This window comes from Euphorbia lathyris, chromosome 1 (genome assembly GCF_963576675.1).
Source record: "Euphorbia lathyris chromosome 1, ddEupLath1.1, whole genome shotgun sequence".
Classification (NCBI taxonomy): Eukaryota; Viridiplantae; Streptophyta; class Magnoliopsida; order Malpighiales; family Euphorbiaceae; genus Euphorbia; species Euphorbia lathyris.
In genome coordinates, this window is record NC_088910.1 from 67,736,102 (window position 1) to 67,845,171 (window position 109,070).

Below are 109,070 nucleotides of genomic sequence, written 5' to 3' on the forward strand. Positions count from 1 at the left end.
GAATGAAGAGAGAGATGAAAAGGCAAGAATTGAAGAGACAAATTTAAAGGAAACTCAACAAAAAGTAGAGATTTTAGAGGAACTCAATGCGTCTGAAAGGAAGCATTTATAAAAGTGAATAGAGCAGCTGAAGAGAAAAGGGAAAGCAAAAATCTCAAATTCAATTTATACCGAGAAGAGACTCTTATGGGATCTCTCGTATATTAAAAAATGATCTGAAAAAGTAAGTTGCGAGAATGAAAGCAGCAATATAGCCTTCAAAATGCCAGTTTTTCCTTTGTAATTAGGGGTATGGCACAGGACTAAATATGCTAATAAAAACAAAACTCGGTTGGTTAAGTAAAAATAAAATGAACTTTTATTATATTATACATGAAAGTAGAAAAAATAAAATGAAAAAAGATCCTTATTGTGGTAGAAATATAGATGAGTATCAGGAAAGAGGAGGGATGCTTTGTTCATTTCTGAAGAAATTAGCAGGATCAACTTTGGTCTTAACATGTACTAATCTGTCAAAGTTAATCTTGAAATACTTAACACCCCAAATGCTTGCTTTCTTGTAACTTGTGTTTCCAAGATTGTTCACTCCAATATCAAGATCCCTGTAATTTATATATGCTGCTCTTGGGTTTTTTGATACATAAGGACCCAAGAAACTGTATAGCCTTCTTATCCAATTTAGATGAAAATTGCTTGCCTTAATTCCTTCCTCGTCCCAATAAATCAAATGTTGTATCTTGTACAAATTTCCAGCTCTGTGTGGAAACGGAATGCTTGATTCTGAAATCTCACTCATTCTTCCTCCATACGGACTAAATATTACTTGGCCAGAACTGGGTTCCACTTGCAATAGCCTTTCCCATATTCCTTCCAATGCTATTTCAGGCATAGCTATGTTCACATAATCAGCTTTTGCTTTGAAATTCCTCAAGGAAGCTGGTTGAGTCCTGTTCAGCAATATTTCCAATGATGAATTTGTTGGGAATCCTGCAAAGTATAAAATGGATTGTATCCAATTCAATTCAATAAAATCTTCACTCACCAAACCCAATTCAGGAAAACTTTGTTGCATTAATGGAAGAAGCCTGTCAACTCCTCCAAGAAACAAGGACTCAAACAATCCTCTTACTGTGGAGTTAACTCTTTCTAACACAATCCTAATGAAAAGATCTTGGTTTACTTTGGGTGCTATGTTTTGCCACTTGTTAACAAGAAAAGTTAAGTTATTTTCCAAAGTTTTCTCAACTCTGAAAACAGTAACAGTAGAGGGAACTGAAACCAAGTTTATTTTCCATTTGACAACAATACCAAAAGTATTTCCTCCACCTCCTCTAATAGCCCAGAACAAATCTTCACCCATTGAAGCTCTATCAAGAATATTTCCATTAACATCAATTAAATGTGCATCAACTATATTATCAGCTGCCATGCCGTATTTCCTTAACAACATGCCATAACCTCCGCCGCTGAAATGGCCGCCAACACCAACAGTAGGGCAAACTCCTGAGGGAAAAGCAAGATTTCTACTTTTCTGAGCAATACTGTAGTATAGTTTGCCTATAGTTGCACCAGCTTCCACCCAGGCAGTGTTGTTTTCAGCATCAACATTCACAGACTGGAAATTTATGAGATCAACAATGACGAAGGGGAGGACCGAAACATAGGAAAGACCTTCGTAATCGTGGCCCCCGCTACGAACTCTGATTTGCAGGCCGTGTTTCTTACAACAGATGATTGATGCTTGAACGTCGGATAAGTTGAAAGGGGTGAAGATAAGTAAGGGTTTTGGCGTAAAAGTGGTGTCGAATCGTGGGTTTTGTATGGATGATTTTAAGAGGGTTGAATATGAGGAGTTGAGGGGACTGTAAATTCCTGATTGAGAACCAAGACATGAAACAAAATCATCATGGGACTGAGCAGCTGAGATTGCCACCAAAACAAGAAAAATAAATGGAACCATTATTGAAGGAATATTCATCATCATCATCATCATCTATATTTGTATTTTGAAGAGCTGCATGCTCTGCTCCTTTTTATAGAGTTGTTGCCGCCTCCATCCAAGAATAATCAACTGCTTAAATTTCTTAACATCTGATCATCATGCAACTTGTTTATATGAAAATCTTATAACTTTGACATTTTCTATATTCACAAATTTATTTCAATCTTTTATATTCTTTATTACATCAAACTTAATTTAAGTTTCTTATTTTTTTTATCTTTATTTTGAAAGTTCCACCTTAGCATGGTCTTTTCCTTTTTCTTCAACAAACATCATTCGGAATATGTTGTATTTTAGTGTACAAAAGATAATTGTTTTAGGATATAATTTATTAATAAATGAATTGTTCATTATTAAATTATTTGATTTATTTGATATAGTAAATTTAACTATATAAAAATATATTATATTTTATCACAACTAAACAAGTTAGATCAAAATAATCTCTAGTTTGTAAAAGTAACCATAAGGTGTTCATAGATTAAGTAAGGGTCTGTTTGGTTACTTGTTGTTTGTTGTTCCTGTTTGTTGGTTGCCTTTGGAAAATGTTGCTTTTCCAAAAAGCGGAGATTCCCTTCTTTTGTAAAAAGCTACTTTTCAGCTGTAAAAGGCAAACAAGAGGTGTCTAATCAAACACCTAAAAATCTTCATTTTAAATTGAAAAGTCAAACAGAGGGTGAAAAGTAGATAAACAAACACCCTCTAATATCATACTTTATGATTCTAACTAGTTCTAACTAATTGATAAACTTAAATAAACTCAAGTCAAGTATCATGTTATGGGATTAACATAATAACATAGGGACTTGCATGTAACAATTGTTGGTCCCTTGTAGGGTTGCAAGTATAGTTCCAAGGGGGGGTTAGGAACTATTTAAACTTTTTCGCAATTAGGGCAGACTTCTTTTTCTAAGGAAAAAGGTTTTAACAGCAGCGCTGAGTAAACAGCAAGATACTGGCTTAGTCAACTGGTGACTAGGTCAGTTTCTTAGTTTGAGTCAAGAGATAGCACTTAGAGTCTATTCCTGAGCTCAGATGTTCAACACGCACAACTCAACTTGATCTCTTTACTTGGTCAGTTTTTTGTTATTTTAAGCAAGCAATATATATAAGGAGTTAAAGGTAAGAAATACTTTACTCAGCAGATTTATCCAGGTTCGGCTTCTTCTAAGCCTACGTCTTGTCCCCGGAACACGTTCCGAGATTTCGAATCCTCTACTGAGCTCTTTAAAGGTAGAGCCTCAAACCTTTTACAATCTTAGCAACTGAGTATAACAAGAGTGCCTTCCTCTATACCTCTACTCAATCCTAATCTCTCGCTGAGTACTATAACCGAGTACTCAGCCTCTCCTTTCTATCTCTAGAAATGATAAGTGTTTGTCCTATACAATGATTTGCTAAGACACTTTAGATGATTGAAAAAATCACTCTAGACTTTTACACAAATATATGAATTGTAGTGTAAGATTGCTTTGCTTCTTTGCTTGCAGAACTTGTGTAGAAATTTGGTCAGCGTAATGGCTTGATCAAGTTCTGTATCGAATGAAGCTTCTGATGGCACTATTTATAGAGACGTCTGGGCATCGGTCATTTCGAATTTCGAAATAACCGTTGGAGGGAAAAGGCTTCCTGTCGTTGTCATCCTGACTTGCTCAGAGCTCTCGGCCAATCAGATTTACGTATCTTCTGTCCTCGGTCAGCTTTTGGTCAGCTCGGCAGAGTGTCTCTCCATTTGTGGTAATGTCAACTAGACAGCATATTGTGTCGTCTGAACTTTACCCAAAGAGGAAATACTTTATCTGGAAGTTTTCCTTAGCCAGCTGCTGTCTTGTACGTTTGTCGAATCTACTCAGCAGCTTCATCTTGAAGTTGTTCCCGAAGGTCTTCTAGATCCTTCTGTTGCTGAGTTGCGTTTTGTCCAAAGCGACAACGTTTTGACAAACGCGTGCCGAGTTATACTGAGTTGTTTGACTTGGGCTTTGACACTTGTATTGGGCTTGGGCCTTTTAATTCTTGTGTCTTATAAACAATTTAACTCAACATTGAACAAACACATTAGTAGAATAAATCAAAGCATTTAAACTTAGTGTGTTTAGAATATGTATTTCAATTATACTTAAACAATTTTGTCAAATCAGAATTATGTGGAAAGGTGTTTCAACAAACTCCCCCATTTTGATGTTGGCAAAACTATTCAGCGAGGAACTCAGTATTGAGCTCCCCCATGATAGTTGACCTATTATAACTTAGCAAGCTCCCCCGTAAGGGTTGAGCTACTGACTTAGTTTTACTCTAAACATTTAAAGGTTTAATCGAGTAAGTCTAAGGTCGGTTTTCAGATATAGGTCAGCTTATTCAACATATTCTATTTACTCAGTATTAAGCGGAAGGTTTAATCATATAGAGTGCGCTGAGTAATTTGTTGTTCAATGAGTTCTTAACAGACAATGTTTTATAAACATATAAGTCAAAGTTAATCATATTATAAGCATAGGATTAGTTTGAAGATACTTTAATAACTTAATACTTGGCATCAGATAAAATAATTCATAACTCATATAATGAACGATGCAAGTAATTATATAAGTAGTCAGTGCATTAGAAATAACAGAAATAGGTACAAAGGATAACATAAAAAAAACGTTCTAGCCTATCTCTATTTCTTTTTCTTTTGTTGAGACTGACTATGCTCATGCTGAGCTCTAGCTGCTTGTTCTTTCTCCCCCGTTTTGTCAGCATCAGGAGGAGGAAGTCTGAAGGCATCAGTTAAGACAGCACGAGTCAGTTCTTGGGACAGCTCCTTAAGTTTCTCAGCGCTTTCATTGACGCCGTCAAAAATTGCAACTCCATCAGTGGATACCTCTTCAGGTATGTTGAGTTCAGCAGCACTGATCATGTTGACATTAAATGCCTGAGCTTTGCCTTCCCAGATGAGTGCTTCAGTAAGACCAGCAAAGACTTGGTGAAAAGTCTTTAGAAGGGCTGTGTCGTAATACTGACATTGAATATTGGTATGATGAATGTGGTTGAAGGTTTGTCGTGTGATAGACAGCATCTCATTCTGTTTCATTGAGTCAGTATCCATCTCTTGCTTATTCCGATTCAGCAAGCGAGTAGCCTCACCAATTTGCTCCACTGAGCACTGATTGTAAGAGACCATTTGCTCATTTGTCTTAAGTTGCTCGGTGTGAAGCTGAGCAAAGAGCATCTTGACTTCAGATGAAGTGGAATAGTCGGGGTTCACAACTGACAAGTTCTGAACTTGTTGTTGTAAAGAGTTCAAGTGTTGCACAGTTGTCAGCTGGATCTCAGCCAGCTTGGCGATTGAATCCTGCTTAGCTTGCTGTGCTTGAAAAGAAATGATGACGTTCAGCAGGTCCTTGAGTCCCTTAACTTCGTTGAGAAGCTGAGTGACCTGGGAGAGCTGAGTAGTCTCAATAGATGAAGACCCATCAGCAGGAGGAGTGGATTATTGAAGGTCTCTGATCAACGCTTGCACTGAGTCAATTATCCTTTTGCCGGACTCAGTGGCATTCATATAGCTTTGAGAGCCTGCAGGAACATCAGTATGACCGGAAGGAAGAGGAGTGAAAGGAGTGACATGGTCAGTGACTCGAAGTGTTGTACCAATCTGCACTTGAGGTTCTGGGATAGTTGATTGATCGGCAGGGATATGAATAGGAGAAGTAGAAATGCGAATACTGTCTGTGCTGACGGGGGCGGATATGTTTGAAGTCAGCACCATGCTTGAAGAAATAGCATTGACAGTAATCGCCTCAACCTGACTTGTTGAGGTGGCAGAAGCATTTTGGTCGGCATGTTCCTATTGAGAAGAAATAGAGGCTTGCTTTTCTAAGGACGCCGATGCAGTAGAAGTGGGTTGGCGTTTGAAAAATTTGAGCTTAACTGTGGAGGGGTCCTTGGTTGGCTTTGAAATAACAAAGTTAGGAAGAGTTGGTGGTGGCACAGGAGGTTCACTGACAGTCTTCTCACTGGCCTTAACCAATTTTCTTCTTCTACGTGGTGGAAAGTTACTGTGAATAGCATCTCCTGAGTGAGAAGGAGAAGATTCTTGTTGCTCATCATTAGGTTGGTCAGTTTGCACTTGGACTTGATCAACATTGTGTTGGTCAAGTACTTGCTCTTCTCCAGCAGCCAACACAGTATTGGAAAGCTCAGTCTCATGTTCACTGGCTGTCTCCTCAGAGTCCTCAGCGTCATCCTGACCGCTGGCCTCTTCTTCTTCTTCTGTACTGTCACTATCGAGTTCTTCCTCAACTTGTGCAATGAACTGATCATCCAAATGCACCTCATGTTCATCATGCTCAGCTACTGTACCTTGACACTGGGTGAAGTGAGAGTCACCAGGTACAACAAAGTCTGTAGGTATGGCGTTGAGGGGAGTCAGTATAGAAGGCTTCTGCTTCTTCTGAGGTTGCTCAGTAGTTTCCTCAGTTCCAGGCTCACCTTGCCTGCTTCGTTTCTCAGCTGACTTACCAGCTGACTTCTGCCTTTTAGCTGGAGACTCGACATCTTTGGAAGGAGTCTCAGCAGCTTTTCTTTTCCGAGAAGCTAGGGCCTTAGTCCTTCTTCCTTTCTTTAGGACAGCAGTTCCCTCAGCTTGCTGTTCAGTAGTCGTAGCAGCAGCTTTTCCTTTCTTTAGAGGCTGACCGAACTTCAATGCTCTCAGTGAAGCCGCTGTGATCTCAGATCCTCTAGTTGTTTCTTCATCGGTCAGGTCTACCTGATGATCAATGAGGATCCTGGTGATGAGCGATCCTAGCCTCAGCGTACCAGTACTTCGTAGGAAGCCAGCGACAAGAAAGACTGGCATATTGATTGGTGTGTATGTCAGCATATGCCATATAAAGCATTGCTCGAAGTTCATTGCTGAGGTAGTGCAGTTGATCTTCGGATAGATGAAATAGGTCAGCAGATAATGAGCCATCTTCTGGTGCTGACCCATCGATGAAGCTGAGACTTCTCCTGAGTGGCCCTCAGGTTTGCAGAAGTTGACCTCGTACCCAGTGCCATCCTGATCTCCTGATCTCCTTAGCCTTGTTCCCTCAGTTTTTAACTGGAGCAAATTTCCTAGGTAGAGAGGGTTTATAAAGATGGTTTTCTCCTTCACCACGGTTACCAAGTAGTCCTGGTTATCATTGGCAACGCGAAGGTTGTGGTAAAACTCCTTTACCAGGTCAGGATAAGTATGATCCCTAATGGAAAATAGCCCAGTCCATCCATTCTGTGAAATCCACTCGCAGAAGGGTTGTTCGTTTTGTACGAAGGCTTCAGATACCCATCTTGAGGGCTCGACTTTCCATTCTCGGACGTTTTCAAAAACCTTTGTGTAGGTCCTGACTTTTTCAGGCTTTCCCTTACCGGAGGATTGGCCAGTTTTTCCTTTGCTCGGCGAGGTGACCTTGGTAGGTTCCGGCACAGAGGTTTGCTTGGAAGTGTCATCGGAGCTGGGCTTAGGGTGGCCAGCACCGGAGATGTTGTAGGAAACCTTAGTCATTGTTGAGGATGGGAAAGCTTAGAGGGGTTTTAGAGAGAAAGAATTTCTTTGCCAGAGAGTTCGATAAGCGTAAAGAATAAAAATGGGGAATTACCCATTATTTATAGAGGTGAGGAATGGATCTTATCGAATCCATGTGTCAGTTTTGCCTCGGGATTGTGAACCGACAATAATCCTGGCATTTATGACACATTCGGCGCGTACGTCATCCTAGGTGGCTATACGCGTGCTTTTGCAATTATTCTAACGGATATATTACTCAGCGTTTAGAATGCCAAGCGTTTGATATTCTGAGTGGTCAGTATTGCATAAGGGATGATTTCTAAGTTTAAAGCTAGCTTACTCAGTGTGCAAGTTTACTTAGTATTTGCTGTTTAATTAATTTCAATGAGTACACAGCAAAAACAATCATTCAGCATAGTAATTCACTCAGCATGCATATTCATTTAGTTCAGGAATTTACTGAAGAGGATTAAACATACCAATAGCTTCTCTCAGTATGCTGAACTGCTCACGGGCCAGTGGCTTCGTGAAGATATCCGCAAGCTGTTCGTCCGTTGGGACAAAGGTCAGATTGATCTCACCTTTGAGTACATGGTCTCTAATGAAGTGATGTCTGATGCTGACATGCTTCATTCTGCTGTGTTGAATTGGGTTCTTTGAAAGATCAATTGCACTTTTGTTGTCACATTTGACTTCAATTGTCTTCGTTTGAACACCATAGTCTTCAAGCTGTTGCTTAATCCATAGGACTTGAGCAACACAATGACCAGCAGCAATGTACTCAGCTTCAGTGGTAGACAAGGCTACTGACGCCTGCTTTTTGCTGAACCAGGATACAAGACAGCTTCCTAAGAAGTGACATCCTCCAGAGGTGCTTTTACGTTCCAGCTTATCCCGTCCATAGTCAGCGTCAGTGTATCTGATGAGTGTGAAATCATGAGTATTGGGATACCATAAACCTGCGTTCACTGAGCTTTGCAAATATCTAAGGATTCTTTTTACAGCAATGTAATGAGATTCCTTAGGGTTAGATTGATATCTAGCACGGTAGCATACTGAAAACTGAATGTCCGGTCTACTGGCTGTTAAATCATACCTCGATATAATTTGCTGTCTACTGACTTACCATTCTCGTCAGCGCAGAGGACAGTGTCAGTGCCCATAGGAGTGGATATTGGCTTGCAATTTTCCAAGTCATATTTCTTTAATATCTCCTTGGCATATTTGGCTTGACTGATGAAGATGCCATTCTTTCCTTGTTTAATTTGAAGACCGAGGAAGAAGTTGAGTTCTCCCATCATGGACATTTCAAACTCAGTCTGCATTTGTTTGCTAAACTCCTTGCATATTGATTCGTTAGTTGCACCAAATATTATATCATCAACATAAATTTGAGCCAGCAGGGTATCTTTACCCTTTCTCTTAATGAACAAGGTTGTATCAGCTTTGCCCCTGACGTAATTTCTAGTCAGCAGGAAACTGGTCAGCCTCTCATACCAAGCACGTGGTGCTTGCTTGAGGCCGTACAGAGCCTTTTTGAGTTTATAAACGTGGTTAGGGAATTTATGGTCCTCAAAACCTGGAGGTTGATTAACATAAACCTCCTCGTTTATAACTCCATTAAGAAATGCACTTTTGACATCCATTTGGAATAATTTAAAGTTCATGTAAGATGCATATGCATATAGAATTCTAATTGCCTCTAGCCTTGCCACTGGGGCAAAGGTCTCACCGTAGTCAATACCTTCTTGCTGACTGTAGCCCTGAGCTACAAGCCTTGCTTTGTTCCTGACTACATTCCCTTGTTCATCCATCTTGTTCCTGAAGACCCATCTTGTTCCAATGGTCTTTTGACTCTTTGAATGAGGCACTAGCTCCCATACATCGTTTCTTCTGAATTGATCGAGCTCCTCTTGCATTGCGTTCATCCAGAATTCATCATACTCAGCTTCAGCGAAATTCTTCGGTTCTTGAACTGAGACGAAAGCAACATTGCTGAGGTACTTCCTGAGTTGATTCCTCGTCATCAGGGTATTCCCAGCAGAATCAAGGATTGCACTTTCTGAGTGCCCTCTTGGGATCCTTATCTCTTTAGGTAGATTCATGTCTTGTGCTGTCTGTGTTTCAACAATCTCTGCAGAAGTAGATGGGTCAGTAAAAGTAATCTTAGGTTCACTCTTACTCTTGGTCAGCCTTTTCTTAGATATCTCATGGGTCAGCAACGAGCCGATGAGTTCGTCATATTTGTAGGTGGTTAAATCCTGAGCTTCCTCAACAGCTGTCTTCTTTGCTTGCCAGTCTTTAGGAAGACTCCTGAGTCTCTTTTTGACTTGTTCTTCCTCAGTGAAGATTTTCCCAAGTCTCTTGAGCTCATTAATGATGTTGGTGAACCTTGCATTCATGTCTGAAATGCCCTCATCATTGTTCATCTCGAACAGCTCGTACAGTCTCATCTGCTGATTCACCTTGGACTCCTTTACTTTATTGGTTCCCTCGTAGGTGACTTCCAGCTTTTTCCAGATCTCTTGTGCCGACTCACAACCTGAGATTTTATTATATTCTGCAGCATCGAGCGCACAGTGAAGCATATTTATAGCCGAAGCGTGATTTTGAAGCTTCTTAAGATCATCCTCTGTCCATTTGGCCTCAGCCTTTACAACTGTTTGGCCAGCCACAACTTCGACAGGTACAAATGGGCCTTGGACTATAGATAGCCAGGAACTCATGTTTGTAGCCTGAATGAAATTTTTCATCCTATTCTTTCAGAAGGTATAGTTTGACCCGAAGAATAGGGGAGGCCTAGTAATGGACAGCCCCTCAGGCAGTATCTGAGTTGTTTGGTTTCCAGGGAGAAACCGAGTGGTGTTTTTGCCCATGGTAGGGATCAGCTCAAGGTTGTTAAACCTTTTACAGTGAGCTTTTAAGCTCTGATACCACTTGTTGGTCCCTTGTAGGGTTGCAAGTATAGTTCCAAGGGGGGGTTAGGAACTATTTAAACTTTTTCGCAATTAGGGCAGACTTCTTTTTCTAAGGAAAAAGGTTTTAACAGCGGCGCTGAGTAAACAGCAAGATACTGGCTTAGTCAACTGGTGACTAGGTCAGTTTCTTAGTTTGAGTCAGGAGATAGCACTTAGAGTCTATTCCTGAGCTCAGATGTTCAACACGCACAACTCAACTTGACCTCTTTACTTGGTCAGTTTTTGGTTATTTTAAGCAAGCAATATATATAAGGAGTTAAAGGTAAGAAATACTTTACTCAGCAGATTTATCCAGGTTCGGCTTCTTCTAAGCCTACGTCTTGTCCCCGGAACATGTTCCGAGATTTCGAATCCTCTACTGAGCTCTTTAAAGGTAGAGCCTCAAACCTTTTACAATCTTAGCAACTGAGTATAACAAGAGTGCCTTCCTCTATACCTCTACTCAATCCTAATCTCTCGCTGAGTACTATAACCGAGTACTCAGCCTCTCCTTTCTATCTCTAGAAATGATAAGTGTTTGTCCTATACAATGATTTGCTAAGACACTTTAGATGATTGAAATAATCACTCTAGACTTTTACACAAATATATGAATTGTAGTGTAAGATTGCTTTGCTTCTTTGCTTGCAGAACTTGTGTAGAAATTTGGTCAGCGTAATGGCTTGATCAAGTTCTGTATCGAATGAAGCTTCTGATGGCACTATTTATAGAGACGTCTAGGCATCGGTCATTTCAAATTTCGAAATAACCGTTGGAGGGAAAAGGCTTCCTGTCGTTGTCATCCTGACTTGCTCAGAGCTCTCGGCCAATCAGATTTACGTATCTTCTGTCCTCGGTCAGCTTTTGGTCAGCTCGGCAGAGTGTCTCTCCATTTGTGGTAATGTCAACTAGACAGCATATTGTGTCGTCTGAACTTTACCCAAAGAGGAAATACTTTATCTGGAAGTTTTCCTTAGCCAGCTGCTGTCTTGTACGTTTGTCGAATCTACTCAGCAGCTTCATCTTGAAGTTGTTCCCGAAGGTCTTCTAGATCCTTCTGTTGCTGAGTTGCGTTTTGTCCAAAGCGACAACGTTTTGACAAATGCGTGCCGAGTTATACTGAGTTGTTTGACTTGGGCTTTGACACTTGTATTGGCCTTGGGCCTTTTAATTCTTGTGTCTTATAAACAATTTAACTCAACATTGAACAAACACATTAGTAGAATAAATCAAAGCATTTAAACTTAGTGTGTTTAGAATATGTATTTCAATTATACTTAAACAATTTTGTCAAATCAGAATTATGTGGAAAGGTGTTTCAACAAACTCCCCCATTTTGATGTTGGCAAAACTATTCAGCGAGGAACTCAGTATTGAGCTCCCCCATGATAGTTGACCTATTATAACTTAGCAAGCTCCCCGTAAGGGTTGAGCTACTGACTTAGTTTTACTCTAAACATTTAAAGGTTTAATCGAGTAAGTCTAAGGTCAGTTTTCAGATATAGGTCAGCTTATTCAACATATTCTATTTACTCAGTATTAAGCGGAAGGTTTAATCATATAGAGTGCGCTGAGTAATTTGTTGTTCAATGAGTTCTTAACAGACAATGTTTTATAAACATATAAGTCAAAGTTAATCATATTATAAGCATAGGATTAGTTTGAAGATACTTTAATAACTTAATACTTGGCATCAGATAAAATAATTCATAACTCATATAATGAACGATGCAAGTAATTATATAAGTAGTCAGTGCATTAGAAATAACAGAAATAGGTACAAAGGATAACATAAAAAAAACGTTCTAGCCTATCTCTATTTCTTTTTCTTTTGTTGAGACTGACTACGCTCATGCTGAGCTCTAGCTGCTTGTTCTTTCTCCCCCGTTTTGTCAGCATCAGGAGGAGGAAGTCTGAAGGCATCAGTTAAGACAGCACGAGTCAGTTCTTGGGACAGCTCCTTAAGTTTCTCAGCGCTTTCATTGACGCCGTCAAAAATTGCAACTCCATCAGTGGATACCTCTTCAGGTATGTTGAGTTCAGCAGCACTGATCATGTTGACATTAAATGCCTGAGCTTTGCCTTCCCAGATGAGTGCTTCAGTAAGACCAGCAAAGACTTGGTGAAAAGTCTTTAGAAGGGCTGTGTCGTAATACTGACATTGAATATTGGTATGATGAATGTGGTTGAAGGTTTGTCGTGTGATAGACAGCATCTCATTCTGTTTCATTGAGTCAGTATCCATCTCTTGCTTATTCCGATTCAGCAAGCGAGTAGCCTCACCAATTTGCTCCACTGAGCACTGATTGTAAGAGACCATTTGCTCATTTGTCTTAAGTTGCTCGGTGTGAAGCTGAGCAAAGAGCATCTTGACTTCAGATGAAGTGGCATAGTCGGGGTTCACAACTGACAAGTTCTGAACTTGTTGTTGTAAAGAGTTCAAGTGTTGCACAGTTGTCAGCTGGATCTCAGCCAGCTTGGCGATTGAATCCTGCTTAGCTTGCTGTGCTTGAAAAGAAATGATGACGTTCAGCAGGTCCTTGAGTCCCTTAACTTCATTGAGAAGCTGAGTGACCTGGGAGAGCTGAGTAGTCTCAATAGATGAAGACCCATCAGCAGGAGGAGTGGATTGTTGAAGGTCTCTGATCAACGCTTGCACTGAGTCAATTATCCTTTTGCCGGACTCAGTGGCATTCATATAGCTTTGAGAGCCTGCAGGAACATCAGTATGACCGGAAGGAAGAGGAGTGAAAGGAGTGACATGGTCAGTGACTCGAAGTGTTGTACCAATCTGCACTTGAGGTTCTGGGATAGTTGATTGATCGGCAGGGATATGAATAGGAGAAGTAGAAATGCGAATACTGTCTGTGCTGACGGGGGCGGATATGTTTGAAGTCAGCACCATGCTTGAAGAAATAGCATTGACAGTAATCGCCTCAACCTGACTTGTTGAGGTGGCAGAAGCATTTTGGTCGGCATGTTCCTGTTGAGAAGAAATAGAGGCTTGCTTTTCTAAGGACGCCGATGCAGTAGAAGTGGGTTGGCGTTTGAAAAATTTGAGCTTAACTGTGGAGGGGTCCTTGGTTGGCTTTGAAATAACAAAGTTAGGAAGAGTTGGTGGTGGCACAGGAGGTTCACTGACAGTCTTCTCACTGGCCTTAACCAATTTTCTTCTTCTACGTGGTGGAAAGTTACTGTGAATAGCATCTCCTGAGTGAGAAGGAGAAGATTCTTGTTGCTCATCATTAGGTTGGTCAGTTTGCACTTGGACTTGATCAACATTGTGTTGGTCAAGTACTTGCTCTTCTCCAGCAGCCAACACAGTATTGGAAAGCTCAGTCTCATGTTCACTGGCTGTCTCCTCAGAGTCCTCAGCGTCATCCTGACCGCTGGCCTCTTCTTCTTCTTCTGTACTGTCACTATCGAGTTCTTCCTCAACTTGTGCAATGAACTGATCATCCAAATGCACCTCATGTTCATCATGCTCAGCTACTGTACCTTGACACTGGGTGAAGTGAGAGTCACCAGGTACAACAAAGTCTGTAGGTATGGCGTTGAGGGGAGTCAGTATAGAAGGCTTCTGCTTCTTCTGAGGTTGCTCAGTAGTTTCCTCAGTTCCAGGCTCACCTTGCCTGCTTCGTTTCTCAGCTGACTTACCAGCTGACTTCTGCCTTTTAGCTGGAGACTCGACATCTTTGGAAGGAGTCTCAGCAGCTTTTCTTTTCCGAGAAGCTAGGGCCTTAGTCCTTCTTCCTTTCTTTAGGACAGCAGTTCCCTCAGCTTGCTGTTCAGTAGTCGTAGCAGCAGCTTTTCCTTTCTTTAGAGGCTGACCGAACTTCAATGCTCTCAGTGAAGCCGCTGTGATCTCAGATCCTCTAGTTGTTTCTTCATCGGTCAGGTCTACCTGATGATCAATGAGGATCCTGGTGATGAGCGATCCTAGCCTCAGCGTACCAGTACTTCGTAGGAAGCCAGCGACAAGAAAGACTGGCATATTGATTGGTGTGTATGTCAGCATATGCCATATAAAGCATTGCTCGAAGTTCATTGCTGAGGTAGTGCAGTTGATCTTCGGATAGATGAAATAGGTCAGCAGATAATGAGCCATCTTCTGGTGCTGACCCATCGATGAAGCTGAGACTTCTCCTGAGTGGCCCTCAGGTTTGCAGAAGTTGACCTCGTACCCAGTGCCATCCTGATCTCCTGATCTCCTTAGCCTTGTTCCCTCAGTTTTTAACTGGAGCAAATTTCCTAGGTAGAGAGGGTTTATAAAGATGGTTTTCTCCTTCACCACGGTTACCAAGTAGTCCTGGTTATCATTGGCAACGCGAAGGTTGTGGTAAAACTCCTTTACCAGGTCAGGATAAGTATGATCCCTAATGGAAAATAGCCCAGTCCATCCATTCTGTGAAATCCACTCGCAGAAGGGTTGTTCGTTTTGTACGAAGGCTTCAGATACCCATCTTGAGGGCTCGACTTTCCATTCTCGGACGTTTTCAAAAACCTTTGTGTAGGTCCTGACTTTTTCAGGCTTTCCCTTACCGGAGGATTGGCCAGTTTTTCCTTTGCTCGGCGAGGTGACCTTGGTAGGTTCCGGCACAGAGGTTTGCTTGGAAGTGTCATCGGAGCTGGGCTTAGGGTGGCCAGCACCGGAGATGTTGTAGGAAACCTTAGTCATTGTTGAGGATGGGAAAGCTTAGAGGGGTTTTAGAGAGAAAGAATTTCTTTGCCAGAGAGTTCGATAAGCGTAAAGAATAAAAATGGGGAATTACCCATTATTTATAGAGGTGAGGAATGGATCTTATCGAATCCATGTGTCAGTTTTGCCTCGGGATTGTGAACCGACAATAATCCTGGCATTTATGACACATTCGGCGCGTACGTCATCCTAGGTGGCTATACGCGTGCTTTTGCAATTATTCTAACGGATATATTACTCAGCGTTTAGAATGCCAAGCGTTTGATATTCTGAGTGGTCAGTATTGCATAAGGGATGATTTCTAAGTTTAAAGCTAGCTTACTCAGTGTGCAAGTTTACTTAGTATTTGCTGTTTAATTAATTTCAATGAGTACACAGCAAAAACAATCATTCAGCATAGTAATTCACTCAGCATGCATATTCATTTAGTTCAGGAATTTACTGAAGAGGATTAAACATACCAATAGCTTCTCTCAGTATGCTGAACTGCTCACGGGCCAGTGGCTTCGTGAAGATATCTGCAAGCTGTTCGTCCATTGGGACAAAGGTCAGATTGATCTCACCTTTGAGTACATGGTCTCTAATGAAGTGATGTCTGATGCTGACATGCTTCATTCTGCTGTGTTGAATTGGGTTCTTTGAAAGATCAATTGCACTTTTGTTGTCACATTTGACTTCAATTGTCTTCGTTTGAACACCATAGTCTTCAAGCTGTTGCTTAATCCATAGGACTTGAGCAACACAATGACCAGCAGCAATGTACTCAGCTTCAGTGGTAGACAAGGCTACTGACGCCTGCTTTTTGCTGAACCAGGATACAAGACAGCTTCTTAAGAAGTGACATCCTCCAGAGGTGCTTTTACGTTCCAGCTTATCTCGTCCATAGTCAGCGTCAGTGTATCTGATGAGTGTGAAATCATGAGTATTAGGATACCATAAACCTGCGTTCACTGAGCTTTGCAAATATCTAAGGATTCTTTTTACATCAATGTAATGAGATTCCTTAGGGTTAGATTGATATCTAGCACGGTAGCATACTGAAAACTGAATGTCCGGTCTACTGGCTGTTAAATCATACCTCGATATAATTTGTTATCTACTGACTTACCATTCTCGTCAGCGCAGAGGACAGTGTCAGTGCCCATAGGAGTGGATATTGGCTTGCAATTTTCCAAGTCATATTTCTTTAATATCTCCTTGGCATATTTGGCTTGACTGATGAAGATGCCATTCTTTCCTTGTTTAATTTGAAGACCGAGGAAGAAGTTGAGTTCTCCCATCATGGACATTTCAAACTCAGTCTGCATTTGTTTACTAAACTCCTTGCACATTGATTCGTTAGTTGCACCAAATATTATATCATCAACATAAATTTGGGCCAGCAGGGTATCTTTACCCTTTCTCTTAATGAACAAGGTTGTATCAGCTTTGCCCCTGACGTAATTTCTAGTCAGCAGGAAACTGGTCAGCCTCTTATACCAAGCACGTGGTGCTTGCTTGAGGCCGTACAGAGCCTTTTTGAGTTTATAAACGTGGTTAGGGAATTTATGGTCCTCAAAACCTGGAGGTTGATTAACATAAACCTCCTCGTTTATAACTCCATTAAGAAATGCACTTTTGACATCCATTTGGAATAATTTAAAGTTCATGTAAGATGCATATGCATATAGAATTCTAATTGCCTCTAGCCTTGCCACTGGGGCAAAGGTCTCACCGTAGTCAATACCTTCTTGCTGACTGTAGCCCTGAGCTACAAGCCTTGCTTTGTTCCTGACTACATTCCCTTGTTCATCCATCTTGTTCCTGAAGACCCATCTTGTTCCAATGGTCTTTTGACTCTTTGAATGAGGCACTAGCTCCCATACATCGTTTCTTCTGAATTGATCGAGCTCCTCTTGCATTGTGTTCATCCAGAATTCATCATACTCAGCTTCAGCGAAATTCTTCGGTTCTTGAACTGAGATGAAAGCAACATTGCTGAGGTACTTCCTGAGTTGATTCCTCGTCATCAGGGTATTCCCAGCAGAATCAAGGATTGCACTTTCTGAGTGCCCTCTTGGGATCCTTATCTCTTTAGGTAGATTCATGTCTTGTGCTGTCTGTGTTTCAACAATCTCTGCAGAAGTAGATGGGTCAGTAAAAGTAATCTTAGGTTCACTCTTGCTCTTGGTCAGCCTTTTCTTAGATATCTCATGGGTCAGCAACGAGCCGATGAGTTCGTCATATTTGTAGGTGGTTAAATCCTGAGCTTCCTCAACAGCTGTCTTCTTTGCTTGCCAGTCTTTAGGAAGACTCCTGAGTCTCTTTTTGACTTGTTCTTCCTCAGTGAAGATTTTCCCAAGTCTCTTGAGCTCATTAATGATGTTGGTGAACCTTGCATTCATGTCTGAAATGCCCTCATCATTGTTCATCTCGAACAGCTCGTACAGTCTCATCTGCTGATTCACCTTGGACTCCTTTACTTTATTGGTTCCCTCGTAGGTGACTTCCAGCTTTTTCCAGATCTCTTGTGCCGACTCACAACCTGAGATTTTATTATATTCTGCAGCATCGAGCGCACAGTGAAGCATATTGATAGCCGAAGCGTGATTTTGAAGCTTCTTAAGATCATCCTCTGTCCATTTGGCCTCAGCCTTTACAACTGTTTGGCCAGCCACAACTTCGACAGGTACAAATGGGCCTTGGACTATAGATAGCCAGGCACTCATGTTTGTAGCCTGAATGAAATTTTTCATCCTATTCTTCCAGAAGGTATAGTTTGACCCGAAGAATAGGGGAGGCCTAGTAATGGACAGCCCCTCAGGCAGTATCTGAGTTGTTTGGTTTCCAGGGAGAAACCGAGTGTTGTTTTTGCCCATGGTAGGGATCAGCTCAAGGTTGTTAGACCTTTTACAGTGAGCTTTTAAGCTCTGATACCACTTGTTGGTCCCTTGTAGGGTTGCAAGTATAGTTCCAAGGGGGGGGTTAGGAACTATTTAAACTTTTTCGCAATTAGGGCAGACTTCTTTTTCTAAGGAAAAAGGTTTTAACAGCGGCGCTGAGTAAACAGCAAGATACTGGCTTAGTCAACTGGTGACTAGGTCAGTTTCTTAGCTTGAGTCAGGAGATAGCACTTAGAGTCTATTCCTGAGCTCAGATGTTCAACACGCACAACTCAACTTGACCTCTTTACTTGGTCAGTTTTTGGTTATTTTAAGCAAGCAATATATATAAGGAGTTAAAGGTAAGAAATACTTTACTCAGCAGATTTATCCAGGTTCGGCTTCTTCTAAGCCTACGTCTTGTCCCCGGAACACGTTCCGAGATTTCGAATCCTCTACTGAGCTCTTTAAAGGTAGAGCCTCAAACCTTTTACAATCTTAGCAACTGAGTATAACAAGAGTGCCTTCCTCTATACCTCTACTCAATCCTAATCTCTCGCTGAGTACTATAACCGAGTACTCAGCCTCTCCTTTCTATCTCTAGAAATGATAAGTGTTTGTCCTATACAATGATTTGCTAAGACACTTTAGATGATTGAAATAATCACTCTAGACTTTTACACAAATATATGAATTGTAGTGTAAGATTGCTTTGCTTCTTTGCTTGCAGAACTTGTGTAGAAATTTGGTCAGCGTAATGGCTTGATCAAGTTCTGTATCGAATGAAGCTTCTGATGGCACTATTTATAGAGACGTCTGGGCATCGGTAATTTCGAATTTCGAAATAACCGTTGGAGGGAAACGGCTTCCTGTCGTTGTCATCCTGACTTGCTCAGAGCTCTCGGCCAATCAGATTTACGTATCTTCTGTCCTCGGTCAGCTTTTGGTCAGCTCGACAGAGTGTCTCTCCATTTGTGGTAATGTCAACTAGACAGCATACTGTGTCGTCTGAACTTCACCCAAAGAGGAAATGCTTTGTCTGGAAGTTTTCCTTAGCCAGCTGCTGTCTTGTACGTTTGTCGAATCTACTCAGCAGCTTCATCTTGAAGTTGTTCCCGAAGGTCTTCTAGATCCTTCTGTTGCTGAGTTGCGTTTTGTCCAAAGCGACAACGTTTTGACAAACGCGGGCCGAGTTATACTGAGTTGTTTGACTTGGGCTTTGACACTTGTATTGGGCTTGGGCCTTTTAATTCTTGTGTCTTATAAACAATTTAACTCAACATTGAACAAACATATTAGTAGAATAAATCAAAGCATTTAAACTTAGTGTGTTTAGAATATGTATTTCAATTATACTTAAACAATTTTGTCAAATCAAAATTATGTGGAAAGGTGTTTCAACAACAATGTCTTATGTTCCTGAACAGAACTGATCTCACAAACTTTAGAGATGTGGATATCTAAATAGTTACGTGGATCCAACGAAAGAGTTCATTAGGATTGGGACCCGACTTGAGATAACATGATGATGGATCTATCTAGTGTCATATGTCTTATCTCAATTGTATTAGTAGGTATAACTATTCATTAGACTCAAACAATCATTCATAGTTATTCTCGATTATGTAGTGTGATATTTTGACTCTGTTATCTAGCAGAATCCAATACATCGAACATGTGGGGTGTGCCTCGGGCAAAGATTGGGTATCACATGAAATAATTGTATAGTAGTTAATGATATATTGAGCATTCATCACTCTCAATAGATGGGAGATATATCTACGGCCTATTGTGGAGAATTGACTTGAAATCCTTGCTAGGTGATAAGGTTAAGAGATGAAATTGAGATTTCACTTAACTTGTCTATTCATAGTTAATTCTCCATAGACAAGTAAAACAAATGTCTCTACATATGTGACTTGACAGTTTCCATAGTTATGATTCATTTAATGATATAGTTAATGAATGATTGTATTGTAGGTGAATGTGAAGATTCTGATAAAACAGTCTCTGCACTCATTCTGTTATACGTTTTGGTTCAATTGATTTTCTTAAGTTAATTACAATAAACGCATACGAGTAGTTGCGGTAAGAACCTAATGCGTCACACACTTAGAATTAAGACTGGATGGTGAAATGGTAATTAATGTTGGAAGTTAGAAGGGGGTGAAATTATGTAAGGTATGGGATAAATTGTTTAATTCATTTATGATGTAATTATAATTAGATTATGATTTTAAATTAATTAATTAAACTGGTTATAATTTTAAAAGAAAATGTGAATTCTAATTTGATTAGAATTATAGTTGCTAATTAATTAAATATATATACGTGTATATATATAATTAGTAATTAGATGGGCCAATTGCATGAAAATCGTCCACGTTCATTGTACCAATTGGTGTCTTCAATAATGAATAATGCTTCCGATCAGTCTTAAAATGACCTGAATCCAATAGCAAACAGTTAGGGAGGGGCCAGAATCTCGTATCCCATCTCCTATGCTTAAGTTAGTAAGATACTCTAGATAAAGTATAAACTTGAAAGCAATTAAGTGGGAGAATGGATAGTAAAAAGTACCTAGAGCTCTATTTCCAATGATATTTATAGACATTTACATACCTAAAGTGTTTCGCAGTTTCTAAGTGTAAGCTCCTAATTAGATTTGGTAATATACCTTTCCACGTGTAAACCCCTAGTTGGCTTCGGACTCCTTTCCATTTATGTCATTCCATAATGTATGTTGTTTTCTAGGAAAAGGGAGTGTACCTTTGAGGTCTGAATCGTTCATTGGTCCACGTGTCTAGCTAATTAAGCTAACTTTCAATTGAAGTCTTTATATTGTTGTATGTGTCACAGCCTTTTGGCTTGATTTAGTATGGTCCCCTGATGTAGGCCCATTTCATTGGTTTGGTCAGGCCTTCGGCTAGCCCTAATTATTCCTTAATTATTTCATCTCATATCAACGAGGTACACTTATCACTTAGTGAGTCTTAGAGCATTAGCTTGAGGTACATCAACTAGTGGTAGTTGTCTACTTTGTTTTGAAATTGGAACTGAAGCTTCTTCCCCCGTTGTAGCATGAAATTCAAACATGCTCACATTTTTTGAAGTAATGGCAACCCGGTAAGACTCTCTCAATATTTTGTACCTCCTTGTGGATTCCTTCCTCTAGCACCCAAGCGTTTTCAAAATGGAATTTCCATCCTTAGTGATTCTGGAACATCATAGTTGTGGAGAGCTTGAGGGGTGATGATCTGAGACATTCGTAGCAAGAAAAGTAAGAGAAACCCTCGGGAAGAGCCTCAACCATTCTATCGACATCATGCGATGGTCCAGTAGCTCCTCAACGAAGTTAATAGTACATCGACCTCTCTCCTACATGAATCCATACCCATTTAGCTGAAGATCAGTAACACCACAATATGTCACTGATGATCTAAACCCTTAAAAAGCCAATTGTGGTGGGGTGGACACCATTCTTCTCACTTGGACTTAGGATGTTGTTAAAGTCTCTGGTGACACACTAAGGCAATAAGGGGGCACATTTCAAGCTGCGAAACAGATCGTAAGTAACATAACGACTAGAGAAATTTGATGCCTCGTAAAAACTAGTGTATCTCCACTAAGCTAAGCCATTCTCAGAGATGAGCATATCAATGTGATTTTTCAAAAAAAAAAACAATAACTCGAACATTAATAGAATTTTTCCATAAAATAGCAAGACTGCCATTATAACCCAAACAAGCAACTGAAAAAATCATCGTAACCAATATTTCTTTTTATTTCATCAATTCGCATTGGGTGCACAAGGGTTTCAATAAGGAAATAAAAGCATGCTCACAACTCTTAACAAGATCTTTAAAAGCTAACACTGTGCGAGGGTTTCCAAGCCCCCGATAGTTCCAGCTAAGGCCTATCATGGTGCTCGTTGGACGCTCTTTGACATCTGACCGATATTATTCTGATGTTCATGTCATTTCCTTTGTGCCTTATACTGTCTCGGGAGAGCTTACTGCTCCAGGTTGTACCTTCATATCCCTTACCCTCTTATGCTTCCTTTCATCTGAGAGCTCCATATTCTCTTCCTTTGTTGCTTCAGTTTCCATAGTCAGTGTGCTCCCTTACCCATTTTTAGTAGCCAAAACCGACTTGTTGTGTATGATACGCATTACTGAGTTAATTTTTTACTTGTTAGTAGTTCCAACACTTTTTCTTCTCCTGGTAATTGCCATATGTCTCTATATTTTGTCCCTCTGGTCCTACCTTTTTTTTCAACAACACCTTGCACATTAATGTCTTTAGGATTCCTAAGCCATTTCTCTGCCCTCCATCACTAGTCTACCTCGAATGTGCCTTAAGCCATGGTCCCTATTCTCTTTTCATCATTGCCATGTCCTTTACCTTAAAGTATTGGCAGCCACTCTCTGTATGGTCTAGTCTGCCATACAGAACACAGAAATATGAGATCTTCTCGTACTTGAATCGCACTACCTTGGCTTCTCCATTGCTCACTTTAATTTTCTTCCACCGCTTAAGAGGAGCTCTAACATCCACCTACACCCTAATCCGCATGTATGAGTTCCATAATCTATAGTTATTGGATGGGTCATACTCAATAAACTCTCTAACAAAATCACTCATTTGCTTTCCAAGTGCCTCTGACATAAACCCAGCACGAATGTTATAAATTCGGACCCAAAGCCTCACATGGTGTAGTGGAATCAGTGTAGGGACTTCACGTTGCTTGAGTCATCGGAGGACGAGTGTTCTATTCTCGAAGGACAAGGTCACTTGTCATAGATTTGTAAAAGGTCTACCTGTGTGAAAAATTGAAACAAGTAGTAGCATTGCTTTCCAATGTCTTAATACAGACGTCGTTCGATGGGTGCCAAAGAATGGCCATTCTTCGCTTCAAGCTGGGAAAATTGATTAGACTATCTATTAATAGCCTTTACCACAAGCCTTAGCTCGACTAATTCCAGATTAAGGTCATTCACGTTAGGTTCCAAAGTAAGTTCCTCCTCATAATCATCATTGAGGGAGACTTCAGCCATGAGAAGATCCATGGAGATAGTAGTGCTAGCCACAAAGATTGGGGCAAAGATAAAAGATGCTCTCAACAAGGAGAGATGTGCGAAAACTCTCAACATAGAGAGATATCATGGTAAATTTCATCAATGTCCCATTTCACACTTTGGTGTACAACCTTCAATTTGTCTCACTAATATGTACGACCTTATACGTGACCTCCCACTATGGTGTACGGTAGGTAAAAATGAACGATCAACGCTTATTTAACACGCCACCTCAGCTTTCACCGATAAAAAAAGTCAAAAAAAAGTTTATAAATTACTTATATACCCTTATTTAAGATTTCTTTTCTTTATTAATTTTCTCTCTCTCTCTTTAAGTTTTCCTTTTTCTTTCTTACGCTATCTCTCCTCTCTTTCTTTCTCTCTCTGTGATAATAAACTTGCAAAACTATGGACTGGGAAAATCAATTCTAGAGAGAAGGGAGGATGATTCTGATTCTAAGTCAGGAAATGATCAGTCGGATTTTAAGTCACAAAAATGTGTAAGGTTTGATCCAGAATGTAAAAATGATTTGGACGAGGATTCTGATGAAGCAAATGATGTACTGATGGAAATTGATTCAATAGACAAGCCTTTGGTATATCCTTTGCCACTAGATTATCCTTCAGGGATTCCAGATTATATGCGGAATCCTTCCAAGTACATGCATTATACTTTTGATTCGTCAAATGATGTAGATGAGCAATCTAACAGACAAGCCTATATGGATTTTCATAAAATGATGGATAATAAAAAAATCACAGCAAGATTGCTTCTGGTGATATTCCCAAATCACTAACCTTCATACCGAAGAAGGAAGTGGTTGATACAGTTAAGTTCAATAATCTCCCTAACACAAAGCAAAAAGTTGTTGATGCCACTAAGGAGTGTTTGAATAGGAAGGGTTTATTGGTTAGTATAGCAGCTGTTGATACTGAAGAAAGTAAAAACATGGAGGAAGATGAAACAGAAATAGCTGCTGACAGAAAAAACAGTTCAGAGAGGCGAGCTCGCAGGTATCGGACAAAACCTAGTTTGGAAATAGATGAGTCCATCTGAGATTTAACCAACTTGCTATTTTTAACCCAGTTAACAAACTTATTGATTGAAGCTCGCAATGTAATACACAGAAGATTCAGCCCATTTTAGTTCTTCTCTTTAACGGAATGGAAGCATTTGAGCCACTGGATGATTTTGATTCTAAAGAAATCGAATCGAATCCCTTGCAATTCCCAGTCCATAACTTTGCAAGTTTATTATCCTAGAGAGAGAAAGAAAGAAAGAGAGGACAAAGAATGTAAGAAAGAGAAAGAAAATTAATAAAGAAAAAAATCTTAAATAAGGGTATATAAGTATTTATGAACTTTTTTTACTTTTTGATCGGTCAAAACTGAGGTGGTGCGTTGACTGAGCGTTGACTGGTCATTTTTACCTGATGTACACTATAGTGGAAGATCGCCTATAAATTATACATATTAGTGAGACAAATTGAAGGTTGTAGACCAAAGTGTGAAATGGGACAAATGTTGTACACCATTGATGAAATTTACGTAGAGATATTATAATCAAAATTTTCTATCGTACATATCTTGAAGAATGTTAAAATTATAAATTGAATAGCTAAAATAATGTTAATATCTCTCATATTAAATTATTAAAATCGATATAAAAAATAAAATAAAAAATAACAGCACACTATTTTTAATAATTAAGTAAAAAAAGTTATAAAAAAATAAAAAAAGTTATTAAACGCGGTTATATAACAAGTATGGGTTATTTAATATGTTTTTAAACTACCAAATTTATCTAATTTAAACAAACTTAGTATATCTCTATCCAAAAAAACAATCGTATATCACACAGAATTTGGTCAAGTTAAACTTAACAGTTAAATAAATGGATTTTCTTTCGTTTTTTTGGTTAAGGTGTAAAAATACCTCTAATATTTATAGACATGCGTAATTTTACTTCTAATATTAGTAGCCAAGAGCAATTTTAGCTCTAATGTTGGTAAGTTTGGTCAATTTTAGACATTATAAAATACAGATATTTTATTTCTTATTATGCACCAATACCACGTAAATTGATTCTAAAAAAACAAATTTCATATTTTTTATGATTTAATAATAGAATGGAAGATTAATATTTTTAAATTCAGTAAAATATTTGAATTTTTTGTCCAACTCATACAAAATACAATATATTTTTTAAAATTTTCATTTTTAATCATATGTTTGTGATCTATTACTATTAGACAAAATGACGCAAATATAAAGTGTAGATGACAAGATACATGATCGAGAAGACAATTTAAAGAATAATTTCTTAAATTGACCCAACTTGTCAATTTAGGGGGTGAAATTACTCTCGACTACCAACGTAAAAAGTAAAATTGCATCATTTTAGATGTTAAGGATAAAATTGCTTCTAAAGGTAAATGTTAGAGTATTTCTCTATGTTTTTATTTTTCAAAAGCAAATGGATTTTCTAATTAATCCTCGAGCGAATTTATTACACTTTTTAAAAAAATAATTAATTGTTGTTTTAATTTCTAGAAGAAGAAGAAGAAGAGGTATAGATAATATTAAAATGTTCTACAAATGACACCAAATTAAAACTTGCAAGAAAGCTCATATTGAATACTGGTCTGGTCTTCATTCAATCCACCTGCCTCTTTATATAATCTAACCCCAAGGAATATTCAAATCATGACCATATTATCACAATCCTTGATAATTGACGTATTATAAAAAAAAAAAAAAAAAAAAATTAGGCTTAATATACCTTTCTCAACTTAGCCAAAAAATTTATTGACCCTCAATTTAAAATGTGTTTTGTTAGCTTAAAATCATATAATTAACCATGTATTAGAATAAAGGAGGATTTCAGCAAATTTAAATAAATTTCATTTTGAATAAATTTAGGTGATCCATAGGTGTAATTTTAATAAAATTCAAGAGACTAACAAAAATAATTTTTTAAGTTTAGGTTCGATCAATTTTTAAGTCCAAGTTGAGGAGCTGAATCTTCTTGTTATAGAGGTAAAATACATTCACGGTGATTAAAATTTAAGGGCAATGATATATACAGCCCTTAGGGCTGTATATTAGCATTTAATAGGGTAGTATATTTATGTGTATTTCTAATATTTATATATATTATTATATTGAACTTTTAAATAAATTAAATACAATTGTATACTTCCAATATTTACATTAATAGGTTTTGTTGTATTTAAAATTTCAATGTAATAATAAATGTAAATAATACACTAATAAATATAAATATACTATCCTATTAAATGCTAATATACAGCCCTAAGGGCTGTATATATCATTACCCAAAATTTAATTGTTGTCACAACATAATCATTAGGATAATAAATTATTAATAATACAACTAACATTTTGGTTCTCGTCACAATAAAAGTGGGTTACTAAACCCAGCCACTAATTTATACTTCTAGCCCTTGGAATAGACCGAACTACCCTTTGCACTAAATTTCAAAAAACCCAAAACCTCTCAAGAACCCTATACGATTTTTGCTCAAATCCGCAGACAAATTACTGAACCGAATCATGAATGGTGACAGAAACCGTAAAGGAAAAGATAAAATGGTAAGATTTACCACTTTATTTCGTTGATTTGTAGCTCGAATTGAATCTGTTGGTTATTTAAAAAAAATCGCTGGAATCGCAGTCGGGCGTATGAACATCACGCCCGATCTGCGGTTCGGGCGTATGAGTATCACGCCCGACCAGTGGTGCGGGCGTGATAGCCACATGCCCGTACCAGTGGTAGGGCGTGATACTCATACGCCCGAACCACTGATATGGCGTGATGCTCATACGCCCGCCCAGTGGTTCGGGCGTGATTCCCTTACGCCCCACGTTGTTTTTGTATAAAAAAATATATTATTTAACATTTTAGTTATTTAGTGTAATTTTATAATTTTAGTTTAATTTTAGTATAAATTAAGTATAGTTTTAGCATGATTTTTATAATTTTATTAATTTAGGGTGATTTTATAAATTTAGTATAAATTTAGTATAATTTAGTATAAATTGAGTAGTAATTTAGTATAAATTTAGTATAACTTTAGTATAATTTAGTATAAATTGAGTATAATTTTAGTATAATTTATTATAATTTTATTAATTTAGTGTAATTTATTATTATCATTTGTATTAATTTAGTAGTATTTTAGCATAATTTTATAAATTTAGTATAATTTACATTATTTACAATTTTATTAATTTAGTGTAATTTTTTTTTTGTAGACGGAGCGACCTACTAGGGGTGGGAAATACATCCCGTCATCTGCTCGTCGTCTAGATATGGACGGCGAGGATGATACACCACGACATACGAGATTGCGTGGTATTGATTATTCCGGTCGTAGGCGGAGAGGGGCTGCGACGGACCAGTTGAGGAGGGGGATCGATTGTGGAGCAGCCCGATATTGATGGATCGGAGGGGGCGACCGATTATGATGACAGAGAGCCTGATAGTGATTCTTTTCAAGACTACCTGGATGTGGCAGCTCGGGCAGTGCGACAGTCTGCAGTTGCACATGATCGCGAGGTTGAGGAGAGCGATGAGCAGCCGACCCAGCGCGTAGGAGGTCGTTTTGCGAGTACAGGTATTTTTTATAATTTTAGTATATTTATAATTTTAGTATATTTATAATTTTAGTATAACTTTAGTATATTTTAGTATATTTTATTATTTTAGTATAACTTTAGTATAATTTTAGTATAATTTTAGTATATTTATAATTTTAGTATAACTTTAGTATATTTTATTATTTTAGTATAATTTTAGTATAATTTAGGTATATTTTAGTATAATTTATAATTTTAGTATAATTTTAGTATAACTTTAGTATAACTTTAGTATATTTTAGTATATTTTATTATTTTAGTATAACTTTAGTATAACTTTAGTATAATTTTAGTATATTTATAATTTTAGTATAACTTTAGTATATTTTAGTATATTTTATTATTTTAGTATAATTTTAGTATAATTTATGTATATTTTAGTATAATTTATAATTTTAGTATATTTATAATTTTAGTATAACTTTAGTATATTTATAATTTTAGTATAACTTTAGTATAATTTTAGTATAATTTAGTAATTTTTAGGATACTTTAATATAATTTTATAATTTTCAGGGACAAGCAAACGTACCAAAGCTAGTGAGGACGAGAGCTGGGTAGTTACTGCACCGGTTGATGGTTCCGTGATTCCTAGTTTTCTAGGACATGTTGCCTCACGGATGTTGGGAGGAGAGATTCGGTCGTTTCTGACATGCTACAATAGATCAACAGCATGCCGAGATTTGTGTCAGTGGTTTTCTGATGCGTCACCCGAGATAAGCATAATATAGTGTGTCAACATTTATTGTAATTTGTATTTTTAACTATAAACATAAAAAACATTCAGTAATTGTATAAATTGTATATGTGTCATTTTACAGCTGAGGGAGATGATCGATAGGACTGGTTTGTCTCACCTTCCATATGCCATGTTCAAGAACCTCGACACTCCGTTGTTGACTGCGTTCGTGGAGCGGTGGCAGCCTGATACGAACTCCTTCCACATGCCGTTCGGGGAGATGACTATCCAGCTGCATGATGTGTGGCAGATTCTTCGGATCCCGATCGACGGTCCGATGGTGTCCGAGTCTCCCCCTACTGACGGGCTTCATGCCATGTGCATGATGATGTTTGGAGTGAGTCAGGCTGAGCTTCTGTTGCCGGCCCGACGTTTATGGGGTGGTGGAGGTGTATTTGTTGGGGCTGTACAGGGGCTTCTGACCGAGGGTAGGGATGACGCTACTCGGGCCATAGCGTGGATGTGGCTTATGCTTGGATCCACTCTGTTTGTTGACAAGAGTGGAGATAGGATTAGGCCGGCCCATCTTGCTGAGGTTTACAGCGGTGTCAGCGGGGCAGCTGGACTATCATGAGGGTCTGCTACACTAGCCATGTTGTACCGGCAGCTGGGGATAGCGAGCAGGGGAGACTGTTCAGGTATATGCAGATGTTTGACTCTACTGCAGGCATGGATATACGAGTATTTTTCGGTGTTCCGGCCGCATAGAGGAGCTCACTTGATCCCAGCTGACCATGCCCGTACACTGAGATGGGAGGTCGGGGTAGCAGGCAAGATGACCGTCCGACTAGATACCTTTCGCGGGCAGCTGGATCGTATGACGGCGACAGAGGTATTTTATAAAATTTTAGAATTTATTTAAGTATTATTTATAGTATATTATTATTTTTTTTATTGAGTATTACTTTTTTTTCCAGGTGACGTGGTTGCCTTATGGTCCTGTCCCCGATGATGATCGGCTTCGAGTGTCCTACGCCGGTTGGATACGGTGTAGAGACATCGTCGAGCCGTATATGTCCGATCGAGCGCTGCGACAGGTCGGATATATTCAGCCTATCCCAGCTGAGCGTATTAGACCTGATAAAGCAGTACGACCATGGAGATCTATAGCGTATAAGCTCACGCATTCCTTAGTCACAGTTGAGGATACGTGGCGGAGATTTCCATCGGCTCGGGGCATTGATCGGAGGAGATGCCGACCCGTTGGATACGATCCCACTGCCTGTGAGCCTGCTTATATGGACTGGTATAGGCGATATTCGCATCCCCATCTCCTTCATGCACCACAGGCTGCACCGGTACAGCATGCTCGCGCCAACAGCGAATTTGTAAGTTTATTATTATTTAATATTATTATTTAGTATTAGTTTATATGTGTTTAATTGTTAATATTTATTTATTAATTGTTATTTTTTTTGCAGTGGGTTAGCTGGTTGTGGCGTGTCACCCAACTAGCGGCTACCCACCGATCTGATGAGGATGTTCCACGCATTAAGAGGGAGATGGATGAGTTTATGGATGCGTGGCGTCGGGCGAGCTGAATTTTTGTTGTAGAAATTCATACATTTTAACACTTTTTGTTGTATATATTATATTTACTCTTTTACGTTTATAAAGGTTTATGTTTATTAATGTTTATTTTAATTTTTATGTTTTTAAATTTTATTTGTTACGTACAATTCTGTAGTTACGGGCTTAACGGTCTATTTACGGGTTTTACGGCCTATTTACGGGTTTAACGGCTTATTTACGGGTTTAACGAACTATTTACGTGGTTAAAAAGCTAATTTTTTTGCCAATCCGACACGCGAGCGTGTGGATATCACGCCTCACCGCGTGGTCGGACGTGATATACACACGCCTCACCACGTGGTCGGACGTGGTAGCTAACTGCCCGACCTTGCGGTGAGGCATGGGGCTATCACGTCCGACCACGCGGTGAGGCGTGTGTATATCACGTCCGACCACGCGGTGAGGCGTGATATCCACACGCCCGCGTGTCGGATTGGCAAAAAAATTAGAAATTCTCCTCCTAAAACCCATGAAAGGGCATTTTCGTCCTTTCACAGGGCTAGGGGTGGGAATTTGGGGCTGGGTTTAACAACACCCCAATAAAATCATAATAGCTACTTTATTATCCACATGATGTCAAAATAATGATATCAACGATTGTTAAGCAATGAGTAGAACTTTTTTCCACATGACAATAAATTAAGGGAATAAAAAATAAAAAATAAACCATGCATTTAATTACAATGTCAGGGATAGAATTCAAGAATATGAATCACTCTAGTATAATCTGAATTATATTCATTCTGTAAGGGTTCAAATAAAAAGATACATTTATTTATATTCGACCTTATGTTACTACTCAATAAAATATTTTAAAAAATTCAAGGGATTGTTGGGCTAGGTCCAAGAATATGAATTTTCATTGAGACCAAAAAGTTTTAAGATTTGCTTGAGTCTCTCAAAAAGATATAGATAGTGTAAGGATCCCGCTTTGAAAAATTATTACGTGTAAGTGCAACTTATAAATAGGGTCCTCACACTCTTGAGTGTAGCTCAATGGGTACCTCACTTTTGTGAAAGGGTGAAGACCTACATTATACTTGACCACCACACACGTGTGCGGCGACGCCGTCCGATCAATCCTAGTCGGGCCGGGTTGGTGTAGTGCGGTGCACTACTGTCACAAATTCATCATTTGCTCCACTTGAACAGTATTGCAAACTGCTTCTCTTTGTAGTTATAAATAGTTTCAATTTTTGCACCTTTCAGATATTGCATTTTTCATAAACTACTTCCATTTTCTTCAAATGTTTTTAAAAAAAAAAAAATTGAACTGAGCAATTGTTCTGAGTGTATGTATTAGACCGATTCTAAATTGTACAATTCAGAATCGTGCTTCTTCTGTGACTGGATTGTTTTATCCTAGAAGGGACCGGTATTTCAGACAGCTTGCACAATTCAGAGGCAGTATTGCGAATGTCTTAAAGAGAGTGGCCTCATCCGTGACTCATCGCATATTATTGTGTTCAGTAACTTTGTTTTTTATCTGTCCGTGCTTCAACAATTTTAAGACATTCTTTGATGCTATTCCTACCAAACAGACCAATGGAATGGTTGATATCAATAAACCGTTTCGGTTTGAGATGGCTCATTTCTGCTGATGGAAACAAAAGATGATGTTCTATTTAACCATAAAGAGGGTTGCTTATGTTCTTACCTCTTAAAAACTTGTTATTCCAGAAAGTACTATTGAGGCAAAAAGACATGTTGCAGAAAGGTGGTAAGAGATAATTTTCATGTGCAAAAATTACTTCCTTAATGGCTTGGCAGATGATCTATGTGATTATTATAATATTGAATAAAAATTTGTTAATGACATTTGGAATGCTTTGTAAAAGAAATATGATACAGAGGAGGTTGGAACAAAGAAGTATGTTGTCAGACGCTACCTCAAATTCCATATGACTAATGACAAATCTATGAAGGGTCAATCATATGAACTCCATAAAATTGTACACGAGATTATCTCGAAAGGTATGCCTCTTAATGAACAGTTTCAAGTTGCTATTATAATTGACTAGTTGCCTCCTTCTTGGAAGGATTTTAAAAAAGTCCTCGGGCACAAAACTAAGGAGTTCTCTTTGGAAATTCTAATCACACATCTCCATGTTAAGGAGGAAGATCGAAAACATGATAAAACAAAAGAGGTGTTTGTTGTCTCTAACAACACCAAGAGAATTGTTGTTGTTGTTTTGAGACAAATCAGAAAAATTATAAGAATCAGAACCGCAAATAGAACCAGATCGCAACAACAATAATAATTGGAACCCCCAAAAGAACCAAAATAGACCTCATTAGCAGCCACCTAAGAATGATACTGCATTTCTCTACTTTAATTGTGGAAAACTAGGTCATATGGCACGTAAGTGCAAGAATAGACCAAACAATGCTCCTGGTGTTAACCTGAATGAAGAACTACCTCTAGTAGCAATTATTATTAAAATCAACCTTGTTGGTGGATCATATGGGTGGTGGATAGACACAAGTGCCTCTCACATGTCTATTATGCTTAGTTCAGGTGCTGCTTCCCATTGGTGAGGAGAAATTTTGCTCATTGTTTTCTATGTGCTTAATAGAGCTCCTAAGTCAAAAAGCAAAGTTCCTCCTCATGAGATTTTGAAAAATAGACCACCAAACCTATCATACTTTAGAACTTCAAAAGGCAAAGTTCCTCCTATTATCACCTATGAGATCAACGGGCAGAACTTCAAGTGATTATCCATGTTAGATCTCATTCTAGATCCCCAACGTATATGAACTCTTTCATATTCATCCATGTAACTGTGTAGATATTCATATATCTGCAACTTATGAGATCAATTGCTTGTTCAAGAATATAAAACATTATTACATGCAATTCTGAATAGTATTATGCTAGTCGTATTATAAAATGCATTGACTTAGGTTAATTTAAGATTATGATCATTTAGTTTATATATAAAGTTTTCTTTTACTTCATTCATTTTGTATGAACACTTTGTTAAGTAGATAAAAGATAAATGTGTTTTACATAATCCAATTATAATAAAATAAAAGGAAGATTTCATTAATTAAGATATCCTAATGGATTGTTCTTTAGGACACCTGCAATTGAAAATCGTTGATAGGATTCGTAGAAGGTAAATTGCTCTTTGGTGTTGGTGCAGACTAAACAATGGAATATGCAGATCCAATACACAAACAACCAAGCGTTGGGATGGATCCTAGATGGAAATTTCATTCTTTCAACCATGGATGGGTCTCCTTAAAACCTTCCACTCTGTACACCATGCCATTGATTCCAGGTGTCATGTTCTTAGTTTAGGTTTTTTATATTTTAAGTCTTTTTAGTTTAATTTATATTTTATTTGAGTCAATTAAATGTTTTGTGTTTTAATATATAGTTTGTTAATTTTATGTTATTTCTAGTTAGTATTTTATCTTCATTTTATTTTATTGTTTGGATTGCATTAGTTTAGATTTTATCTTAATTTATTTATATTTTAACTAAATTAAGTTTTTATTACTTAGTTTGGATTTAATGTGTAATTATTTAAGTTTGGATTTCAAGTGGGATATTTGATTAAAGATGGAGAAGATTGAAATCAAGTACTGCAGTATCTCGTGCAATTAAATGTTGAGATTTCTCACCCAAGCATTTAAGGCCCTAATATATGAACTTAGGATTAATTCCTCATTAAACCTATAATTGCTACAACTTATTTTTATTGCTTGATTGAATCCATTGAGATAATTTGCTTGACTTAATCTTACCATTTCCATCTATTCAACTTGCGTTCACTATCCTAAATCTATTTCATTAAATTGGAGTAGGAGTAGTTTAACTTATTAAATCACAATCTTCACTTTTTGATTCAACTTTGTGTTCTATATAATTCTTGTGGATTCGATACCCGATCTTAATCAAATTATTACTTGAAATGACAGAATACAGTTGTCCTAGTAAGTATCTCGAGTATTTTTCTGTGATTTTATTTTTTGTTTTGTGAATGTATATACTTTTATTTTTATTTTTGTACATAATTCACTTTCGAGATAAACATGTTTGAATCTATTGATTTTTCTTCTAGTGAATTAGAGAATTGTTCTTATTCATTTGATTAAATTGATTGACACGTTGCATTTTGTAGGGTCGAATAAGAGACTTCTCACAAAGGCATGGGGGAGAACGAATTTAAGGAGACTCTTGTTGGAGCTTTAAAACCCCATTATGGGTGAATACCTCCAAGTGAAGAAAATGAGTGCTTTTAGGTGAGAGGAGGTTTGAATGTCTCAATAAACCAGTACCTAACTTTGGAACTGCAATCTCTACCTTAAATACAACCTCTTATAATTTCTTCTCTTTTGTCAAGTGAAATAAAGGAGCTCAAAATGTAAGGACCATCAAATAAATTAGTCCTCGACCTTGCAACTACAACCAAGACTAAATCCCAACATCAAACTCTTCAACTCTTTCTATCTAAATAGCTAGTGAGTGAATCTGATTCAGTATGTGCCCAAATAGAAAGTGATAGAAAGAAACATATACACTTGGTATGACTATATAGAAAACCTCAGAGGCAATAACTTTTTTTAATGACCAACATGAATTGAACACCCCTGTATATAAAATTTTAAAACATAACAAATAGAACCACCCACATGATTTATTTTTTATACTTATTCTATTAATTATATTGACGGAAAAAAAAATGACAAGTACAAAAAAAAAAATTGATTGTGATTTATCTAATTTACAATCAGAGACATGTAATTTAAAAACTTGTAAATGAAGGTCTTTGATATGTTTTGTTTACAAAACAAATTACTTTCAATTACACTGTTAAGGTTTCATTACAACTAATGTCATTTTTATTTTAAAACATCCCTTTAAAAAAACAACTCTCTAAATTGAAACCATAAATCATATGATAGGACATTTTATATTTTTTTACTAATTTAAACCAAATTGATATTTAAATTCATTTTACACAACTACAATTCAAATTTTTGGATATATATTTTGTCAATATGTACATACAAATTCAAATTTGAAAATTTGAAAATAAAAATACTCCAAATTATAATCAAAACTTAACATTGTAATTTCAAAAAAGTTAAACATAACACATACCTTTATTTATAAACTTTTAATAACAAACCATAGTCATTTGTTTTTTGGTACTTTACCCTAAGAAAAAATAAAAATAATACATTTCTTGAGAAAATTTCAGTCTATCTTATATTTCTCAATTGGCAAGAAGCATCATTAGGTCCTGATCTTTCATTTTTTGGTTCATTAAACTGTTGATCTTTTATTTGGATACATTAAACCTCTAATCATTCATTTTTGTTCTCATTAAGCCCTTAATAATCAAATTAGTAAGTTATGAATATATAATTCTGTTAAAAAAACATTATTAAATTCATCTGTATTTGAAATTATTAAAAAATATATATTTTTTACAGTTTGAAGTAAAAAATTTGCAGTTTTTCTATAGCCAAATTACACATCCAAAACTGTTTTCAAACAGTGAAAAAATAAAAATTTCGAATACAAGTACAATGAATAACAATTTGCTAACCGAATTACATGTTCACAACTTACTAATTTGGTCATCAAGAGATTAATGAGACCAAAAATAAATGACCAGGGGCTTAATGAACCAAAAAATGAATGATAAGGGACCTAATGATGCTTTTTGCCTTCTCGATTCACAATCCTCTCAGAATTTCTTTTTTTTATTATTGTTATTGTTCAGGGTGGGTGGACATGTCTTAGTAAAATTGAAGAGGACTCTATCCATTTAAAAAAAAAAAATGCATATTCTGAATTTGTCTCTCAATGAAACCAAACCATCAAATTTCTATCATAAAAAATAGAGTCATCATTTCATCCTAAAAAAGTTATTGGAAAATTAACAAGATAATGAAATGAAACAAACGAATTTCCCCTAAAATATACAAAAGCTTTGTTTCCAATTCAATCGCTTGATTAATCCATATCCTTGTATTCACCTGTTACCCTGTTCAAAATAACAAGATTATCCATTAGAATTCACCAATATACCCTAATCTCAATTTTAAATTTTAAATTTGAGATTTATGTGTTTTTATTTACAAATATGCCAATTGATGTTCATCCATAAATTCACCCATATGTAGTCCTCGGGTGAATTACACCAACCATCCATCAACTCTTCAACTTGTAACAATATAATCCTACAACTTCAATTCTTTTTCATACCAAGTCTTTTTTACCAGAATCCAAATAAAATTCCCGTAGGACCTACCAGCTGCACCATGTATGCCAACATGCCAGTTCACAGCCATTAAAAAAAAAAGAAATTACAAATTTCTTCGCTCCTGGAATTTATAGAAAATAGACTATAATACCCTCTTTTTATTAATAATCCTCGTTGTACCACCTTTCATACCTTGAAAACTTAAGATGACAAAAGAGTAATTAATGCTAAACTCAATAACAGGTGTAAAATACGAAAAATTTACATTTAAAACCTAAAATAAAAAATAATATGAGTCAAGCAAAATCTTCTCTCTAACAAATAATATGAACGGGAGGGAGTAATAAAATATGGATACTTGAAAAATAAGAATCATATGGCCCAGATTTGAACTTCAACAATTCTCCCTAGGTGATTCTGACTAGTCAAATCTTAATAAATTATATTTACTAGTATGTCAAGTCAGTAATCCTGCCAGGCTTTAGCATTTTCCATTTAAGAATTCTGATTGTACTTCAGGAATTTATTTTAGCATGAATTGAATGTTATTGACATGTTGAAACTACACTCGAAGTTGAGAATGATTAGTGTTTGCCAGGGAATAGAAGGTACGAAAGAAAGAAAAAGCCATTTCAACCATATACAGATACAGAATCACAAGGCCTTAGGTAACTCTGATAATGGACCCAGAGCCATGAGGGTCTACACCAGGCGCAAGAAATTAGATTAGAAGAAGAGGAATAAGACAGTTGGACAGAGATTGTTATGCAATTTTTCTCTTTAGTGTTATTCAGCTGATTGGTAGGGGTAAGTAAGGTGTAGATAGTACATACAACGGGTTGTTTTTGTACAGGGATATGATAATATTGTTTTGGCTTTATGCTAGGTGGAGAGAAGGAATTCTCGCAATTCCTAGGGGGTCTGGGTAGTGATAGCACAGATTCAAGCTTTGGGACTCGTCTTCAAGTTTTGGGACTTTGCACTAAATTTAAAAATCACCAATACAGCATAATAGAACACGACATTTCCATCTATAGCGTCCATCTAAAATTAGATGTTTGTCTTAGCATAACAGAACATGTTAAGAGGCATTTTGATGTGAATTTGACGACTGTTAAAGGTTCTTCGTGTGTTCAGTGAAATTAAGTATTCCATTAAAAGAAATTTATACAGCAATCAATCGAAGATATAAAACCGTGCTGTTATTTAATGGTAAACCAATATTCACCATTTTCTCCGAATAGAATCATCAAACATCAAGGATTATGACCGTTGAAGTACCATTGTATCATGATATTCCAAGAGACAGCACTTCTCTCAAGCATTTTATCGAAAATTAAGAGCAATATCTAAATAACCATTACTAAATATCTATAATAGAATTAAAAACAACTTGACTCATAAATCCTATTTCAAATCCACTATATTTATAAACAAAAAAAAAAACACTAAACATGAAAACAGAATTCATACCACACATTATCTGCTGCAGGAAAAGTATTTCAAATAACTAACACCCATCTTTGAGGTTATGTCAGGTTTTATGGACATTTTTGGGTCTGCTAAAGAGTCTTTGAGCTAAAAACCATTTTTAGCTGGAGAATATGAAGAGTTGCTTTGAAGATGACCATTCAAAAATAGTTTCTAGTGGAAGAGATTCAGGTTTTGTAGGAAGCTAAAGGTATTGAATTCCCGAATTTCCTTCATCACTCTGCATTTAAAGTACCTAGATTGGATGATTTACTTTATCAAATTAGTGGAGCTACTGTTTTCAGCAAACTAGATTGAAGAGTGGATACAGCCAAATTTGTGTCCAAATTGATGGATGACTGCATTCAAAACCAGAAAGGGGCTATATGATTGGCTAGTCATGCCATTCGAAATGTCCAATGCACCCAGTACCTTTATGAGGGTGATGAATCAAGCATTGAGACCTTACATTGGCAAGTTTGTGGTAGTCTATTTCGATGGTATTCTGGTTTTTAGTACTAATGCTCAAGAGCATCTTTAGCATCTACAAATTGTTTTGTCTGTTCTTCGCAGGGAAAAGTTGTATGCTGCCTTGAAGAAGTATGCCTTCATGACTTCCAAGGTTCTCTTCCTTGGTTATGTAGTTTCTAGAGAGGGGTTACAAGTGGATGAATCCAACCTGGAGGTAATGGCCTAGACCTAACATTAATAGAGGTGTGCAGGTTTCATGGTTTGGCTTCCTTCTACATGAGGTGTGTTCCTCATTTCAGTAGCATCGTGGCACCTATTACAAATTGTATGCAAAATGGGTGTTTCTCCTGGTTCAAAGAAGGAGAGGAAGAATTCTAGCTCATTAAATTAAAGCTTACCACTGCTCCTATTCTTGTGTTGCCTGATTTCAGCAAACCTTTTTGAATTACATAGTGATGCTTCATAGGTTGGAATTGGAGCTGTCCTAAGCTAGAACAGAAACCCCATTGCTTATTTAGTGAGAAACTGAATGGGTCTAGACTCAACTACAGTATGTATAATGTAGAGTTTCATGCAGTTGTGCAAGCTACACACTCGAGGCATTATTTGTCTCAAATAGAATTTGTCATGTACACTTATCATCAGGCCCTAAAGCGTCTTCATAAGCAAGACAAGATATTTGCAAGACATGCCACCTAGATTGCCTATCTCCAACAGTTCATATTTGTGGTCAAACACAAATCTGGAGTTACTAATAAAGTAGGTGACGCTTTCAGCTGGCTTTGATTCTTTTTGTGCATTATATGTTGATGATCCATCTTTCTCTCAAGTTCACAAGAAGGTGCAGGAAGGAGAAAAGTCTGAATTTGTATTGCATGATCATAGTTATTACAGGCGCGCCTATGGCGCATGGCCCACCAAACGCAGGCCTTAGCGCCATGGCAAGGCGCAATCGCCATGGCGCACGCCTGGTGCGCCAAAGGCAGTTGCCAAAGGCGCACCAAGGCGCGCCTTGGCAGTTAGAGGCAGTTATGGGCAGTTTTTTGGTAGTTACTTTATATATCTGGAATGGAACACAAGTTATATTAACAAAAAGTATTAAAAAGGAGAGAGATTATAGGTTTTAAACTAAGTAGAAGACGAAGAGACTCTTTGAAGAGGAAGAGACAGAGTCATTTGAAGAGTAAAAGACAGAGTCATTAAAAGAGGAAGAAGTTTAGTAGAAAGAAAACACATCAAACGGATTCAAACAACAGAAACAAAGAAGCCAAAGGGAATTCAACTTCAACAGTTTGATGATCAATAGTTTGATGATGCCTTAGATGAGGAGTGTGATAGTGATGATGAGGAGTGATGGATTTGGAGAGTTTTGATTAGGAGTAGAACTTAGGAATTAGTATTCAACTTTAAAGTTTTCTAATATGGGGTTTATTTTGCATTTTAAAATTTATTTATGCTTAAGATATTTTCATGATTTAGTTTTATGTTAGCTTTATATTTCTATAATTTTTAAGTGCGCCTTGTCTCGCTATGCGCCATAGCTCCAGGACCCCTTGCGCCTTAGTGCGCCATGCGCCTTTAATAACTATGTGCATGATGGCTATCTATTCAAAGGTAACCAGTTGTGTGTCCTTGATTGTAGTCTCAGATTGCAAATTACTAAGGAGTTGCATGGTGAAGGGCACATGGGATGAGATAGAACTGTCCAATTGGTTTGGGATTCTTACTTTTGGCCAACTGTTTATAAAGAAGTTGATAGATATGTGAAGAGATGTAGCACGTGTCAACTGGCTAAAGGGGCATCCATGAGTATTCAATTTTTGAATTCAATATTTAATGAAAAACGATTCAAAGTCTTAGATTGTTAATTATCAAATACCAATACAAAACAAAGTAAACATTTAATGAAAAGGGATAAGGTACCATAATAGGTCTATGGTTTTTGGGGAGTACCAATCATAGTTATTAAAGGCGCATGGCGCACTAAGGCGCAAGGGGTCCTGGAGCCTTGGCGCATGGCGCATGGCGCACGGCGATGGCGCGCGCCATAGCGAGACAAGGCGCACTTACAAAAATAAAAATTATAAAACTATAAAACTAACATAAAAATGCAATGCATACTAAATCATGAAAATATCTTAAGCATAAATAAAATGACTCTGTTTCTCACTCTTCAAATGACTCTGTCTCTTCCTCTTCAAAGAGTCTCTTCATCTTCTAGTTAGTTAAAACGTATAATCTCTCTCCTTTTTAATACTTTTTGTTAATAGAACACGTGTTCCATTCCAGATATATAAAAATAAATGCCAAAAATTCCAAAAAACAGCCCATAACTGCCTGTAACTGCCAAGGCGCGCCTTGGTGCGCCTTTGGCAACTGCCTCTTGGCGCAAAATGGCGCACCAGGCGCGCGCCATGGCAGTTGCGCCTCGCCATGGGGCTGCCATGGCGCTAAGGCCTGCGCCTGGTGCGCCATGCGCCATAGGCGCGCCTTTAATAACTATGGTACCAATTTAGGCTTCACGTACAAAATAGCACCAATATAAGCTTAACGTTTAAAAAGAGGTACCAATTTAGGCCTCGATAACCGAACGAGACACATCATTGATATTACTCCGATAAGTTCTGTCAATTGTACGTGGAGGGAGAAATCAGAACTTAACGGAGTAATAGGAATGACGTGTCCAATCCTTTCTTGAGGCCTAAATTGATACTTTTTTAAAACGTTAAGCCTATATTGGTGCTATTTTGTGCGTGGAGCCTAAATTAATACTTCCTCAAAAACCATAGGCCTATGTTGATACCTTATCCCTAATGAAAAACGAGGTTCAATAATTCCTTTGTTTCAATTATCTGATTGTTTCAAATTATCTTAAGACTTATCTGATTGTTTCAAAGTCTTCCCTCCATTCTCAAATAAGTGTCGTTTTAGATAATTATTTTTCTTTTTTAAGTGTCGTTTTCGTTTTTCAATAAAATTTAGTATAGTTTTTTGGTCTAAGCATTTAAATTGTCTTGATTTATGTGTTTTTTAAGCTTTCAAAGTTTCTTCTCCAATCATTATAGGAGAGAGAATTTTTATTTAGTTAATCCATATAAATTTATTAATTTAAGTGCATATTAATTATGTTTCTTAATTTGTGTGAAAATTCTAAAACGACACTTATTTGAGAATGGAGGGAGTAATACATAATCACAATTTGTTAAATTTGATTGTTAACTAATTTTTTTTTTAATAATACATAGTCACAATTTGTTAAATTTGAATGTTAAGTAATTTTTTTAAGAATACATAATCAGGATTTGTAGATCTTTTATACAAAAAATAATATAATATAAAATAGAAATAATTTAGTTATTATATGATGAAACCGAAGCCAAACCAAATTGAGCCGAAATATTCGGTACGGTTCGGTTTATTAACATTATTCGGTTAGGTTTGGTTTATAAATTAAGCAGTATTTCGGTTTCGGTTTTTCGCCGAACCGACTGATGAACACCCCTAGTCATTTTTGGAGGAGCTCATGGAATATGGTGGGTACTAAATTACAGTGTAGCGCTGCCTTTAATCCTCAGACAGATGGGCAGACAAAAGTAGTGAATCCCGCTCTGCTTAATTTGTTATGTAAGTCTTGTCGGAAAAAATGTGAAGTTGAGACCAAAAACCGTCATGTTGAATTTTCTCACAACCATGCTGTCAACCGTAGGTTCAGTCCATTTCAAGTTGTGTATTCTGTGTCGCCATGTGGTCCTTTGGATCTCTCACCTTTGCCGGATAAATCTAGAGGTAGTGGAAAAGCTGTTGATTTTACAGGCTTGCAACATGTTCACAAAGTTGTGCATGATAATCTCCAACGTTCTAATGCCAAGTAAAACAAGTTGCTGATTTAAGAGGCGTGCTGTTGAATTTGAAGTAGGAGATTTTGTATGGGCTATCTTGACAAAAGATCCTCCTAGTACTTATAATATGCTTGCAGCAAATTGGTCCGTTTTAACTGGTGGAGAAAACCAATCCCCATGCTTACAAATTGGGTTTACCAAGCCATCTCATGAAGTGTCCAATGTCAAACATTGGTTCCTTTCCTTGGGGATTCTTCTGATGAGGATGATAATAACAATTAGAGGGCGGATTTTCTCTACCTCGGAGGGTATGATGCATTGGAGGAAATAGCTGAAAGTTTTATGAACATGCCTTAAGGTAGTCAGTCTTGGTCAGAATTGAGAAATGAGGCATGGGGATGCCTTAAGAGAGCTAATCTTCTACCCACTTTTTGTCTACTGCGATTTGATGTTTTAAAATTTCAGTTTATTTACTATTTTTCCATTAACGTTATTTAAGTCTTTTAGTTATTTCTTTTGTCGCCATAGATATAAGGGTTTAAACATACTTCGTAAGGGATTTTCCCATATTTGAGATTGAAATAACAATTCAAAGAGAATTCTCTTTTTTTCTTTCTATATTCTTGGTATTCGTAGAATCTAACATGTTTATAGTTATAGAACCCCAGCTTCCTGGCATAGTTGTTAAAGCCGTGCCTCCTAAGGCAAGGCTAAGGTAGTGAGCCTTGATTGCACAAGGCAAGGCGCAGTTTAAAAGGCTCTCGCCTCGTGCGCCTCGCCTGGGCCTTCGAGCCTGAGTCAAGGCGCGCCTCAGTAACATGTACTGTTTTCACTAAGGTTTTTTTCTTTTTTTACTGTTTTGTGAAACAAATGGTTGATTAATCTCAACCTATGAAGCACCGACTCTTCCGGGGGGTCGGAGTGGTGGTGTCAAACTCGCTGGGGACACAGACGGACTCGCACTCGACACGGAAAAAGCGTGTCCTGGCATGTCCATGCTGTGACCAGTTTTTTTAAAAGGAAAAAGACCAAGAGGTTATCCCTCTTGAGTAAGGAGCTAAGCAGAACTTACTCTCTATATGCCTACAAATGTCACATTTACACTTGTAAATATTCCTAAAGTTAGTCTCCAAAAAAGTCTTGCTTAAACAAATATGATTATGCAGAAAAATAATTAGACTGAAAAATGATACATTTACCCTCTATATATGCAGGTAATAATTGGACTGTAGTTTGTGTACTTTTATCACTTTTAAATCTTATTCATGTTTTATATATTTTTATATGTAATATATCTAATTAACTATATAGAAATTTGTCGTGTCCTGCCGCACCTGTGTCTCGTATTTTTTTAAAATGTTGTTTGCCCCACTGGCACCCGCACCCAAGTCGGTGCTTCGTAGATCTCAACACTAATCTAATTTAAACAAATTTAATCTTTACCCTTGATCTAAATAAGAACATCAAGAGACGTAAAGACCCTGTTTGGTTGTCGGAAAGTATTGTGATTTGGAAAATATTGGGTAAGAGAAATTTTGTGTTGGAAAATAAAATATTTCCCGGTGTTTGGCTACAACACCGGAAAATGGAAAGAGTTGGGTGGCTACTCGTTTCAAAAGCAAAAGAAGGAATGTAGTAGGGTTCCAAAAGTTCAGTAAAATGTTTCTTTTTTCAAAACCTAAAACATTTTTCCTCACTTTTTTCATAAATGTGTTGACTAACCTACCTAATATTTTCCATTGACTTATTTTCCTAAGCAAACAAACATCTGAAAATCAGGAAAATATTTTCCTGCACAATATTTTCCCGCAAAAAAACGGGCCTACATCTGCGTTATGAACTGATCATCTCTACAGCCATGTAATTCTATGAATATGTTAATGTTTTTATATTTTAAACTTTTATACCAAGACTACAAGTTAATGCAGAAAACCTGTTCATGCCAAAATTCAGGCTGAACTAATGCAAACCTTTTTTTTCTATCTCTCCACACTAATGTACCAAGACTACAAGTTAATGTAGACAACATGTTTTTTTTGGGTTTATGCTTTAACTAGTAATAGAGTAGTAGTGTTATTGATGTCAAATATTGATGTGTTTTAACTAGTAATAGAGTATATATATATTTTTTACTTTCTGCACCTTATGTTCCTCAGGACTACTTAGCACCTTAGTGCGCCTTAGACTAGTGTGCCTTTAACAGCTATGCTTCCTGGTACTCAGACGAATCAACAGACTGCTAGCAAAACTTATTCTTCCACTACGGACGGACAATTAGATAGGTTAGTTCTGCTTGGTAGCCCAAGCTACCCAAAATCATGTATGCATTCAACTTGAAAAATATTTTGAACTTAATATCTCACATGAAATCACAAACAAACAATGAGCCATGTCATGTGTTTATTAGGATTGGAAGTGTTTCCTAATGTAATAATGTAAGCATGGCATGGGTCTTGTAGGCATGGATCTGCTAGGTATGGGTCTCCTCTCCTTCTATGTGTGTGTATATATATATGTGTGTGCGCGTTTGTAACAAGTTAAAACATATCAACGTAGTCTCTTAGTCTACATTGTATCTCATGTATTCCTAGTGTATTACATGGTTTGTAACATGGTATCAGAGCCTTGTTTTGGCTTCTGTTTCTGTTTTGGGTTTCTGGATTGAGATTCCACAATTTATTTTCTGCCTTGTGAGCAGAATTTCTGGTTTGTATTTTTGGGTTGTTTCTTTCAGCATTAATGTCTGCCTTGTGAGACTGTTTGGACCTAGTGTTCCAAGTCTCACTTAGTCTCACCACCCCTCCCATGAGCTTCCTCTTTCACCTACCGTCCAATCTGCAAATTCCAATGACCAATCTCCAGGTGCGTGGCAGCTCCATTTCCAGCGATTTTGGTGTTCCAGCGTTGCCTTGTCATTTCCGACCTTCCTGTATGGTCTGTGCAACTTGGATTGGTGTTTGATTCTTTGTGTGGGTTGGCAGTGATTATTGCATTCTTGGCCTCTCCTTTTGTTATCTGTTTAATCTGTTTTTGAGTTGTATTATTTCTTTTGTTTTTGAGTTGTATTGTTTTTTAGTTGTATTGCTTTTGAGTTGTATTGTTTTAAGACTGTTATTTGTATTTGTAGCAAGCTGGGAATGATTAAAATCCATGCTCCAGCTTGAGGAGGAGTGTAATAATGTAAGCATGGTATGGGTCTTGTAGGTATGGATCTACTAGGTATGGTTCTCCTCTCCTTCTATGTATATATATGTGTATAACAAGTTAAAACATATCAATGTAGTCTCTTAGTCTACATTTTGTATCCCATGTATTCCTAGTGTATTACATGGTTCGTAACACCTAGGATTGAAAGAGTCAAAATTGGACATAATATGAGATTTGGAAATCAAATTCAACAATCTAGTCAATCAGCTAATTAAAATGTTCTGTTACCAAATTGAGAAAACACAATAATGTTGATAACAAAACTGAATCACGAGAAACCAACAAGCTATCAAATATTTGTAAGATGTCTAAATCATCAGTGAAAACGAGTAACGTACCTGTCATAGGACAAGAAGGCATCACCTATGGTTCCAATCACCTTATTTCGCACCTTCCGCACACAAACCTGCAAGTTAAAAACTTATAGATTTCAGCTTAGCTAACAATAACAATGATCCTGCAAAAGGTTCAAGGTGTCACATTATTGATTATCATTAGCTGACTAACTTTTTAATTTTTATATGTTTGCCTATTAGTCTCATACTTCAGTACCAATAGAAATGATTTTGATGAATGAATAATCATACAACTCAAGGCAAAACATAAACTTTTACCCTATACTTGACACAATTTGTTAGTTTACTTCAATTTTGGCACATTGGATCCTTGTATTATAATCTTTCTCAAAATTTAACTATTGAAGCATGATTCTATTAAGAGTGCATCACACACGACTTAAAAGTGTGGTCAAACTGTGTCCTCCAATAATGTAACTATGCCTATATTTCAGGGCCTATATTAAGCGCTAGAGTTTCCAACAATTGAAGTGCGGGAGGCCAAATGTACTAAAATTGAAGTAGAGGGACCTGAATGACAAGTTGTGCCAAGTATAGAGCCCAAACGTATCAAAATTAAAATATGTACTCCAAAATGACAACTTATACCACACAGTAGTGTACCCATACAACCTACCTGTACTTGATCTAAAGGTCCAGTCTCTGGATCCCTGTTTCGATGAATGACAATTCCATTGTCGCATTTGTTTATGAAATGGGCACTCCCACTAATATCATACATGTTTGGAGGGCCTCCGGTCCATTGATGCAACTGTCGGACAAAGAATACAGAATATGGAATTGATTACAGAACAGAAATAGCTAGAGAAAATTAAGGTAGGCAGTAACCAACCTGTCTGGGATGTGCTACAAACCAAACATGACAAGCATGATGTTGAGCAAATCGTTTGACCATAGTAAGCATCCGACTTACATACTCTGTTTCAGTCCTGCAACCATGAATTTTACATTATGAATTTAAACTTGTACCCTCTGACAATTATAAGACACCAAATTACAAGACAATTAAGACGTGCGTGTTTATTTCAGATTCAATCTTTAATGTACCATTTAAAGGCGGGTTGTCAATTGAGTTTCATTGGTCATGTTAGGAGAAACAATTCTCAAGTCACATACTTGTACGAAAAGGGCGCACAAGTTCCCAGAAGTTCAAACATTAACTCATCAGTAAGCTGGAGTAATTTAAAAACTAGTGAATACCACAACATAAATTAGGATGAAAACTGTCCTACAATTCAATTTTTCGAACGATGCACCAAGTTTTGAGGCAGGACTTCTGAAACCAAAATATTCCTTCAGAGGACATGAATAAATAAGCAAAAGCACTACGAAAATATATTGCCTGGGTATTTAAAATACTTATTATCCAAATTTCCCTCAAGTGTTAAAAGGAAATATAGAGTAAATTTTACTCCATGTTAGCTTCCAACATCAGCTATCATAATTAATGATATCCCCAGTTTTAATTACATGATAAGTAAGATAGGAACTCCGCCTGTGAGGGTCACTTGGTGGCTTTTACAGCCGGTCCCAAGCCCGGACAAAGGAGGAGGGTTGCGGTAGGTTTGTGGCGGCCAGCGTAAAACTTAGCCACATCTTATGACATGAACCATACTATAAATATCGTTGGGGCGTTCCCGACTCAACGACGCGTTGCACTTCCTAGACCCGGGTGTAGTGATAAATGTGCAAGGGTTGCTAGGTCGTCGCCCCGAAGCGGCGCGCCACCCCAGGACCCCGGGGTGGTGTCAAATATGCAAGGGTTGCGGGTAAATAAGCTAGTCCACGGTAATGGTAGGGGTAGGGGTAAGGGTAGTAGGTTACGCTTTGGGACATGGAACATAGGTTCTTTGACAGGAAGATTAGCTGAAATTGTAGATGTTATGAAGAGGAGGAGAATAAATATAATGTGCCTACAAGAAACCAATTGGGTTGGAGCCAAGGCTAGAGAGATAGCTCCTTGGGGTTATAAGCTTTGGTACTCAGGAAAGGATAAGGGTAGAAATGGAGTAGGTATTCTTATTGATAGGGAGTATATTGATGATGTAGTAGCGATATCTAGGAAGAGCGATAGAATTATGAGTGTTAAGCTAGTGATAGGGGATGAGGTTGTGAATGTCATTAGTGCATATGCGCCACAAATAGGATTAGATGTCTCTATAAGACAAGCTTTTTGGGAGGACTTAGAGGAAGTGGTGCAACAGGTTCCTAGGGATGAAAAAATGGTACTGGGGTGATCTCAATGGATACGTGGGTTCTAGGCGAGATGGGTTTGAGAGTGTTCATGGAGGGTATGGTTTTGGAGATAAGAATGAAGCAGGAAATGATATTTTGGAATTCGCATCAGCCTATGACTTGAGTATCATGAACACATGGTTTATGAAGAGAACATCTCACTTAGTGACTTATCGGAGTGGCGGTAATGCGAGCCAAATTGACTTCTTCTTAGTAAGGAGTGGTTGGAGAAAGAGTTATATTGATTGTAAGGTGATCCCTGGTGAGAGCACGACAACCCAACATAGAGTAGTGGTGCTTGATTTTCGAAGTAGGAAATGTATAAGAAAACAAACACCACAAGTAGAGACTAAGATTAAGTGGTGGAAATTGCAAGGGGAGAATCAACAAAAATTTGTGGATGAGATGACCAAAAAAGATGTTTGGACTTGTAATATGGATTTAGATATAGATTCGATATGGACTAAGATGGAGCATATAAGGGAAGTAGCGAAGGAAGTTCTAGGGGAATCTAAAGGTAGCATGCCACCGGGTAAGGACACATCTTGGTGGACAGAAGAAGTACGACAAACAGTAAAGAGTAAGCGAGAATCCTATAAAATATTGGGGAAATGTAGGAGTGACGAGAACTACGAAAAATACAAAAAGGCTAAAAGGGAAGTAAAGAAGGTCATACGAGATGCTAGAGCAAAGGTGAATCGGGATCTGTATACAAGATTGGATACGAAAGAAGGGGAAAGAGACATATATAGAATTGCTCGAATGAGAGATAGGAAGACGCGAGATCTCGGAAAAGTTAAATGTGTGAAGGATGTGGACCAGAAAGTCCTAGTTGGAGATAAGCATATCAAGGAACAATGGAGGTCCTATTTTGATGACTTATTTAATGGAGATCGCAGACAAGATGTTGGAGATATAAGTATCCATCACGATATGATAAATCATGAATGCCTGCGGAGAATTCAAAAGGGTGAAGTCAAAATGGCATTAAGTAAGATGAAGTTGAAGAAAGCACTAGGACCGGATGGCATCCCTATTGAGATTTGGAGATGTTTGGGAGAAAGAGGAATCGAATGGTTGACAACGTTCCTCAACAAAATTTGGAGAAACAATAAGATGTCATCAGAATGGAGGAAAAGTATCTTAATACCTTTGTATAAGAACAAAGGCGATGTCCAAGATTGTGCCAACTATCGGGGAATCAAATTAATGAGTCACACTATGAAACTTTGGGAGCGAGTGATCGAACAAAGGCTAAGGAGGACGGTGAAGATCTCGGAAAACCAGTTTGGCTTTATGCCGGGAAGATCAACTATGGAAGCCATCCATCTAATGAGACAATTAATGGAGCACTATCGAAATAAGAAGAAAGACTTGCATATGGTTTTCATTGACTTGGAGAAAGCATATGATAAGGTACTGTTACAGAAAGTCAATGTAATAAATGTATAGAATGCTTAGGCTGCTGTGACAGCTATAGGCTGCTAGTAGGGCCACTATGTTTTCTTTATTGTAGGGAAAACCTTGTATAAATATTTGTATTCATCTTAAGTTTAATATATTCATGTAGACTCTTAATCTACATGGTATCCCATGGATTTCTCTCTATTTCCATGGTCTGTTACATGGTATTAGAGCCTAAGGTCTAAGGTTTCTAAATTCTTTTTTCTGGTAGTATTTCCAGAGTTGTGAAGTATTTCCAGAGTTGTGTTTCTGCAAGGTTCAATATTTTCTGGGTAGTATTTCCCAGGGTTCAATATTTTCTGGGTAGTATTTCCCAGGGTTCCATTTCTGTCAAGAGCTTGGGTCTCTTGAATACTCACTGTTGGGACGTCATTTTATCTCACCACCCCTCTAGTTCATCCTCTCCGCCTCTGATCGGCATTTCCTCACATTCCGGCCACCCTGTATCATCGTCGCTGTAAGAAAAGTCCTCCTTACATGGGATTAGAGCCTTGTTTGGTCTCTGTTTTGGGTTTCTGGATTGAGATTCCAGAATTTGTCTTCGGCTTTATGAGCAGAATTTCTGGGTTTACATTTCTGGGTTGTTTCTTTCAGCATTGTTGTCTGCCTTGTGAGCAGAATTTCTCGGTTCTTCCGCCGTCGTCGACTCTGTGTTTCCGATTTGTCTGTCCCGTTAGTTTTCCGGTGAATCTCCTTTTGTGCACTGATGTTGCTGGCAGCCTCTTGCATGTGGCTACAACTGAGTTTTGCTTCTCTGTTTCGGAACAAAGCTTGATGTTCTTCCGCTAATTTGTTCTTCTAGGCCGCGTGCCCCGGATTATATTTTATATTCTAAAGTATCTTGAGTGTATTGTTTTTAGGACTATGTTATCTGTATTTGTAGCAAGCTGAGCATGATTAAAATCCATGCTTCAGCTTGAGGGGGAGTGTTACAGAAAGTCAATGTAATAAATGTATAGCATGCTTAGGCTGCTGTGACAGCTATAGGCTGCTAGTAGGGCCACTATGTTTTCTTTATTGTAGGGAAAACCTTGTATAAATATGTGTATTCATCTTAAGTTTAATATATTCATGTAGACTCTTAATCTACATGGTAACCCATGGATTTCTCTCTATTTCCATGGTCTGTTACAGGTACCAAGGGAAGTACTTTGGTGGGCCTTGATAAGAAAAGGCATTTCGCGGAAATATATTGACATCATAAAGGACATGTATGAGGGAGCATGCACGAGTGTACGTACTAGTGTTGGGAAGACTGAAGAGTTTCCTATTACGATTGGAGTGCATCAAGGTTCCGCACTAAGCCCGTTTCTTTTTGCCATCGTTATGGATGAACTAACAAGTTCACTTCAAGATGGTATACCATGGTGCATGCTGTTTGCAGATGATATTGTGTTGGTTGATGAGACGAAAGAAGGAGTGGAGAGGAAGTTGGAACTATGGAGACAAACTCTAGAATCTAGAGGCTTTAAGTTGAACCGAAGTAAGACAGAATATTTGGAGTGTAAGTTCAGCGGCCATAGGAGTAGGGAGTCGGGGACAATCACCCTAGATGGGAGAGTTGTTCAGTTCCGATATTTAGGATCTATTATCCAAACGGATGGAGAAGTAGATGGAGATGTTGCTCATAGGATTAAAGCTGGTTGGTCGAAGTGGAAGAGTGCTACGGGTTTCCTTTGTGACCCCGGCATGCCTAATAGATTGAAAGGAAAATTCTACCGGACGGCAATTAGACCAGCATTGTTATATGGTACGGAGTGTTGGGCAGTGAAACACTGCCACATCCATAAGATGTCGGTGGCGGAGATGCATATGTTGAGATGGATGTGTGGTCATACGAGAAAGGATCGGGTGAGTAATGAAATAATTAGGACAAAAGTAGGGGTCACATCTATTGAGAATAAAATGAGAGAAAACCGACTAAGGTGGTTTGGCCATGTGAGACGTAGAGCGCTTGATGCGCCGGTTAGGAGAACCGATGAGTGGCAAAGGGATGTAGTGGTGAGGGGTAGGGGAAGACCTAAGCAAACTTGGAGGAGGGTGATCGAGAGTGATATGAGTTTACTGGGAATTGAGGAAAATATGGTAGTGGATAGGACGGAGTGGAGGGAGCGAATTTGTGTCGCTGACACGACTTGATTTCACGGTTTTATATGATGGTTCATGTTAGCCGACCCCGAATCATTTCGGGACTAAGGCTTTGTTGTTGTTGCTGTTGTTGTTGATAAGTAAGATAGGATTGAGAGCCTCTGATGTAAAGGGAACTGAATTATCAGACTGCCTCGTTGTGGGATACTAAAATAAATGAGTCAACAATGAAAAGCTCCTAAAAGACTAAGCCATACACAGAAGAATTTTAGCTTAATAATTATACCAATCTAGTACAATTTTTAATTTCTAACAAAGCCAAATAATATTAAATGTTATATATCAATGGCGATTCTCATAAAAATGGGATCATGAAACGATAAATCCCTGCAAAGCTCAAATCAGATGCTAGTTTACATGCAATAAATCACAATTATACAGTAACTTGCAAAGAACTCAGCAATTACAATGCATCCTTGGCCTAAATCTTACATGCTAATAGGGCGCTGATGGTCAAGCTCATTGTAAGGATCAATTATAAGTCCTCGCACTCCATGCCTCAAAACTGCTGCTTTTGCAAGGTCGAGAACCCAATCAATACTGGGAAGTTTATCATCCTCACATCTATTCCATTGTCATAAGAAAAGCAAACATAAAATACATCAATATTAGCAGTCTTATTATCAAAATTATGTGGATTACCCTGACCATGTTCAACAATAATAATAATAGTTTTTAAGCATTATAAAAAAAACATAAAAAGCCAAAATGTTGAAAAATAGCACATCTCCCAAGGCTCCACAAGAGATCAATTTGAGTTAAAAGAAAATGTTTAACCATCTAGCATTTTTCTGCAATCAATCAAATGGTTGGCATGGCAGACTATTATAGTAAAGCATGCAAAGATACGATCAAAGAGATGGAATCAATATCATCTAGATTTGTCTAAGTACATATTGCATTTCCTACCAGACTAAAACTAGGAAGAACAGTCAAAGAATAACAGGGAGGAAAGGATTCAACCTCATTCCAAAGAGCCGAGTTCAAGGGCAATAGGACTTTGGAAAGAACTGAGAGAAGACTATAGATGTTCAGAGATTTCCAACAGTCGCAACAATTCAATCCTCATAATATTATACTCTATTTGTATCCAACAAAGACATAAAAACGGTTTTAGTTCATTGCTGCTTACAGAAACCCTCCTGTATCAGAAGTTCCTAGTGGTAACTTATGATTTAAGGGCTAGTTACAAAGTAAGCAGGCACACAAATAATAACCGCAGCAAGTTGAATGGAAAGCTATCCATCAAATACAAAATGTCGAAAACGTACATGTAGAAGGGCAACCAGCGGTTTTTGGGTCTGTCCGCAATAATGCGGCTCAGCAACAGATGCCTTTTTGTTTGGTTTGAAGCCATTTATTGAATATATCATGGAAAATACTTAAAAAACTATTATCTCTCCCATGTTTTACTAATGATTTAAATTCCACTTCAAATCCACCCCCAATTTCAATTTGTCCCAAGATGAAAAACGGTTAGCATCAATTGATTAGATATACTGAATAAGATTAACCAGAATAGACAAGCAAGATAGTTTTTATCTGCTTGAAGCCACAATACAATATTTATCTGCTTCCCTTTATATGAATTATGTTTCATGAGGATATAGTTTTATGAGAAAACTGAACTTGAGGCTAAAAAGTTAGAATTTTGGGCGAGCACTTTAAATTCTTAAAGATAAAATTAAGGTATATGGGATTCCAGGCCAAGTGATGAAACAAGAATTCCAAAAGGCGAGCACTTTAAATTCTTAAGCGTTCAAACCTATGACTGCAAAATTAAGGTATATGGGATTCCAGAAGCAGGATAAGCATCAACTGATCAAGGTCCCACAGGGTATACACTTTTAGATGCCTAGGCTCTATGGTAAATGGGATATAGCAAAGAGAAGTTAGAAGCGTGAATAGGCGAAATGCAACAAAAGTACAAGTAGTTCTTTATAGTAACATTCACGCATGTTCATGCATTTTCTCAATCACACACACAAACACACACTCACACTCAGGCATGCACATACATAAAAAAAAAAAAAAAAAAAAAAAAGGGGGCAGCCCTGTACACTACACGTCCCCGCTAAGCGAGGGTGCCGGGGAGGGGTCCCACCACAAGGGTGTACTGGGGGCAAGCCTTCCCCTGCCAATTTTTTTTTTGGCAAGAGGCTGGTCCTAAGACTCGAACCTGTGACCTCTCTGTCACACGACAACAACGTTTACCGTTGGGCCAAGGCACGCACACACACATAAACAATAAAAATTATTTGCATAGTGAATTGCAGATAAACTTGCATAAGCTTCTGAAATTTTGAATAATGGAATTAAATTTTTTAATTTGAAATTATCGCTTGCAAAAATATTTTTTAAGTACAGTAGGAGAATATCAAGCTGTACAGGCTTCCTCAGAAAACAGATTAACTAAATCTATATGTAGCAAACTGCTGTATGAAATAATATCTTGCAAAATTCTAATGTCAGCTACTGTCTTTTTCTCAAAAGTGACAGCATGCATATCGTTCCTTCGAGACCAAATAAAAGCTTTTGGTTGAACCTACCAAAAGGAGGTAGAAAACTATGTTGCACAAAAACTCAGGTTTAACGAGTCTCCACCTTTCAAAAACGTGTTGGAAACTGAAACTTTCAGAAACTTGTACCAAACATTTCAGGCCATGTTTCTGTAATTTAAGAGAATTGGATACTCATTTCTTAAATTAAACTAAATTTTTCAAAGCAATCGGCGCATTAACCGATCACTAAATCAGTTCATCATACGCCTGATACTTTGTATTATCCCTACTCATTTCTAGATTATCTTCCTCCTCGATCTCTCCAATGGCAAACCTCTTTCTTTCCTTCTTATGTAACTTTATGTAAATTTATTTTCGTCTTATATATAAAAAGAATTTACAAATTCATCTTTGCAATTTTAATTTATAAAACATTCATACGTTTTTATTATTTACATGTTACCCCCACATTTCTGTATACTATATTTTCTTACAATTACCATTTCCTGTGTCCTTTTCCATTTCCATGCAACATAGGTATCGATAAACGGCCAAAAACCTTCAGATCAGTATACTGCCCTATCAAGGACAAGCTCAATGTATATCAAGATAACAATCTTCAGTAGCATATAAAGCATGTGCCACTAATGAAGGACAGCTTGTCTTGCTAATCTATAAACATTAACAATCTCAGCATACTCGAAGCAGTAACAAGGAGATTCAACCCATCCTCAACCACATACGACAACTATGCAGGGTCTTTCCATGATAAATCATAATAGATAAGTAAAGAATATATTTCAATTTCATGTCAACATTAAATTTAAAAATTGACTCACCTTATCAGGTAAAATGTATCATCCAACCACTGCTTTCCTTCCTCATACTGCTCAACACTCATCCGGTCAACATTTTCTCCATAGCTATTAAAAAAATAAAAATAAATAAATAAAAGAAAGAAAGGAAGGAAGAGAGAACAAGAAAGGACCATTAATGCAACCTAAAGCTAACAATACCTATACGCAAGCTATGAACAAACATAACATTTTAAAGAACTATCCAAACCAATAAACAACTTTCTGTTTCTCCACTTATTCACAATCTTCTCTGTCATTAATAGAAAAATATACCCATTGGCAGATCCTACTGAATAGAAAAACTATGACTAATTTATCCAAGGGGTGAAGCCAAGAGATATATACCCAAGGATGACATAAACAAAGAAGTCTTATGAGAAAAATGACTCATATCTCAGACATTTGAAGCATGAATTATGTGCATGGTAAGCATGATGCTGCAGACTGGTCCATGCAAGTGATGTATTCTATTAACTGCATGTTAACAAAGTTGGCTTAAAGATACTCAACTTGTTAGTTTAAACAATTACAAAATATCCATAAATGTGGAAACAAGCAATCGAGCAACTATTACTTTCAGAGCACATAACATAATGACAAATTAATCACTTACCGTGAAGAAAAAAAGGGCTTTTTTACGCGTTTCTCCAATAGTTTCCTAGCATGCTCCCGAACCTATACGGCAGCAAATTTACACAAGTAAGATGACCTGTATCAAGGACATTGTGCATAAATATATCATATTAGAGGTTGAAATGCATTAAAAAAAGAAAGAAAAAAACTCATCATTATAATTAAAAAATTTGACAAATGTCGATAGTTAACTAGAAGTCCACAGAAACAGTTTTTCAACTTTGATTAATTAAGTATTTCTGTATCATGGTACCGCATTGGTAATAAGACAAATAGAATCTACACATATTCTATTCCTCAAATAGCACACAGAGTTAGTAGGGATTTAAAAATGCTCCTTCATTTTTGCAACTGCCAGAAGCTATCCAAGAAATCCATGTTTGATTACATTCCAAAATCAGTTGGGTGGCATTTCATACATTTTCAGACCGTAGCATATTGAAAAAGACGGCAAAGACTTTCATCAATGCCATGCAAATGAAAATAGAGAGTGCCAAGGAAATAGCTTACTTTGTTCTCCATAGAGCAAAGTGCAAATTTCCAGCCAACATTGCTGTTCAGATTGCACACAAGAGCATCAATCCACTCACTCTTACCAGAGTTGGGAACCCCTGTAACTACAGTCAACTCCCCAGGCATAACCTGATCAAAACAGAACAGCATTGTGGTGATTTCAGATGAGTGACAAGCACACTTCGACTAGATTGGTTTATTTAAGTTAATTTCAGAACAGCGTTTAAGGTAATGCCATCAACATACGCTTGTAACTTAAGCAATACTACCAAAGACTTTAAAAATTGATCAGAAGTTGGATCCAATCTACATAAATTTTCAATAAAAGATAAAAAGAAGCAGCAACATTGCCTTCTGTTTGCTAAATTCATGAAAGCAATATTGCTCTCAGCATTTGAATCATAAAAACTACTGTTGAACTACGCCTTCAATATCAGAAATCAGACCGTATTTCAACCTGCTATGATGTGGTCTAGAATCTCATTTGTAATTCACGTGTCATCTTTGTGTACAAGGTTTATTTTATTGATAAAGAAATGACTATAGCTTCCAGTCCAGTAACCAAAAAATGATGTGATCAAGACATGAAGTCATATGACAACAGTTCAAAGAAGTGTGAATCTAAAAATCAAAGTTAAAAAGACCCATGAGAAAACCAACTAGTTTAAGACATGCATATGGTTCAAGAGACCATTGTTTTTGTTACAGCTTGAGGGGGTTTGTTATAATTTATATTCTAAAATATCTTGAGTTTACTGTCTTTAAGACTATGTTATCTGTATTTATAGCAAGCTAAGCATGATTAAAATCCATCCTTCAGCTTGTGGGGGAGTGTTACATAATAAATCAATGTAATAAATGTAAGCATGCCTAAGTCAGCTAAAGCATGTTTAGGCTGCTATAAGACTGCTGTAGGCTGCTGTGGGCCTAAAATGTCTCCGTTATTGAAGGAGAACCTTGTATTTACATATATGTGTATTGCTCTTAAGTAAATATATTCATGTCGGGTCATAATCTACATGGTATCCCATGGATTTTTCTCTCTTTTCATGCTCTATAACAATTCTCATTGTCCTAAAGCATGATGCAGTACATGTGATGCCCAGTTTTACAGAACTCTATATACACAAACATAACCAAACAGCTTATATGTGCTTGCAACCTAACACAAGAAACATATGCCTTTTAAACTACACATAATTTTGATGCAAAGGATTTCAATTTGAAGAAAGTAGAAAGAAAAATGAACTAAATGATTATGGAACATATCCTAAGATCAAAAAATAAAAAGGAACAGTTCAAATGCCGAGACATTTATTATTAGAGTTCCAAATATTTTAGGAATATTAACAAATTGATTTAGAGGAAGCGACCCGAACTGCCAGCCCATATATTAAAGGGATAAGGTACTAAATTTCCTCCTCAACTAAATGGATACATATTACCTAGAACTTTTTGTAGTATCTTGATAAAATTTACAGATCTAAAAGTTCAAGTCCTTGATATTTTCTTTAGTCCAACTATACACTCAAAGATCTCAAATATAGCCATTTGAACTCTTTTGTTTAATCCCATTAAGAATGAAGAATGAGTTTTAGCAGAAAACAGAAATGCTTATGTGCCATTTGAATTCTTTTGTTTAATACCATTAAGAATGAAGAATGAGTTTTAGCAGAAAAAAGAAATGCTTATGTGCCATTTATATTAAAGACTTGTGGAACCCATATAAACTAATAAGCAGCAACTATACAGAAGCCAAACACAAATTTTTCTCCCAATTTAAAGACATGCATACAATCAGAGTAATTTGTGATGAAGCAAAGGTGCTGAGTTTCCAAATTTAGTTGTTAGGCACTGTATGCTATAAAGGTTGCATGATGTATATATAGAATCATAACCAGCTCTTTTGATTTCATCATTGTGTGCAGAGTTATGGCAGTGAACCATACAGAGCATCACATGCCATAGACATGGCCAGGTTATAGAAGTCCAACCCACTATCTTGTTCTCCTTTATTTTGAACTTCTTTCAATTTCGTTATGGTATGATTTCTCTAATGGGATTTCCATGATAATTGCATAATTTGGTGTTGCGCTGCCAACACCAATAGTGGTAAAGATTGAAACCCAATTTTTCATATGTCAATGATCAGTGTTACAGTAGTTGAGCTCCATGTTTATGAAATGGATTCAACATAGTTTTATGTTAGCAAAGGGGAACTCAAACGAATTCTGCATATATGTGCTTTCAGTTGGGGTCTTGTAGAGGGCGAAGCTTGCTGGAGAGGTTAACTAAATGAACTGAGAGAGATGTGTGTTTGATAGGAGTTACATGGAGGATAGAATCAGATTTAGCTGCTAGCATTGAGTTTTCTACTATGCAAGCTGGGAATTGTTTCTCGCAACCTAAGGGAATTTGTCTAACTCAGGAAATACTGCCTAGGCTTATTAAATTATGATGGTTCGATTGAGGCAAAGACATGTGATGCGCCTATGATACCGAATGTGAAGTTGAAAGCTGAAGGTGGTAATTTACTTGAAAATCCTAAGAAGTATAGAAGAAGAATTGGGAAGTTGAACTATCTTACAATCAATCCCCCTGATATTGCCTTCTCATTGTGTTATAAGCCAATTCATGTCATCTCCTAGAACTTCACATTGTGATGTTGTTATCATATTCTAATATATGTAAGAGGTACTCAAAGATGTGGTATGTTATATTAAAACCCATGGTCATCACACTGTAGAAGATTTCACATATGCAGATTATGTAGGAGATCTTGCAGATAGGCGTTTTACCACTGTGTATTTTATGTTTTGGTAAGCAATCTTTTATCTTAGAGGAATAAGAAGCAACGTGTGGTATCTAGGTCTAGTGCATAATCACAAGGCTATGGCACAGTTTATGTGTGGACTTGTATGGCTACATCATCTACATAGTGAAATTGGGTTTGCTCAAATGAAACCAATGAAGTTGTGGTTTGACAATGAAACAACTATTACTATTTATATTGCCAATAATATCGTATTCAACAAAAGAACCAAACACATATTACTCAGGAAAAGCTAGATGGTATGGTACAATCACAACTCCACATGTATTGATAGGGAACCAGTTACCAAATGTATTTACCAAGGCATTATTGGGAAATCGGGTCAATTATATGTACCAAGTTGGGCATGATTAATATATATGCTCCAGCTTGAGGGAGAGAATTATAAATGTATAGGTCTATAGTTGTTGTAATACTTGTATAGATATCAAATCTATAGATGTATAAAACCTCTTAAATATAGGAATCCTTTAATCATTAATCATAGAAAAGTAGTTATATTTATATAAGTGTACCTTTTCATAGTTTAACATATGTATTATCTTATTCTCTCTGTATATTACAAGATCTTATCTAGGAAGCTTTACTATTAATATTTTATTGTTTAGAGGATCTATTATTTAGGGATTTTCATTGTTTAGGAGTTCTATTATATAGGGAGTTTCATTATTTAAGAGTCTTATCATTTAAGAGTTTATTATTCAGGAGTTTTACTATTTGGGAGTTTCTCTAAATAAGGATCCTTATGCATTTAGGATTTTTGTCTATTTAAAGGGAGGATCATATTCAATAAAATTAATTATGAGTTTTCATTCAAATAAGAATTAAGAGAGTTAGGGTGATCTTTAAAAAATCACCATTAAGCTTCAAGGATAGGTGACTCAAACAACATGAAAAGCAAGGGAATTTATGTATTTTGTTGCTAAAAGACATGTGACGACATCCTATTCGCGGACCAATAACAGCATTGGAGATACTTCTCAATCAAAAGTTCAAAATTTAATTCTATAAATCAGTAAGGAATCTATAGAAAGAAACACTTAACAACTTTAGCCATCTATATCTATGTGCAATCATATAAAAACAAAATTGTGGAAGATATTTAATTTTTGAAGATAAGAATCCAAGCAATCAGTTTCCTTTGCTGTCAAAAAGAGAAACCCGTGTGTTAAAGTAAAAGATGAAATTGAGAATTACAATGCTTACATTATACAATTCGTTTAGAGACCTCCATCCAGTTGAAACGCCTAATTCATGACCAAGAGTGCGATAATAATATGCATCAATTTCATCAAAATAATCCCTGAAGTTGAACAATCCACGGATAGGATACAACTCTGCACACTGAACTACTTCCCTCAATGCAGTAGGCCCCAAAAACATCAGAACCTGAGCAAATTTTGACAAATAATGTGACATCCATTTCAATAATAAAAAACGACTTGCAAAAGTTATTTTGGTAATTTTGAAATATTATTCTTTGTGACACCTGCCAACCAGAGAAACATACATATGAAAATGGCAGTAAAAGATGCATACTAATGATGACATGGAAAGCTGCATAACCAATGACTGCGTTATGAAACAGCAGCCTAGAAAAGAGGAAAAATGACACGGATTTTGAGGTCTTTTTAATGTCCCTCACGAAGTCTGTAAGTTTCGTTTTAGGGCTCTTGTTAGCCCTTTAAGAATGAATACCAATTCAAACAGGGAACGATGCTAACCGAACCTAAACGAATCACTTAGCCTTACTATTGATACATCGAGAAAGTGTATGATGGTTCATGGTAATTGGTGGAAGGTGGGCACCTAGGTCTAAGGAAGGGAATGGGGAGGAAGGCGAAGATAAGCAGTCTTGCTTAAACGGTCTTATCGGTAAAGCTGATGAAGAAAGGAAGATTACTAGCTTGAATTACTTTCTAATTCACTAAATACATGCTACTTGATTGAAGCACCATCATTTTTTTAAATAATCCCATATTCTATCATTAGCTTAGAATTACCCTGGAGTCCTGGACAAATTCTAATTGAACCTGACACCTTTATGTTAATCACTTATACACAGAGATGCTAGCATTCCAATCAGACCTCATTAGCATCTTTGAAATGTTCGTCTTTATTTTTCTTTGGCCATCTAACTCGCCAGCATCTGCATTATCATAAACAAAAAATTATTATTCCACTTGTATAAATTTATATCCGATGATGATGCTCAACGGTGTTATCACACACACAAGGGCAAACCTTTCTCTTCCAATACGACGAGCAAGCTCTTCAGCTAAAGCTTGACCAGGCAGATCTCCATCAGTGGCAAGTATTACGCGAGATGCCTATTAGAATAAATATTTCAATATCATCCAAACTGCAAAGCCTTTCATATATGAGCTTGTATGTTATTGTTATTGTTGTCATTGTCACCGTATTATCATTATTATTAAGACTTCCATAATATATCAAATGTATACATGATAGATATAATTATACATATAATCATCCTTGAGAAGAATACATAGAAATATGAATTATTTTCCCCAAACAAGAGAGCGGAGATTAACATTCAGAAGCATGAGATCATTTCTACTAACCTTTTTCAAGTACTCTTTGCAATTCCACAGATACCGATATTTTGTGTCCTAGCTTCACAGAATACAGAATAATAATCAGCTCCAAGTTCCCAAGATAAAATCACCAAATAATTTTATCATTCTGATGACAACATCGACAAGGCATATTCAATATTATGATTGACTAAGCACTTCCAAGTTTGACAAGGCAGTGCCAAAAAATAGTACCAGGCTTCCAAAAAAGATAGTAGTTTTACATTGAACAGGCAAAGATAAATTTACATTTTCTACTCTGACTCATATCATAGGAAAGGGTGAGCCTCCATGCAACAGTATGGTTGCTGTCATTTAACATGACATCACATGTTCGAATTGGGAAAATAAGGTCATGAAAGAAAGCAGGGAAGATTGTGCACAATAAGCCCAAATGGGATCAACCCTCCTCAGACACCAGATGGGAGCCTTGTTCACTGGGTTTGCCTTTTACTCATGTATAACCGTCGATCTAACACTGCTCTAGTCTAGAGAAACTTTTTTCTTCACAATTAAACATGGAATTGAATACCAATTTGCAGTCCTGTAACCTCAAAGTACTGTTGTAAAAACACTATTCTTCCTGCTGGCTGGATCAGCTAGAAAAGACTCCAAAACTATTTAAAGAGTTTCATAGAAAAGCCAATACTTAGATAAGCAATTCAGACCAAAAAATTATACATCTTGATTTGTTAGCTTCTGATAAATGCAGTAACACTGAGCTTTGCGTCTAAACATGTATGCATACTGCAAATAAATACTGAAGGTATATCTACCATCTCCCAGCATGTATCATATCATGTCAAATTCTCGCAATGCTAACATATTAACAAAAGGTGTCATACATATAAATAAATACGCTATGCAATATATACTGCATGGATGGGTTAGGAATACAAGAGGTTAAATTCTGTTTGCACCAACAAGATTTGGTTATAACCAGGGTAAGACTGGTTCTCTAACTGCATGCATTAGAATCCTGGAGAATACATGGATATGGTTTACAACTCAAGAAAATTGTAACAATATTTGTAGGTAAAGTACCACTGTTATTACAAGAGGCATTCAGATGCCAGCAACATACAATTCTAATCAGCAAAGAGATCAGGATAGCTTTTCTTCTTCTTGAGAATATAATATTCTAGTATGATTTTATCCCATTGTATATATTAAAGTAAGGAGATTCCAATAATCATTGTCATTTAATTCCATAGAAAATGTGATAAGAGGTTCAAGCCATTGGAACTCCAAATCAGTGGCTTAAGATATCAATGTTTTTGGTTCCTACTTCCTAGGCCGATGTTTTGTGGATACGAGAGATGCCATAGTCTGTTCTTATTTTTCCCCTTCATAAACAGCCATTTTTCATCTTTACCTGTTTCAAAATCCTGTTAGCCATATTTAACTCTTTTGTTTATCAACAATTTCCCACTCAGGAGAAGCAAAAGTCAAGTGAACAAGTTGTATTAACCATGCAATGTTCAAACATGTCTCATGGGAAAGAGATCATAAAAGAACTAATATTACTATATTGACAAATATAGATATAAATATTGATTGCATGAATTAGAATATTAAACTTCACCAGACCTTCTCTTCTGATGGCAAATTCTTTTGGGAAACTGATGGAGGGGCACCATCAGGGACACTCACACAATTACGAAACCCAGCTTCTTCCATGGAAAGCTTGTCTATTTCACCTTCAACCTATAATCAGAAATACAAATCTGATGATAACTAATGAGATTACATATAAAGAACATTTGATCAATGGAAAAGAAGACATACAATAATGATATCATCAGCTTCCTTGATATCATCTAGCCCATAAAATATTTTTTCTGTATCACTTTCCTGAAAAAAAAAACATATGCAGAATTTGAATTACGCAAAAAATAATGATAGTATTAGTAGGTCTCTTATCTCATTAGTAGAATTTTCTATTTAGAAATTTTGCTTAGGATCCAAATTTTCAAGAGCCACACAAATAGCCTTATTATCTTCCTTTTAGAGAATATAACAATAGAATAAATTTGAGAATTCCATTTGTAGGTAGGTAGAGTTGGAACATATTTTCGTAATGCATCCCTTAAATTTAAGGCTTAAACCTGATCTAGCCTTGTAATTACACATGCTTCCAGCATCAGCAAGCAGGACCATTTAAGTTGCTTTTATATCCTTGTTGTCAATAAAATCCAAAGGCCTTCCTTGCATCTACCCAAGAAATAAATGAAATTAATTACACAAGATTCGCAATTACACCACCTAGAACTTCAGTTGCAAATGAGGAGAGAGTTGGAACCCACCTAATGGACATTAACCTATTTGCACCACTTACCATATCTCTACTGACACCACCCCTTTCGAGGTAGTTCACGGCAGCCCTCCCCCAACCATTATTTGTTATGTGTTGCTTGTGACCTTGATCATGATGAGGCGTTGAAACAACTTAAGGAGCATTTACTGCATTCACAACATCACATGAAACTCCAAGCAAATAAACATCATCGTCCAGCCTCTTCTGCTGTCGGAGAATGTGGTTTTTAAAGCTCAAACTTCATCGCCAACAATCAATGATCCGTAGAGTTTTTTCTAAGCTTTCGGCTCGCTTATTTGGGTCTTACGAGATTATTTCGCAAGTTGGTCCTATCGCTTACAAATTGCAGCTTCCTCCCTCTTCCCGAATACATCTAGTTCCTCAAATTTACCCCTTGAGCTTGCACTTGATGACTCGAATCCTGCTGTTTCCCCTGGAAAGATTTTGACTACTCGCATCATTTAGTGGCATGGTGATTCCGTTTCTTAGTGGTTAATCAAATGGCTGTCTAAGGGGGTTGAGGAGGCCACATGGGAAGACGAGTTTGTGATGAGCGTCAATTTCCTATTGATGTCTTGAGGCCAAGACTTTATCTGAAGCAGGTGGTACTGTACTGATAGAGATCCTGCAACTTATGGGGGGCTTTTAGATCAACTAGCCCGTCGACCAAGGGAATTAAGAGTTTATACCCGAAGAAAGAAGTATACATAGGGGCAGGATGAGGTTTGATTACTTTTAGTTTGTTATGCATAGGGGTGAGGTGGCACAGTTAGTTACTACTTTTTGGTAGCTAGCAGGTCTAGGTGGATCGTTATTTAGAGGGGAATGTTTTTGTTGGAAGGGCAGGCTGTTTTTGGCTATCATTCTGCATTGTTTGAAGGGCTCTGCTTTAGAGTAGAGAGGGAAGTATCTTCCTATGGAGGCTTAGCCTTTTCTTGTATCTCTTCTATCTTTTCGAATTAATAACATAAATCGCCTTCCCCTTCTTTACTTGCGATTACTTGTTTCCTATTTTGTGTTTCTATCAAAGACAGCCTAAATAGCTGTATATGGACATATACAATTGTATATGGAAGACAGGCTGTGACAGCCTGTATTCATTATATCACAGCCTTACACACACTAACGGTTTCTGAACTCCATGGTCTTTCAGAAACTATTGTCAGCGGGATGCCACAATTACCAGTATATTTGGGACTGAATTTTTTCGTTGAATGGCACTAAATTATGTTTCAGTTCCTCCTACCACCCACACCGGCTGTCAAACAGAGATCATTAATGCACATGGAAATGTATTTATAATGTCACAAGTGATCGGCCAAAAAAAATGGTTGGAGTGGTTGTGATGGGCAGAGTATTGTTACAACAGCAGCTTTCCCCTCTCTTTACAGTCCACACCATTCCTCAAGACAGAAGGAGTTTATTTTTCCCTTATAGATCGTGACCAGGTGCTTACCAATTTGTAGGATTAATTCAAACTCAAAACCTCATGAAACAATTGTACGACTCTTTCTACAGACACTGCATTTTCCAAAGCCGCGTGATTTTGCAGAAATTGTAGCCTTAACGCCAATCTGTTTAAAGGGTCACTCTAATCCAAAGTTGGCTCAAACATTATGGCCCTTTCAAGGTTGTCAATTGCATTGGCTAGATTGCCTATAAACTGAAGCTTCCCCCTTCATCCGGCATCCAACCAGTGTTCCACATATCTTATTTTTAAAAAGAATATCATAAAGACAGCCATGATTCCATTCCACAAGTTCATAATGGTGCACTCAGTCCCACTCAAACTATTTTGGACCACTACCTCTTTCATGGTGTGCCTCAAGTTCTAGTTCATTGGGAGAACCTTTCACCAACTGAAGCATCCTGGGAAGATCTCAGACAGATGAAACTCCCTTTCCTACCTTTTCGCTTGACGACAAGCTCAATTCCAAGGGAGGGAGTAATGTTATGTACATCAATCCAATTCAAGTGTACAAATGTTACAATCATGGGCGATATAAGAAGAAAACTACACTCCATCTATTAATGTCTTCCTATATCTTAGTCTTATTACTTTTATGTATGTGTTTATAATAAGAACAGTTATATGTGTAGGAAATGTCTAATTCAGAGTTACTGCCTTATGGCGTGTAATATTTATGCGATAATGAAAGGAATAACAAGTGTTTTTCACAAAAGAATTCTCAAGAGATTTAGGGTTCTCCATATTGAGCACTAGCCTTAGCAATCATAGGTAGAAAGTCAAATAAACATGCAATCTTACATGTCCTATAAAAAGATCCCAGGACCATAACAAAAGAGTTACTAAAAGACAATAGGACACAGTGGTAGTGGTGGGGAGGCCAGGAAAGACATGATGCAAAAGCAGAGGACCAAATAGAGAGAGTAGGAAACACCAGTATAAAAGCAAGGAGAGAGCATTGCAGCAACAACCTTCAAATTTTCTTCCTTCCTTCTAGTTTTTCTCGGACGAAAGATGCTTCAGAATGAGTAACAGAAATAAATTGCATAAGTTGTTCTAAATCCTATTACTTAAAACATTTATGATGATGATTAATAGCTATTTTTTTGCTTTTTTAGGTGATTACTCGGCTTCTATATCTATTTTCTTTTACTTTTGTCCAGTAACATGACAGTGCTAATCAACCAAATGGAAAAGTCAAGTCTAACTTCCTCATCGGCTAGGAGCCATGTCAGGATAATTACTCGAGTTAGAAAAGAGAAAGAGGCAAATGGTGGAAGTTCCTTCAATTGTTCAAATTCATGGCAGCCATTGATAATTCATAAAGAGATGATCATGATGGGAAAGAATGTCTAGCCATTATTAAAAAACTTTAAACCCCTGAAAGCATAAAACTTCACAAATATATTTCCCCAAGGGTTAAATGCACCATTGGTCACTCAATTTACATGGTTGTCTCAAAATGATCATGTAACTTCAATTTGTCTCAATAAAATCACTCAACTTTGAGTTTTGTCTCAATTAGGTCACTCCGGCGATTTTAGTGATTAAAAGGGATTAGAATGATGACATGGGTGACACATAAGTACGAGTCAACTCATATCTCTGACTGAAATGATGCATGACATCCACGTATGCGGCACCTGACAGCCACGTGTCGGGTTTTTTTATGAAAAAAAAAAACAAAATTTAGTTTTTTTTAATAATAACCAACATGTAGGTGCCACTTGTCGTTTTGGATGAAAATCTGAGTTGATCGATGCTGACGTATCAACCATGACATCATTTTGATGCCTTTTTAATCACTGAAATCTGGAGTGACCTGATTGAGACAAACCCCAAAAATTAGTGATTTTATTGAGACAAATTGAAGTTGAGTGACCATTTTGGGGCAACCATGTAAGTTCAGTGACCAATGATGCATTTAACCCATTTCCCCAAGAAGGCTGGGTAAATTGCACTAGTGGTCACTGAAGTTTGGGGTTAATTTCAAAAAGGTCACTGAACTTCATTTTGTTTCAATAGTCATTAAACTTTCCTTTTATTTCAATGAAGTCATTCTGTCCATTTCAGACAAAAAAAAAATTCACTAGAATACTGACATGGCAGCCACATGACAAGAAGAAAAAAATCAAAATTATATTTTTTGTTTGCTTAATTCAACTGCTTGAAACTGTCAATTGTCACTTGACAGCCAAAAAACTTATTTTTTATTTTTTTGGTTGTCATGTGGCATACAAGTGTTGCCATGTGGCTGTCATGCTATATGTAAAACTAAATTTTTTCCAACATGGTAATGACGTCACTATTCCAATGAATTTTTCTGTCTGAATTGATTGGAATGACTTTATTGAAATGAAAATGAAAGTTCAATGACTTTATTGAAACAAAATGAAGTTAAGTGACCTTTTTGAAATTGGCCCAAACTTCAGTGATCATTGGTGCAATTCACCCCAAGAAGGCTTGGGTAATGATCAAAACAAGAGATCGTCTATGAAGAGGCAAACAGGAAGTATCAACATGTAATGCAAGAAAATTTCAGAAGGACAATAAATAACTATTTAGAAATTCTCATAATTTCGTAGCTAAATGCATAGACAACAAGTTATTTAGATATCGTCCATAAAATTAAAAAAATAATAATAAAAGGAGCAATTTCGTAGAAGAAATTTGCCAATGCAGGCTCGTCGAAAGCTTTTAAGGGCAGATACCACCATTTGTTGAAAATTTAAAAATAGATAAGCAAGAATAAAATCTTTTTGCATTTTTACAACCATTAGCATTTAGCACTTAACAATTACCTGCCAAAATTTCTTGTTGCTATCTCGATACTTGCAACTAGTGAGCAATCCATCTCGCCAATAAGTAAATGCAATAGCAATCTGGCAATAAGATAGAAAGAATCAAGACGAGGAAGAAATACTGTCATGTTAAATTAAATAACTAACTTAATATCATGCACAAGTTAGATTAGGAATGCTGCTACTTCATATATGACAACCATCTACTTCATATTTGACTACCATTGCTAAACAAGCCTGTTGTCATCAAAAAAAAAAAAAATCTGGTAGACAGGAGCATGAGGCACAAACTAGGATGTCAAAGCATAAATAAACAGTGATTCTTTCATCCATATTCCATACACCAAAAGAAGGCAACAATTTGCTCTCTTCATCTGCAAATTTCTTTCATTTTTTGAACTACTAGATAAAATGATTTAATACATGAGAATAAGACCTTAACATGAAAAAATTTACTTCAGCGTGATAAATCCCAGACACTAACTAATTAAAAGGTGGACCTCAGGGAAATCAAAACTTGAAAGTTCATAAGTTCACATTTAGTTTAGGTCTACTTGAATCCCAACTGCATAATTAATAGGTAAGGACCATAAGACTTTTTTTATTTTAGAAATATTATACACCTGATCACCATTACTTCTTTGCATGACACGGTTTCTTTGCAATGTCTCTTCTGTTATTAACCGCTCAGCAAGATAACCAACAAGCTGAAAAAACAACAGAAAATGGTATATCAGCAAAAAGAAGGGTAGAAAATAAACCAGAATAGGCCGAAGGAACGCCAGTACACTCTAGATGTAAAGTCAATGCAAATAACACTGTGCAAAAGACGGCTGCAAATGAAAGTCCATATATTTATGCATGATTGAAGTAAAGCCTAAAGGATAAAAGATATCACAATTGCAGTCTGTATTCACATTCCATGCAAAGAAGGTCATTTTTAAGAACACTTGTACCTTTTACAATATTCGAATTCTTGTTTTTAAGCTCCCATAAAAAGAGAGATGCCCTTATCACCAACGGCTACAAAGGGCAAACATGGTCAGTTATGCATACGCAAAATTAACCATCTAATTTTAGGAGCCCCTTTTTATCATTCATCAGTCACTATATGGTTAAAAACTCATTTCATCTCTCTTAAATTTAACCTTCCCAAATACCGAGGCCTCCTAAAGATGGAGATGAACATCCTTTGTTCAATTTTTAGCCTCTATCAGATCCTCCTAAAGGGAATAGTTATGTTGAGTATTAAATGAAATGAGGATGAAGGCAATAATTATTAAGGATTTTTAAGTTTCCACCCCTAATTTCTAAAATTAAAATAATTGGCCAAAATTAAGAATGTGGTTGAAGTTCGGGATAGGGATTCTTTAGTTGTTGATCTTTCATATGATAACTGCCATGGAACCGTTTTAGCTAAAAGTTCAAGCTGATAGTTAAAGGTCCACACGTGAAAGCACACTTGGGCTTGAAGCATGACAACAAAGGCCCATATTACCATGTCCCGCAAATAACTCAACAAATGGAGCTGCCAGGAATCGAACCCTGGACCACTTGGTCACACTGGCTCTGATACCATGTCATGGAACCGTTTTAGCTAAAAGCTCAAGCTGATAGTTAAAGGTCCACTTCATATTAATAGCTGACAATAACTTATGATAGAAAATGACAATATTATAATTTCACATCAATTACATGAGGACATCTTACAATAAGAATGTAAACAAAATAAAAGAATCTTGCTTCATGGAAAATTTCCTCCAACCATACTGAAAATAAGAAAATAGTTCAAAAGAAATACTCAATATCTAGAAAGGCAAAATGTCTCTCAACAGGAAAAATTATTTTAAGAGATGATCTAATCTCACCACGGTTCCCCATAACTGAACAAGGTAGAAAAACTACATGAGCTTAATTACAAAAAAATCCATATTCTTTTGACACTTGTACAACCCTGTTGGTATGACTAATTAAAAATCTTATGAAATAGAAAAACATCCCCTGACATTGTAGTCACCTATTTCAATAGGTATCAAATTAGCATATCAATGACATGGTCTAGACATGCTTTCATAGATGCCTAGCCACTACCTAATAATAGCTATAGGTATGCAAGCTCATATAACCCAATCTTTTAGAGTCTTCAACCTCAATGGGCAGTCACAAGGTTCAATTCCAAACCAAAAGAAGTTGTAGAAAGAGTAGCAGTATATATTTAAAGACATCCTCCATAATGAAAATGGCTCAACCCAACATGATCTCTTGGAGGAGAAGAGGCAATATTTACAGACAATCATGAGACATCATACAGGGCAGAACTAAAATATGATGACATGGCTAAAATAAACCACACCACAACTAGACTTGAATCACTAGGCATACTAGGGGTTCGTTTCACATGTGCTCATTGAATTCGTCACAATTAGAGCAGTCACTATCTTCGATTTTTTATAGTTAAAGTCAATATACTCTTTATTAGCTCGAGGAAGGTAACTACTGCTACATTTTCATAGGATATAAGACAGGTGTTTGACATGAGCAACAAATAATGTTCTTGAAAAATAGTGCTACAATTAAAAAAAAAATAGATTAAATGGTGCAGTAGACTTGATTATCAGATAAAAAACAATTTTGATATTGACCATTTTGAACCAAATAAAACTCAATGATGTTGTTACAACCAAAATTTCCTCGCAAAGGTTAAATCTAATAATAAAATTTCAGAGATCATGTGAGAAATAAACCTCAGGTGCTGGAAAGAGGATATAAATGCCACAACACCAAACTGTGAGATGAGTTTAAAAATAGGAAGAATGAAAGGAAACGAGAGACTGACAACCTCATTGCACAGTGGTTCCAACTCGAGACTCTCCACAGTTATTTTTCTAATCTGTGACTTCAAGTTTTTTGTTTTGATTGAGCTCTTGTATGTAGAATTTTTCCCTGCCATGAGCTGATAAAAGACAAGCAGTGAAGAATATTTCCAACAATAAGTGACAGAAATAGTTTCAAGTTTCATTGAGCAGCCATCTTACCTTTGTTCCACCATTCCAACCACATTTAGCTCGAAAGCAAGTCCAGGCTGCACTGCTCCTATATATCAAAGAAAAGCAAAGTCATCAACCTGCTACAAAATAAAAAATATAAATAGAGTAAATAATGCTACAAATGCATACCCATCTGGGTCAATAACAAGAGAAAATGTTTTCTCCTCCGAATCACCGCCATTGCACTAACACACCAAAAAAAAAAACGTAGCATAAATACACACCAAAAAAAAACATAGCATAAATTAAAAAGGGAACCCAAAGATTAGAAATGAATGCCTAAGAGCATTCATGAATAGAGGTACTTGATAAAAGCTGCAGAATAACTCTTGATTTTGGTAAGAAAATTATGCAAAATGCAGAGAAGTTGTAGGCTTTATTTTCACAGGAAGGTAGAAAAGGCAGACAACTAATGATGAATGGATTAGATGATATTGCCAGTTATATCAATTACAAAAAGGGAGATCTTTTGAGAATTATATTCCCTAGTGAACAAATAAATCCAAAAATAAAAAGTATGAATCCTTTCAGTTCCCAGAAGTAGAAAAGTAAGCCCTTGTTTGGGAGGAGGTTAATGGGAGTAAATGGAAGTAATGGAAGGTTAATTATTAAGTTAACCTTGTTTGGGAGTTATTTTTTGAGAGTAAATGGAGGTTAATGGGGTTAAATGTTTACTTCCTCTAACCTCCAAACTCTAACCTCCAAATTGGGGGTTAATGGGTGTAACGTAAAGTTTTTTAAAATTTCTTGTCTCTGCAGAGTAAATCTTAACCTTCCTTCCCCTCCAGATTTAAACTCCCAAACGAAGTTAAACATTTACTCTGCAGAGACAAGAAATTTTAAAAAACTTTACGTTACACCCATTAACCCCCAATTTGGAGGTTAGAGTTTGGAGGTTAGAGGAAGTAAACATTTAACCCCATTAACCTCCATTTACTCTCAAAAAATAACTCCCAAACAAGGTTAACTTAATAATTAACCTTCCATTACTTCCATTTACTCCCATTAACCTCCTCCCAAACAAGGGCTTAACCTTCCTTTCCCTCCAGTTTAAACATTTAACCTCATTTACATCCTATAAACTCCCAAACAAGGTTAATTTCTAATTCTCACCTCCATTAACCTCCAAACTCCCAAACAAAGGCTAAAGCACGAAAACTGAAATTGTAGCAAAAATAAGGTGAATGAAAAGCTTTACCATTGGACACAACAAGTGATTATGCTGCCCGGGATACAACTCATCCATTTTGATACCCACCTCTTCCAATTTGGGCTTTAGACTCAGCAAATTCACTTTTAGCATTTGAGAGTCCTTAATATGAACTGAAAAATTGAACAAAATTCAATAGCCAAGGCTTTAAACATGCATTTATCCGTATAAAGACATAAGTAGACAGGGAGAAATACCTGGAGCTCGAACAGTGGAAAGGGAGCTCAAGCCATTAGTTTTAAGAAAATAGGGACGGGTTTTAGAAACTGGTTCAGAACAAACCACTGGTAGCAGGCATTTGCAGGTTTTATACGGATGACTAATGGAAGAAAAGGGCGAAGGAGGAGAAAGATAACGTAGTGATGCGGGTTTCAGAAAGGGTTTGGAACCCATATGAACAAAACCAAAGCCAAAGGAAGAGGAGAAGCCTAGCTCGCGGAGATGAATTTGATGGCTATAACGAGCAAACCGAAGCATTTTTTCTTTTTCATCCGTTGGGCTATTGTTCCTATGTAGTTGAACAGAATGCCATGGCTGAGTCTGAAAAACAGAGATGAAGCAGAGGGTAAGGGTAGGGGTTTGAAAGGAGGTTTCCCTCTTCAAAAACCTCTCCTACTTTTCTCTTTTACAAAACTAATAAAACAAACCCTAACAAATTATCCAATTCAACCATGTACCATAACAAAAAAAAACATTTAACAATTTCTCTCAAAAAAGAAAATTAACAAAATTTAACAATTTCTCTCAAAAAAGAAAATTAACAATAAAGAAAGATAAATAAGGTGTTTTTCAAAAAATAAGGTGAAGTATAGCAAAGTATTATGAAGAATTTAATTGCCTTTTGGTAAGTTAAAGATTTAATAATGTTTTTGTATTATTGGGAAGGAAATGAGTCTGTTGATTCTGTGGCGAGTTTCGCATGTTCTCCAACTTTAGATCATTACGAGTGTGGTACATCTCCTACAAATGGTTTGTCTGTTAGTTAGAGATTTAATAATGTTTTGTATTTGATTTGACGCTAAATGTAGGTAAAATTATATTAAAACTAGTATTTTTGTCGATTAAATTTTGAGAAAATTACAAAATTGGATCAAACGGGAGACTCATTTACATATTCAGACCAATTACTCAATTCATTACCTATTTAGACTATTTATTTGTGACTTTCCCAAAATGTCCCAAACCTTTCATCTTCCCTCTTCTTTTCTATTGGTTTCAACCTTCTATCTCTCACTTCCTATGTATCGGTTCATCTTCCCCTTTCCTTTATATTTTGCGAATCACCTCCATTTTCTCCATCATCCTGTCTCTTTTTCCTCTCTTTGTCTCTCTGTTTTTGTGAAGGATGGATAGTCATCTTCCTGTTTTATGTTCGTCTCTTGGTTTCTTTCTTCTTGTATGAATTGAATGCATGGTTATTCGACGTTCTTCTGCGTTTATTATTTATTGCCGATTTCAATGGCAAAAGGCGGAAATAAGGCAGGTATTTACCGTTTCATCTTCATCTTTTTCGAGAAATTATACTTTGCAAAATGAGTTTTCATCACATTTTGCAAAGTATGCGAACAGAAAATACCTGGAAAATGATGATTTTGCTTCACAGAAAGTGATTCTGCGAAGCCTGCGAAGCAAAATCATCATTTTCCAGCTTGTTTTTCTCTTCGCGGGATTCGTATAATCGCTTTCTGTGAAGCAAAATCATCCTTTTTCGGGTGAAGTTTGTTTTGCAGACTTCACAAAATGTGATGCAAACTCATTTTGCAAAGTAAAAATCATCATTTTCAAGTGTCTTTTGCATTACAGACTCTCTCTCTCTCTCTGTGTGAAGTGTTTCTTTCATTATTTTCCTAAAATTACTTAATTTTTGTGAAGGTTGAATACAAAAGCATCAATCACAGTGGTCCGTTTATCTTGAATACAAAAACATCAATCACAATGAGGGGTGATTGGGATGAGATGAAGATGGTGAACCTGCCGATTTTTCTTGCTTCTAAAAAGAAAAGAAAAATTACTATTATCATCTCAAACGCCATTGATTCTGTAATGACGTCGCCGATTTTTATTGCTTTTGTAAAGCCTGTAAGCACTCCAGTGTTCTAGTTCCTTCTATTTCTGAACTTCTTTTTGCTTCTGAACTTCTTAGCAAAATGTTCTCGAAGCACTCTCATCCAAATGTCCTAGGAAGCACACTAGGGAGAGAGTGTGCATTCAAAACATTTTGCTAATCATTCTATTCTGGAAGCAAATTTCTGGGGTTTAGGGTTTGAATTATTGTTGCAATCTTTTTATAAATTTTGATAATGTTATGATTTTAATGTTATAATTATTGTTGCAATCGTGTTGTAAATTTTGATAATGTTATGATTTTAATGTTAGAGTTATTGTTGCACTCTTGTTGTTATGATTTGAATGTTATATACCACTTCGCATTTTTTCGCATTTTTGTGAAAACTGCGAAGAAAAAGTCATTCTGCGAAAAATGCGAAGTAAATTTCATGTTCTTAAGTATTATTATCTTTGCAGGCTTCGCAAATTGTGAAAAAATGCGAATCAAACGGAAGAGAGAAAGAAGAAAGAGTAAGTAATTTCTAAGTGTTATATATATATATATATATATATATATATATGGAAAAGTCACAAATAAATAATATAGATATGTAATAGGTTGGGTAATTGGTCTAAATAAATAAATAAATGGGTCTCCCATTTGACCAAATTTTATAATTTCCGCTTAACATTTTGTACAAAAAATTAATATTTTTTTAAAAAAATACATCTTTTGTATACAATGATAATAAATTTGTGTTTTAAAATAATTTAAATTTAGAAAAAAAAATACTATTTTAAAAATCTTCAAATAAAAAAAATAGTTAACAACAAATTTAATGTATGTGTAGTAATGTATTAAAAATAATATTTTTTATTAATTAGATTATAAAGTAGAGTAATAAGTAGTCAATATTTTATTTTATTAGAAAAATGGAGAATAATGATTCGAATAATATTTCGCTTCATACAACATTTCACTTCATAAATTTTGTAAGTTACTACATTGAAAAATAATATAGTAGTGAGTTTTCATTATAAATATTATAATTGTTTACTTAATTTTTTTAAGTAGTTTATAATAGTCTAAATGAATCTGCATTGTATAAATATTTTTTCTCTCTTTAGTATGATATATTTTATATTTTAATGGTATTGAATAATTAGCCTAAGTTCTTTTGTGTTATATATTTTATATTATGTATATTTCAATTTAATATATATATATATATATATATTGATAATTCAAATTAAATTAAACTAATTTTAAAAATAAAAATTGGTTAAATTTTTTTATAGAATTTTAATTAAAGGTGAATCATTTATTTATTTTTACAAAAGTTAACGATTTGTACCTTTTATTAATTTTAATATATACATTTTCATATTGTTTTCTAACTCGAATTCTTTAAAATAATAATGAAAAACCAAAAACTAAATTAAACTACAATTAAAATTCAATATTATATCTTTTTTTATTGAAGGCCAAATTCAATATTATATCTACGATACAAAAGATTACAATCTATGTTGAACTAGAAGCAACATCAATTTATTATGATATAAACTCTTACAATTAATACTTTTCTAATATTATTGTTTAGTAATATTTTGTGAATATGCTAATTTTCAACATTATCACGTGTGGTTAGGGCGTGGGCGTGCCAGAGATATTATATATTTCTCAATTAAAATTGGTGAAGTTTATGAAATTGCGCGCCAAAACTTGAAACCTAAACGAAGCGATTGGTGAGGGATGCAAAATTTGAAAAAGTGCCTCTTAGGTCTTTAGCGCCGTTATAAAATCTTTGCTAGATAAGTTAATTTTATTTAAGCTAATGCGAGTAAATTGAAGACGGGTAAAATAAAGGAAATAAAAGTGCAAAATTGACACGAGATTTAGAAAAAAATGGGTATTTATTGATATAAATGTGGATTCGAGTACATATGTTCAAAGTGAAAGAAAATGGGATTGATTACAATTGAAATGTTTCTATACTAAACATATAGGTAAATCAATTGAATTGGGGAAAAACAAATCAATACACAGGAATTGAAATGCAATAACAATAAATTGAAATTCAACGACAAACTCAGAGCCACAATAGCTATCTCGGCTAGACGTCGAATTTGGTGTCAGCTTGAGGTCCTCGGAGCACCGTGATCGGTTGGCAAGCGCAAAATTGATCTAGCAAATTTATGATTTATAGTAGGCAAGTATGGGGCAGATTTTACATTGACTTTGGAGGGGTCATATGAGTGTTTACAAACACGGAATCAAACAAAGTAAAAGGCTAAATTTAACTTCAGGAAGTCAAGAACAAATGCTTTGAAGGGATCAGAGGCTAAAATGGACTTTAACTTGTCTAAAACGGGCTTGGAAAATCATTGGGCAGATTATGTTAAAAGCTGGAAACAGAATGTCTAAAAAGATTTGGGATGCAAAGATCAGCTTGTAAATGGAGTTTCTAGACACGGAATTGGGCAAAATAAAATGCTATATTTAACTTCAGGAAGTCAGAAACAAATGTTTAGAAGGGATCGAAGACAAAAACAGACTTTAAATAGACGAAATCAGACTTGGAAAATAATTGGTTGAATTATAACAAGAGCTGGAAAACATAATTTAGAATGCAATTGTAACTAAGAAATTGAGAACTTTAGATTTAGGAATGCTAAATTAAATAGAAAGAACTTGAAAATGAGATATTAAAAACTTGAATTGAAGCTAAAACAATCTAGAAAAAAGGAATTAGAACTAAGAACTTAAAAGAACAAAGCTAAGAACTAAGAACTCAAGAAAAGAGCATTAGAAGAGACCTTTAGGAATGGGGTTTTGATATGTTGAATGAGTGAGTTTTAATGAAGGATTAAAGCTCTATTTATAATATTTTGTGATAACATTTGAGGTAATTAATCAACCCACTACTCCTTATTTTTCTGTCAAATTTTCACCACAAATTGACAAGTGTATAACCTCTATAATTTCCACTAACCATTAATAACCTCTTCCTAACTTCCACAACTTCCATGCCACATCACCCAACTAATTTGTGGTTAGAGATAGTGTGGGGATAAGTATGGGTGTGAGTAAGGGGTTTAAGTTTCGTGGGTTAGCTTGTGGTGCAGTTCGGTGCACGTTGGAGAAGTCGGGTGGGCCGAACAAAATCTTGGAACTAAGTTCCAAGGGTAGGTCTCGGCGAGACGGGTGTAGGTATCATCGAGACCTACACGAAATTAATTAATTTTTTTTATTTTTTTTATTCTTTTAATTTTTATTTTATTTATTTAATTGAAACTTTACTCTAAAATTAAATATAAGTTATTATTTACATAGATAAATAAAATTTGTCTAAATAATTATAAGGTACTTATATTTTTACTTAACACACTAGTAAGTCATTCATATTATTATAAGGTCCTTAAGTTTTATCTTAATCAATTATTTAGTGCTTCCATTTGTTTATGTAAATGAAATTTCAAAATTGCCCCTAGTTATATGTATATTTAATGTCAAATTTAATCTAGATAGTTTTAATGAAGTTTTTGAACCATATATGCACCGAAAATTAATATACTTGACAAAATTTATTATTTATTTTCTTAAATTTTAATTATTTTTTATTCTTTAATATAATATCTTTTAACTAACATTAAATATTATGATTTTTCTATGATTTTTTAAAAATCATATTTTTTTACAATTATAGTCTTACTCATATTTTGATAATTTTTGAAATATTTTTCATTCATTTTTTTAGTCCATAAATTTTACGTTATTGAATTAAAGTTTTATAATTATATAAAAATTAATAAATCAATTAGTTTATAGGGGAGATATTATGACTATAATAAAAAAAGAGAAAAAAATATAAAATAGGAAAAATAGATGTTTTATTATTAAAACATATAGTAAAGGGTAATTTTGATATTTTAAAATTTATTTAGTATAGTTTGACCATTGACTCAAGCATAAGGATTATAAGGAGTTAACAAAAACAAAAACTGAATGACTATATAATTTTTTCTAAAAACAGAGGGACTAAGTAGGGTATTACGTAAAAACACAGAGACCTTGTAATTATTTATCCATAAAATTTATTTATTGGGCTAACAATTGCCCCCCTCATCTTTTGTGCATAAATAAATAGTAAAAAATAAAATTTATGCATAAAAAATGGTTTTATTAAATATTAGATTTTTCTTTTTCTAATAAAAATAATAGGGTCAGAATCCTGCAAGATTTTGTAGGATTTTGAATCCCTTAAAACTCTCAATTTTTTTGTCAACTGCAGCTCTTCTTCCTCTTTTACGCTTCTTTCTTTTGTTTCTGCCATTTTTCTTTTCTCAAAGCTCAACAAATGTTTAGAATCAAGCTCTTAATATTTCAATCATGGGTACATAAGCTCTATTTTCTTTTTCTTTGCTGATTTTTCTTTTGTGTTGATTCTACCGTATATAGAATCATGTTTATTAAACAATTGACAGACTGAACTGGAATTTAGGATAAGAATTTTAGAATTACCATAGTTGAGTGAAAGATTTATTGCTGAAATTTTGTATCTGATTGTCACAGCTGATTGCTCATATTCTAACATCATTCGCGCGAATTCTTGTCTGGGCATAACTCTTGGCTTGCAGGAGGTAATTCCCAATTAATTAATTTTGCAATTTCCTGATCATGTGTTTGAAGATAGCATTTGTAGGTGTTAATTGATTGTGTCTTCAATTCAATTTCAAGATAGTGTCTTTACTATTAGCCCTGTTGTCATGAATAATTCTACATTGTCTCCTTATCCCTTGAGCAGTGCTACTGAATTGGTCCTTTATAGGGAAACTTATCAATTCCCTAAAAATAAGAAAGGGCCGATATTCCATCGTCGTTACACTAGATGGAATGACCTTGTAGACCGTTTAGAACCGGGATATGCGGGTGTTTGGGATAGGGTTGGCATTAGGGATTTTATTCATTTGACCCGTTGTAAAATTACTCCTTGTGTGAATGTCCTTGAAGGGGTTTTGAATTATTGGTCGTCGGTTTGTAACTCGTTGATTCTCCCATTATGCCCTATGTCTATCACTTTAAGTGACGTGGTTGCTTTGACAGGGTTGCCCATTCTTAGAGAGGAAATCCCAAGTTGTATTGAGACAGATGCATTCCCCGAAGTGAAGGTTACTTTATCCAAAGAGACTATGATATATGTCCAAATGATTAAGAAAAAATTGAACAAGCCAGAGTTGGATGATGAGGATCACGTGCATTTCTTGTGGATGATGCTGAGCAATTACAACTTCGAACCGTTGGGCCTCAGACCTACTACCGAGATATTGATTATTTCCAATGCTTTCACTTCGGGACATTGTTTGGCTCTTGGCACCATGTTGTTAACCTCGACATTCCACCGCCCAACTCTTACTATTGATGACAAGTTGTTCATAAAGCCTCAGGGTGGTTTGTGGTTGTTGCAGCTGTGGCTTTTCATCTACTTTCCTCATTTGGCCACTGATTCATTCCTGGGGACCTCGAGCCATCTCGGTGCAGACCTTTGCTATAGTTCTTTAAGTCTGGTTGTTAGTGTAGTTGTGACGTTTTTCCGTACCTTAGTGCCATCCTTTTATAACAAGTTTTTTTTTGGGGAAAGAGATAGCTCGTGTCTCCCGCCTTGGGATTTCTCTTATTTATCTGCTATCGCCATAAAGGTACTAAATGATAAAGGACAGTTTGTGCTACACGTCGGCTATACCATAAGGTGAACCGAACTAGAAATTCTTGATTAGCTAACCTTGGCCTGACTTTGTACGCACATTGTCTTTGGGCACGCCAATTAGGCGTTTTCCAATCTATTCCGAGGCCGCTTCCATTTCCCACTTCTTCTCAGTGGCGTGGGGCTAGTGATGAAGACATAATCGCTGGGATTTTGGATGCGGGGTATGATCAGGGACCACTTTTTCTTAGGTCAGATCAACCCTCCTTTGATGCTTGGTGGGAGACCATTTTTCAGCATTATATCCCACCTCTTGGTAAGCTCTTTTTGTTTTTTTTTGTTGTTTTCTTAACTTTATGTATATTTTTTTTTAATTTGAGCGGTAGCTCGGGAAAGGACAATAATCTAACTCTCCCAGCCCCGAACGTGCTTGAGGTAAACGAAAAGGGAAAAGGAAAGGCACTTATGCTGGATATGGACAAGCCGGTGACCACTGTTTCAGAGCCTTCTACACATGGATTGAAACGAAGACCACCTGGACCGCCTAGGCGCTCGAAATCGAAAATCTGCCCCTATTTTCAACGATTAGTCCCTCTAGGCATTTTATTGACTCCTAGGCGATTTTCAGCCGCTTGGGCTTCGCCTAGGCCGCCTCGACATTGCCTAGGTACCGACTAAACGATAATGAACAAAAGTATTTTTGATTGTGAATTTATTTTTTTGCTTTATTATTATAATTCACTTTTAAGTTGTTTCAATGATATTGTTGTTGAAATGTTGATGTTTGCACAATTTTAAAGATATATGTTACAAATATAAGTGTTTTTCTATATTAAATAATTTTTATATTATTATTTTTAGATAGTATAATACATATTTTAATTGAATTTATACAATAATTTGTTGATTGATAAATAAAAAAATACAAAAATACAAATTCGATTAATCACCGATTAATCTTCGACTAATCCCCGATTAATCCTTGAGGGCCCTGTCCGCCCGACTAGCGCCTAACATTTTTTACAACTTTGCTTTTACGAGACAATGAGAGGAAGAGAACCCAGATGAAGATCTGTATTTTGGTTTTGAGGATGATCAACTAGGGGTACGCTGGAATATGACTTCCTATCAATTTTAAGGCTGAGAATCCTTTTGCCGGTTTGGATTTCTCATTTTTGAAAGGACCATCTACTGCTGTTGTTGCTTCGTCCTTACCTAGTGATGATTCACTGAGTGATGCTCGTGCCAACCTTAATAGGCTTGTCACCTCTCCCATTGACTCCTGGACTCCAGCACATATTGAAAAAGCAATGATCGATTTTGACCTCATGATGGATGCATGTGCTCATCCATTCAATACTGAACTGTTGAAGTCCGCCAAGAACCACATATTGTTTTGCTATCAGTCATATATTACTGAGAAAAATGTGGCATTATGCTTTGCAGCCCGGGATAAATTAAACATGGCAGAGCTTGAGGCCTATAGTAAGAAGTTTAACGCTTTAGTTGATGATAAGCAAGCGGATAGGCAACGATTAGCCAAAATTGCAGCTGTAGAAGAACGTCTGGTGGTGTTGGAGAAGGAGATTGCTGAAGCTCGAGCATCTAAGACTAATGAACCAAAATTTATATATATATATATATATATATATATAGATAAAAGTATATTTTTTAGGGGCTGGACTTTATATTTTATAAGTTATTTATATATGTAAAAATAAAATTATATTTTTTATATTTATATAATAAGTTCGGTTCGGTTATCGGTTATACTAATATTTTTTTCAATAACCGAACCGATAATCGATTACCAAACTAATCTAAATTAAAACCGAAACGAACAAGAATGTTAAAATAACTGAACCAAACTAAAACTTCGGTTCGGTTATCAGTTACCGGTTATTTTGCTCATCCCTATCACCAGTACCTGAGACCAGTGTTCCTTTTCCATTGTCTGCCGGTCCTTGGGATGTTGACTTCTGTGAAGAAGAGCTAGACATATTTTTCTGGGATTTTGCCAATCTCTCTGGTTAAGTCGACAATTTTCTCCTCAAGGGCTGGAACTTTGTTGGAATTAGCTACAACCTCATTGTTGGCTTTAAGCATAGCTTCGTTTTTACCTTTAATCGAATTACACATAGCCTCATGATTATCCTTCATGGTTTGTAGGAACTCATTTAGGAATTGGTTCATCTGCCTCTCCATACTTGCAAAGATTGTAGTCATGTCGGATAGGGGTGATCCCTGAGGTGGTTGTTGGTTCGCACCTTTGATATTGCTCATAGTCTCGGCCACGAAGCCTTCGGGCATTCCGGGTTCAATATTCTGATCTTGGCTCTGATTCTGACTTTCTTCTGAGTCGGATTGGATCTTTCCTGCTGTTCTTCCTTGGAGGCATCCTCCATGAGTATTGATAGGTAAAAATAATGAAATTGAGTTAGTAATTAAAATTAAGCAAGAAAATAAATAAATACTTATTAGTGGAATAAAAAAATAGAGCTGTTGCACAAGCTAAGGACCTATAGTCTCATAATACGTCCAAACACTACCTTGGGCGTTACTATCTCTTTTGAGAGATAACAACTAGAGTAGATGTGAGAATTAAAAGAGTGCCCATCATAGGGCATCTATATGTAATTAACCCTTAAATTAACTTATTATGTGATAATATTAATTAGAAGGTTTAATATGATTATATATTTGATTAAATTAATTTCCTAACATAAATAAATATCTATGAATTATTATTTATTTATATTAGATATAGATAATGATAATAATTGTATTTATTTATTTAATTAGTAAACCTATTCGGAATAGGATTCTAATTAAGAGTTTTAACCTAATGCGATTAGGGTTAATATTTAGAAGCTATAAATAGACCTCATAACCTCAGAAATTCGTCCCAGCCAAACTAAATTTGAAGGGAAGAAATTCTTCCGAACTCCACTCCTCTAATTACTCCTTTCATTTACTCTCCATTTGATCTCGTGTCGATTCCTTCAGAGGCAATAAATTTAGATTGATAGTCATTGGTTGATTACTAATCGTTTTTTTCTATTGTTTTCATTGTTCGTGAAACACGGTTGAGAAGTTAGTGGACACTTTGTTTGCAACAGTAGATAGATTATCAGAAAATGTACACTTGTTTAATCCTTATTTGTATGAAATAACGATTAACAGAATCTTAGGAAAAGGGAAATAGATAAAAATAAATAAAATTTTATATTTCCGCTGCGCCTAGACTTGTCTATTTGGTACAAACAGATGTTCCATCATTTTGTGATTGTCAAACTTAACTCACTGTTTTATTATTTTACGATCGTCATTTTATCAAATTGTAAATCCAATTTCACAATAGAGTAAACGACATATGTTCTGTTAAAAATATTAGGCTAAAAAAACAAACCAAATAGGAATAACAATAATAACAACATAAAAAATATTATTCATTTGAAATTGCTAAAAATCAAATGAAATTACATAATTTTCTTAAACCTTTAGATGAACTAAAAGTCGGACCAAGTAATATGAGGTCTAATAATATCGGTTTTCTTATAACATATTTAGCTGTAATTGATTATCGCCTCCTTGAATACAACCTCAAATCGTCCGTAGAAGTTAATACTGAAATAGGAACATAGATCGAACAAAGGGACAAAAATAAAAGTGCCTTACGTTATTCCTTATAATATTATTTAAGTTTAATTAAAGAATAACGCAATGCACTTTTATTTTTGTCTCACTGTTCAATCTATGTTCCCATTTCACTCTCATATAGGTGTTTTGTTTCTCAAATTTTTGATGCACAAAGAATCATTAAATGCATAGTTTAACCTTTCCTATTTTATATCACTATTTTACATCATATGGACGGACTACAGTTAACCCTCATAGTGACCTCACAAGATTTACACAATTAGGTTATCATTTTGAACCTAGATATGGGAATCTCGGGTAAATTTCATCAATGGTATACAACCTTTGCTCAATTTCACACTTTGGTGTCCAACCTTCAATTTGTTTCACTAATATGTACGATCTTATAGGTGACCTCTCACTTTGGTGTATAGCAGGTAAAAATGATTGGTCAACGCGTCACCTCAACATTTTTCATATATTCATTTAAAAAAGTGGGACCCACTTCTTATATAATTACTAAAATACATTTCTCTCTAATGTAATTACTAAAATACCTTTATCCTCCTCCTTGGAACCCATCTCTTTATCTTTCCCTTTCTCTCTCTAACTCCTCTCTCTCTAAGTCATCTCTCTAAAAAAAACTTTCAATCTCTCACTAACTTCCAAAAAAAAACAAGTTTTAGAGTCTCAACAAATTCTTTCATTTTATTCACAGACCACTCTAAGAATTCTCTCAATCATACAACTGCAACTTAACTCATCATTATAAATGTTAATTTTGAGCTAATTCGAGAGAAACAAAAAAATCAAATTATGGAATAATTAAATTGAAGTAGAATTGATCTTTATCCGATTGCTAAAAAAAATAAGCTAATCAAATTGTGGATTAATTAAATTGAAGCAATACAAGACAGAAAAGAAGAAAAATAGAAAACTAAGTGGCTTTGATTATCTATGTTCCCCTTCTTATATCTATATATGTTCATCAATCAACGCCTGCAAAAATCTACCAATCTTTTCTCCAACTTGTTTCAACTTCTTCTTGAATCTTCCACCGTCAATCCAATTCAAATCGGTAAGAAATCACCTCGATTCGAAACTCTCGCGTAAGACGTTATCTCCTCCATTATCGATCTGAACTGAGTTGCCTCTTCCTGGTCACTCACATCTTCTCCATAATATCTCTTTCATGTAATAGTTCTCATCATAACATTGAAAGTCAGATCTCTAAATATCAGTCTCAATCCTATTTTGTTAAAATCTTCCAGAGAGGAATCGCGGCTTAACTTTGTGATTAGCCGCTTGATTTCGTAAGAGTGCTGTTGAGAGGGTCATTTGAGACTCTAAAACTTGGTTTTTTTTTTGGAAGTTAAGAGAGATATTGAAAGTTTTTTTTAGAGAGATGAGTTAGAGAGAGGGAGGAGTTAGAGAGAGAGTGAAAGATAGAGAGATGGGTTGCAATGAAGGGGATAAGGATAAATTAGTAATTATAGGAGGGAGAATGGTATTTTAGTAATTTTATAAGAAGTGGGTCCCACTTTTTTAATGAGTATATGAAAAATGTTTAGGTGGCGCGTTGACCGGTCATTTTTACCTGCTATACAACAAAGTGGGAGGTCATCTATAAAGTCATATATATTAGTGAGACAAATTGAAGGTGGTACACCAAAGTGTGAAATAAAGCAAACATTGTACACCATGGATGAAATTTTAGTGAATAAGGTTGGTTTTTCTTTTTATAAAGCCTTAAATAGTAATGAGTTTTAGTCTCATTCCTTTCGATGCATTTTCAACTTGATATTGATCTGTTAATCACTGCTGGATCACCACAACATATACAAATTGCGGGCACAAACTTTAGCCATACAAACTCAAACTTCGTAATGGTTCTGACTATGCTCGTTTCTCTTGAGGATTTCTAGGACAATACTCCTTTTATTTGAGTAAACACGTATCCACTCATATCTTTGGAATCTTTTATATCAGATATTCAACTTGTATCAGAGAATCCTTCTAACACAACAGGTTCTCTCATATAATGTAATGTGTAAGCGCAAATACCTAAGTATTATTATTATGACTTTCTAGTGGTTCTTCCCTGGATTACTCATGTATCTAGTTAAACTACTGATCGTAAAATAAATGTCCGGTCTTTTACCACTTATGAAATATATCCGACTGCTTATAACCATTGTGTATTCCACTTGGTCAACGTTTTCACCTTATGGAAAGGAAGTCAGAATGCTTCCAAGTGTCACTTACATTGAAAACGGTGAAAGCATCTAATACCATGCGGGTCATTCTTCAATAACTTAACCTTATTTAACATTGTTAAGTAAAACAACATTTTTTATTGCCATGTCTTAAAATTCACTCCAGTGAATTTTTCTGGCCTTTCATAGTGGCTACAAACGTTGCCATTGATACAAGTGGACATGAAGCCTCTAAAGTGACTATGTCCTTAAAATCGGACTCATCTTCAATTAACATATGTTAAAAGTCCATTAATAAAATAAACCAACCATTTTTCAGAAATTCCAAATAAACCAAGTTAGAATCACAAAATTATAATTTGTTTAAACAAATAGAGACAGAACATATAATAAAAAAACAACAAACATTGTTTATAATTTGTGCTAATATAATTTTTTTAGAAGTCCGAAATTATATTCCGTTCGTCAAGGTAATCATGTATGCCTCTTTAGAAAATTATAAGATCCGTCTTAAGATTATTAAAAATATTAGCCTAAAAAGATAAACGAAACAGGAATAATAATGATAACATTATAGAAAATATTATTAATCCCAAATTACTAAAAATCAAATGAAATTACATAATTTACTTAAACCTTTAGAGTAATCTGAGGCCTGATAATTTCAGTTTTTTTGTAAGACGGATTTAGCCGTAATTGGTTATCATCTTCCAAGATACAACACAAATGTGGGAAAATTCGAAGTGTGTAGAAGTTATCACTAGAATAGGAACATAGATCGTACAAATGGACAAAATCAAAATTGCACTGCACTATTCTTTAATTAAAGTTAAATAATATTGTAAGTAAAAATAGAAAATTTGGCTTTGTATCTGTGACACATAAACAAGGAAATTCAAAAACCAATTATATAGACAAAGGTAATGCTTTTGAAGTGTTTCAACTGTTAAGAAATAAGTAACTCCCAAACGGAAGAAAGCAACTATTTTCTAGCTTCCAAAGTGTTGCAAATATTTAAGTTCCAACTCCCAAAAGGAAAGAGTTGCAAGATATGGGTTACATTTTGCTGACAATCTCAAATAAATATTGATTGATTCTTGTCAACATTCATAACTTCACCCATTTCATACAATTTTTGAACATCATCTCCAAACATAAATTCTCTCTCATCTTCTTCATTAAAACATATACATCCTTTGAATTGTTAGTGTGATAAGATAAGTTTGATATGCAAAAAGAAAACCCAAAACATTAATATTTACATTGTACTTCTATGAAGCAATACCAAAAAAAGAATTTATGTAACCTCAAACTCAAGAGTTTTATTAAAAATTTCTATAAACTATATATTGTTTCTTTCTTTTACTCTCATTGTATAACAATCTCTTAATAAAAGAGATTTTTTCTCTTCCTTGCATCTTCCCTCTTCTCTCATTTACCTCTCAAATCTAAGGCTAATATATATATATAACATACAAATGCGACCATCAATTCAACACTGCCTTGAGAAATAAATAGAATGGTTCTTCTTCTCATCATTAACAATTAATTTCAAACTTTACTTCTTCCCTTTTCATGCCTTACAATTAGTAGTAGGTCGTCTTACAAAAGTCATTTGCCCCCTTCACCAGTTTTTTTGGTTGTCATCAAAACAAAAGAACCTCACATTATCTTTAGGTAGTTTTTTTACCAACTGCACCTTCTTTTCTCTGTTAGAGTGCTTGAAAATATATTTTTCCTTAAAATCTAGTACATACAGAACATTCTTCAGTGTTCGTATCACTCTATCAACCATCCTTATCTTCATTATTTCTAATCCCGAGATATTACATGGGTCACTATTGTCCATAACCACAACTTCTTCACTGAGGTTTAAGTTTGAAAATATCTCTTTATTGGCATATGTGAAAGGAACCAGTAGAGTTAAGTATCCAGTCAGAACTCTGTCTCTTCTTTCCCTATGGTTTACTGTCAACATATATGGCATGCATCTCCTTGTTCTGAACTTTTCTTTTCTTCACTTTTGAGACTTAAAACGGGGTTGTGAGCTTCATGTGCTACCACAAACTTCCATGCCTTCTTATCAACTTTGGTCACGAGTTTTTAATGTAACAAGAAATTTTAATCTCTTTTAGAGATACCTCTTCACGCCCATGCACCATAATTTTACGAAACCTTCTCTCATCCATATTGAATGAGGAGTTGACATGGATCAAAATTCATTGATTTATCAAATTTCTCAATATCAAAATTCATTGACAAAACCATATTGTTTTGTATTGGAATGATCAACACCGAAACTATGCTCTAATACCACTTGCTAGGAATTGGAGTTGAATCGGGTATTAATTAGACAAGCTTGATATGCGGAAATTAGAGTTAAGGCATGTGTCTAGCACCAGTTCTTTTAGAGTTGCAGATAGAGAGACAGGGAGGTCAATTCAAGTAATTTTGATAAAGCTTGAAAATTCATATTAGCTACTTTAGTGGAAATTCGGATATTCATATGAAAAGAAATATTTGGGGGAGTTTCACGATGTATGAGAGACATTTCAAAAATACACAATTAAGAGTGCTCAAAATGAATACCCAATTGAAGAGTCATCTTTCAATTTTATATTTTGGCATGGCCTTCCTGTGCCTGTGCCCTATTGTATAACTCTGCACTTTCTATCACTTGCTTCAATGCAATTGCTCCCAAACTCTTCAGAACCTGCCAAATTAGGAACAACCACAATCCCTAAAAATTCTTTCTTTTTTCATATAGCGTGAAATCAGCTCCACTAATACCACGTCAACAGCAAAAATACCCAAAAATTATAGCTTCTTGTTTTTCATAGACCGTGACTACATCAGAATCTAATATGGTCAAACTATTCTCATGTTACCTTTTTCACACGCAAATTTGTCTGAAATTACTGGGACGAAAATCAATGTTTAGTCATTTTTATAACACAAATTGAAATTCAGTCATCATGGTGAGGCAATAGCTTTTATTGCATTTTACCCTACATTTTGTCCCTTTCTCAACTAAATGCTCATAATAATATATTTCTTTCAATCCCATCCTAAAACCTATTGTAAATACTACTCCCTCCGTTCCATAATATTTGTCGTTCTAGAGAAATTTTTTTGTTCCATAATGTTTGACGTTTTGATTCAATCAATGCACATTAATTGATGTTTTACCAAATATACCCCTATTTAAGTTACCTTTTTATTTTAGGAGTAGATAAAAATTAATTAATGCATGCAATTAATGCAAGGGCAACAAAGACTTTTAGTTAACATTAATTGCATTTCTTAATCCTTGTGCATTAACCTTAAAAGACAAATAATATGGAACAGAGGGAGTAGTATAGAAAAAGTCTAATTAACAAATTGTAACATTATACATCACACATTTTGATTTAAATTAAATTTTTTGGTCAAATTGGTTTTTGTATATGATTTTATAGCATATTTAGGAATAGCTAACTCAATTAAATCTCTAGGGTTATATAATTGACAAAAAAATTAAACGCTTGTGTTTGGACACATTAGCTGAATGCGAATAGATATGAAACATACCTCGTTTGCATCTTTGAAACAAGAAGACTCATCTTTCTTTGGCCATCGCACAACCCAACATCTAAAACAAGAAGATTATTTACCCCATCAGATGAAGGAAAGAAAGAAAGAAAAAGAAAAATAAAAATTGATTTTTCACTGTAGAAATTGCCACAGCAAATGAAATGCTGGTGAGTTTTCCATAATTCTCAGTCATCAAATCAGTTGATGAAGAGTCTTAAATTAACTCTTTGGTATTTGATATTCGTTCTCCGCTAAGGGTTAAATATTATGCAAATATTAAGGTTTAATCATGAAGCAAAGCAAATAGAAGAAAATTCAGCAACAAATAGAAAGAAAATGAAACAACTTCACTAAGATTGATTAAGGAATAAAGTAGGAAACAACATGGTGACCCTATAAGCTACCAAAGCCAGGAAATATCATCATCTAAACATATTACCAATCCCTTATTTTCAATTTTATAGTTTAACAAACCTTACTTTCCTGAAACATGCCTTCTTCATCCTATATGTAAGCATAGAAGGCACCGTGTAGTAAGGGGTCTAAGTATGGGAAAGAAAAATAATATCTTATCTCACACACTTCTTTCTTACATTTACAGCATATATATATACACACACACACATAAGAGTTCTATAGAGTCCTAGCTGTAACCTATATTACTGCCGAGTATACTTTACTATTAGTTACACTGAAGTCCTATATTACTGCTAAGTATACCAGCCACTAATTACAGCTGTAACACTCTCCCTCAAGCTGGAGCATAGATATTGATCATGCCTAGCTTGGTGCAGATATAATCGATATGAGTTCCTAGTAAGGCTTTGCTAAACACATCTGCTAATTGACTTCCGGTTCTGATATGTGCGCAGTTGAGATTGTACCATCTTCCAACTTTTCCCGAATGAAGTGACGGTCAACTTCTATATGCTTGGTTCTTTCATTAAACATATAGTTATTTATATAGATAGCTACTTCATTGTCACAATACAACTTCATAGGTTTTGTCTGTACAAAACCAATTTCACCAAGTAGACGACGTAACCGCACAAGCTCACATGTGGTCTGCACCATAGTTCAATATTCAGATTCTGCACTGCATCTAGAAACTACATTATGCTTCTTACCTTTCCAAGAAACAAGATTTCCCCCAACAAACACACAATACCCAGTAGTAGAATGTCTCACCATCTGCAACATGGTGTCCATGATTTTTATATAACAAGCCTCGTCCAGGAGCTCCCTTCAAATACCTCAGGATATGAATAATGCGTTCTCCTCGGTGAGGACATAAATTGACTTACCACACTTACAGGAAATGAAATGTTTGGACGAGTGATTGTCAGATAATTCAGCTTGCCAACAATTCTTCTGTATTTCTCACGCTCCTTGAGTAAGTCACCATCATCAGGTTTTAACTTCACATTCGGTACCATTGGAGCACCATAGGTCTTTGCGTTAATTAGATCGACATCTTTTAACACATATAAACAATATTTTCTTTAAGTTAAGCAAATCCATTTCCGGTTGCGGAATACCTCTATTCTCAAGAAGTATTTCAACGGACCAAGATCCTTCGTTTGGAAGCAAGTACCAAGGAACTCCTTCAGCTTATCAATCCGCTGTAATTACAATGTCATCAACATACACAGCCGAATTCCATCACTGCAACACTAAATTTTCCAAACGAGGCCCGAGGAGATTGTTTCAATCCATACATAGACTTTCGTAACTTGCACACCTTCCCAGACTCCCCCTTGAGCAAAAAACCCAGGTGGTTGCTCCATATAAACCTCTTCACGTAGGTCACCATTCAAAAATACATTTTTAACATCTAGTTGGTGAAAAGCCCAATTGTAAGTAGCAGCTATGAACAGGCGAACAAAAGTAAGTTTGGCAACTGGAGAGAAAGTATCGAAATAATCGATGCCATAGGTCTGAACATAGCCATTAGCAACCAAGCGAGCTTTGAGTCGAGCAACTGTTCCATCAAGCAAAGACCCATTTGCAACCAATTTGCTTCTTTTGTGCCGGTAGAGGAACAAGATCCCAAGTCTGATTCTGTTCCAGTGCCTTTAATTCTTCTTTCATTCCTTCTAGCCAACCAAGGTGAGCTATAGCTATGCAAATGGATGATGGAACAATAGTGGAATCTAAAGAGGCTACAAAACACTTGGAGGAGGGGGATAAAGCGTTATAAGAAACAAAGGAGGAAAGAGGATAAGTGCAAGACCGTGTACCTTTCCGAAGGACAATAGGAAGATCAGGACTGGGATCAGATGAAGGTGGGGGATATGGAGCCGAAACAGATAAGAGAATATTGGTCTCTAGTTCTGGAGCAGGTGCCTCAACCGCAAGCTGTACACGCCAAGAATAAACATGACGAATAACAGGCCGAGAGATAACCTATTCACTTATAGTATATATCAGAAAATCATCACTAGTGTTATCTAGAGGTAAAGTGGGTGAGGATGGAGACGAATGAAAGAAAGGAGTCCTTTCAAAGAACGTGACATCTGCAGAAACAAGATATCGCCCCAAAGATGGAGAGTAACAACGGTACCCTTTCTGACTCCGAAAATATCCCACAAAGACACACTTTGAGAGATTTGGGATCAAGCTTGGACACTTGAGGACAAATATCTTGAACAAAACAAGTACATCCAAAAATACGAGGAGCAACAGAAAACAAAGATTAAGAAGGAAAGAGAATAGAGTACGAAATCTGACCCTGAAGAATAGCTGAAGGCATACGATTGATGAGGTAATAGGCAGTGGAAACAACATCTACCCAAAATACTTTAGGGACTTGCATTTGAAACATTATGGCGCGAGTAACTTCAAGTAAAAGGCGATTCTTACATTCAGCCACACCATTTTGTTGAGGCGTAACAGTACATGATGTTTTGTGAATAATACCATGCTGTAAAAGATAAGACTGAAAATTTTTGGATAATTATTCTTTGGCATTGTCACTCTGCAAACAGTGAATATTTTTACTACACTGAGTTTTAATTTCAGCATGAAAAGCACAGAAAACAGTAAATAAATCTAAGCAGTACTTCAAAGGATAAAGCAATGTTACTCGAGAAAAATCATCCACAAAAGTCACGAAATAACGATAACCAAGTTTAGAAACAACAGGACATGGACCCCACACATCAGTGTGAACTAAATAAAAAACGTACAAGTCAAGAACGTACAAGTCATTCAGCAATTTCCCTCTACCAATATTCGGTTTCGTCCCAAGATCCTGAAAAAGGCAATAGGTGGGAAAGAAAACAACACAATGGTTAAGGGTTTTGGTGAGGTGGCTAACAGATAACAAATTAAAAGGAAATTGAGAAAAGCATAAAACAGAGGATAACATTATTTTAGAAGTGGGATGAGCTGCTCCGTGTCCATTTACAAGAGGAGTTGTTGCGCCATTAGCTAAAGTAACAGATGGTAAATTGACAGAAGCATGAAAAGAAGAGAGTGCTTGTGTTACCAGTCATGTGATCGGTAGCACCAGAATCAATAATCCAACTACGGGATGAGGTGGAGAGGCTCATGTATCAGCCAACGCAGGGGTGGAGGACCCAGATCACTACGATCAAAAGACAGTTGCTAAAGTCGAGCATATTCTTTCATAGAAATAGTAATAGTGGGAGCTGAAGACCGGAAGTGAGGAGACGGTAGAGTACCATCACCAGTAGCAATGTTCGCAAATTTCCCGGAGTTACTTTGCTGAGGCCGACCGTGTAGCTTCCAATAATTCTTCTCAACGTGTCCTCCGCAGTGATGGCACACTCGAGGATTCTGAGATGTACGGTCACTAATGGAACTCGAAGAACCACCCCTACCCCCATGATGCACATTACTCACCAGAGCCGTTATGTCTTGAGACACCACACTAGACACCTTTTCACCATTCTTGCACATAGGAAGAAGCCGACTATAGAGGTTGGAGAAAGAGGGAAGTGTCCCACTAGTCAATATCTGGCTTCGTGCTATCTCGAACTCAGGACCAAGTCCTTCCAGAAAGCCAAGAACAAATACACGATCATCCTCATCTTGCATACGTTTAACATCAGCTAAAATGGGAAATCTAGTTCGCTTTTCCTCACGAATCTGTTTACAATCATTATAATACTGGAAGAATGTGAGATCCTTTTTCTTAGGACGATAGTATGATGACATCAAATTATGAATATGAGTTAAGTCTTGTTTACTAGACTACAGTATCACAATGAGTCACAATATCCTCAATGGTGGAATCTAAGGTATTTTGAATCAAATTGAAAAGTCTATAATCTGCCATCATCCACTTCTTTCTCCCTCATCACCATTGAATGGAGGATCACTAGTTAAGTATTAACATACCTAGTAATAGTATGTTTCCATTGAGTATAATCTTTAACACCGGTTAATTTCCTATCGGTAATTCTAGTGTTACCCACAGTAATAGTATGTTTCCATTGAGTATAATCTTTAACACCGGTTAATTTCCTATCGGTAATTCTAGTGTTACCCACAGTTATTTCAGTCAGAGTCTTCTTATTCTCTTGCTTAGACATTATCAATTCAATAAAAAAAAAAATCCACCAGAGTAGGCTCAACAGCAACAATAAATGCACTATTGTTCTTCAATGAATAACCACACTCATAAAGCAAAGAAGGTAAAGTAGGCCAACCTTAATTGAGAAGTGAAATACCAGGTAAGCAAAGAAGGTAAAGTAGGCCAACCTTAATTGAGAAGTGAAAACCCAGAGAAGGGGTAGTAACCCGAATCATCGAAAAAAGAAAACCAATTGGAGTGAGGGACCGGAAATAGGGAGGCAAGTCCGCCGGTGAAGAAATCGCGACGATCGGAGCAGCCACGTGCTCTCACGCGCCGGTGAGTGCGTGGCACGTTGGACGGTTGGCCGGCGCGTGGGGGTCACTCAGTGCTTCTCCGGACGCTAGACTCATGCGACTTGGTAAAATCGGCGGCAGGGGAGTCGATTGGTGGGGGTGGTGAGATGAACGGAGGTGTTTGAAAATTCCAACATAGACCCAACAGAGGCTATTCACGGAAGAAATAAATCCCAAAACCAAACGCAAGGCTCTGATACCATGTAGTCAGTAGTCTAAGTATGCGAAAGAAAAATAATATCTTATCTCACACACTTCTTTCTTACATATACCGCTATATATATATACACACACACACACTTATAGAGTCCTAGTTGCAACCTATATTACTGATGAGCATACTTTACTATTAGTTACACCTAAAGTCCTATATTACTGCTAAGTATACCAGTCACCTAAAGTCCTATATATATATATATATATATACTCGGATGACTACTCCTAGCTAAATAGGAAAACACCACATACGTTAACCCTACTGATCTAGTCAAGGAGAAGATCAGTCTTTGTGTGCATTCACAAACAGAATTATGAAATTTTCAACAATCAGATGATTCTCACCTTTCTTTTCCCAGTCGGCGAGCTAACTCTTCGGCCAGCGCTTGTCCAGATAAATCACCATCAGTTGCCAGCACAATGCGAGAAATCTAAAGACATAACGGGTAACAGATTTAAGATATGCAGGATTGAAGAAAATCCAAAAGAATATCAACCTTGATGGCTCCAAAAATGTGCTCACCTTATCTAGGTATTCTTTGCAGTTCCATAGATACTGATATGCTCTGTCCTGGCTTCATATATGCATGCATAAAAGATGAGAAAAACTAAAATCAGTGAAAATGCTATTTCAATCATCCTTTTTCTTAGACCTGAATGTGAACAGGGAAATATTTCATATATTGTTTTATATGGAACTCTACAAGGATTCGTAAGTGTTAAGAGTAAACACAAGCTGATACTAGTATTTTTTTATGAACCATAACACATGGTAAGAGCAACTTCCAGTTTCATTGCTGGATTGTGCTTTCAGCTAAGCCAAAGGGACCATCTAAATTCTAATACACATGCACATGCACCCACAAAATACACATGAGAAAGCATCCATAACAAAGACTTAATAATAATAATAATAATAATAATAATAATAATAAAAACAAATTTAGTCCATACATTTTCCAGAGCTGGTAATTCTTTCGCAGAAACAACTAGCGGAGCACCACCAGGGACGCTTACACAGTTACGGAAGCCAGCTTCCTCCACTGAAAGCTTATCTATTTCGCCTTCAACCTTTGACAGCACGAAAGCAATCAATAAAAATCAGGGCTCATAGAGATTTAAATAAATTCTTGAAAAGCATTAGATTACAATGATAATTTCAGAAGCTTCATTTATGTCATCCAGCCCATATAACCATTTCCCTGTGCCCTTATCCTGAAATAGAAGAGCAGAAGTTAAAACATTGATGGGTATATCAAAATTCATTTATTATTTCAGTAATTAAATTACAGGTTATCTAACTCCAATTTAAAACTAAATATCTACCTGCCAAAATTTTTTCTCCATGGTCCGATACTTGCAACCCACAAGCATGCCATTATGTATATAAGTAAATGCAATAACATCCTGTAACCAATAGCACAACTGTAAAAGATCAGACTATAGATATTCATGTGATGTGACATCATTAAGATATATATAAAAAAAAAGTAACAAAGAAATAGAACAAAGAAGAACAATTTATCTGTGAAAGAGCTTTGCTATAAATAGACCCTGCCTATGGCTTTAAAAAACACTCTCAATGGCAGAAGAAAAATAAAACTTTAGAGATGCTAAAATAAAAGATATAATCTATAAACAATAAGAACTGGCATCAGTTTCAATGGAGAAAGTAAATGCTAAACTAGTAAAAGATTAATCCAAAAAATTCAAGCACCCTTATAAGCAATAGTGACAATGGGAAAAACCTCAAGATGAATGTCAAAGTGCTAGACATAAGTCAAATTGGTCCATATGATTAATCAAAAATAAATATATGTAAGTCATTCTTTTAAGCTCATCACTCATATAACATAAAACATCATGTACCAGTCTGTGATGGCTCTTCAATCTTAAGTGGGCATAAAACAGGACCAAAAAAAAAAAAAAGATGGTGCAAAAACCAGATGGGAAGATGTGAGCATTGAAGGCACAGTCATGTTGCAACAAGATGGGAAGATGTGAGCAGTGAAGGCCCAAAAGCAGCCAACTATGGGAATTCAAAAAAATATTGAGTAGGCGTAGGTTCCTTAGTGCAATTCCTGTTTAAGAATAAGTTTCTTTTTCCTTTAGAATTTCACTATTGGGCTTTTCCTTATTAGATTCTCATTTAGAAATAAACTCTTCTGCCTTGTAAAGCATACCCTATGCTGTGCCTATTTAAACAGAGATTTATCAATGAAGAACGAAGTTGAATTTTACCAAATTTCTATGTTTTGAGGTGTGGACTCTCTCTTAATAAGTTCCAAATAATTCCTAGCAAAATAGGTACTTCGAGGAGTAGAATCTTTCTTAACAAGTTCCAATTATTTCTAGCCAAAATAAGTAGAGAAGAAATCCTGGAGAAACCAGAATTCAGGAACTTCTTGGTACAAGGTCCCATAACTAGATCCTAAACGTGTGACACGGAAGAATTAGATGGAACCCAACCATGATTTGTGAAGTAGACTACTCTTGATAAAAGTTTGTTCATTATTTTATTACGTGACACATACAATAGAGTCTTCAATTTGAGGCTTCCATGAAGAGTTGCTTGGCATTATGCAGATTAACAGAGAAACGGTAATAATAGTAAATCACAAGGAGAATGCAATTCAAGGAACCTCAACTGATGTTAAACAGAGTCAGATGGCCCCTATAAACTACCTCAGTAGGAGCAAGGATGTATTAGACTTCTAGTAATTTCCTTGAACTGATAGTAGTAAAATCCTTTTCATCTTAGAATTTAATGGACATCATATAAGCATGCAGCATGAAACCCAAAAGAAACATGTCACATAAGCATAAACATATCAGAGTTCTACCCAGTTAAGAAAATCTCTAACAAGGCGAAATTTATCTTATGCTAAACAAGTAATGTGATGGCACAGACATAGTTGATGAACTTCAGGCACCTTATCACCAGCTATCTGCATAACAGCATTTCTATTAATTGTTTCCTCAGATATCATTCTGTCAGCAAAGTACGCGATGAGCTGAAAAGAAAACAAATTACTGCCCATGTCAATATCATACCATCAGTTCAATCAAGACTTGAGAAAGAATAACCAAGAATTTTCAATTGTCATAAGTGTTGACACGACTAATCATATTGAAGCACTCGCTACTAAAAGTCAAGGTCGCTATAAAATGCACCCAGAGGGCCTTTGATATGAACGTATGCGCAGAAAGATTTTAGTTTCTCACCTTCTTCCCTATTATATTTCATATAAAGTCACACGTTTACCTAAAATTACAATCTGCAATAATTTCTTTGAAGAGAATGCATAAAGGAATTTCAAATACCTTCTCACCAAGTGGTTCTAGTACAGTGCTCTCTGCTGTCATTTGCATAGAGGAAATAACTTTAAATTTTTTATTAATTCCTTGATTAGTCTCCCTTCCATCTGCGAATATCTGAAATGAAATTCTACCAATCATTCAATGCTTTTTTTTTCGTGAGACTAAATAGAAACAGAATGCACATTGCTTAACCTGCCCAGCCCATCCGCAAGAAGTATGATAACACCTCCACATTGCGAAATCCCTAAAGAATTCCCATCACAAACTTTAAACATGGTTAATAAGACGAGCCATCTGTTGAGTAAATGATGAGCAGTAATAACAACACAGAAGAATGACAGAAAAGAGTCTAAAATGATCTTTATTTCATCATAAAAAGCAAGAGAAGAACAAGAGGCGGCTATAAAGGCTAAAGACTAACAAAACAACAAAAAGAGGAAAACAACCTCATACCAAGACACAAACACCTACAGCAAAACAAAAAGAATAACGGTCACAAGGACAAAAAAGGATAAAATGCTACTTAGTACCAATAGTTATTATAAATATCTGGAATGCTCCTTAATACTCCCCCTCAAACTGGAGAGGTGGAAGATAAAGATGGATAACCTCCCATCTTGCCAATGTGTTGAAGATGGTTCTTGACAGGAAGAGCCTTCGTGAGAATATCAGCAACCTGTTCAGAGGATGAAACATTTGAGGGAATGATGGTACCAGACTACACTTGATCCCTCACATAGTGACAGTCAATTTCAATATGCCTAGTGCGTTCATGAAGCACAGGGTTGGCAGCAATTGAGATAGCAACTTGATTATCACAGTTCACAAAGTAGAGAGTAACTACTAAATGCCATGATCCTTGAGAAGAGCACATAACCAAGTGACTTCACACAGGGGCGGCTCCAGCATTTTGGAGGCCCTAGGCAGCTTTTATATATAAAAAATTACAAATCTAAATTTAATAGGTATAAAATTTATTATTGTTTCATGAATATTAAATGATAAATAGTTGAACAAATATATTATTAACTACATATAACAATCATGATGAAAACAAATGAAAATGCATATTTTTCTAAAAATGTGCAAAATCTCTAATTAAATCATTATAATTCTGCTTAGCTAAAATTTTCTTCTCAGTCAACAACATGGTTAAACTGTTCAATTGAACTCTTGAATATAACCTAAATTTGTGAAGGCTTGATTCCTAAATCTTGAAGCAGAATCTGAATTGAATAATAGATTATAACCTCATACGCGACAAAGACATGTGGAAATTGATTTAATTGTGTCATGTGTCAAAAAAATTAACAAATCGGTTAGTTTTTCGTCCAAACTGAGTTAAATTTCACCTATGGAAATACTCAAATGGACAAATGTTATCAAAGAATATCACAAGAACTAAATGATAAAATTTTGAATACCACAAAAACCAAATAGCGATTTAAACAATTTTTTATGAACACATAAAATTGGGCCCTAACTTTGTAATTTTATATTCACCGCTACAAGTAGTGAAGAACTGAATGTGTAAAATTAAAAACCAAAATTTTCATGATTTTGAACTGGACTAAAGGACTGAGTTGCAAGGTGCAAATCATGGACGAATCACATGAGAGAATTTAGAAAATAAGTGAAAAAAAGGAGGATTTAATTGGTGATTTACAATAATAATTGGGCTTATTTACTTAGGGCAAGAAGGAAGGACTCAAAGCAAGAAGGAAGAAGTTTGTGGACCTGTATTGTTGATGGACACGTGTTTGATAAGTTATACACTAGTTAAAAACTCAAAGTCAGGAGTGAAACAAAGTCTTTCTTGTTAAAAATAATAATATTAATAATCATAACAATAACAAATGAAAGGAATTTACTATAAAAATGGCAATAATCTACTTTTAAATATGAACAAGATTGGAGGCCCTCAAATTATGGAGGCCCTAGGCACAAGCCTAGGGCAACTCCCACAAGAGCCGGGCCTGACTTCACATGTTGTCAATGTCATTGTCATGTATTCAGCTTCAGCAGAGGAGCGAGCAACCACTGATTGCTTTTTGGTTTTCCACCAGACTGGGGAATGGCCCACAAAATGCAAAATCCAGTTGTTCATCGCCCTCTAGTAGGACAACTGGCCAGTCACTGTCACAGAATGCAGTTAGTTTGGCTGCAGAAGAGGATGCCAGCAAAATGCCTTGGGAGACATGACAGATTTCTTTTTTCTAGGTTGAACCAAATTTCTTTTGCAGAGTTCATAAACATGACAGATTTTTTAATAGTATGAGGTACATTGTGGATTAGCCACGTTATTACCATGTTATTGCAAGTTTCCTTCATCTTGGTCTTGGTGTCATCATTGATCTCTATTGTTCTAGGTCACGCTCTGTAATCAGAGGATCCTAGAAGTTTATCAACTAAAATAGAGTTTCCTCCATCAGAGGGATGCAAAAATAGCAGATTCAACATCTCTTGATAGGTGATTCTAAAGAGAGAAAACAGAAAAGGGAATAATCGAGGAAGAGATAGACAGAAACAGAAACGTTTTGATGATGAAACAGGTATATTGATTTCTTATTCTTCTTTCACATTGCCCAAACTATGATACCATGTTACCCAGAGAATTTCAGAAAAGAGAGAGAAGCAGAGAAGATTGATAAAGAAGGAGAAGATGCTACTAATTCATTTCATAACCTTTGCAGTACACCATCCAAAGCTAAATAGCCGTTGTGCTAACAGAAAACACATACACGTGTACAGCTTTTCTCTTTCCTCTAACTAATTGCAAACAGACAAAAATAAGCAAAACGATACAGCCAAAGCATTAAACGCAGGAAACTAAAAGTGCAACAGAAATTCATATATCATTCCACTCTCCTTAGGGCCTTGCCTCAATGTCAAACACAGGGAAACGTTTCTTGATATCAAAAGCAAACTCCCAAGTTGCATCTTCAGGGGTTCCTCCTCTCCATTGTATCAGCAATTTAGTAGCAGTCTGATTGCCCCTCTTAACCATCTTCCTTTCGAGTATTGAATGTGGTGCAGGCAGGGAAATTTCTGTATCTGGTAAGGGAACATGTGCTACTTGTTGATCAGCAACCCTTTTCCTATGGAAGACTGGATGAATAGCAGAATCCGCTGGTAGATTGAGCTTGTATGCTACTTGGCCAATCGTATCAATGACTTGATAGGGACCATAATATAGTGGTGATAGTTTATAGTTAGAACGTTGCTCTATGCTGTGTTGCTTGTAGGGCCGCAATTTGACAAACACCATATCTCCAATCTCAAAAGTCCTCTCAGTCCTGTGTTCATCAGCCTGTTGCTTCATTCTGTGTTGTGCTCTCTGTAACTGCTGTTTCATGATCACAAGTGCTAGCTCCCTGTCTCTAAGCATTTGGTCTACTGACTCGATATTAGAATCTCTAGGAAAGTAGGAGATGTGCAGAGGTGGTGGAATACCATACACAATCTCAAAGGGAGTCATGTTTGTTGAAGTATGGTAGTTGGTGTTATACCACCATTCAGCCAAGGATAACCATCCTTCCCATTGTTTAGGATTAGTATGTGTCATGCATCTGAGGTAGGTCTCCAGACACCTATTCACTACCTCAGTCTGCCCATCAGTTTGAGGGTGGTAAGATGTAGATTTCAGCAGCTCTACCCCTCGTAGTTTGAACAATTCAGTCCAAAAATGGCTGAGAAAAACAGGTCCCTGTCACTCACTATGGATGCAGGCAATCCATGTAGCTTGAATATATTATTTAGAAACAACTGAGCCACAAACTTAGCAGTATAAGGATGAGATAAGCTCAAAAAGTGAGCATACTTACTGAGTCTGTCCACTACCACCAAAATCACCTCATTGCCATTAGACTTGGGTAAGCCTTCTATGAAATCCATACTGATTTCAATCCAAATGCTGTTGGGAATTGGCAGCGGTTGTAGCAGTCCTGGATAGCTGACATTTTCGTACTTACAGGTTTGGCAAACAACACAGTTTCTGATGTAGTTTCTGATGTCCCTGTCCATGCCCTTCCAGTAGAAAAGGAATTGCAGTCTCTTAGAAGTTGCCTGAACCCCGGAATGCCCTCCTAATGCAGAGTCATGCATTAGCTGTAATAGTTTGAGTTAAGGGCCTTGTCATCCCCAATCACCAGTCTCTCTTTCCTTCTCAATAGGGAACCATTCCAAGTGTAGGGATTGTCCCCTTTTGGAATATTATTCTGCAGCCCTTTAATGATCTCCTGCACTTTGACATCTGAAACCCAACTAGCCTCAATCTCTGGTAACAAACTCCCCACAGAAGTCAAAACTGTTAAAGCAGCAAACTCAGCGGCAGGTAGCCTGGATAAGGCGTCTGCAGCTATATTTTCCTTTCCCTTCTGGTATGTGATCTCAAAATCATACCCAAATAGCTTAGCTATGTATTTCTGTTGGTGGGATGTAGTAATTCTCCGTTCTAGTAGAAACTTGAGGCTTCTATGATCGGTTTTAATCAGAAATTTCCTATGGGCCACATAGTGATCCCACTTCCCTCACCGCATAAACTACTGCTAAAAGCTCCTTTTCATAGAGTGATAAAGCTTAATGCTTCATAGCTAATGCTTTGCTGATGTAAGCTATAGGGTGACTCTCTTGCATCAATACTGCCCCAATTCCCACGTCACAGGCATCTGTTTCTATTATGAATTGTTTATCAGGATAAGGTAAGGCCAGGATAAGGTAAGGCCAAAACATGAGCAGAGGTAAGGGCTTCTTTGAGTGTCATGAAAGCTTCAGTAGCTTTTTCCCCCCAATGGAACCCATCCTTCAATAAATCTGTGAGAGGCTTACTAATTACTCCATACTTCCGAATAAACCTCCTATAGTATCCAGCTAGCCCCTTAATATTGGTTGGTAAGGGCAAGTTTTCCACAGCTTCAATCTTCCTAAGGTCAGTTGTCACCACCCCTTTATGTATTACATGTCCAAGATACTCAACAGAATCAGTCCCAAATTAGCATTTACTCTTCTTAGCTAGCAATTGGTGGGTTTGTAGCTTAAGGAAAACAGATTTAAGGTGGTGAACATGAGTGTCCATATCAGGGTTGTATACTAGAATATCATCAAAGAAAACAAGGACGAACTTCCTTAGGAAAGGCTTAAATATCTCATTCATTAAACTTTGAATGTTGAGGGGGCATTTGTCAAGCCAAAGGGCATCACCACAAACTCATAATGCCCCTCATGAGTCCTAAATGCAGTTTTATGAATGTTTGCAGGATTCATCCTTATTTGGTAATAGTCAGAGGTTAAATCTATCTTAGTAAATACAGCCGCTGCATGTAATTCATCAAAGAGTTCCTCAATCACAGGTATTGGAAACCTATCCTTAACAGTTTTCCTATTAAGCTCCCTATAATCTATGCACATCCTCCATGTATTATCTTTCTTCTTTACTAACACTACAGGGGAAGAATATGGACTGACACTATGTTGTATAGTGCCCATATCAAGCAATTCCTGTACCATCTGTTCTACCACGTCTGTTTGCAGAGAGGAATGCTTATAGGGACGAAGGTTAACAGGGATGGCTCCTTCAATAAGTGGTATTTTATGGTCATGGTTTCTTTGAGGAGGTAAGGAAGTGATTTTATCAAAAAGGGAATTGAATTCAGTGAGCAAGGGTATTAATGCTTCAGGGATATCAGGGATATGGGCAGTGTTGTCTGTTTGTTGTATTTGGGCTAGGAAAGCTGTATGGCCATGATTCAACATCCTTAGCATATTGCTTTCAGATATAAACTTGACTGAAGTACTAGTCAAGCCCTGCAAGGTATTCTTAGTATCATTCATATCAAATGTCATAGATAGTTTTTGAAAATTCCAGACAATATCCCCTAGAGTTACTAGCCATTGCACTCCCAAAACTACTTCACATCCTCCTAAAGTCATGACTAGAAAGTCTGCTAGATATTCCTGACCTTGCATCATCCATCGAAAGTTTTCACATATATAACAACTCATAATTTCCTGACCATTAGCTACTGTAATCTTCATAGGCTCAATCATTTTCAAAACACAACCCAACCCCTTAGCCAAAGTAAGATCTAGGATACTAAAAGTGTTACCTGAATCAATCAGAATATGTAAGGCTTTCTTTTTGTAGGTTCCCTTAAGCCTCATAGTCCTTGGAGCTGACTTGAGCATACTTCCCATAGCACATAGTGAGATAGTTGGCACTTGAGCATGCCCTGCATCTACCTCTTCCACTTCTTCGGAAAACTCCTCTTCTGGACATTCCTGGACCATTATCATGTGCATTTACTTTTTCTTGCTTGCACTGATGGCCAGGCACAAATTTATCATCACACCAGAAGCAAAGGTTCTTAGCCCTTTTGTCTGCTATCTTTGCTTCTGTCAGTCTATGGGCTTTTGGTGGTGGTGGTGTTTTTGGGGTTTGGTAAGCTGTGGGCTTGTTTTGAGGGTAGGTAGAATTTGTGAGCAACTTTTGGATAGGAGTAGGTAATAAGGGTGGTCTGTGTGTTTGTCCCGGTGGTATTGTAGTGTTGGGGAAAGTTATAGTTGGAATAGATTTAGGAATCTTGCATCCTTGCTAAAGCATAAGCTTGTTGTAGAGTTTTTGGACCCAACATTTGCAATGGCTACCCCAATTCATCTTTTAATCCACTCAAAAAACAACTTAGGATATTCTCTTCAGTCAAAGTTACCTTTGTGTGAGCATATATCGAATGCTTCAATGTAATCCAGCAATGATCCAGTCTGCATCAGACGCTTAAGATCCGCCATTGGATCTTCATAAATCCGTTCTCCAAACCTATTAGTGGCTGCTATTACATACTCTTCCTATGGAGGTTCCTATATGCGCCCCCTGTTCTTCAGATAGGACTGATGCCATTCCAGAGCTCTCCCTGACAAGTGAAGAGAAGCTAGCTTAACTCTGGTGTTGATCGGGGTTAGATCGATCTGGAAGAAACGTTCATATCGGAACAACCAACCATTCAAGTCGGTACCGTCGAACCTGGGGAACTCTACTTTTGTAAATCGGGTGGATAAATGATAAGGGTTGTTTTTTGGGCCTGTGGTATTGAGGTTTACATTGGTATGGATAGGTGGGTTAGCAGTGGAAGAAGAGTTGTTTCTGTGCATATCGGAAAAAAAATCCTTCAGCTCTGCAATAATGGAGCCTTGCTGTTTAGCTATTAGGTCTGTGAGTGTCTGCTCTTGTTTCTTGTTATTTTCTGTCATCATACTTTTCACCATCGTTTTAATGCTTTCCTCCATCTTCTTCAGGTCATGAGCTCGAGTGCCTTCAGCCATGGTTTGGATGTGACAGAAGCTTAGAAAAGGTAGGATATAACTGCTCTGATACCAAATGTTACCCAGAGAATTTCAGAAAAGAGAGAGAAGCAGAGAAGATTGAGAAAGAAGGAGAAGATGCTACTAATTCATTTCATAACCTTTGCAGTACACCATCCAAAGCTAAATAGCCGTTGTGCTAACAAAAAACACAGACACGTGTACAGCTTTTCTCTTTCCTCTAACTAATTGCAAACAGACAAAAATAAGCAAAACAAACGATACAGCCAAAGCATTAAACGCAGGAAACTAAAAGTGCAGCAGAAATTCATATATCATACCATGATGAGTAAATGATGAGCAGTAATAACAACGCAAAAGAATGACAGAAAAGAGTCTAAAACGATATTTATTTCATCATAAAAAGCAAGAGAAGAACAAGAGACAGCTATAAAGGCTACAAAACAAGAGAAAGAGGAAAACAAACTCATACCAAGGACACAAACACGTTTTGCACGAAAAATAATAACGGGCACAAGGATAAAATGCTACTTAGTACCAATAGTTAATACAAATATCTAGAATGCTCCTTAATACCATCAGAAAAATTAAATGCATAAAGAGGCATAAAATGAAACTAGGACAAACAGCTTACGCGTCTTGGATGATATGCAAAGATAAACTCCTCTCCATTGATTTTCCACCCTTGCACTACATTGCAAAATCCATAGACAAAGCAAATAAGCATTCCAAGCCAAATTTAGTTACGAGCTTCTAAAAACGAAGTATCCAAGCGCCTAAGGGAAAGGAAATAGAATATAGTAAGTGGAAATCTATACAGCCATCAGAAAGTGGGTTAGTTACCTTTGGACAAAATAAATGACTGAAATAACCAGGAACACAAGAATCGTCGCTGTTAATTTCATGTAGCTCCATTTTCTCCTTCAAGGCCTTGACTTTATCCTCTAATAACTGATTCGCATTGGCTTAAACAACAAATGCAAATACTGTCAATTTTATGGCAGTGGATTGTATCCAAGTAAAGGAAAAAAGAGTGCAGTACCAGATTGTAGAATCGAGAATTTGGAGGTGATGTAGTAAGAGAGAACGCGAGTTCGAACACGCCCTAATCTTCGAATAGGTGGTAATAATCGATAACTGATGTTAGCGAGGAAGCGCTTGAAAGGAAGATGGTATGGAACCATGGAAACAATCTGCATTTCTTCTGATAATCGATGCTGATAAGATTAACCTCAAAACCCACAAACAAATGTTAAATTTGAAGGGTAAACTACACCAATGTACCTTAACTTTGCATAATTTACACTTTGGTACCTAAATTACATTTTGTCCCAAAAATATAACTGAAGTAACGATGACCGGACAATTTAGTATATTTTTACCGGTTAAGACAGGTCAACACGAGTTTCATGAGTTAATTACATTAATGGTACCCGAACTTTACCATAATTCACACTTCGGTACCTGGATTTTATTTTATCCTAAAAGCATAACACAAGTAAATGTGACTCAAATGTTTAGTTCATTTGATCGGTTAGTGACCGGGTAACATGAACTAAACATTGGGACTCACCATACACTCAATTAACATAAAAATTATAATATTGTCATTTATGAGCTAAATGACAGTATTATAATTTTATGTTAATTGAGTTTATGATTAGTCTCAATTTTTAATTTAAAATGGTCAAACTCGGGTTGATCAATCACTGATCAGTCAAATATACTAAAATATTGTGTCATATTTACTTGAAGTGTATTTTTTGGACAAAATGAAATCTAGGTACCAAAATATAAATTCGAGTAAAGTTCAGGTACCATCAGTGTAATTTACTCATCAAAATCGCATTGACCGGACATTAACCGGTAAAATATACTTAATTGTCCGGTCATCATTTTTTCAGGTATATTTTTGAGACAAAGTGTGAATTAGGGTAAAGTTCAGGTACCATTGGTGTAATTTACTCATGAACTCGATATGTTCACAAAAATAATAAAGTAGCTCCAATGTTTTTTTTTCTTTTTTTTGAAGGCAGTAGCTACACTGTTTTTAGTCAAGAACAATAATACCTCTAATAAGTAAGGTTGTGTAGTGGTTCAAAACTGAACCGAACCGAAAAAACCAACTACCAAAATGAAAATAATTCACACCAATACCGAACCGATGTAAAACCAAAATAATATCGAACCGAAAACCCGAATTTTAGTTAAAAAAATAAAAATAAGAGGAAAGTGGCACTTGCCACTTTTGGTCGTGGGTCTTAATAAAAAAAATACTCTCAATTCCATAGTGTTTCTTTTAAGGGAAAAATACAAAAATAAACTTTATAGTTATACTTATTTTTTATCGGCACTTTTGTGGTTTAAAAATTTATAAAATAGTACTTTGAGCTTCATTTCGTTAGCAAACATATACTAAATTGACTAACAGTATTAAAAGTCAAAGGAAAAAGATTTGATTTGGTTCTTCTATTTATTTATGTTATAAATTAACCACAATTATTATCTAATTAATACAAACAAACCCCAAAATAAAAAAATAAAAATCAATTATACCATCTTTCTCAATCTCTGTAATTTCTTATTTTTTCCTTCTTTCTCTCTCTTCTCTCTTAATTTTTCTCTCTCTAAAATCAATTGAACATAAGAAAACATACTGTTTTTGGAATTTACCCTTATAAATATTTTAACTTATGATTATTTTTAGGTTATCATTATCGTTAGAAATAATATTTCTACACGGGTAATATTTTTATTATTTTTCACAAATTCATATTCTATTTCTAACAACATCTTTTAATTTTTCTTCTTGAACCTGTGTTAGTTTGTTAGAGATAATTATAGGTAGAGAATCGCCTTCGCCTAAGAAAGCGTACCTCAAATGGTTTGGTAATTCTTTAAGTTCTAATTTAGGTGGAATTATAATTGAAGGCAGAACTGGTCCATCTTCTCGAATCAAAGGCTCTGGGTCCGTATCTTCTAATTCCTCACTCATTATAGGTTCTATAATTTCTTCTTTTTGAACAATGTCATTTACACATTCTTCAACTAAATCAAGTTTCATACAAGCGAAATCCTCCATAGGATATTTCATTGCTTGGTTCATGTCAAACTCGATCTTATCGTCTCCTATTCTTAAAACTACTTTCCCTTCCGACACATCAACTAGAGCACGTCCCGTGTTCATGAACGGTCTACCAAAGATTAGCGGACAATTAATGTCATAAGCAAAATCTAATATAACGAAATCGGTAGGAAAAATAAATTTGTCAACTTTAACTAAAACATCCTCGATAATACCATATGGTCTTTTAGTGGTTTGGTCTGCTAATTGCAAAACCATATTGGTACGTTTGATATCTTCTTCTAAGCCTAACTTATTAAAAATTGATAATGGCATCAAGTTTATGCTTGTTCCTAAATCACAAAGACAACTTGGGAATTCAATATCTCCCAATTTACACGGAATGGTAAAACATCCGGGATCTTTAAGTTTAGTGGGCAAATTACTTGACACAATTGAACTACAATCTTCAGTTAGTGAAATGGATGAAATTCCTTCCCAACTAATTTTCTTTGAAATTAAATCTTTTAGGAATTTACCGTGATTGGGAATTTGCGTAATCGCATCCATAAACGTCAAATTAATATGCAAATTTTTAAGTTTGTCTAAAAACGTTAAAAGTTGTTTGTCATAGTCCTTATTTCGGACTTTGTGTGGAAAAGGTGGTTTGGGTACAAAAGTTTTTGTACTTGAGTCGATTGGTGTATCTTTTTGATTTAACATATCTTCTTTGGATTTTGGTAAATCAGTTCCTAGTAAAGTTGAATTTCCGGGCATTTATGGACCTAAGTAATTTTT

The 109,070-nt window shown here is 36.2% G+C and overlaps 3 protein-coding genes across 4 annotated transcripts; all 3 read right to left on the reverse strand.

Moving 5' to 3' along the window:
- Positions 1–145: 145 nt before the first annotated feature.
- LOC136209648 (tetrahydroberberine oxidase-like) lies at positions 146–2,007 on the reverse strand. The gene has a single exon (XM_066001218.1). The coding sequence runs from the start codon at positions 1,991–1,993 to the stop codon at positions 434–436; it is 1,560 nt and encodes a 519-aa protein (XP_065857290.1). The 5' UTR covers positions 1,994–2,007; the 3' UTR covers positions 146–433.
- Positions 2,008–35,918: 33,911 nt separating this feature from the next.
- Positions 35,919–72,950, reverse strand: LOC136200770 (twinkle homolog protein, chloroplastic/mitochondrial). Of its 2 annotated transcripts, none has more exons than XM_065991208.1 (21): positions 72,480–72,950; positions 72,271–72,395; positions 71,202–71,257; positions 71,061–71,118; positions 70,862–70,978; positions 68,649–68,732; positions 68,026–68,106; positions 63,228–63,293; positions 63,030–63,146; positions 61,428–61,475; positions 61,087–61,172; positions 60,931–60,991; positions 60,049–60,231; positions 56,007–56,138; positions 55,477–55,538; positions 54,846–54,929; positions 51,938–52,069; positions 46,491–46,587; positions 46,275–46,409; positions 45,641–45,708; positions 35,919–36,096 (listed from the first exon to the last, which is right to left on the reverse strand). In XM_065991208.1, the coding sequence occupies exons 1-21, from the start codon at positions 72,757–72,759 to the stop codon at positions 36,066–36,068; spliced, it is 2,103 nt and encodes a 700-aa protein (XP_065847280.1). In that variant the 5' UTR covers positions 72,760–72,950; the 3' UTR covers positions 35,919–36,065. The 2 variants fall into 2 exon arrangements, with proteins under 2 accessions (XP_065847280.1, XP_065847285.1); XM_065991213.1 differs by having other exon boundaries at positions 70,865–70,978; positions 72,480–72,949.
- A 15,428-nt stretch (positions 72,951–88,378) lies between these two features.
- Positions 88,379–106,430, reverse strand: LOC136200779 (primase homolog protein). Its single transcript, XM_065991224.1, has 13 exons — positions 106,251–106,430; positions 106,052–106,173; positions 105,843–105,898; positions 98,087–98,138; positions 97,898–98,008; positions 97,507–97,587; positions 95,900–95,980; positions 95,723–95,788; positions 95,528–95,644; positions 95,097–95,144; positions 94,919–95,004; positions 89,459–89,519; positions 88,379–88,601 (listed from the first exon to the last, which is right to left on the reverse strand). The coding sequence occupies exons 1-13, from the start codon at positions 106,405–106,407 to the stop codon at positions 88,503–88,505; spliced, it is 1,137 nt and encodes a 378-aa protein (XP_065847296.1). The 5' UTR covers positions 106,408–106,430; the 3' UTR covers positions 88,379–88,502.
- Between the last annotated feature and the right edge of the window lie 2,640 nt (positions 106,431–109,070).

Excerpts from the sequence above, each read along its gene's own strand:
- LOC136209648 (XM_066001218.1), bottom strand. The coding sequence starts at position 1,993 with ATGATGATGATGATGATGAATATTCCTTCAATAATGGTTCCATTTATT.
- LOC136200770 (XM_065991208.1), bottom strand. The coding sequence starts at position 72,759 with ATGCTTCGGTTTGCTCGTTATAGCCATCAAATTCATCTCCGCGAGCTA. Across the intron at positions 68,107-68,648 it reads AAAGAAGTAATGGTGATCAG|ATTGCTATTGCATTTACTTA; the intron begins GTGTATAATATT and ends TCTTATTGCCAG. Across the intron at positions 52,070-54,845 it reads GATACATTTTACCTGATAAG|ATGTGAGGATGATAAACTTC; the intron begins GTGAGTCAATTT and ends ACAATGGAATAG.
- LOC136200779 (XM_065991224.1), bottom strand. The coding sequence starts at position 106,407 with ATGCAGATTGTTTCCATGGTTCCATACCATCTTCCTTTCAAGCGCTTC. Across the intron at positions 97,588-97,897 it reads TAGAACCACTTGGTGAGAAG|CTCATCGCGTACTTTGCTGA; the intron begins GTATTTGAAATT and ends TTTTCTTTTCAG. Across the intron at positions 88,602-89,458 it reads GTTTCAAAGATGCAAACGAG|GTTCTGAAGAGTTTGGGAGC; the intron begins GTATGTTTCATA and ends CTAATTTGGCAG.